Genomic DNA, 144,179 nt, shown 5'->3' with positions numbered 1-144,179 from the left:
CTGCCTCAAATTAGGAGCATCAAGTAATTAGGTCAATTTTAAAATTGTGCTATAACCATATAAAAATAATATTTATCATAAAACAAAATTATCTGTCAAATCACATAAGGTCACAAACCTGAAAGACAAAATACTTTGTGATTTCAACTGTAGAAGATATTTGAAAGTCATTACTATGAAAAGATAGAAGAGGTTAGTCATTCTTATAGAGAATCCAAGAAACATGTGAGGGAATGAATGGGTCCAACACTGTTGTTGAATTATTGAATTCAATATATATCTTGGCAAATAACTGAAATTATGAATTGTCTAAATCCATACTTGATGCGGCATAATCTTTCTGTACACTATGAAAATGTGTTACTCTCATTATTAATAAAAAGCTGATTGGCCAATAGCTAGACAAGGTATTTGGGCAGAGAGAATGCTGGGAAGAAGAAGAGGGCAGAGTCAGAGGAGTCATGAGCAGATGTGGAAGAAGCAAGATGGAAAGTTCATAGAAGAGGTGAATGAGCCTCAGGGCAGCATATAGATTAATAAAAAAAGGGGTTAATTTAAGCTGTAAGAGCCAACTGCCACAAGCCTAAATTATCAGCTGACCATTTATGATTAATTATAAGTCTGTGTCAGTTATTTGTGGAGTGGCTGAAAATTGATGTAAAATAGGAACCTTGATTAACAGTAACATTGTTTCATCAGTTATAACAAGTGGACCACACAATTGCATGATATTGATACAATGAAATTGTGAGAGCATGGGAATGAAGAAATGTTTGAGAACTCTTAAATTTTCTTGGTAATTCTTTTTGTAACTCTAAAATGTTTTAAAAGTTATTAACCACCTTTTAAACATTGAAGAGTAGTAGCCTAGGTATTTACTCCTCTTTATATACTTTTTGTTTTTTGAAGTTATAATTACATTATTTCACCTCTCCTCTTTCCTCCCTTTAACTCTCCCCATGTGCCTCTTTATGTCTCAAACTCCTGCCCTTTTATTTAATTGTTGTTACACACCGCACACAACACACACACACACACGTATGTTCCTTAATACATAAATACAACTCACTTAGATTATATAATGTTGTTTATGTGTACACAATAGCAAGGCTGTATTGAATAATCAACTGTGGGGTTCTTCCCTGAGGATGACATTTCTCCCATTCTCAGAATTCCTTTGTTGACCTATGAGCTTTTTCCCTTCCATGTTAGCTTGTCTATGAATATCATCATAATTCAGGTATATTTTTAAAATATTTATTTATTTATTTTTACATTTCAACCTCTCTCTTCATGCCCCAGCCTATCCCCAGAACCTCTCCTCTGTCTCCCCAACAATCCATTTATACTCAGCATATATAATAATAAAACATGACATATCAAGTTGCAGTTAAGACTAAGCACCTCCCCTCCTATTAAGGCTAGACAATGTGATCCACTATGACCCTAAACCTGGCAAAAAGGTCAGAGATAGCCTTGGCTCCCACTGCTAAAAGTTTTACAAGCAGAGAAAGTTATACAACTGTAACATATACATAGAGGGTCTAGGTCAGTCCCATGCAGGCTCCCTAGTTTTCAGATCAGTCTCAGTGAACCCCTATGAGCCCAGGTTAGTTGATTTTGTGGATTTCTTTGTGGTGTCCTTGACTCTCTGGTTCCTACAATTATTCCTCCTCCTCTTCTACACGAATTTCTAAGTTCCACCGAATGTTTGACTATGGGCCATTCTGTCTGTTCCTATCAATTGTGGAGGCATCATTAGATAACATTACACGGCCATTATTTATTTATTTATTTATTTATTTATTTATTTATTTATTTATTTGCCAGTTGAGTTTGAATCTATCCTGAGTCTCTGAGCCATTCAGACTCTAGATCCTGGCTCTCTAGGTAGTGGCATGGGTGGGCTCACCCTCATGGCATGGGTCTCAAGTTGCACCAGTCATTTGGTTGGCTACTCTCACAATCTCTGCATCACTCTAACTCCAGTACATCCCATAGGCAAGACAGACTGTAGGTTGAAGGTTGGGTTGGTGTACCAATCCCTCCATTGGAAGTCTTGCCTGGTCACAGGAGATGGCCAGTTCAAGCTGCATATCCCCTATTGCTAACGATCTTAGCTGTGGTTAACCTTGTAGATTACTGGAGGTTTTCCTTGTACTAGGTTTCTATCTCACCCAGAAATATCCACTTTCTCCAGTTGTCTCCATTACCTCCCCGCTCCCACACGATCCCTCATCTTCCCATACCCACCTGCCTCCCCCCCCCCAGTCTACTCACAAAATTTATTCTATTTTATCTTCACAGAGTGAGTCAAGAGTCTTCCTTTGAGCCCTCCTCATTACCTAGCCACTCTGGGTCTGTGGATTGTAGCATGGTTATCTTTTACTTTATAGCTAATATCCACTTATAAGTGTGCACATACTATGTTTGCTTTCTGGGTCTGGGTTACCTTACCCAAGATGATTTTTTTTCTATGTCCATCCATTTCCCTGCAAAATTTCATGATATCATTGTTTTTTAACAACTGCTATACTCCATTGTGTAAATGAACCATATTTTCTTTATTCATTATTCTGTTGAGGGATATCTAGGCTGTTTCCAGGTTCTGGCTTTTATGAATAAAGCTGCTATGAATATAGCTAAGCAAGTGTCCTTGTATTATGATTGAATATCCTTTTGGTATATTCCCAGGAATGATATAGACAGTTCTTCTTGAAGTAGATTAATTTCTAATTCCACTGTCTTCATATCTATTCTAAATAGTACGTGAAGTTCTAGCTAGAGCAATAAGACAACTAAAGGGGATATAGCTTGGAAAGGAAGAAATTAAAGTATCAATATTTTCAGAATATATGATAGTATACATAAGCAATCCCGAAAATTCTATCTAAGAACTCCCAAAGCTGAGAAACACCTTCAGCTAAGTGGCTGAATACAAGATTAACAACAACAACAAAAAATTAGTAGCCCTCATATATACAGATGATGAATAGGTGGATAAAGAAATCAATGAAAAAGCACCCTTTACAATAGCCACAAATAATACAAAATACTTTGGGGTGACTCTAACCAAGCAAGGGAACGATCTGTATGACAAGAACTCCAAGCCTTTGAAGAAAGTATTCAGAGAAGATATCAGAAGATGAAAAGATTTCCAGTGCTTATGGATCAGTAGGATTAACAGTAAAATGGCCATCTTACCAAAAACAATCTATAGGTTCAATGAAATACCCATCAAAATTTCAACACAAATTTTACAGACATTGAAAGAACAACACTCAATTTCATATAGAAAAAAAGAAAAAAGAAACTTAGGATAGCTGAAACAATCCTGTACCACAAAAGAAATTCTGGAGGTATCACCATTCCTGATTTCAAGCTATGCTACGGAGCTATAGTAATAAGAACAGCACAATATTGGCATAAAAACATAGATGTACATCCACACACCTATTGACACCTGGTTTTCAACAACGAAGCCAAAATTGTACAGTGGAAAAAAGAAAGCATCTTCAACAAATGGTGCTGGGCTAACTGGGTGTCAACATGCAGAAGAAGGTAAATAGATCTGTATTTATCACTCTGCACAAAACTCTATTCCAAGTGGATTAAAGGCCTCAACATAAATCCAGATAAACTGAACATGACAGAAGAGAAAATAGGAAATAGCTTTGAGTTCATGGGCATAGGAAACAACTTCTTGAACACCAATAATGTAGACATTGGGATCAACAACTAATAAATGGGACTCCATGAAACTGAAAAGGTTCTGTAAGGCAAAGGACCCTGTCAATAGGACACAACAGCATCCTATAGAATGGGAAAAATCTTCACCAGCACCACATCTGACAGAAGGCTCATTTCTAAAATATATAAAGAACTCAAGAAATTAGATGTCAAATAAAATAAAAACAAATAATCCAATTAAGAAATATGGTACAGATTTAAACAGAGAGTTCTCAACAGAAGAACCTCAAATGATTGGGAAATACTTGAAGTGTTCAACATTCTTAGCCATCAAGGATATGAAAATCAAAACAACTCTGAGATTTTACCTAATGCCTGTCAAAATAGCTAAGATCAAAAACACAAGTAACAGCTCATGCTGGAGAAGATGTGGAGAAAGGGGAACACTCCTGCAGTGCATTCCCTCAGTGCTGGAGGGAGTGCAAATTTATACAGCTGCTTTGGAAATCAAATGGCAATTTTGTTTCAGTCATTGTTCTGTCACTGTGAAGAGACACCAAGACCCCAGCAATTCTAATAAAGGAAAGCATTTAATTGGAGCTGGTTTAGACTTACAGAGGTTTATTTCATTACCATCATGAAGGGAACCATGGCGTCATGCAGGCAAGAATAGTGTTGGAGTGGTAGCTCAGAGTTCTACATCCCAATTGGCAGGCAGCCGGAAAAAGAGAGACACTGGAAGTGACTTGGGCCTTGAGAACCCACAGAGCCCATTCCCAGTGACATAGTTTCTCCAATAAGACCACACCTTCTCCAATAAGGCCATATTTCCTAATCCATCAAGTAGCCCCTATCTCTAACGAACAACCTGTCAAATATATGAGCATGTTGTTTTCATGGTATATGAAAGATTCCTTGCTATTCGAGTAGGTGACTACTGGCAAGTCATGAGCCAGCTCTCTCAATTTTTGTTTTCTGACGGTTTCTATTTACTTTTGCTGTTTTAAATTTTAATTGCAGGGTTTATTTGTACCTATTTCTCAGGCCTTTTCTGATATCTAAGATTCTTGAACATGTATATAGATGCCTTTAAACAGTTTGAGGAAATTTTAGCCGTTACTTACTTGATTTTTTTTTCATGTGGCTTCACACATTTTTTATTCTGAAATTCTGATATAGAAATCAGGTTTGTTGTTATTATCCTACCAGTCTCTGAAGTTCAATTTTTTTTTTTTTACAAATCAAAATTTCCTTGTTGTCTACAGATCTAGTTCCAGGACAGTCAGTCTCCAAAGCAATACAGAGACACCCTGTCTGTAAAAACCAATAATAATAATAATGATGAATAAAAAAATTAAAAAAATAATTTATGCAATTTTTAAATTTCCAGTTGGCCCTTTTTAGCACCTGTTTTCCAATTTTTCTTTAGTTTTAAAGGAAGTGGGCATTGTTAATTAAATATTTCCTATGGTTCTGCTTTGGATTTTTGTCAAGTCACATCAGTGTTGGAATTTATTGACTGTCTTTTTTCATTAAATTAGTGCCTTTCTTGATTCAACATATGATGAGTAGTTTTTAATTGTATTCCCAGCATTTTGGATTTTAGAGTAGGAAACTCTGGATCTTATTTAAATATTTTATTGTAACAGAGTTTTAGTATTTAGGTTTGGTATGAAATAATAGCAATGCAAATAAACGAAGGAGCACTGGGAGACATTATGAAGAAATTCAGTATATATGACTCTTTATGGGAATCTGTGTCAGGGAGGGGTGGATGCTGACTGACCTCACATGAGCAGACACTTTGGTCAAAATGACTGGAAAACAGATGCTCTGTATGAATCAATGGATCTCAGTTTATGGAGGGATGTGTGAGTTATGTCTATTCTGAGTCCAGGGTAGCATTTAGATTAGATTTTAGTTGTCAGTGAGTTGTAGAAGCAATATGCAAATTGAAAAGAAAAATATATGATGGATAGAATCCTGGAATATAGTCACAATTAAGAGTTCAGGATAAAGAGGGGAAAACAAGCAATTAAGGTTCAAATGAGACAAGATTCCAGCACAATGATGAGAAGCAAACACAAAAGTCCCACCTGTAACTAAGAAACTATTTGCAACTGATAACTACTGGGACAGGAAAAATCAGTTTTCTCTAGCTGAGTGTATTTGAGTATATCAGCCACAACTGAAAGAAGGTCCTGGGCTAACATAAAAGAGACTCATTTATTTATTTTTTTTGTCATGTATGTATGTTTTTTGTTTTTGCCTCTTCTTAATTTTCCATTTTTAGTTGGTTTTTATTTCTTTTGGGGAGAGGAGGAGAGAGCTAGAAAGAGCTAGAGAGAGAGAGAGAGAGAGAGAGAGAGAGAGAGAGAGAGAGAATGAACATGCAGATGGGTGGGTAGGGAATTGGGGAGAATCTTAAACTAGTTGGGGAGTAAAAGAACTTGATAAAAAGTATTTTATGAAAAAATATTTTTAATAAAGATAAAATAAGCAAAATGACTGAGAGACAAAGAGGAGGAAAGAAAAAGACTAAGAGTGGCTGCTAAGAAAGCTAATTATGCAATATCATGGAGGTGAGAAGCTCAGGCCAGAGCTCACCCAAGGGTGCTGGAAAGAGAACAAGGGAAATGCGGGACTTAGGGTGGCTTGGCTGAGTTGAGCATGAATGGCCTTTGAAAATATCCAACGTGAGACGTCAGAACAGGAGGTAGATGTAAAAATACTATTGAGTGATATGAGGGAATCAGAGTCTGGCTAGTAATGAAGCAAGGGAGGGAAGCTGATGCCACATTATAATATTAGGCTACAATACGGGCCAGCTTCATAACTGCGGTCACCGTTTATAACATTTTCATGAGTCACATTTTGGGTCTCATTAGGTATTATTTATAAATCTTAGGGTTTAATGTATGTTTGTGTGTACAACATGTATGTGTCCACATATGTACTCCTTATCTATAATGTCACCTTTCTGTTCATGCCTGTTTTTAACTCCCAACCCCTTTGGTTTTATAGTTGATATAGTTGGCATCATGACCATGTGACTTAATTTTCAGTGAAACAGAAAACATGCAGTGAAAAATAGGTATTAAGATGAGTTCAGGCAACAAAGTCTTGAAAATTCAGTGGTTTTGTGGGCAAATATTAAGTATATTTTGAAAAGGTCAGATTCTGAAAGGGATATTAAGAAACCAACTCTGTATTATAATTTCTGTAAATCTTGGATACCATTTTAATGATGCCTTTGCAAGTGAGTATTACACCTGTTAATTAAGAGTTGAAAAAATAACCAACATCCTCATTATTAGTATCTATAAGTAGCAATTCACCTGCTGGATAGCCCAGGCATATATTTTTAAAACACAATGTGCTACATGAAATCAGTGATCTTACATTTAATTACCTTCTGATGGGAGTCAGCAATTTAACTTCAATTTATCCAGTAAAGGTTAGGTATGGGGAACTCATTCTCCTAGGCTCCTGTTATAATAATAATGAACACGAAATTGACCATTGAATAAAAAAATAATAGTTGAGATAATCTATCCACAAGCTGGGTAATTTGAAAGGCTACTACATCCCAACAAAAATGTACTCTTATTTTAAACTTTTAAATACATTTGTCATCACATGGTAGCACTTAAGGGACACTAAAACCTGAATTCTAGTCTAGACCTAGGCATAATGAGAAAAAAGCAATCACATTAGCAGCAGTTGGTCTTAACTTTAAGACTTCAAACCAGTTTGGAGACTTAAAACACCATTCAGGTTACTAGCTGCTGGGAGCAAATTCTCTGTAGTGTTTATAGTCTCACACTCAGGAATCAAGTATTATTTATGTTCATTCTGCATCCTTAAAGTACTTACAACTATGCTGTAAATAATTTCGTGGCTGTCCACTTCTGTGTGGTTTCTGTTTCTTTTATATGCTTCCAGAGTTTTCTGATAGCTTTTATTTTTGTAAGCTCACTCAACTTGCTTTTAAAATAAACCTTGTCAAATTTAGATAGTCTGGGGACAAGTGAAAAATGAAACCACAAAAAAATTTCTGAATAAATGTTTTGTAAGTTACTCTCTTTGGAAGGCAAAACAAGTAAACACAAACAAAAATTTTTGTTGATTTCAATGGTGTTGTAGGTTGATTTATGCCTATGCAATATTTAGAGCTCACAATTCATTTAAGAAGTCAATACATATTCTAACACAAACATTTCTTTTCCTAACAGAGCTTTGCAAGTCTATTTTAGTTTAAAAATAGGGAGATTTTTTTCTATGAAAATAAGAAATTATTTGAGACATAGCAGCATTCAGTTAAAAAGTAAATAATATAAGGCTAGAAAGAGATAATGTAGTTGATAAGAGTATGGTAAAAAATATGAATTAAACAAAGGAAGAAAAGAATGCAAACTCACTCTAGAATCAATAAATGGAACCAGTCATGACACTTTTGATCAGGTAAATAAAACTCTGCAAGACTCAAGGAGATGATGGGATAGACTTGGACTTCATAGGGGAGGCTTTACCCTCTCTGAGGAACAGATGGGAGGTGAGTTTGGGGGGGAGGGAGTTCAGAGAGTGGGAGGGGAGAAAGGGGGAACTAGAATTGGGATGTAAAAAATAAATTAATAAAAATGTTTAAAAAACAAACAAGCAAACTACAGGATTCAAATTTGCAAATCCTGCATATTTTTTATACTTTCATTTTTGCTGTCCATTCTTGTCCATTTTATTGACTTAGGTTTTATGTCCCTCTTTTCTTCTGTGTTCCCTGGGAAGGCTTGCTCAAGGGTGGAGGTAGGAGGGAAAAAAAGGAAAATGATGTAACTATAATTTCAAAAAATTATAAAAAGGTAGAACAGTACAAAAGTACAAAGACTAACATTAAAATCCTATTATTGGAGGAAAAAAATCAAAACCTTTATCATAAACTAGCTCCCTGGAGACTTTTAACTGAGTTACAGGTTTTGTGCTTGTTTGTTTTGTACACATATTCTACGTATTATACCACAGAGCTCATGTGTTAATTTACTATGATTTCATAAACATCGTATCTTGTCCCTGAAGTTTCCCTTTCAGACAAAGTTAGCACATTCACTGAGACTTCTTGGTATTGTCTTAAGAGTTCTCTCACTAAACTTTAACTGGTTGAATAAATATGCCAATGATATAGATAGAATTCTTTCACCTTTGTAAAGGATGACTTAAGTGATTATATCTTAGGTCTTAGGACTGCATTACATGAACACAAGGGCATTTATTTGGGGTCCTACTTAACTTTTTGTTGTTGACCTATGGAAAGTGTGGTAACCATTTTTTTTAATTTTTTTAGTTTTTGCAATGATCACACTCATTTTTAAAGTATACTTTTGGATATAGTATTAAAACATAATTATGTTTAGAATAAATCCATCTCATTATATTTCAGAAGAAGAATGACTTACAAAGATTAAGATGTCAGAGGTAGAAAGTACTTCCTTCTTAAAATTTCAGATAAAAACTACAGGCCCTTCAGCAGTTATACTGACCCAATAACAGAATGGTTATGAAGTCTTTGCTATTGGAGGTATTAAGTTACCAGTTGGATTCTTTTCCTTTCCATTGGGAATACATTTTAGTTGTTCTAAAGATAGTTTACATCTCATGTACTCCTGAAATCATTACTAGCCCAGTAAAGATGTAAAGAGATGGCTAATATAAGCCACACTTTAATCTACTGTGTAGATTCTGTAGGAAAGCCTGCTAATGCTTATAATTAAGATTGTGAGCAAACTTAAAGCCCATTCTGCTGGTTGATTTCTCTTTTATTAATTTCTTTTGCATTTATATCACATACCAACCACATTTTCCCCTCCATCTTTTCTTTTCATTCTCTCCCCGGACCTTCCATCTACCTACACCTCCATTCACTCCTCCTCCTTTCAGAAGGGATAAGGCCTCCCATGGAAGTCAACAAAACATGTTGTATCACTTTGAGGCAGCACCAAGCTCTTCTCTCTGCATCTAGTGTGAAAGAGGCATCCCAGCATGGGGAATAGGCTCCCTAAAGCCAACTCATGTGCCATGAACAGATTCTGATCCCACTGCTAGGGGTTCCTCAAACAGACCAGCCTACACAACTGTCATCCACGTGCATAGAGCCTAAGTCTGTCCCATGGGGGCTCCGTAGCTGTCAGTCTAGAGTCCATGAGCTCCTACCATCTTGGTTCAGGGGCCTCTGTGGGTTTTCCTGTCACAAACTTGTGACCCGCTTCCTTGCCCCAGCTTGCTTGTACAATCTCTCCTCCCTCTTGTCAACTGCACTCCCAGGGCTCAAACCAGTGCTTGACCACAGATCTCTGTATCTGTTTCTACCAGTTACTGGACGAAAGGTCTCTCTGTTGACAATTAGTTGATTTGTTTTTTTGTTACTGTGTCAGAAATACTGAAGAAAACTTCAGGAAGGATTTAATTTGGCTCACTAAACTTGGTTCTGAGTTTCTTGTCCATGGTCACTTAATCTTATGGCTGTGGGGCTTGTAGTGAGGCAAAGAATCTTGAGAAGACTCATCAGGAAAGGCTGCTCCACCGTGTGGAAACTGTGAGGCAAAAATATAGAGGGAGATGGGAACAAGAGTTAACCTTCAAAGACTTGCTTCCAATGACATGTCATCTAACTTGGCATACATCCTAATAATCAATTCATCAAGGATTCATCCACTGAGGAAGCTGGAGCCCTCATGGTTCAATTATTTGTGTAAAACAAACCAAATCAAGCCAAGATTAAGTTGATATCTAACAAACAATCAATTTGTAGATGCTTTTAGATTCAAACCATGGACTCATGGATCAAGACCTTATATATTTGGAGAAATGGTAAAGGAGTATAAAATCTATTGTCTTTCATTTACTTGTTTATTTGTTATGTATTTGTGCATTTGGTTTTTTAGATTTATTTATTTTTCTTCATACATCTATGTGTGTACCTGTATGTGCACTCCATGTGTAATAGTGTCCACAGAGGCAGAAAGAGGATATCATGTCCCCGGAACTGCAGTTAGAAGGAGTTGTGAACTACCACGTGGGTACTGGAAATGGAATCTCAGTATACTGCAAGAGAAGTGAGTCTCTTAACCACTGAGCCATCCCTCCAGCCACTTCCCATTGTCTTTTATTAAACACAATTTCAGATTAGGTGTGTGTAGCAGGAAAAACACATGTCAGGCACTTCAAGACATTGTTTTTCAGTAACCTAGACATTTTGTTTGACAGGTTACATGTTTAGGAGGGCCCAAAAATTACATTTGCTTTTATTTACTGTTACATCCTTAAAAGTAAAATAATTTTCTTTGGTATCTGAAATGCTCTAAAAAACATTTATCAATCTTTTACAGTTTATTTTGAATAAATGTAATATAAGTGTATGCAGTGTCACTGGGGTGTAATCCTGGGTTAAAAGAGCTGATTTGGTGGCATCTATGGTTAGCTTGAAGTTATCCCGAGACAGGATTGCTGGGTATCCAGACTGCATTAGAACTTATGATCCTCTGGCACCTTCCTCTGTGAGCTGTTTTCATAGGTGCATACCATACCCACTTAATTCAAAACGTTAATCAATGGCTGAAGAATCTTTTCTTCACTGATTTAGGATCACGTATCAAATGGTTTTACCATGACATTTCCAGTCATGGATCAAACAATTAATGATTAATCCAGAAAAGTTACTAATTGTTACAAATAAAAATGGCTTAATGATAAGGGCTATCACAATTGGATATGTGCTGGTTAGTTTTTGTCAACTGGACACAAGCTAAAGCTATCAAGGAAAAGGGAACCTCAGTTGAGGAATTTCATATATCTTATTGGCCCATGTGCATGTCTGTGGAGGATTTTCTTCATTAATGTTTGCTGTGAGAGAGCCCAGCATACTATGGGTGGTACCACCATGGGTAGGAGGTCCTAGGTTTGATAAGAAACTGCTCCTTTGTGTTCTCTACTTAAGGTCCTTTCTCCAGGTTCCTTGCCTAAGCAATGATAGACTATAAGGTGTAATATGGAATAAAGCTTTTCTTCCTCAAGTTAGTGTTTATCAAAGCAACAGGGAGGCAAACAAGGACAGGGTATTACTTCATTTTAGTTCTCTAATCTTAGCACTATCTTACCTATAGATTCAGGAGGAAATATGTTGGAAGAATCTTTAGAGATTTGTGAACACAGATGTAGGACCACAAATCTCTTTAATTACATAATTTCCATTCTGTTTCAAGGGAGAAGTTTCCTGACAGGTTAGTAATAGTAGAAAGGGTCTACATTATGGTATGCCAGAACTTTCCAGTTTCTGTTTTTGTTAAGCACCGAGCTACTATTTTTTAGTAGACCCAGAATCCAACCCAGCATTCTTTTTGTATTCACATTGTCCCTTTGAATCTGTTAATTGGGGAGAATATGATGCATCTGAGTACTGATGTTTAGAAAATACCTGGAAATGTATTATGGGGAAGCACTCAATGGCCAAGAAATTGCAGAGAAGAGCTCTCGAACTGTCATTTCAAGCTGAGCTTTCTCAAATTTCCTCATCTAAAATGTAGTGCCATCATTTTAGGGAAATGTCCATTGTGTGGCTAACCAGAAATAGAGGGATATGAATATTTAGTGTGACAAACTGTCCATGGATAGAGGAATTGGGAGGGAATGGATTCTTAGGGGCTGAAGATCAGTCTAGATCACCCCTCTCTGTTTCGTGTATCTCCATGTCTCAAGTTAGGAAAGAAAGGAAAATCTTTAGAGCAAAAATACTTTTAAAAATTATCATTTACCTTTGAATTTCATTTGGAAAAGTAGCTTAATATCTTAATAAATCATGTTTGAAAGAAGTTAATTTTAAAAGAGAATAATTGTCATTCTAAAAATGAGAACTAGGCAAGTCACCGGCTCTGAAAGATGTATTTTGCAGTGGTTACATAAGAGTCAATTAATTCAGAGAACTATTTTTTGCCATCTTAATGCTAAGAGTGTCTTATGAAGGAGAAGTTAAAAGGATACATTTAATAACTTTGGAATCATAGCTGGTTATTTTATCATAGTGGGTTAGCTTTATCAAAAGGTCAATCTGAAAAGTTCTGTCATTGATAATACTGTGAGTGAACTAACCAAATACTTGCACGTGGTTCCATCTAAAGGTGAAACCTATGTAACCTTGAGTGAATCATTGGTCTGATCTCACTGGATCTAATAATCTCATTTTAGCTTCATCTTGGACTTATTTCATCCCCATGACATTTAGTGAAGTCTACAAACAAACTTTAAAAGAATCTTCGACAATTTTATAAGTAGGCTTTTAAGTATAGTTCTACTCGGCCTTGAAATGAGCCTGCTCTCCTGGGAGAGATGCATGGTGGGGGATGCGACTTGATCATCATTTCAAGGAAATTAGCAAATGCAATGATTTGGTCAAAATACTTCCATAAATTAGAATTTTAAGAAAAGTTTTATGGGATTGTGCAGAGCTTTTTCTATCGTAAGGAAAAAATGATAAGATTTATGGGATTTCTATTTAAAAGCTGGTCCCGTGCTTCATTTCTTTCTTGCTCTTCGAACTCTGATGTATTCTTTTCAGCTGTGCAAAAATCAATCACACTACAGCCATTGTTCTTTAAATAAAATATAATTCCTTTTCCTAGCATAAAGCACCCTACATGATTTGGTTGCTATCTGTCTTCTTAATCTAGTCCCAAACCATCCCTTCCTTTTCCATTGTGTGCAAACTGGCCCCAGTTCAGCTCAGCAAATACAGCACACTGCACTGACTTCCTAAGTCTTTGCATATGCTATTCATGCTGCCCAGTTCTATGCATGGCTGCTTCTCTTTTGTCCTTGAAGATAGTAGTTGGTTCTTTTGCCAGATTAGCCTCCGTATACATTTACTTGCATTCAGTGTTTATTTGGTGATATTCTGATTAGCCTAAACTTGACTAGCTTAATCTTTGTCCACAGTATCTGGTTGATGTACAGAAGCTGGTCAGCAATTTCTGACTGACGAAATGAATGCAATGAATTGACAGATCTTGCACAGCCGTGAAATAATTGTCTTAAAACATCACTAGGAGATTAGTAATATGAAAACATAGTAGACGGTGGAGTTTTGAACAAGGTGAAAATGATACAGAAATATTAGACTTAGTCTGAAACGTTCCAGGAAGCTTGTGTAGGTTTTTATGAACTTGAACTTGGAATTTTTATAAACACAAAATATTGGAGAATTTTCAGAAGCTATGTAGATTTAGAATTGACTTCTTTAAATAAGCTGATAATTTTGAAGTTAGTAAGCACAATATAGGAATATGACAAATATGCCATATTAAATTTTTTTTCTATATTTGGATCTTGACAGGCAAACATAGAAAGGGAATTTTTATTAGATGGAAGAGTAGGCAATGTTGGAGGGTAGAACAAATAATTTACAAGTACTAAAAGTATCAAGTTAGCAAAGAGTTTTTATGTATTATGACAATATGCTTGGACATGAGCATAGAGCAGATTTCCTGTTAACATCAGAGTTAGCAAAATTTGCATCCTGACACAAGTAAGAATCAAACCTTAAGTTGGTTTGGTTTATTCTCTAGGCAACCCAGAGCAAATATTTTAGGCAAAGCTTGAAAAGATGCTGGGAGGCCCAGCAAACATTTCAAGAATTAGGTAATTGGCACAATGCAAGGTGGCTGGGCACAGTTGGGGAAAGTGTCAGAGACGGGGAATCCCTACCAAGAAGGACGGTTTGTGCAATTAGCTCTCTGAACTTTAACCCTTCCAGAATAATTAATGAGTAACAGAGGGATCAAGACAAAGACACAAAGTGATATGGTGGATGCTGGCAAGTAATACATCAAAGAATGCTCATAATTGGCCCTGTGGCTTTCATGCTTTGCCCTATTTCTTTCAATTCATTGACTCAAAATAATGGCTTCAGGTTCATTATCAACAGGTTTTAGCTGCAAGAGCACAATATTTCAACAAAGCTTGGATGTAGCAGTGTTAAGGCTAAGGACAAAGTTGCAGCTGATCACCAGTGTTTGAAGACGAAAAATTTAGAGTCCTTCTAAATGAATCAACAGCTGTTCCACTCATATTTTCAATCTTGAAAGCTTTGTATTCTCCAACTTTACAATGCTGGAATATGGTTGGTGTGGGCAGGTATGTATATTTCCAATTCAGTCGTATTTGAGTCCATTGTGAGGGTGTTTATGCACTGTTATTTTCAATGAGTTACTGATATACCATACTTAAAAACACTGAGTGTTTTGTCCCTTCAAGCATGCACCTCTATGCTCTTTTTATGTTTTTGAATGATATAGTTCATAGACATTTTGCCTCACTCTGATTACTCATTTTTATGATTCTAATGGAGATCGGTGGGAAGTTTCCTGAGAAATTTCTAATGCAAGTGTTCTGGATTTCAATAAGACAAATTTGTTTTCTATGTAGCTCATATTTTAATGATCACTTATACCATCCAAAATATGCAGTTTATTAAATATTTATGCTTTAACATTTAATTTTATCTGTTAATTGGTTATGAAAGACAATATCAGTTTTAGTTTTCACTTGGCATCAGAAAATTTCTTTTTAGAGATCTCCAAAATCTTTAGAAATTATCTTTGTAGCCATTAATTTTTATTTTCATACTTTTGATTATTTTTAATTTTAGAGACTAAAATACTTTTATGAAACTCCAAAGATCAGTTTAAAAATAACTAACTTAGATTTTTGTCATTTAAAATTTTAAACATTTTAGTAATATGAAATATTGCCATTTTTAAAATATATACACATTTAAACATTTTATTAAATACTTTTATGTTTTTAGCTATTACATTATCCTTCAAAATTTTATAATATTGCATTAAGATATAATTGTTATTAATATTTCATTAAAAATTTATAGGAACTTTAAGATGAATTTAAATAAAATATTAAAGAAGAGGATGAGTTACAGGTTTAGTTGTGTAATTCCTGATAAATAAATCATCTACTAAGATGTTTTGAAGATGAGACATTGGAATAGATTCATGTTGTGGGGGTTATTGTTGTGTATTTATATAATGAAATCCATATTAATTGCATAAAATTGCATTTGATATTCACTAACTAATATTTGGTGGCGTCATTCTAGTTGTTATACACATATGGTTAGAAAATAATTGATTGAACAGCTTAGATTGAACAGTTCACCATGGCCTATTTTCTCTGCAGTGTGTGAGAATCTACATTAGTTTTAAAATGAAGATGTTCTTTGGCTAATATATGGTTTGGGGCCAGACTGAAAAGCACACAATATCTTTGCTACAAATTTGTTTCCAAAGCTTTAAAACTAAAGCTTTGGAAAGAATTTTGAAAGTGCTTTAGGAAGACATACGTAGACTGCTCAGCTGGAGTGGGAAGATTGTGATGTAGTGGCAACAGCCAGAACTACATGGAAGCTATTACAAGTCATTTCAACAATGAACCAAGTTTAACTGAGTTTTGGGTCTTGTATGTATATATTCCTTTACCTTCTTAATTGTTCCCCCCATGGGTAGGAAAATTAGTTATATATGTATAGATCTATCTTTTTATAGGGTTTTGCAGTTTTAATGCTCATGTTTAGGTCTATCATCTATTTGATGTTATTTGTACATTGGTAATTAATGAAACTCCATTTCATTAATTCACTTTTTTTCTTGACCATTCTTACCTAGTTTTCATTATTGTAGCTTTATTGGAACTCTTTTTCTTTTTGCTACTTGTGAATTTTGCCCATGCATATAATATACTTTGATTATTTTGATCAAATGCCACCCTTAATCTTTCTCCACTAACTCTTCCCCTCTTTTCCTAACCTTTTTTCCATCCCAACTTTATATGCTGTTTTATTTTAGAACCAGAGTCCACACAGTGCTACCCATATGCAGATAGGTGTGGGAGTACAGGGAGTCACCCAGAGGTCACATTCCTGAAGAAAATTTACTCCCATTCTATCAGCCATAATTGCTAATACATCTTCGCCTATGGATGGGAGTTCAGGGCTCCCACGTCCATACTGGGATTTTGTCCTACATTATTTTTCACAAGTCTTATACATGCAAGCACAGCTACTGTCACTTTATGTGTTGCAAAGGGATGGTCATGTCTGGTCAACACTGTTTTGCTGAACATGTCCTTCATAACTTTCCTCCTCTTCAGTGATGATCTCTGAGCCTTGGTGAGGGTGGTAGTATGTAGGTATACACATACACACACAATCTGAATATTTTACAGCCTCATATTCTCTGCATGTTGAGCAGTGACTAATATAAAGATATTAGTCATCATCTACTATAAAAAATAAACTTTTCTGATGAGGATTGGGAGAGACACCAACATGTGGGTATAAAGCTATGTTTGGTAGCAGTTTATTATTGCCTGTGATATAGTCAGTTGTGGTTTTTGGGTCCAGTTAATGGCACCAGGCATGTGTTCTGTCTGTGTAATGGGCTTTAAAAAAAAATCTCAAAGTGTTTGGATACTCCCATAACATTAATGCCACTAATTGCACCAGTATTCACCTCTAGTTGCTGCTGTAACCACAGGGTTCATGACTGGGTAAGAATGTTCTTACTTTTCTTCTCTGGAAGTGGGCATGGACCTACGGAATTCTGACAGCTAGCCAGTAGTGATGTAGCTTCTAGGTTGGTCACAGGTTGACTTTTGCATATCTGTGAGTCAATTATGTTGTATCTTCAGCAATGCAAGCTTACCATCAAGTTCTGGAAAGTAATCAATAATAAGGATAACAGCCTGTAAGGTTTGGGAATATTTATGGGACCCTATTGACTAATAACTCAAAATGATATTGATTCTAGAAAAATTGAAATCAGCTCGTATAAAATCGATCTCCTTATTTAAAAGTATCAAAGCACTGTTTTGCATTCTTTATATTTCAATGCATTTAGGACCAATGTGTCAGATTTTAGAGAAAAACATTGCCAAAATTTTAGTTGTCATTATACTAAATATACAATAAGGATTGGTATAAAGATGGAAAACTTGTCTTATAAAGTTTATGTGTCTGTCCACTTTGACATATTTTAATTTCTTTCACCAAAGCATTATGTTTGGAAAATACATGAATAAAATGTATTTAAAACACCATGCTCTACAAAAAAAAAAAAAAAAAAAAAGGAAATCCAACAAAACATCAAAAACTAACCAATGCGTAGCAATGGGCTTTTTATGTGGTAGCTGGTGGTGTCTTGATGAGCCATTGTTCCCACCCTATTATAGACTAATTCCAAGAAACTTATACATATATGTTGTATATTATGAATATATTTTAGGACGCATGTACAGTAGTAGGTTTCCATGTGACATTTTTAAAAGTATTTAGTGTTAGTTATTTCTCCTCTACTCCTTCCTCTTTTATCATTCCTAGTCTCTCATTGTATCACTGATATTCTATCTATCTATCTTCTCTTGACATGCCCCCACAGGTCTCTTACTAGATTTTTCACTTCTACCTTCTAACCAAGTTCTTTGTCATTTCATCCTTATCAATGTTTAAGCATTCTGTATTCTATCTAGTTTACGTGTGTGTGTGTGTGTGTGTGTGTGTGTGTATGTGTGTGTGTGTGTGTGTGTGTGCACGTGCGTGTAATTTCTTTTTAGCACTTTTGACTATTCTGGGTCCATTGGATTTCCAGGATCATCTTGTGTGGTTCTATAAACTAAAGGAGTTGAGATTGTTATAGCGATTGAGACTTTTAAATCAATTGAGGGAATGTTGTAATCTCAACAGAATATCTTCCTATATGGATTTATTAACTATCTTGCCAATATTTAGACCTTTTGCAGTTTTAAGATACACCTTTTGAATGGTTTCACCCTGAATATATTATTTGATGCATTTAAACGGGTTTGTTTTCTTACTGTAATGTTTGGATTGTTTGTCTATAGAAAAACATCTTTGTTTATAGCTCAAATATCTTGCTACATTTCTTAACTTGTTTATTTACTCTAGTAGCTTTCTAGTGCATTTGTTAAAATTTTCTTCATGCAAAATTATGCTAGCTGCAAAAAATATTTTTATATTTTTTCTTTTCCAGTATGCATGCATTTTAAAAATTATTATTGCATAGTTTGCCTGGCTTGACTATTTAAAATATGTTAAACAGAAGTGGCAAAAATAGACAACCATATCTTCTTCCTGGTCTCGTGGAAAAACATGTTATTCTCCATCATTAAGTGTAATATTAGTTATGTTTTCATAATTAGTGATAGTACATCACTTCTAACCCCGATTTGTTGAGTTTTTCATTTTAATATTAAAATATGTCAGATTTGTCTTATGATTTTTCTGCCTTTAGGGATAATGATGTATTTTGTATAAGATGAAATTTAAATAGTTTTGCATTTTGTAGTTCTTAGGTAAATAAATGAAATATGCAATAGGTATTTTGACATCCCTATAATATACCTTTGTTTTTGACAATGTTTTTCTAAGAAAAATGAGCCCAAATTCAAGAAAATTACATGCATTCCAATATACCAGTCTTTCATGCCAACTATATCATTTTATGAGATTTAAATAGATGCTTACTCATAACTAAGTATGTAGCTGTGAAGTACAATTATTATGTATTTTCATTGAAGACAAGTTAACCTTTATCTTTGGGAAATAATTTACATCTTCTTTTGCCTTGTATATATTTCTGTTAGGAGTAACACACATTTCCTAGTTAATAATATATACTTTAACAAATTTGCAACAAACGCACAATGGAAGATGAATTTGTTTCATTATTTAAGATTGGGAAAAGTCAAGCACATCTTTATAGAGAGCAGTCTTTCTGATGATGGCAGTTGTTTAGATCCAGAAACACATTAACATTCATAAGAGAATTATTGAGAGTGAGATTTATGCTTTATGTGGTCATTTCAGAATTTGTTGCACCGTATGCTTTACATAAGCTTAGCAATGATTAGAAGTGACTGAAGAAATGTCCTTAGATCTAGTCAAGCATACATTTTTTAGAAAAAGAAAATAAAGATAGTTTTCAAATTTGGTATTTTTAAAATAATAAAAGATTTCTTTAAAGTAGCTATGTTTATACAGAATATTAAAATGTCAGTCAGGATAAATATTCTGTATTGCTATGTACCTGAGTTGCCCTTTAAACACCTAATACCTTGATCCATATTCAGGCTTTTTTTTTTTTTACTTTAGTCTGCCTGCTGTGATGAAAGAGTCATCTCATCTTGTATTAATTTCATTTGATATATAGAATATCATTATGTGGGAGCTGTTGAGGTAAGCTTGAATTCACAGAATCTCTAAACTTTAAAAGTCATACTTAAAATTTATTTTTGCATCAGAAATATTTCTCTTCTCATTTAGGTCTACTTTTCCATTGAATACAGATAGCAAAAATGTTAACTTCTTTGTTGTTGATTCTTACTATGTTAATCACTTCATCAAAAAATTTCTTTTTACTTAAAAATCAAATAAAGCAGATTAAAATGCTACGTGAATATTATGTTGCTGAAATTTTGCCCATTTTCTCTTTAAGCATTCTGCAAAGAGGACACAGATTGTTCCATGTTTATAATTTAGAGGCACATTTTAAGCAAATTTTGTTATTCATTATTTGAATGTTAGGATGTGTGAGTAGTACTTTCGAGTTTCCATTGTATTTGACCTTTTATGAGACTTTTTTCAGATACATTTAGAAGGGATATTTCCCCCTTTCCTTCCTGATAAAAGTCAAATGCCCAGTAACGTGACCACATTTGTTACAGTTACCAAAGCATGTTCTGACCTTGGCTGCTGAAGAGCTTTATTGCTTTAAAAAGTGTGTGTGTGTGTGTGTGTGTGTGTGTGTGTGTGTGTGTGTGTGCGCGCATGTTTTGTCAAGTTGACCCAAGCTAGAATTATCTTGGAAGGGGATCCTCTGTTGAGGAATTGCCTCTATTGGATTGGCCTGTAGCTAAGACTGGGGCATTTTCTTGACTGATTGATGTAGGAAGGCCCAGCCTATTGGGCAGGTGGTCCTGAGTTGAATGAAAAATCAAACTGAGTAAGCCACAGAGAGCAAGTCAATGAGCAGAATTCCTTCATTGTGCTCACTTCAGTGCCTACTTGAATTCTTTCCCAGAGTTCCTTTAGTGGTGAATTTTGATAGTGATATAAGCCAAATAAATCCTTTCCTCCCCATGTTGGTTTTATCATAGTGTTTACCATAATAGCAAACCAACTAGGACATTTTCCCATTATTCCTCTTTTCCACTCCCCGCCAGTTGCTTCTCTCTGGTTTTCTGTATTCTATGAGTATGCCAAGCCACACAGAAATCTAAAGATTTGATGTTACAATACACATATGAGTAAGACTTTTATAGTTTCCTCACTTAGTATAATATTACCTGCATGCATATTCATTTAATTTCATTTTTCTGTCAGATGCATAGCTGGGCCGCTTTCCCATTCTGAGGCTGCTTTGTCAAATCATCAACTTTCCTTTGCAGTATAGACCATTAAGATTTCATGAAGTCTCGTCGGGTGGTTGTTGGTTGTATTTCTTGGGTGACTTCAGTCCTGTTAGAAAGTTCTTACCTGAACATATATTCTGAAGTGCTTTCTCCACTCTTTGACAAGTTTCAAGTTTCAGCTCAAACACTAAGATCTTTGATGCTCTTGGGATTTATTTGTCTTCAGGATGAGAAAGGTCAAGTTTCATTCTTCTGTGTAGATACTAGTTTTCCCAACAGCTTTGGTTAACAATGCTGTCTTTTCTTTAATGTATGTTTTTGGCATGTGTGTCAAAAATAAGCGAGCTGGAGGTTTAGATTAACTTGACCTTCTGGTTTATCTGAGTCCAAAAACGTAATGAACAAATATATTTTAAATTTTAATACAAGAAAAGATGTGTGAAGTATGAGTTATTGAGAATATGATTGGTTTTATTTGGACATTTTGAAATGTTTATTTATTTACATATAAATACATATTTATATTACTTCAAATCATATTATTTATTTTCATGTATATATGTATTTATATGTGAAATAATTGTGTGTATACATTTGTATTATTTTTACATTTTAGAAATGAGTTTATTCCATTGTATAAGTACAATTCTCAACCTGTGGAACCTTTCAGAGAGTTCCCATAAGGCCATTGGAAACACAGATATTTACATTACAATTCTAAGAGTAACAAAATTAAAGTTGTGAAGTAGCAATAAAATAATTTTATGGTTGGAGGTTATAACATGAAGAACTGTATTAAAGGGTCACAGAGTTAGGAAGGTTGAAGACCACTGTTACAAATGAATATGTTTGTATGTTTATGTGTTAAACTTTTAAATAAGAAGTAGGTATGAAAGAATCATCACAATTCCTAGATGCTAAAAGTGGTTAAATATTTTGATATATTAAAGTTATGCTAGGCCAGTATTTTGAGGAAAACATCTGAAATTGTCTTAAAACTAGTTAGCAGAAAGATGGATTAATTGTGGTTTGTAAAGGAGAGTTTAAGCAGTTTTTGTCTGACTTCAGCCAAGAACTCAAAACTCTAACAGCTAAGACAGGGATAGTGGGAAAGGTAAAAATAAAAGATTTTTGAAGTATTGATATATTTCCTGCAGTGAGATTAACCTGGTGATGAGGGTGACTAAAAATTCTAAGTCAACATCAATCTAAAACTATAGTTTGTGCCACGGCAGGGGATATTTAAACTTCTGATGAATAATTTCTGTCAAGCCAGAGGAAAGAGTCTCAAGCACTTCAGAAGATGGACCCTTCAACATCTTCCATGTCTTTAGCATCAGCACGGAAAAGATTGTGTATCAAGTGCATTGCATTCCTGGAGCTCTTCAGTTATTATAATCAGTTCTGAGAAGACAAGTTCAGAACTTGTAGGTGTTGTTGTTTACATAGTGTGACCATGTGGATATTAGCACTGCCTTCACTTTTTATTTATTTTTATCTGTAGTAATCTTCTTAATTTGTTATACATTTGTGGATTTGCTGCCTTTTAATCAAATTTTCCAAAAGATTTATTCATTTTATTGGTAAAGAATCAACCTAAGCATCATTGCTGTGTGTGTGTGTGTGTGTGTGTGTGTGTGTGTGCGCGCGTGTGCACAAGTGTGTGATGCTGGGGTTTGAAACCAAGGCTTTGCACATGCTGGGCAGCTGGGCAGATACTCTACTACAGAGTTACAATCTCAACTCTTTTCTTCTTTATACATTTTGTTTCTATTTCTCTTAATTTGGGAGATATGTCTGTATGTGAGAGCTCAGAATGTTAGCTAAAAAGCAAATCAAGGCATGAAAAATTTAAAACACGAACCTTGGTTAGCAAACTTGAAGAACTACATATTATTATATATTTTCCTTATTCTTAAAGTTGCAGTTGCATTTCTATTCCCTCATTACGTTCAGGAATTACATTAATTTATAGGGTTTTTTTTCGGTGTGGTCTGTTTCAACATATTTTTTTCCCCAGAAAATATGATTGTGTATGAAAAGTGAGTGTATCTTTACAATAAAGAAATGGCTCCATCAAATGAGATCGTTCATGCTTAGAGTCACACACAAGAGCTAAATATATCTGCTATGTTGCCAACAGTTTCTTTCTTAGTTAGTTGTGTGGTTTTTTTTTTTTTTTTTTTTTGCTGTTTAAGACTTATGAGGATAAAGCATTTTGATAATATTATTAAAATAATCATTCAAATTTTATTTAACAGATAGTCTACTTATATATAAATGCACTTTTTTCTCTCATACTTCAAAAAATTCCAGCTTAAGCTGGGCAGTGGTAGCACATAGCTTTGATCCCAGCACTTAGGAGATAGAGGCAGGAGGATCTCTAAATTCAAGGCCAACCTCATCTATAAAGTAAATTCCTGAACAGCCAGAGCTGTTACAGAGAAACTCTGCCTCAGAAAACAAAACAACAGCAAAATTCCAGTTTAGCCATTAAAGTAGGACTAAAGTACATTTCAGATATAGAGTATTAGAACTCTTCATAACCAGGAACATAGCTTGATTTAACTGTTTGAAGTTTTACCTTCTCACCTACTTGGATACCCACACCATATGTATGCTTTCATATTATTGCAGGCTTTTAAAGCCAGATTATCTGAACACTTATTTTAGGTTGCAGTTATGTGCAAATTAATTGAACCATACACTAATGAAATTAGTAACACTGATATAATTTGCCCAGCTTTAGTGAGATCGGGGCTAGACTTAAAGCAAAAAGGAACAATTTTCCGTTTACTCAATTTAAGGGAAGCAAGTTGTTCCCACTCTCCACAACCATCTTCAAAGCACAGACATGAACTTGCTTCAGTCTTATTTGAAATTCTCATTTCATTTTATGACAATTCACAAAATTAGGCATTCATTTGAGATACAGATACTAACCTCCTTCAAAGCAAACAAGAAAAAAGACCCCATGGTGCACATCTGAATTGATAGATTCTTTTTTAAGTCTCTTTGGTTCTTTGCACAGATAGAGTAGGACTTTTGAAGGAGAAAATGGTGAGAAAACTTGGGGTCAAGATTATGAGTGAAGGTACAGTACAGGTGACACACGGAAACTTAAGTTAGAAATAAAACTTCCACATCTCCCTTTCTATGAGTCATCAGGGCATTGGCTATATCAATTAGCAAATTGCAAGTTGCATGCTGTATCCTAAGGGGAAAGGGCATTATTAGTTAACAAAGAGTAAATGAAGACTTAGTCAAGGAAAACGTTCATTTTGACTAAAGTAGATTAGGTAAAATTGAGCTTGGCAATAATTGCAATTGCTACATAGTAGATTTCAAATTAATTGATAAGTTGACAATGAATGCATGCTGATGGAGAGTCGAAGCATGTGTCAGTATCCAAAGCAGTTTGACAGGGTAATGCACAACAGATCAATCTATATGATGGAGACTTACCCTGTGTACCTGGTCTGAGCAACAGAATGTAAAAATCCATTGAGTGAAAATGCTCGTAATCATGGACATCCAGAAATCTTGGCTGAGTAACTTTAGCGTGTTTTATATTTATCGTCTGGTGTTTAGTTTTGGTGTATCTTTTGTTTTACAAAGCAGAGTTAAGAGTGGTTGATTGTTCACTGAGATCGGCACCATTGTGCTATGCTGAAATAAGAAACTCAGGTGTTGCCGATCTTCTTAAGTCATCACTTTGTGTCGCCCATTCCTTCCTGCTCCAGACACAGAAACATCTAGGGAAAGTGGGTCATGTTTAACCATCTGAAAGAAGTAAGACAAAATTTGTAGGGAACGAGAGACCCCTGAGAAACTTAAACTGTGAAAGGCAAGTTTCTCTGCCCTTGCCCCAACTCTGATGGCCTCTTGCTTCTGGCCTGGCAAGTTGACCCTGGGATTTTCTTATCATCTTTTGTATGACTCTACATGCAGATATTAAAATCTAGGGCACGTTAGTAAATAAACAAGAGCTTAAATGTCCATTGAAATTCACCTTCACTCTTTCCTTTTTGCTTATTATTAATGTGTGTGTACATGTAATGGATGTGTGAGTGAGGGATCAAATGTTTCTCAGCATCTTTAGAGAGGTGGTTTTCTCCCCAGCCACCCTGGCTTCCAGACATCAAACTCTTGTCTTCAGGCCTGTATGACAAGTGCTGTAACCTGCTCAATTATCTTTCTGGATGCATTTTTATCACTCGTAAAATTTTATCTGATAATATATTCTGCCTCCTTAAATACAAATAATTTTTGGATGAGCGACTGAGTGGACTTTAAAGATTTCACTGAGTATGCTACTTAGCCAAGATATGATATGGCTATTACATAACTGCTCTTTTACTTACTGCATTATATATTGTTTATATGTGAACTGTCCCCAGGGAATAATCTAAGCCTGTGGCAATTGCCCTTTCCATACCACCAGGACTCTTCCCATCGTGGATGGGGCTGTGTTCACATAGATGTAATCTATGTTACACATTGAAATCTAGAGTTAAAAAATTTAAAGTTGGAAGGGCATCAAAAAATGCACAAAACAATTACAATTTGGTTAAATTGATTCATCTGAACTAGTTTATACTTTCCCAGTGAAGTTCAAAGCCCTAAAGCATTTTACACTTCTCCCCAGGCTTATTACAACTCGGAGAAAGGAAATTTTTATTCCCAGATGTACTTTGACATTTAAAAATTAGAAGAAATATTGCTCTCCAGATTTATCCCACGTGTGTGTGTATTCCCTGGCAGTTTTGAAAACACAATATACTCTGTTTCATCTTCACTAACCTATAATTGCAAACTAAAAATAAAGCTTATTTTCTAACATATTAAATGTTGATTAATCTCTCAGGGGTAGGCTTACATTAACCTAGATCAAAAGAAACTTGTAAATTATATTAATTTCCAATGAGAAATTTGACAATCATAGGTACTATCCAAGGAACACATTTGATCTTTGTAGACCAGCTTTGTGATGGACCTAGGATTAGAGTGAAAGGCTGCTGTCTAAGTGCTTCTAAAGGTCACTAGACTTGGGTGAGTCCAACCTTCATGAGGCATAGAATGCCCCAGGATCATAGGGTGATTATCGCAGGAGGGTTTTTTCTTCACCACTTTTTGAGCAGACATTAGCAACACAATTCGTACATGCTTTTTTCTAGCCATGTAGGCTCTTTCTCTTTATTTTCTATTGGGAAAGCTATGAATCTCATTAAGACTGCCTTACTTTTTTATTTTTGTATGAAATTACTATATTTATTTATTTATTTTAATTGAAATAGAGTTACATCACTTGTCTTTCTTCCTCTTCCTCCTCCAACCCATTCGATTTACCATTCTTCTACCCCTCCAATGGCCCCTCCCACTCCAAAGTTAATAGCCTGTTTTTGTTTAAATATTATTGTTACATATATATGTCTCCATGTACACACACACACACACACACAAACACACACACATATGTTGATAACACCTATTCACTCTTCACTCTGAATTTGTTTTTGTTTTGTGACAAGTGTTTTTTCTCTTTTTTCCCTTTTAAAGGATGCTAATGCTAGTGGAAACTGTTGTGTTTCTATTCTACTGCAGAGGGCAGTATGATTCTCTGTAGGGTTATTAGGAGATCATTGTTCTTACACACTCTCTACAGTAAATCCAGACACAAATATGTACATACTATTAGACACCTTCCATTATCTATTTATACACAATAGATGATGAAGACCAAGGCATCACAGAATGTGATGTATTCTGTGCCAGTTACTTTCTAATTCATGACTTTCTGTGTGGATACAGTATTTAAATATTGGTAATAGGGAGAAATATGTTTTCTGGTTGCCATTTTTGTAAAAGATACACGTTTAAGTAGTTCACTAAAACTAGGAAATCAAGCCGTCTACTTCCCTCGGCCCTCTGCCTCCCCTCTTCTCTACCTCAGGCAATTATATTCATGTAACTTTAGCTGATTTGTTTGGTACAAATAAAGTCTATTGTGGAGTATGTCAGTTTTAGCTATTATCATTTAATGTATAAGTCTAAAGGATTGAGTGTTACCTTTTTACTCACTACCACAATGCAGTTTCCACAGCATAATAATGTGGTTATTTGGTTAGTTCAAGGCCTGTGTCTCCTGGAGTTACAAATTATTCTTACTGTCTATTTAAATCCATTTTCTATTGATTAGTAATTGATTCAGTGGCCAACTCCTTCTAGTATTGTCTGCATTCTCCCCCCAAAAGGTTTAAAATTACACTAGTTTGATGTAATGTCATCTTGCAGCAGGGGTTGGGGGGAAGTGTGGCATTACAGTACAGATGGGTTACACTTTACAGCTGGGACAGAGTTGTCATACAGGATCTCTCTACTATTAGCCTGGAATCTCAGCTTCTCCCTCTTATCTGAAATTCTTTGTTCTACCTTACACTTGTTTTGGCCCATTTCCTTGTCTGTGTGGTAGAAACTGTTTTCTTTCAGAAGTTTTCAATGACAGATATGAAAAATAAGTCACATAGCCTTAGCTTTTGTCTCCCTCTCCCCAGGCTTGTAGGATTCCATTTCTATCTCACTGTCCCCAGATGTACATCATTTCCTTATGTGCCCTTGTAGGATTTTAACTCATATCTTTAAATTCTCAGATTTTCCTCATACATTTTGTTTATCATTTCTTCAAATCACGTTCTGTCCCCTGCTCCTTCTGTGGGGGTGGTTGGAGGGGATTTGGGGGAGTGTGTCTATGTGAGTGCCTGAAGATGCCAGAGGAGGGAGTCAGATGCCTAGGAGGAGTTACAGACAGTTGTGAATCATCCCAGGAGGATGCTGGCACTTGAACCCAGCATCCTCCTGAACGAGCAGTATATACCGCTAGCTTCTGAGTCAACTCTCAAGCCCCCACTCCTAATGGTGCTTTAATTACCTTGGATATGATCATTTCCTTTGTAATCTCCAGAAATATCTGGAAAGATTCTAGAGCTTTTGGCACAATGCTAAGACCTTCTTGACTTTCCTTGATCTTAGCTGTGAATTTACTTTTATTTTGTGTGTGTGTGCCATTTAGTCAGTTGCTTTTAACTTTTCATTCTCTTATTTCTTTGCTACGTGATCTTCTGTGTTCTGCTCATTATCAGTTTATTGAAGTATTATTCACATAGAAAAAACTATATGCATGTAAAGGGTATATTTTTAATTAATAATTTTGTTGGCAAATAAAAATTGTATGTATTTATTAAGTATAATATATTTTGAAACATAATGGATGACTTAAAATAACTATAAAAGTATTACTTCAGATATTTCTTTGATAAGAACACAAAATCTACCTTTCTGGCAGTTTTCAAGAATATAGTCTTAAGGATGTACAGCACGTCTGTTAAATTCATTCCTCTGTCTAACTGAACTTTTGTGCCCTTTGATCAACATCTCTACGTCCACAATCTACATTCTATTATTTTTGTCTTATGAGGCCAATTTTGGATTGCATATATAAGTGAGGTCATTCAGTGTTTGTCTTTTTATGCAACATTTATTTCCCCTGGGAACATGCCAAAAGAAAATAAAACAGTTATATTGAAGAGATACCTTGTGTTCATTTTAACATTATTCAAAATAACCAAAGACATGGAATAAATTTCAATATCCATTAACAAAATAATACATAAAGAAAATGCAGTGTATACACTCAAGAGAGTATGATTCAGTCTTTACAAACAAGGAAATGATAGCATTTCAGCAACCTGGGTGAAACTGGATGTATTAAATATATTTTAAGATTTTATGTATGCATATACATGGACATCTAGCACTATTGTCAATATAATGAATATATTCTTGATTCATAAAAGTTTTCTTTTGACCTTATTGTTGACCTGCCATCCCCAGGCAACATTTGATTTGCTTCCTGTCATTATGCATTAGTTTATATTTTCTTGGAGTTCATATGAATGGAACTATATGGCATGTGTTGTTTTCTTGCCTGGCTTCTTCGCCTATGCATAATTGTGTCAATATTCATAAATAATGTTACATATACCCATATACATTCTTGGTTCACTGTGAGTGATAGTCACTCAGATGGGGGAATATGTTAGTGGATATTTGTGTTGTTTACAACTTTAGGCTATTATCAAGAACACTTTTATAGTTATTTGTAGTTTTGTTTTAGAGACTGAGGAGATAGTTCAGTGGGTACAAATGTTTCTATGTAAGCATAAGGAACTGATTTGGATCCGGAGCATCCATGTAAGGAGGTGAGCATGGCCATGCACACCTGTGCTGATGGGAACAGACAACAGATGCCATCAGCTTAGCTGAAAAACAGAGAGCTCCAGGTACACTGAGAGATCTTGTCTCAAAGGAGTAAGACAGGGAACTTACTTCTGGTCACTACATAGGTATATGAAAGACATACATGTGTATATGCATATAACACACACACACTTTGCATGGACATGTTTTTAGTTTTCTTGAATAAATACCTAAAAGTGGGTCATCCAGTGGATGAAGATTTCATGTTTTATGAGTCAGCTGATAATTATTTACAGTGGTTCTACCGTCATACATTAGCCGGATCACAGGTGAAGCTGTTTTACATCCTTTCTGCCATTCAGTGTGATCTTTTTTATTTTTGGCTCTTCTACATTGTAGCGGTATCATTGTAATTTTGAAATGCATTTGTCTAATTGCTATGGAGCACATTTTTTTTATTTAAATTTTTAAATTTGACTTTAATTTCTTTTTCCACAGTTCTCCTAATTTCTCTCCTGTTCCCCCTGCTTCCCCAACCCTAGCCCACCCCCCAGTCCACCCCTCCTCATGGGTAAAAGCTCCTATCTCTGTACTCAGATTGAGTACATTTTTATTTGCTTATTCAATCTCCTTATCCTTTCCATGGTGAAGCATTTGTTGAAGCAGCTTACCACCTCTCTTGTTGTGCTAGTTGTGTTAATTTTGGAGATAGTTCACATGTTCTGCATACAAGCTTTTTTATCAGATATGTAATTTGAACACATTTTGGTGTTCAGTCTCTAACCTTCTCTTTTCCCTCCCCCAGTAGTATCTTTGGAAGAACAAATGCTTTACATTGTATTGAAATTAGGTTATCAGTTTTCACTGTTTTGGATTGTGCTCTGTGTGATACCTAAGTGGAGTGGGGGCTGCCTTAACTACAGTTACAACTAGATTATTCAGCAAATGGGAATTTAAAAAATAAAAAAGAAACTTACAGTTTCTTTTAGTTAATTCATGTAGATATAGATAATAGACATTAAGGCCAAAACTTCATTTTTCTGATTACTGAGTTTTCCAAGATAGTTTGTAGGAAAGACCATAAACGTTGTATCAATTAAGCCACATAGAAATTTATAAGTGTATTTTGGGACTCTCTTCTATCCCATTGGGTTATGATTTCACTTTTAAAGTAAATCTACAGGGTTGTGATTAATTTGACTTCCTAAGTTTTGAAAGCAGATCATCTTAGTCTTTCAAATTTTCTGGAGAAATTGATATTAAAATGTTGTTGAATTTTCCAGAGGATACCTGAGTTTGTAGTGTGTTGTGGTGATGATTTTAAACTTCTTTTATATTCTATTTCATTAATTTCCTCCTTTCTTTATTACATCTGTATTGCTTTTAACTTGTCTTATTTCATTTCTTAAATTGGAAACTGGAATCCAATAAAGAACAGGGTTGTTTTTTGTTTTGTTTTGTTTTGTATTTTTCCAGAATCATTTGGGATAAATCATTCCTCCCAGAGTTTTACTTAGCAGCTTTTTGGTTCATAGACTTCCCCATTCTTCATCTAGGTAGTTGATAGTTGATGCCCGTATTTTAGGGCCACGGCTATCTGATAGTCTGCATTTCTGTTACTGTCATTCTCCTTTTGTTCTGTGTTATTTTGCATTTTTGTCTTTCAGGTCTTGTAGTTTCTCCCATAAAACAAAGTAATTTACTGTAATTCTTATCTACCATATTTTGTATTACTTTTTAAAAGGAAACTCAACCAGTCTTGTTTTTATTTTGTATGTCTCATATATACCAATATAGTTATTTTAATTGTTCTGTGGTATTGTTATTAGATATAACATTTATGTTAACTTGATTTTTTTTTGTTACTTTCATGAATGTCAGATTGTAAATTTACTTATTGGATGATAATTTTTATACTAATCAGCAATTTTCCATAAGGAGCGAAATTTAACTACCTGGAAATATTTGGATATTTTATGCTATGTATTAAAGATTTCTATTGGGTAAGAGCAGAATTAAAACATCACTATTCTCCTAACAGAGGCAAAGTCTTTCCTGCCTAAGACCCAAAGAACAGTAATATTTTCAGGATGGTTTGTGAAAAATGACAGTATTTTTGGTTTGGTGTGAGCCTGGGCACTTAGCTCTAACAAGCAGCTGACTTTTCTAGTGTTTTCCTTGCATTACCCTTTTAATCAGAATGAAGCTAACTACTTTCAGAGGGGTGGCTTCATCTCACCTCTCCAGGGCCCACTGCCTTTGATATTCTGGCCTGTTTGGTCTGTGTGGTCAGACTTTCTTCCTCACCTCTGTGGTCAGCCTGTAAACTTGAGGTTTTAAGCTAGGGCAGCCGCTGGGTTCATCTTTCTTCCTTGTTACTTTCTATCTCTTAGGGATCACTTCTTTTGTTTTTTTTTTAATGTCCATTCCACTGAAAGCTTATGTTTGAAGTATTTTGTCTGTGTTTTATTTGTTCCCATTTATAGACATATTGCAGACTCCTGTTAGTTTTCTTCGTGTAGGAATCAAACAGTATGCTCTTGAAAAGAATTAAATCACTACTTTAGTGAGTTTTCAGCAATATGTTAACATCTCGTGTACCTGGGGGATAGTGGTGTTTGATATCAGGTGTCTTCATCATTCCCCCTTTCCTTTTTGAGGTACGGTCTCTTACAGAGCCTCGAACGCCTCGAGTTGGCTGGGCTGGCTGGCCAGTGAGCTTCTGGTATCTTCTGCCTGTTTCTGACTTCTGACTCCCAAGCCGTGGTGTCAAGGAAGTATCTCATAGAGCCCCCTGCCTGTGATGTGTATGCTGGGTTTTGAATTCATGTTTCTGCTTGTGTGACAGACAAGCTCTTCACTTACTGTCTCTCCAGTTCTCCATAACGTGCCTTAAAATTTTCGTTCTTTGAGAATTCATACACATTTGAAATATAATTAGGTTATATAATCCCGTCTGGTCTCCCAGTTCCTCTCACCTAATGTTCTCTCTTCAGAGCTCATTGCGTGTAGTTAATGTTGTATACAGATGCATGGGTGTAGGACTCCCAACTGGAGTGTGGGAAACCTACTAGGGCCCACTTTCCGGAAGAAACAAAGTCTTCTTAAGTAGCTGCCAACAGCTGCCAATGCTCCTCAGCTAGGATTGTGGTTCTCAGAGTCCCTTCTCACCTGTACTGAAATGTTGGCTGGCTTGATCTAAAGCAGATCAAGCAGAGAGACTGTGGGTTCATGAGCGCAACACACCTGATATGTCTAGAAGACACTGCTGCACAGTAGTCCACCCCAGCCGCCGAGCTCATAGTCTTTTTCTCTTCATCTTCATGGTTTCCTCAGCCATGTGGGGAGAGTGCATGCTACAGATGTCCCGTTGAGTGTTGAGGACTTCATAGTTACTCATTTTGTGGCTACTTTGAATCTCTGAATTAATCATCACCCGCTGCAAAGCAGAAGCTTCTCTGATGAAAGCTGAAAAATATGAAAAATACCTATTTGTATTGTAAAATTACCAATGGGTGTTTTATATACATATATGTATGTATGTGTATAATATAAATATATATATGTACATATATATAATCTTATTTCACATATCATACATATGATTTTATATATATGTATATATATATATATATATAAAATCTTATTTCACATATCAATCCCAGTTCCCTCTGCCTCCCATCCTCCCATGCCTCCCCTCTCCCACCAACCCACATCCACTCCCCAGGGAGGGTGAGGCTTTCATCAAACTTTGTCAAATCATTTGGGAGAGGGCCTAAACCCTCATCCATGTATCTAGGCTGAGAGAGTAGTCCTACCAATGGGGTTACTTTCTTTCTTTTTTTCCTTTTTTTTTTTAAATTTGAAACAAGGTTGTTTTACATGTCAATTCCAGTTGCCTCACCCTCCCATCCTCCACTATCACCCCCACCAAACCTCAGCCCATCCTCTTTCTGCTCCCCAGGGAAGGTGAGGCCTTCCCTGGGGGGGGGTCTTTAAACTCTGTCTTATCATTTGGGGCAGGGCCTAGGCCCTCCCCCATGTGTCTAGATTGAGAAAGTATCGTTCCATGTGGGATATGGGTGTTTTTTAACAGCTGTTAATTATAATTATAATTTCAACAGAGGCAAGTGATAGTACAGTATAGCATGTATGTATATCAGTGGACTAGAAAGGTTATAGATAACAAGGATATCTTTTTCTTAAATATCTCAAGGATTAGCAGGGGACTTTGGAAAGTTTCTGTTTATACTTGATTTTCTTATATACCAAATAATGATAATAATTTTAATGTTCATGTAATTGTGACAGTTACTTGCTACAGTATATTTTAATCCACTTGGAAAAAACAGTACATGCAATATGCAATTTCTTTTAAAATATAATTTAGCTTTATAGAATGTTCATTAAAAGTATTTTTGTACTACTTAATTCATGGATATTTACAATATTGTTTATTTCATTCATAGGAAATGCCCAAACTATGAAAACACCAAAAGAATGTAAATTACTATGTAACTATGTAATAGTAGTTACTATGTAACAACTAATATTAGAAAATATTTGTATGTTTAATTCATCTAGAATCACATAGCTTTCTATTTATGCACATATTTTCCAGTCTTTCACAACTTTTCTACATAATTCAATAAGGTTTAAATTAATAATGAAATAGCATGAAACAGCATTAGAAAAAGCAAGAGTCATGTTTTAATGACAGGCATTTACAGTATTGATCCCAAATTGTGGGGCCCATTACTTTTAAAAGCATAACTTCAAACACAATACTAGATTTGTTTTAAATGTAACTATGGAGTTGCCAAGAAGAATCTTTTCCCATTTACATCAAAGATGAAAGCTGATTTGTGATAATGCACAGGCTATTTTCCTGTCATCATAATTGGACTGTTCACCAAACTGAATTAACAACAGAGAGATGAGTAGGGAGCCTGCCCATTAATACCTTCCTACTTACCTAAGCAGTGATAAAAATGTTAGATTGCACTTGATGCCATCAAAATACTTTTGCTTTCATAAAATGTCATATGCATTTATATTTCCGTGAGAATATATTATTGTATGATTAGGAATACATTTACTCTAATTTAGCAAATAGGAGCAGAACTTTGACTTGGTAAGGTTTTGTTCACCGTTTTATTTGTTTAAATTTATGCTTATGGTGAGGACCTGTCATATCCAGTTTTGGAACTTGGTGTGTGAGTGTGACAAATGTGATCTGCAAGGCGGGTGTCATTAGTAGGGGTTCTAGATAAAATACAAGATGCTTAGCTACATTTAAAATTCAGATGAACAATAAATAATTTTTGGCATATATATGTTCCAAGCAACATTAGAAAGATACTTACACTAAAATATTCTTTTTCAAAAATCTGAAATTCAAATGCATTTATGTTCCTTAGTTCTGGAAAGACTGTTACTCACCAGTCATCAGGGTAGTGTCAACTCCCTGTTCAATAACCTTGTAGACCTGGATTTAAACTATTCTTCCCAAACTAAAATCTATCTTTGTAATATCAATGCATCTTCAGATTTTTTTTCTGTCTCTCCCTTGGTGTTTTTGTCTTTTTGTTTTAAAAGATTTATTTGCTCGTGTGTGTGCATGCTTGCATACATGCGTGTGTGTGTGTGTGTGTGTGTGTGTGTGTGTGTGTGTGTGTATGCCACATGTGTGCTGGTGTAGCCAGTCCCCTAGATACAGAATAGTAGGCATTTGTGAGCCACCTAACATGGGTGTTGGCAACTAAGCCCAGAGTCCCTAAAAGAACAGCATACTCCTAACTATCAAGCCATTTCCCTATCTCATGATATATTTGTTTAGTAGTCTTTGGTTCTCATTACACTAGCTACATTTTTATATGATTATCAGCTAGACCCTAACATTCTAACTAAATGCACTTGTCTGTAGTATATAATCCTCAATGCTAAGTATCCCATTCTCTAACTAACACTGCTGTGCTTCTAATTTGTCTCTTAGACAACTCCAACATTTGACTTTTACTTTTAAAATAAATTAATGTCTTATCTTTTTTTTTCCTTTATCTGGCATTTTGTTATGTCCATCTATAATGTTACTAGTTCTTTATTTTTTCAGTCAGTGTGCATCATAGTCCTTTACGGTGGTACAGAATTATTGTTATGTGAAACAGATGACTTTGATTTCCAGAGCCTCTTCCTGCTTTTACTATTACTAGTTGTAATCTTCATCAAGTTACCATCCATTTCAGTTGCAGACATCAGCAAAATGGAAATGGTAATGAGACAGGGCACATAAGGTAGGTGTCATGATTAAATATTGTGTGTAAAGTACAAAGAAAATTTTTTCCTGTCCCGTGATAAGCACTATAACAGTTTTTTGTTATTATCATATTTATTGCCATCATCATCACCTTTATGGCCATCAACAGGACCTAAATCTCCTAAAACCATCAAACCTGTCTATATTCTACTGTACTCCATACACAAACATTAAGAAAGAGAAGTTTTGCTTTTGGTTAATAAATAAGAACCCCAACTTGGCTTGGCCCTCTATACCACCCAACACTGGATTTGTATGCCAGAGACTCATTCCAACTCCTGCTCACTAGCTGTGATCATCTCTACTTAATATTTTGATCTACTTTGCTGAGTTAATGTAGGTAGATAGAAGTAAACTTCCACAGACTCATTACCCCATTTGCCTGCTCAGTGTCAATCTGCAGCTACTGGCTTCCACCCTTTGTCTCCAGATCTACTCTCTCTTTTCCTTCACCTTACTTATTTTTTGCATGTGCATTATCTCTCCTCCCTTCTTTTATATCAAACACCTAGGAGACATGACAAACTATCACATCCAAACGCTACGTCCCTGACTCCTTCAGAAGATCAGCTACATCCCAAGTTCCACCTTGCAATTCCTTAGCACAAAACCTTTGGTTCCTACTTTGTTCTCATAGTGCATGTCTTCTGCACACGGCCCCAGGCATTGTCCTCCTACATAAAAAAGTTAATTTACCTAATGATTTTGTCCTTTAGTCTGGAAAGATTAAATTATAGAAAATAAGTAATGCTTGCCAAAATTCATGGAAGAATTAAATCAGAAGCCCATGAAAAGCCTGAAAATTCAGTTTTATGAAAACACTAACAAATAATTATACCTATTTTTAATAAATTAATACACATTTTCTCCTAAATAAAATCAACATAGAGTGTGCTGATATAGAAAAACACGTAAGTATAAAATATAACAGGCTTAAAAGTCATCAGATGTCTATTAGCATAAAACAAAACACAATTTGTCCTAGATTTGTAGAAAAGCTTCTCTGTTTTGAACTGTTCATGTGATTTTCCTTTGAAAAGTACCTAGAAACAAGAAAACAATGATGTTTAGCTGTACTAAAAGTGTAAGGAATGTATTAAATGTTTTCCACATTCACTCATCCAACAAGTAGTTATTAAACACTAAACACTATGTGTGATGCTAAGGTATGGGTAGGTCATAATTATGAGTCTCCTACAGTGCTTTTATGAAAAATTAATAAGAGAAACATTGCACATACGTGGCTGTAAGACCAACCTTTTCTTTTCCTTGGAGAATCCCTCTTGGATTAAGTTATAACAATGAATACGTTTTTCTTTTTTGCACTATGTGATGTGATGTAAGCATTTAGGAGTCGCTGAAAAAAAAAAAAAAAAAAACACTGGAAGTCACTGGACTAAATTAGTCTTTTGCGCAGGTTCCTTCATGCAATTTCTCACCTAGCTGGTCAAATCTAATTTGGTCTCATTTCCATGGGAGTAGACAGTATTTCTCAGTGTAAGTAAATCCTAGTTGAATATTTTGCATCTGGAATGGGGAGGTCAAGAATGGGACTGCAGACTGTGCCTCTGAGCCTGAGCACAGGTATGTGGCATGTGTGCTCATCCCGAACGCTAGACATTCATGCTCATAGTTTTTTGACCACAAGCAGGCAATTTACTTCATTCCTTAACCTTAAACATCCTTCCCAAATAAGAGTGGGGAAAGGAGGACCTAAGGAAAGGAAGAACATTTTGCTGATATAGTATCTGGAGACAATGAGCTTCTATTCTGATAATGTTTTATAGTAAGTTAATTGTAAGTTCTGTAAGTCGGTTCCTGTGCCTATAATTGTCAGGGTAAAATATTCCAAATTATTGAAATGTCATGTTCAAGGCAAGTAATAAATGTATTATATCACTACAGTAAAAATAAATTTATTTTGTCTATCACTTAGCATATTGTCATTATTATTATTATCTAGAATAAGTTTCTCAAGTATGTTTTATACAGATTACTTACAATATTAGAAACAGGTAATCATTATTTGTCTGACTGGTAGCCTATACCATTAGCTCTGGGCACACTGTGAAAAAATTCATAAGAGAACTTTGGGATATTTAATGAATTCATCTCTCGACTTCTTTGGGGAAAATCACTTTAACGTTTATTATTCAGAGGTCAAAGTCTGTAGCTGCAGACTAAAACTTTTCAGTTTCTAGGATGGAAGATTCTGAACTCCACCCTGAAATTAGACGATATGCTTTTAAAAGTGTAGACCATCTCTTTGATTATAGGAAATAACTGCATTAGAGGGAAGCTTGAGGCTTCCAGCAGTTGCTTCCTATCGGCTTTGAGTCTCACACTCATAGAAAGATCTTGACAGCACCTGGTACGGTCTCACCCCACACAATTACTGCTCCTGTACTCATATCCTGCTTCCTTAATCCTGAAGCTCAGTAGCACTTGGTTAATTCTATTTCTTTGAGTATAGCAGCTATGTATCAGTGTTTCTTTAGGAAGAAGAGATGGTTTATGTTTCCTCCATTTTGATAAATGGAAATTGATAGCAATCAATCATAGCTTACTTAGTGAAATTTGTAAGGAATGGGATGGGAGGGTGGTCAGGGGGTATGAGAGGGAAGGAGAAAGGGAGGGAGAGGGAACTGGGATCGATATATAAAACAAGAAAAAAAAAAAACCTTACTTTCACTTAAATCCCTGTGCATTATTTCCACATTTAACAGTTTTGTTTTTGTTTTAACACACCATTGCCTTATTCATAAGTTTATTGTTGTTTATAATAAGCGTGCAGTGGCTATATTTAAAAAAAGTTGGCTTTTGATTTGTAGTGCGAGTTATCTACTATTAATGAAATATTGGTGTTTTTCTCCTTGAATTGACTTAAAAGAATAGTCTTCTCTTATTTGAAAAAGAAGTCCTTTGGACAGGAGTATTCTTAGAGAAAAATCATTATATCCACATATGTTCTTAAGATTCACTATGAAATTTAGTAGTCCCATCACACGTGAGCTGCAGATATTGTTGCTTTAATGCATTCCCTCACTACTTTGATAAAAGCCCTAAGATGTTACCACCAGTTCTTTGATGATATCCTCTGATGTTACAGTACCTTTCTTTTTTTTTTTTTCCTCTCCAAAAAAAAAAATCTGTTTTGCATAAACATGAGAAGTCAAGGCAGTTTGAATTAATGAGTAAAGATATTCAAGTTTTAGCAACAAGGATACATGTATTTATGGATAATTTCTCTCCCATATCGTAACTATCTCTTTCTCAATGTGAGGAAATATTATTTTAGATTTCTAGAAGATATGAACAATTAGCTTTAAAGAAGTCCAAATATGTCATCCAAGTTTGTAATTTTGAGGTTTTTTCAGCAATGTACTACCGAATTAATGAGATTTTTTAATGGAATTTAAGAAGAGGAGAGTCACTATTGACCTAGATATTGACTTATTCTGATTCATTTCTCTCTCACCTCATCTCCTGAATGAGTTCTACATTCTGCTTGATGGCTGTGACTTCTTTCCTTAAGAAATGTTTAGTTTTTAGCTTCCAGGTGCTCTGTGGGGATTATTAGCAATAACAAGCCATTGCAGATTATTTATTGTATCGAAAGCTAAGTTTGATATTTCGATTGGGATAAACTTTTCACAAATCACCCACGAACTCAAATTATCTATTTTAACCCTGAAGTTAGTCTTCTATTAAACCTGGCCTGTTCAGATTTGAATGCTACTTGCCAAAGACCCCTAATGAATTACTGATGTTGTAGTCTGCTTACTCCATATTGCTTCTCATAGTCAGATATGCTGTGTCTCCCTGAGCTATTTAGTTGCTTTCTTGTCATGTATAATGCTTATGCTATGGTATATGTATTTTAAAGCTAAGAATGTTCTTCCACAGCTCTATTCTAGGAAATAATGCCATCCTGCCAACTCTGTGGTACCTGTGGGATTACACTTTTCCCATTGTGATAAAATGTCATTTTCACTTTTCTTCCTGAACTATGTGAATTGATGATTTAGACATCTAAAATCTGACTGTGTCTGATATTTTCACCCTGTTTTTTCCCCCCTTAAAATGAAGGTTACTAGGTTTCACTCCTATCTTTGCCCTTCCTCTATCCCGCCTGTTGTCTTTCTCTCCTACCGGACTGGTCGCTTTGCGTCTGCAGCTGAAGGAGAACATTTGTAGGGCAGCACATTGTGAGTGAGAGGGGTGTCTCTTCTCCTGTGTTTTGGGAACCGCCTCACTGTGTACTGGAGTTAGAGTCAGCTACAGGCAAACTGTTTGCATGTGTGCAAGCATGCACAGGCCATGCCTCTTTGTTTCAGATATCCCAACTAAAATACAGATGCCCAGTAAGGACTATAAAAGCTGTGCCATTTGTACCTTTTAAGGCGCCGACTGCTTTGTCTGGACCATGAAGTACAGTTTTCTACACATTTAGCAAGGTCTAGACACCGAGAATAGTCAGTATTCTCTTGTTTAAATTGGAAGTTCTTCAAGAGGTCTCAGTTTTCAATGCTCTAATTTTATAATTTCTAAAGTTTTCTGTCTGATTTCAGTTTGCTTTGTTTCTTAAACCTCTGTCTTTTATAGCACAGGCAAGGAATAGCTGGCATTCAATACATGGGTGCTACTTGCTTGAAACCAGACCAATATTATTTTTATAATTGTGTTTACATTCTAAAACTTCTGATATTCTTTCTCTCACCCTTTTGAATGTTTCTTTTGTTTTTTCTTCGTGCCTTCTTGCCATTGTTAGTTATGACTTACTTCCTTGTTAGTTGTCACTAGCAAAATGAAAGGATAAATTACAGGTTACAGTACATTTGTTATACTAAGAGATAAGATCACTCATGTACCAACCAGTGCAATTAGTATATTTAGTAACACTAGTATAGTTACACCCATTTACTTGTATGTTGGGCAAATACTTCATTTTGCAGATTTAAAAGATCTTTTGTTCTTTGTGTGAGGACAAGGACAATGCTGGAGATAGATGAATTGTATAATGGACAAGTGAGGATTCACTTTTGCTTGATGGAAACTTCTACTAAATAAAAGTGGAGTTCACTTAAAATTCTTTTTTCAGCTGTACAAATGTATCTTTTTTTCTATTTTAATTCTGTTCAAGTAAAAAGAAATACAATATTCATTCTTTACCAGTGTAAAATTTTTCAACACTCACCAAGTAGTCCCACGCCATGTTGAGAGTGAGAAAATCTGGAGTTAAGCCATAGAGTTCAATTCTAAGTGGTGGTGAGAGAGCTGGGGAAGAGGTTTAAAAAAGAGCAAACAGTTTTCAAGGGTCAGGATGGGCCCAGCATGTGGGTTGGGATTTCATATTTGTATTTTTCTGGTTCTGTGTTTTTGATTCGGGAACTCAAAGATGACATCACAGCATGTGCGATTTTGGTCTATAATGGTCTTTAAAAATCGTTCTAATTTTGACAATATTGTACATGTGTGGATATTATTCTAATCCTATGCCTACCCCGATCTCCTTTTCTTGACCCATCACTACCGCTAACATTCTGATTCTTTGCAACTAGTGCCCTTCCTACTTTCGCGTTTCTTTTTGGTGCAGATTTTGTGCAGGCAGTCATAGTAGATTTCTATTTCAAGAAGGGAATTTTATTTTAAAAGAGTGTACGAAATTCATTCAGCAGTCGTAACCACTGAGCCACTTCTCTGACTCAGTTTTAAGGCACTCTGAAATATGCACACGTGGATTAGTTGTAGTATCATCTCCAGTTGATGCCTCCAACAATGTCAAGTGTTTTTCTTCATGCTTCTTCCTTTCTTTCGATAACTCTTTTCTGATCTTTTCTTCTGACTTTTCATTTTTAGTTCCTATAAAGGATGAGAAATACACTTACAGCTTATTTCATGGATTAAGTTTGTTCAATATAACAACATTATAGGAGAACTATGTTTGCTGAAAATGCAATTATTGGCAACAAGTCAGATTGTCATAGCCTCTGTTCCAATGAAATAAACCAAGTTGTCTCTTCTTAGCTCGTGTTAAGGTTGAATGCTCACTGATTTTAGAAGCAGGTAGAACCATTGAGGCTTTGAACAATAAACAATGGATGGAAATTGTGACTATCACTTCCTACAGAATCTTCGAGAGCTGTTTATTATTCTCCACACTCTATGTTCTACCCTCAGTGTGCAGAAATCATATTTTGAGATGAGTGTCTGTCATCCTAGGTCCCTAAGTGACCAGATGGAACAAACATTGCCACTATTACAAACAACACACACACACACACACACACACACACACAGAGAGAGAGAGAGAGAGAGAGAGAGAGAGAGAGAGAGAGAGGGAGGGAGGGAGGGAGGGAGAGGGAGGGAGGGAGAGAGGGAGGGAGGGAGACAGAGAGAGAGAGAAGAGAGAGAGAGGGAGGGACACACACACACACACACACACACACACACACACACACAGAGATTTGGAGTTGTTTTTATGACAGCTAATTCCATTCTATCCTGTCTGACAGAGGATAATTGTAGAAGACTTGTCATTTTTTTCTAATCTCTAGGGAGTTGATGTGTCAATCATGAGAGATGCTATCTAATTTGGAGTACCCTAACATTACAAAGAAAGAAGATATACTTTTATTATTTTACAGATAGCATGGTGTCACATCTCTGTGTACGATGCTCAGAGTAAATGGAAGACTACATGAGAATTTTTTGTTTGTTTGTTTGAAGATGTTTGCATATAACCCTTCCTTTTCAACATTAAGTTTATTTTCTCTTCTTTAAGGTCATATTAACTTTGAATATAAATTCCTTTTGGGGAGGTTATTTTAATTCTTATCAGTCGTTTATTCCTTAGTGACTAAGGTATGTAATGAATTAAAGTGTTTTCTAAAAATACTTTTAGATAGCATAAGAAATGGAGAGATAATAAGGGACCGTGGCACCTGTCTGGAAACAGGAAAAAGGGAAAAGAGATTGATTGTTGGAAGCTAATTTTGTCTACTTGAAAATTTTTAGTTGGACTTCATCTTTGTTTAATACTCTAGTGCATGTTACAATTAAATCTAAGCTCTAGAGAAATCTTAACATTCTTAGAATTATAGAAAATTAATTTATATTTATGCCATAGGGTTTCTAGAAGTTTCTATTCTTCAAACCTGACATGTTGGGGACAGAAAACTTTGGGAAGTAATTTGCTTATTTTGAGTATTTTTACTGCTATTGATGGAACAACAGCAAGTGTATGAATTTCTGCTGAGATTGTTGAGAAATCAATGGGTTTATCTTCCCAGATTTTGTTGACATGGACGAAAAGTATTTAGAAGTGAAGACATTCTACTCCTGTCATTCTACAGCAATGCCCATGCATAGAACATATCCAGTAGCACTTCTGCAGGGAGTATTTCTAGTTAAGAACTTCATTATTTTAGTATATTTTAGTGCAGTTTTAAAAGATATTTTAAATGTTTACAAATAGTTTGCTTACTAATAATATCTAAAATGCTACTCATACTGGACCTCATATTAGATTTGCCATTTACTATTTTTCCTCAAGTGTTATCTAAGCAGCACTTGCTCTCAACACACATATAAAAAAGCTTTTAAGTTCTGTCTTTAGCCAAAGTGCCAATGAAATCAAGCTTTTGGATGGTATTTCTTTGACAATAGTCATGTATATAACATTAAACTTTCTAGATATAGATTCTATCAACAAGTAGCATAAAATAGTTCTACATATTATATCTTATTTTTGACTTGTTATTTTGACATGTTGAGTTTAGAGTTTGTGTTATGAAATTTGTCTTTTCCTTTGTTTTAAATTTTTAGGATATTATAGTTCTTTTCAATGTTTGACATTTAAAGTTTTAATAAAATAATTGTTATCTGTAACTACTAGATATGTATAAATTACAAACACATATGCACGTGAATACACACATGCGCGCGCACACACACACACACACACACACACACACACACACACACACACACACACACACGAGGGGATTCCTATGGGCATAATATAACCACAATTCCATGAAAAAAAAAATCAACTCTTGTTAGAAGGAATTTTTGTTCAAAGACCTTTTACTTTTGAGAGTTAAGTGAAGATAATAACTGAAATAACAGGAAATATATGTTTTTCCTGCTTTTGAAGGCTTAACATAAGAATTGTAAGTAAAAATATTTTCAGAATCCATTTACAAAGTTATGCTATCTGTTATATGACAACCAGAAACCTTTCTGTGTGAGTTGTCAATATTTTTGACTTAAACATCATCTCTTACTTATCGCTGCCTTCATGACTATTGCAAACCAAACTCTCTTTTTTTCTCACCTCATCCCTCTGTCTTTCCAAAGGCCTGGTCTAATGAAAAGACTCTCATCCTAGCATCAGTTTTATTTCCTATTTCACAATGTTTTTAACCAAATCATTAATTTACTGTCACAAACTAATTTAAACAGTGAGTGATTTATCCTTAAAAAATCACCTGGGTGGGAGCTCTTGGAAGGTAGAAACAGTTGGGCCTTTCTCCCATCCCTATTTGCAGGTCAGCCGGTATTTTCATTGTGCAGGTCTTGTTTAGGTGGCCATATATTTGAAATTTCAGGAGTGAATTACCCTACAAAATATAGAAAACAAAATCATAAATAAATGAATAAGTATTGTTTTGCTGTAGAAGCTAATGTAACTAAAACTATGGATTGTTTTTAATTCATATTATCTACTATGTGCCAAAACTTATTCTAAGTGGTCACAATAGCTGTATATCTGTACTTCCATAGATTTTTTTTTTTTTTTTTTTTTTTTTTTTGGTCTTTGAAACAAATGCCCAAAGAAAAGTGTATATTTGGGATCACAATACTAGGATGTTTTTAGTTCAAAATCAGTTGACTTACTACTCTGGGGCTTGGAAGGTGATTTGTGGGAAGAATGGCTGCCAGAAGGGTTCTGCTCACTTCAGGATCTGAGAAAAGCACAAGGACCTGCACTGGAAACCCACAGAACTCTTTCAATGCACGTCCCCAGTGCTCAGTGCCTTCTACCAATTCCTGCTTGTGCAAGTGTTTTACTCTCTCCCAGGAGTGCCAAGCTCAGACCAAGCTTTCTAGCACACAAGCCTTTGGACAATATTTGAGATCTGAACCACAGCAATAGCCTATACTTCAGCGGATGTCAGTTTCCTTTCCAGCAGACAGAGGTTTTGTTGAAGCCGTGGATAAGAGTGCAGCTGCAGAAGGAAGTAAGACCCTGCAGATGTTTCCATTGTAGAAATCGGAGAAAAAAAGAAGGAAATGGAAGAGCTCATCTGAACACCTTCGAGATGGGAGAGTGTCTGAGTATGTTACCCTGAAAGAACATGACAATGAAGGTTCTATACAACTGATATTCACTGATAGAAATGGAGGAAGACATCAAAGGCTTAATACATATATGCCTTTGGTGTAGAAAAGAAGTTGGGACTGAAAAATGGCTGCCACTGATAATATTAGTGAAGCTAGTTGAAGTGTTCTGGTCAGAAGTTTTTAAAAGAGTACATAAAATGTGGAATCTCAAGCAGGGAGCACACACTTCTCTGTAGCTTTCAAATGGAGACAAAGGAATCAGATGCTACTGTAGCCATCCATTTGTAGAGTTTGTAAGTATGCCATTACAGTCATAGAGCTGAGGAGTCATAAATGGTGTGTGCTTTGACAAGCACACAATGTTTTATCTTATTCTTTGCAAGCAAAGTGTTTCAAATTCCCTTATGGAAGACATTTGTGTTTTGTTTTCAAAATTAGACTCATCTACTGGCTCCTGACCTGGATTCTTAATAGAATCATTTGGGATTCTGGTTAAAAGGTCATATTTAGCCACTCATATCAATCTAATCTGATTGAGTACAAGAAAGGAATAAACAAACAAATAAGTAAATAAATACAGGTGATAGTTGGTTTGAGAGCAGCATTGAGGGTTAAGAGGAAGGGTGTTGCTATTTTTGTTTCCTTTTTAGTGAAGGAACGTATTTATCTCAGCAATTAAATTTTGCATTTCTATCTAATATGCTTGGGAAGATCAATTACTCTTGGTCAAGATGTATCATGAAGTCCTTGAGAGCAATTGAGATGTAACAAAACTTACATTATGTGAAATTTGGGAAATCGCCTTAAAGCAAAACCTCAGTCTATTAGTACTCGGCGCAAAGTGCAATTCGTAACTGAAAAGTGGGGAAGGTCAGCTTTCTGAAGAAACTCCATTGTACAGCAGATGTGTTGCAATAACTGTGGGGTCTTAGTCCACTCTGATAACAGCCACACACCGCCTCTGTAAATTCTGGGGGGAGAATGTTCATTATGGGGCAATCATGGCATCAGTGGCAGAGTGTCTCTTTGTAGCCACAGCACTGAGGTGTAGTTCAGCTGGAATGCCGTTTCTCAAATTAGTAGCATATTTCTGATAAAGAAAGGAAGTCGCCTTAACTTGAAACTGCTGTGTCATTTCTTCTTCCTTAACTGAAATTCCAACCAGAGTTCAGGAAATGCCCTAATGAGTGACTTCTCTTTTCTGCTTCCTCAACTATTGGATTCCAAGCAGTTCTAGCCATTCATTACTTGTGAACAGACCCTTGACTTTTGTGCTCAAGTTATGGGACGGGGGACTTTAATTTGGAGCTGTTCATAGAGGTGATGACACTGCTAGAATCCAATCACTGCTGGTAGGTAACCAAACTGGAAGGTTAATTTTCTGTACTTTAAACAAATATGAAGCTGAGTTCAATCAATACCTGTTTCACTTTGATATGTAGAACTCTCTTGTAATTATGCTTTCTTCTTGTGTGATAACCAGCTATCAGGATATTAAAGCAGTCAAATTATGATTTGCTATAATGTAGATGAAATATAACTGGAATGTATTAGTGTCTTATTTTAATCAAGATGTAGAAATCACGGTTTTAGTTCGTGGTAACCAAGGGAATTTTTTTTCCAGTTTAATATCCTCAGATATTTACTATATTGGAATATAATATGCATTATATTGCATCGTATACTATTTTTTGAGTAAGTGTTAAGTTCTATAACTTCTGTTTACCTTCTAGCAATGTCTATTTTATTTGTTTTTAAAGGTTTGTTCATAGCAGAAGTAACACCAGGCATGATTTCATTTAATGCTCCCTTCCCCCCAGGCTAGGTAGGCTATTCTATTCTTTTTGAACATATATAGGTTTAACTATTTTGTTTAGGAGATTTCAAGTATACTGAATTAGTAATTTTTAAAGTAAAAATTTTAAATAGGAACACATAAGAGTTACTATAAGGTCTTAATGCCTAAGGCCAGAGTTGTTTCTCTATATGTGCACAAACATAAATATAGAAGTGTTGTATATGAATATGTACATATATTTGTTTCTATGATTATTCCATGTAATCAGTGCTGTCTCACGTATTCATTAGGAATAGACATTTTGAGAACAATAACGGATTTGAGATAATATTTAATTTTGCTAAAGTAGTTCATAGTGATTTATTTACTAGAAACTTCATTTAGTGATAAAAGAATTTACAATGCCTTTGACAGTTTTTCGCTGTTCACAGGCTGTGTCAACAAAGCATGCTGAAATGAAATGGAGGGTTCAGCAAGATCATGAGAGAAGGCTGCTTCCCTTGGATCTTACATGAAAATGATTGTGGCTAGACACTTTCAAGTAGCTTTTGAATTAAATCTTTTCCATGTTTGCTGAAGGCAACCTTAAATAGGTCAAACTTGTAAGTGGTTGGAACTCAACCACTTACATGCTTAAAGAGATGTTTAAAGCTATGAACTCAATGGAATACATACAATCTTCACATTGTCTCATTGTCACATTGGATTTTGACTGTTACTTCCTAGTCTTTGGTTTCTTCGTGAAGCAGTAGAATAGTGTAGTATATGAGCCCATTTTACTGAACTGAAACTTGTGATGGATGTTAAAAACAAAGTAAGTTTCATAGAAGTTAGCTGAACTCTGATGTCTTAGTGATGAGTGTTTAAATTCTAACTAGCCAAGATACTTTCAAGAGGTTTCTGTATAATGCCAAATTTTAGCACGAGTGCACTTTTCAGGAATTGTAGTGATTTGCATAGTGGAAACAGAAAATGCTTTTAAAAAACAGTGGCTTGGAAAGTCAGAAAGGAGAAATAGGGAAAGCAGAAACTGAAAGAACGAAGTGTCTTTACACAACAGTTTGAGTACATGGATGAAAGTTGCTTCACATGGAGTCATATGGATACTGATGGAATACCTGTGGAAATCCTGTAGGTTCATCTTTTGTCCATCAGTGTACAACTAAAATGATTTCAAATCTGCTCAATATTGCAGAATTTTCAGGGAGATCAACTCTTCCAGTTAAAAACAAGCAAGACAGCTCCAGACTAAGAAATGTAGAGATGACAGATCTAGAAAAGCTCAAAGTTTACAAACAACAGATTGCTATTGTCAGCCAGTTTACAAATGACTCGTTGCTATAGATACCTGTTGGCAACAAACAAAGCTACTGTAAAGAGTAAAATGTTGTCACTCAGGTTTTACAGGTAGAGGAATTCAAGGAATAAACAATGACAGAGGCACAAAACAATAACACCAATGAAGACTGGGTAGTAGTAGATTTGTTAGAGAGAGAGAGTAAGGTAGTGAACAAGAAATGAGTCTCTCTCTTTCTCTCCTAAATCCATTCTAGAGCTAAGCTACCCTCAGAAATTCCTTTTGACTGAAAGTTATTTCCTACTAACCTATAGCACTCTTTTAAAACGAATCTTTTTTTTTTTTTTTTTTTCATAGACAGTCATGGAGATTTTTCTCTTTCTCCTCAGAAAACCCACAATAGGTAGCTTTACCACAGTTTCTGAAACTAAGTAGACCTTATTCCTATTGACATTTAATAAAAGAAAATGAAGGCATCCTTAAACAAATGAATGTACAAAACTTCCCTTTGCACAGTTGTGAGTTACAATTCAGGACTCGGTGAAGGCGAGTTGCAGGTGTTTGGAGATGCCTCATCATCTGGCTGACCTCACATTGTGAATGCAGTTGATAGCTGGTCTTATCATTCCATGAAATTGGATTCTTTGAGACATGGAAAGCTCTGGACACTTACAACTTACACAAGAGCAATGTAAGAATGGAGGCAATTTATATGAGAAATTAAGAAAGTTGGGGAAAGGCAAGAATTGGAAAGGTGAAAGGGTTGCACAGTTTCCTGAGGGGACCAATGTTAAAAATAGACTGGTTACCAGGCACAGTGGTGAACGTTTGTGACCCTGTACTTGTGTAGCAGAGGTGGGAAGATCATAAGTTCACAGTCCAGGTCAACGTGGGTGAACAGTGAATCCCAGTGAAGAGGAAGCCTTTACTCTTGATTTTCAAAAATCACTCCCAGACCCATTAGGTTGCACTTTTTTTCCTCTTATTGTTTCATGTTTGAAAGAGGAGATAAGAACTTCATGTAGAAGTTTCACTTGATCTACATTTTTGCGAATAGATCCAAGCAAGGCAACAAAAGGCATTCAAGGGACTAGAGGTGGACCTCTGCTAGGATTCCCATGCTCTCATGTCCATTTCTGAGTCACACTGAAGGATTTTACAAACCATCTCTTGTATTGATTGAAGCACTCTTTAGCTTGCCCGATTTAGACATTATGTTTATGCTTTATCTGCTTCCAGTGAACCAGACACTTCTGCCTTGCTTTCTACTTCCTCCTTTATTTCTTTCTTGCACAAACATGCTTCCGATGCTTAGGAGACTGTGCACATGGATAAATATTTGGTTTTGTTAGTACTTAGGCCCAAATAAGAACGTGAGCCAGGACTTTCTATATAATTAGATGCTTGTTTTCTTGTCTGCCCCTTACCAATATTTATTTCATTAAGCAGCTTTACACAACAATCTAGATCAGGATCTGCTACACTGGGGTTCTCAACCTGTAGGTGGAAATCCCTTTGGGGGTTGCATACTAGATATCCTGCATATCAGATATTTACATTGCCATTCATAACAGTACCTGAATTACAGTTAAGAAGGAGCAAATAATAATATGAACATAGTTTTATGGTTTGGGGTCACCATCACATGAAGAACTGTATTAAAGGGTCACAGCATTCGAAAGGTTGAACCACTCTGTCCTAGAGGCTTTGCCAATGCAAACACATTCAAACCCTCTGGACCACCTCTTGCCAGCAGCACCTCTTGCCTGGTAGGCAGCATTTCAACTATCACATTTTAAACTTTGGGAAAATTCTAGGTTTCTCTTTAATAAATTTTAGTGAACAGGCATCTGGCCCTTTGACCATCCTCTCTCACAAGTTCCTCTCCAATTTGAAAATCACTTTTCCTCTTCTATAATTTGCAGGCAATTTTCCAGCAAAGGATAATTTGTTCTTTCTATCGAAATTGTGGTTACCATTATAAATTGTTTTTTTCTATGAAGCCCATTCAAATCTTTTGAATTTTTCTGAGTATTTTAAAATTTGAAAGCATCACTCTCCCTCTCTTGCTTCGTTTTAACTGAAAATAACCATCACTCGTGACCTTTTGTGTATTTCCTGTGAAAGGCTCCTTATAAAATGTTTGGAAAGCCTTGAAATTAAACTGAATATGAAAAAACTAGTAGACAAGTCTGCCCAATGTGTTAAGCAATGACACCATCTGCAGAAGTGGAACATCATGCCGTCTACCTAAATTAGTATCTCTGTAAATTTAATTAAGTGGAAGGTTTAGAAATAGAGGAATTTCTAATATTCCCACAATTATATAAAGAGACAAGTGTCATATTAGAAGTGTAGGTGAGTTCTCTGAGTCTGGGCGTATGAGAGGATCGTTGAGATATGAAGGATGAAGTGTATCTTGTACAACAGTTGGCTATTCTCTGAATAGACAAACAATGGAAATAAAGCCTTAGACCAAAAATTTAGCAGATGCAAAATGAGGCATAAAGTTTCCTACAGAACTTGGGGCCATTGTGAGGAACAGCAAGAAGAAGGTGTGGATAGACCTTGACAAATTCTGTTTATTTTAGGACTTGAAGGAATTTTATGAGAGGTATAGCTTGATCTGATCATGGGTCAGTATCAGTATCTGCACAGCCTCGTTGACTCTAGCCATTCAGAGGAGAGATTAAAAGACAAATGCCTGGAGTGGTTTAGCTGTGTAATTTTGTTTGCAGAATGCTGCTATGTCTGCTTTAACCCATTGGGGTCCTAGGGCTAAGATGGGGAAGTTGACATGATCTCCTACCCCTATTGCTTTTCTAATTCCCATCTGCTTCCAACAGAAAATCTAATTCCTTCCAAAGAAATCTCACTGGGCCCACTAACCACTTAAGTGCAGGTCTATTCTGAAGTAGTATATGGTCAACACAAATAAGCACAATAGTATTTTTGTAGACATTTTGTTTCATATTGCTTTTTTAAAAATCTTACTAGTGTTTTGCTTGTATATCATAGTTTCTGATACTGTATTTTTATTTGGTTTGTGTGTGTGTGTGTGCTTATTTTTTGCCTTTTTTATTCTGTGTGTGTGTGTGTGTGTGTGTGTGTGTGTGTATGTGTTGGTTTGCTTCCTAAAGAATGAGAGAAAGACAGGACATGGAGTTGGATAGGTAGGTAGATGAGAAGGTAGGAACATCTGGGAGGAGTTAAGGGCCAGGGGAACCATGATCAGATTATACTGAATGAAAAAAATTAAAATAAAATTATATATATATATATATGTCATATTTCATATTTTGCAAAGAGGTGCATCTTTGGCAATCAAAAAGTACATTGTGGGAAATATGATAGACCCCCACCTCATAAGAGAACTGACAGTTGTATACTGTAACATTTCTCAGTGTAGAAAAACTCATTTATGCTAGCATACATTATCTCTCAAACAAATTGTTCAATCAAACCAATGATTCAGGGATTTCTCTGTGGTTGCCTGGTGTGGAGTTGGTGGAACACACAGTGAATAGGAAGTCAGATGATCAGCATTTTTAGTTTCTTACTCATTTCCCATGTGATTTTGAATAAGTCCCTTTCTGTTTGTGTAACTAGAAGAACTATTGCCTAGTATGTAGAGTGAAGGCCCAGGCCCCAGCATGTGGGTAAAGGATAAAGAATCTCATGAGGCTTAAAGTTCACTCTTGTACCTGAGGCTATCTTTGAATTTATTCTTAGGAGGTCAAACTTGCTTTGGACACAGGACCTCTGAGACTGGAAGTCTACCTCTGAGTATAACAAGAGGCCTTTCTTTCCCTGACTCCTTATGAAGTCTGGATTTCACATTTTTGACAGATTTTCAAAGCACAAATCTTAACAATGAGCTCCTGCCTCACACTGAACCTCCGAATATTGTCTCCTATTAGAGAGCTCTGCTTTGGGATAGAACTTTCAGAGCACAATGAAGCAGAGAATAAGGTAGCTGTGCATAACTTGAGAAGTAACTGTCACTTTGTTGTTTCTCTGTAAGATATTATACATCTTCCTTGTCTCCAAAATGTAATGCTAATTCATTTTATTTCTACTGGTTGTACTGACATTTCTCCACCCCATTAAACATAGCCAATGGGATGCACAACGATGCTTTCATCCATTTGTATAGAGATGGAACAAATCACCACAGCAACAAAAACCATACTCACCATTATCCACAATTTTCTCAGAAAAAGGAAATACTTAGAAAATAGTAGGTAAGTTGATATTAATTCTTTCAGTGGGAAACCAAAGAGAGCCCATTAGTACTAACCACTCCTGCCTGAGTAGCATGAATTTTAACTGTTTAGATAAATTTTAACACATGAACAAACAGTTACTTTTGGTGAAATCTTCTTCCCCATCCCATCTCTCCTCTCTTCACCTTCCCTCTTCTCCGTTACCTCTTTTATTCTCTCATCTCTTCTGGTAGCTGCTTTTTCCTTAGGTGATGATAAGAAACATTGATTATGTATTAATTATGACTAAAAGCTTTCCATGAGCTGCTATATTTGAATCTGACAACATTCTTGAAGCAAGTGGTGTTATCACTATTCCTCAAAAGGGAAAACGATGATTTGAAGACTAGTTGACTTTCCCGCAATGGCTAATGGTTGAGCAATGGACTAGGATGGGAATGGATCTGGGTCTGTAGGCACTTAAACTCTTCATTTGCTGTATACAAACCCTCATCTTTACAGCAGAAAAAGGGAAACTTTAAGGTAGGAGAGGAGAGGACCTATCAAAATCCATGCTACACTGTTTCCTAGGCTCACACAGGATAACGAGACCTCTAACTGTATTCAATTTGCAAAAATAGCAGATGCAGAGGTAACAAGGGACCAGGAAAATGTCTGCATTTCATGAAAGAAAGGGGCAAAGTGAAGAGACTCATTAATGTCGGAGCAGTAGATGGATAACCAGTGACAAATATCAAGTAGATTTGCTTCAGTTTGGGCAGAGAAAGGTCATTGATTATTTTTGGTTAAACTGGTTCACAGAGGCCAGGTCTCCACTAAAAAAGGGAATTAATTGCTTCCATTTCCCACTAATTGCCTCAACATTTCCCTTTGCTTTGTCATTGGAGATTTGGTCAGAGAGGAGAAAAGTCAGAAGTCAGAGTTTGATGGAATCTACATAAAAAGGGAATCTGAGGAGACCAAATTATGGCATTTGGTGTAATAATGATAATGATATTTAGCATTTTCCCTGGGAGTGCTGTGGATTTTTAGAGCCCTTTTCAATCTTTAATCAGACCATAGGGCACATTTAAAAGAGTTCACTGTTTTTATTTCCATCTAGAGGATAAGGCATCACAGAGCGATGAGCTGACCCAGGGCAAGTCCCCTGAGATGTTAATCCTGTACATTAGATCATACCCTCCAATGTTGAGTTTTAGCTGGAAGCCAGGGCTCTTCCCAGTAGTGTAGTTTATTCCTGCTACTTCAGTCTATAGGATTTTTGCACACTGCTCTTTGAGATTATGGTCTCTAGAGAGGACTGAAAAGTCACCCTTGAAAGCAGTATGAAGTAATTTTGATACTGTAAACATTTCTCAGTTTTTTTGCCTATTCACTTTGGAGTTATCTCATGACAAGGCATTGTACCTTGTGTTTGCTAGAAAAGTTAGTCTCTAAAGTCCTTTATAGCTCCAAGTCCTTTGAAACCTGGGAGCTTTATCCGGCAAACACTCATTGTTTTGGAGCCCAATGTATCAATTTAGAAAGTAGACTAGTATAGAATTCTGCAAAAGGGAAGTGAGTGTTAGGTGATTCTAGTTTCTATGATTTACTGACAATTCTTTCCAAGTGACACCTGTCTCTTCAGGAAGTTCCCACCCTTCAATAGCCACCACTCTCTTTGCTGGGTAACCCAAAATGCAGGCAATTCTTAGAAACATGTATTAGGAGGTCATAAGCTTTAAATCAAGATGGTTAGATTTCCAAAGTGCCCCTGTAATCTCAGCTATTTGATCCTAGGTAGGTAAAGTGATTTATGCAATTTAGCTTCTTCATTTGTGAATCTGATCTGTCTACTTGGACTTTTATGGCTGTTAAAGTAGAAACCAAGGACAAAGCTTATCAGTTAATGACTGCACAAAATACCAATCTTGCAATGTTGGCCATTATGCTTATTAGTGACATTATTGGATATTTGGAATATATTGAATGGTTAACTATTAATGGGACTAAACCAAAACAACATATGCTGTTTAGGCTACTACATAACAAAATACTTTATTTGAACAGGAGGCTTTCAATATTATGGTGCAATTGAGCCGGATCATTCTCCTGTGGTCCACGAGGTATCACCCAATATTGGAAATGATTTTTAAAACTAAGTAGTTTTGGTTGAAACAAGCCTGGAAATTATCGTTATATATATATTGCAATTTAGTGTACATGCGTACTGGTAATGAATATCTGGTCCAAAGCCACAAGGCTTGCCTTTCAGTGGGGAATCAGGTCTTATGATGAGCTGGATTGATTCTAGAACTTGCAGTCTAACACCTGCTTTGTAATCTCTGGAGCACATTTCCACATTGGCATTTGAAGTATTTTCAAATGTAGTTAAGTGTGCATTTTCACGGTAATGTCTCTTTTGACAAAATGGCTGCTCATACTGAGAATGACAAAGAACTGTCGACACTGGCATCACTTTCCCACACCCTCCTTGGGATTCTCCTTTGTGTTTTGCTACACGTGTTAAGCTCCCAACTAAGAATTGTGGTTCTGTGGGCTTGTATGTGGTTCCAAGTTCTCTTCTACAGCTCCTAACACTTGCCTCTTTTCTGTAGCTCTCAGACAGTCTATGAGCCTTTTTCCCTTTGCGGAAGTTGTGAACTCACTCCAGTGTCAAGAGCTCTTGAGTGTCAAACTAGCAGCTCACAACTTTTTGGGTTGCTATTCCTAAACAATGCCATGTAATAAAAATCTCTTCAAAGGCATAAACAGAACATACCTTCAGAAACAGCAGACCCAAGATTGTATACATGGGAAACCTGGTTTGACTATTTTGATTGACTTGACTGCTCAAGTCAGTCAAAATGTAATCACCAGGGAAGGCAACGGCTTGACAGATTTTTTTTTGGCCGGCAGATTGCTGATTTGGTTGGCTTGCCTGTCAGGCTGAAGTGGTCAGATTGACTGGAGATATCCTAACAGACAAATTTGACTCAGGAGGACGTGGGTGGCTGTATACCAGAACCTACTTTAAATAACTTATTTGAAATCTGCACCTATTTCCCTGGGACCAGGGAGAGAAGTTTGAAAGTGACATGCTACAGCATTTGACTTTCCAGACTGAGATGTCTCAGCAATAGTTAGAGTTGGCAATATGTATTTATAGGCTACAACACAATCACATTTTCCTGATGCACACACAGTTCAATAGGACTGAAACTTTTTTCCAAGTTGGGAGCATCCTAAGAAAGCCTCGCTTTTGCTGACTTTTCTGAAGGGTTGATAATCGACATATGACATTAAGTGGCTTCTCAGATACGGTGTAACTCATTTACAGCATATTTATCAGCAGTGTTTTTTAGTAAACAAAGTTGACCTTGACAATAGTAAAGGTCCTTCTAGAGAGAACTGATGAGAGAAAACAAAAACAAAATACCCAATAGAACATAAGAGGCAAGAAAATTTGGCTGAACTTATTATTTGAGCTAGTTTTGAAGGAAGCCATTTCAGGTATCATTCATAATGTCCCCTCAAAAACTTGATTTTGTAATGACTCCCAAACTCAGGGAAGACAAAAATAACACTGTAAAAATGGAAAGAATGATTTATGCTTATAGTATAGTCTTGGATTTTATGGGGAAGACATAACGAGGTTATTGTCTGCTCTAAGCATATTTTTATAAAGTCTGGTTTATGTTGGTTGAGTAGCCTAATGTATTTACATTAAGAATCTGAAATATCCTGTTATTTTTAGGACGAATTATTTATGTGCTGTTTCTTAACTCCCTCCACATTCTTACTTTTCATGTGAAAATGTTTTGTAAATGGTCAAGATTTAGATGGTATCTTATGTACTTAAAAAAATAAATTCAATGGTAAGTTTAGGTAGAAGTTAGGGGCAGAATGTTTGCAAAGACTTTAAAATAATGATAAGTTTCTTCAGATACCCTAACACTCGTATTTTTTCTATGTTAGAATCACTTAATACATCATGCTATTTTTTAAAAAAAAAATTTGTGATTGATCAAGAGAAAGGAAGCTTACTTTGGCTTTGCTGTCAAGTTTATGTTTCCTAGCCATATTTTTAATAATTGTTCTTAGCAATAAAGCCTTTTATAGGAGGAGTGAAACAACTATATAAAATTTCTTACTATAAAAAAAATTACTGTCGGAGGGGCTTTGGGGTATATATTCAAATATCACATGTTTTAAACAAACTGTAATATCATTATTCATACTGTTTCAGTGATCATCTTGATGCTTAACATCATTTACATAGTTAAGAGTATTTTAGTAGGCTATGCAAAAGGATTGTACAATTTACCTTACTGGGGGATGGTTTTTGAAATGTTCTTTCAGCATAAACAATTTTCATGAAGGTATTTGTTAACTTGAGTAGAAAAACTTTCAATGATGGCTACTAGTTGCAAGCTAGGAATTGGTTTTGGGTGCTTGCTTTGTTCCATCACCTACTTCCAAACTTTAATCTTTAGTATATTGTGTAGGGCAAAGTTAGTAAGGATTTTCAACTCAGTGGCTGGATGTGATGGTCAGATGAGAAAAGATAGACAGAACAGACAGAAATGGATGTGATTCAAAGCAAACAGTATATATCTACCAAGTTATGCTGTTATCATTAAGACTATGGATGTAATTTTTAAGTTCAAAGCATGCAAGAACAAAGGTAAGTAGACTTGGTTTGCTTTTAAGTGTGTAGTCTTTATTTCTCTACACCTTAGCTAATTAATTGAAGTATAAGTAAGGAACGGTTATTATAAGTAATTAAGTTGGAGATCATAAAAGAAAGACCCAATGGCATACAAATTGTCTGTGAATAAATATTATTGTATAAGAATCAAATTCAATGCCATTATAATATAATCCTATAATCTTATAACTTCATATTAACAATTCAGCCTGTATGCTATATATACCAAGCCTCTGATGGTGGAAGCTGTGGTGGAAACATTGAGCCACCATATTGTCTGTGAACCATATTACTATTTTTGCTGTGCTGATGTGAAGTGGAAATATTTAATGTTAAGAAAATGTCTTCCACTTTGTCATTGTAGAGTACTTTAAAAGTTATAACAAAGAAGTCAGAGCCATGTTTTCCCCCTGAAGTTTGAAGAGGTATGGTTGATAGACAAGCTTACTTCCCATACCTCTTTCAGGGTAAAGTATTTTCTGTGATGAACAAAACAGTCAGTGCTAACAAGCATGCAAATTTACTGTTAGGTCGAGCATTTCCTTAAATGGTTAGTGAACAATTGCAGGGAAAGGTGCAAGTATTGTGAAAAGTCCATAAGAATAGATCAGGAAGATCTTGATTCTGAGGTTGAAGTGTGTTCTGAAGGGTTCCAAGGCCCTAAACTAGACACCAGAGCTCAGTCTTTCCCTTTCTGGTCTAATGGAGTCCTTTCATTCATTGGATCCTCCACGCTCTTCCTACTTGATTTGTCCCTCACTCACTTTCACATCCAGCTTTTCCTAATTAGAACTATATGTCTTGTCTCATTCTTCTGCTATTTCATTAGCTCATCCACGGCCAGTGCAGTCCACATGTTGCTGTCATAGAAGACAGTCCTACAATATGTAATACTATTTCCACAAATCTTTACTTGCAGCTGGGCCTTCTAGTCCATCTGTCAGCACTCTAGCCTGTCTTCCTTCTCATTGGGCAAATTTCTTGTATTTAGCTTCTCTTCTCCAGCTTCATATGTTCTTAGACCTCTCTACATTATGAGTAGATGACTGTGCAAATATGCATATTGCGATAATACAATACAGAGATTCTCTGCCCCTTCTCAGAAATCTGAAAGTGTTAGATTCTCTCCCCCAGATAGAGAATATTTCTGATAATGCTTGGGTCTTTGCTTTGGTCTAAAACCTGTTTTCAGCCAGCTACTTAATCCATCACCCCTTTCCCTTGGCTCTTCTGCCTGTGTTTAATAACCAATTACCTTCTCCCTATAATCACTATGGTGTCTTTGTCTGTAAGCACCCATGCAAACATGTATGTACACACACCTCTATTTAGCCCAGAACCATTGCAGTAACTGAAAACCACAAAATGTATCTTCTTGTTTATGATTAGGCACCCACAACTTCCAGTGCACACACACATGAACTTAAAAAAATAAGAGCTTTAGAGCATGAACCCACCTTTGAAGTATTCCTTGGTAACTGGATGGCATTACCTACACAAAGGTAAGGAGAGGTGCTACCTAGTTCACAGATCACACAGAGATCTTGTACAGAGAAACAAACTTGGAAGGCATTGACATGTAGCTGACCTTTCAGACTGAGCTATCAGATTAGATCCTCCATGAAGCTTGTGGAGAGAGAAGGGTCAGTGCTCCATCTAAGGCATGCCATCTCCTTGTTCACAATGCACTGTTCCTGCAGGCTGCTTTCCACCCTTTGTCCATACCTGAGAAGGGTTCTCCTGAGAATCCCCAGTGACCCATTTATTTCCAGGTCTGCTAACAGCATCTCCTACTCATTGTCTTCTGTCTTCTCGGTGGCATTTGGCTTTGTTAAACACTCTTTTCCCCAAACTCTGCCCTATTTTAACCTTGTGATCTTATACTCTCCTCATTTCCTAGTACATTTGTGGGATTCTTTGTTTCTTCCACCTCTTGGCGCGCCTCAGAATTCTGAGTGCCTTGTCCTTCAGATTTTTGTTCTCCTGGATGACTGAGAAAAAAGTAGTCTCAGTGACTTCTTCCAAGTCCAAGTCCATCCTTCTACCTGTACCTCAGCTACATATGAATTCCCTCTGAAATGTTCCGCGGACTCCAATGTCATTAAGCTTATGCTAAATTTAATGTCTTCAAAACACACTTCATTTGGTAATTCACCTCTACACTTTTTCTTATGGGACTATTCTTCCTCTTTATTGCCTGTGTAAATTTGTCACAACTACATGCATTGTTAATAATTACTTCGTCTATATTATGATTAACGCTTGGCTTATATTTTACCACTACAAAAGCTATTGCCTTCTCTTGAGCCCTCTGTTATATTCTCCCAAGTTATTCAAAATTGCTATTTGTTCTTGGTACTATGATGGTCTTTTTAATAACTTAGTCTGCATTTAATCGCTGAAGGGATATTTCTGAAAGGTAAACTGATTGTAACACTATCTTCCACAAACCTCCCACTGTTTTAATTGGGCTTTAAGAACAAAGCTTAGAGTAGTGCTTTCAACTCTTTATCAGTTGTCTGCTGCCTCATTTTCTGAGTTTATTTATTTTCTTCTATATTTTGTTGAGATCATTGTGAAGAGAAGGGACGGGGAGAGAGAGAAAAAAAGGGAAGAGAGAAAGAGGGAAAAGGGGAAGGAGAGTGAGTGAGTTAGTGATTGAGTTAGGGACAAAGTAAGAGAGCGATGAAGAGTGGGTGTAAGGGTTAGGGAGGGATGGAGAGAGTAGTTTCGCCATCGAAATTTCTGCTCTAGGAGCACTTTAGTAGCATCAAGAGGTTAAAGGAAGGCATTGTATTTGGGGAACTATTTTTTGGGGCCAGCATTTTCTCAAGTATAGCTATGATTGGGAAATCCCATATTCTCAGCATTTGCAGGCTGGCTGTTTCTTAGAAGTCCTCAACAAAATCCATAATGTCACTAGAAGGAGAAAACAAGACACAGAATTAATAAATACATATCCCCATTTCTTTATCATTGAGGGTATAATTATTTTACTAACATATTAGTAGTTTGAAATTAGGACAGAAATCTGTTGTCTTGGTGTCGGGTGGGCAAAGACCTTGAAGAGTTGTCTTGGGCTATGTTCAGGGCTCAGGCAATGCTTAGTTCCTTCCTAGGGGCTCTGAGAAATTTCTCTTTCCTGCCTTCTCCAGCTTCTTTGGTTAGTTTCCTGCATCATGTTGACTTCAGCACTTATTGCCACATCTTCCTCTGTTTGACTGTCCTATCCCTTTCTTGTGGGACTCTTAGGGTTACATTTGACCTGGACAGGTGATCCTAGGTTATATATCCATCTTAAGAAACTTTATTACATCTACAGAGTTCCGTGTGCATTTGAAAATTGCATATCCAGGTTTCTTCTAGGATCTTCTGAAATTCTGAAAATTAAGATATCAGCATCTTTGATGGGAGATATTATACTACAAAGTCACAGAAAATTATCATAAAGTGTTAAACTGTCTTTGTAATACAATTTTCTCTTTTCTGTCATCAGTGCAAAGATGCTTCTCTTTATTTCTTATTTCATTGTTCATAAAGCATGGAAAAGAGATCCTAATTCTGAAACTCTGCTACAAATTTCTCTGTATATTCCAAATTACAGTATTTAGGTTTTATTTTATTTGTCTACATTAAAGGCTACAGAAGAAAGATTTAGCAGACATTCTTTCTGTCACAGTAACTCTATCCAGTTTCTTATAGTTTAAAAAATACTTTATTAGTTTGTAGTGTGTGTGTGTGTGTGTGTGTGCACATGTGCACATGTGTACATCAGAGGACAATTTTGTTAGGTTGTGCATACTTTTTGGTGTGAAATTATAGGCAAGGTTTGTTACCTACATGCATCTGACAGCCCTCCTAGAAGTGTGAAGACAATTACTAGAATGACAGGAATGTGTGATTTAACTTGTGATGGGTCATTCAACTAGCCTACCAACTTCTTTGACACTTCCTATTGAATTAATGTTTTCTGGATACCTTTTGTATCCATAAAAATTAAAAGCAGATGCATGTTTCCTTGATTTCAACAAAATATTGATCTTCAGTTACAAGGGAAGATGAATCTGTAACAATTGTACAACTGAAGGTCGTTCCTAAGGTGACACAATACTTGAGGGATTTGATATTGTGGATATTACAATAAAAAGTGCACATGAACCATAGAACCCCCCCCCCCAAAAAAAAAACTATATCCTGTTAAGTAAAACAAAGGCAAGATCAGTTTTACCCTCTTCTTATAAGTGCTAGCAATCTCTATAAAAACTGAATGATGGAAATGTACTCATGAACAAAGCCAGTGCCTGTAGTTTGTCAATCAAGATGAATAATCTCAAAGTCTCATTTTCAATTATATTATTTTAATATTTAACTACCTAAAATGCCCCAATCATATTCTTTAGAAAATTGTTAGACTAAAATACTAAAGTTCTAATGATGACATTTTATTATGATAGAAATGACTTCATTAATTGATGATCATATATCAACCCATAAAGTAGATAAAAGATATAAAAAATTTAAATCAAAGAGAGTTTAGAGCTATTTTAATTGTTTGGTTTTTTTCGTAAAGCGTAAACCTTGATATGACACTTCAGGTCTTACAAAAAATATGAAAATTTCATACATATGTGTACATACATATTAATTTCAACCAAATTAAATAGCTCATGACTTTCATTTATAAAGTTCAAATAAATTGACATTATACTTGTATCATCCCAAATGCAAATGCTAGGATATAATTAAAATGATAAATGTAGCACATGTGTAACAGAATGATGCAAGACATTTCAAAACCAGTGAGTTTTGGATTTTTATCACAAACATTTTCTTTTGTGACTTCAGATCTATTTTAGAATGTCGAGAATTTTTTAAAAAGTACATTGGTAACTTTCCAAAAATATTTGATACATGACCTTTTAAAGAAGCCAGTCCTGTTTCCCATTTATTCTCTGCACCATTGAAAGAACATTTGCTACTTCATAATGAAAATAATATCAAAAGGTCACTGGGGATGAAAAATAGTACAGTCAAGCATTACAGGAGAGTTTTGCTTTAACTGGTAAGTGAATAAGAAATACGGAGTATTATTTAAACATATTTGTTGACTCCTTTTAATAAATATTAGTATTTAAGCTCTTAGAAATCAGATAAGCTCTTTCCCATGTCCTCTTGTTTCTGAGTTTCCACAGGTATTCAATGTTAGATAAAGCTAACTTAAAATAACTGAAGAGTCAAAGCTGGGAACCACATATAAGAGAGTACATGTGGCATTTGTATTTATGGACTTGGACTACATTACCCTGTATTGTTTTTGTCTAATTCTACCCACTTCTCTTTACAAAGGTGTCATATTCAATTATATATATAAAACTTTCATTATTCATTCATTAGTTAGTAGACCTACAAGCTGTTCCATCTCTTAGTTATTGTGAATAGAACAACAATGAACATAAATATGTAAGTATTCATGTCACAGAGTATAGTGTACAATAGTTTACATTTCCACTAATAGTGTGTAAGAGTTTTCTTTCCCCACATCTACAACCTCAGGGATTATTATTAATAATTCTTCATTGTGATGAGGGGGACATGGAATCTTATAGTGGTGTTCCATCACCTTTTATACTTTTTCTCTTGAGAATGCCTCATCTATATCATGATTTTGTCTAGCCTGTAATTACACAGCTCTGGGGCGTGGAGGCTCAGGTACTGAGAGTTCATGTCTGCATTGGTGTTGCCGTGTCTGTAAAATGTTGTTTTCCCACAGATTCCCACTACTTCTGGCTCCTATGGTATTCATGCTCCCTCTTCCGTGATGATATCTAACATTCTTTGCTGGGACAGATTGTACCATTACTACCCTATTTAATCTCCATATGTTGACCAGTTGTGATTCTCACCATCTACTTTATAAGGAAGCTTCTCTAGTTAACAATTAAAGATGCACTAATCTCTATATATATAGTATTAATTTTATGTGTAATTTGTTTCAATGTGCATTTAATAGGAAAATAATACTATATTTTCTACGAGTTCCTATGTCCAAGCCACAGATTTTGATCCTGTTAAATGTACTGGACATAAATGAGTCTTAAATCCTATCAGAAAACAGTTGACTACTTTCATAACATTTGTACCACTATTGTATCAGTGGACACATACCATGAACGGGCATTATCATTGTAGCTTTTAGCGTTCCCATCTGGGTTAAATTGTTGATTATTTGAACTCCCCCCAGCCACTACCCATTCAAAAAATTAGAATGTTTGATTCTTGGTACCTAGCTTTTTGATATTTTTGGTTGTGAGCCTAGCCTTTAACGCTGAGCCATCTCTCCAGCCCGGTACCTAGCTTTTTAATTCTTTGCATATTCTTATCCTGAATCATTTATCATTTATCAGATGAATAGCAAAAATATTACACAATTCCCAATCCTATCAAAAAACCAGTAGAATAGTGAGGGGAATCACTATCCATCTAGTTCTTAAGCTAGAGAACTTGGTTTTTCAATAATGCATTTTGAAACATGTCTTCAATCTATTTCCATTTTCTACTTGACCGTCTTCACTCTTATCACATTCCAACTCTTAGTTTAAGCAACTTTTTGTTAACCAAAATTTATTTACCCCTTTAAAAAAAATCACAGATAAACTTCTATCACTTACTCCTTGGGATGAGGAAAATGAAACCATTAAATACCCCAAATATGAAAGTTCAATCAGGCTTGCAGGCTCACTCTATGGCATATCTGCTCTGGTCCAGTTTCTTCTCATCAGTGATTTTTTTTCTTACCTATTTCCTCCTATTCCATGACCCTTACACAAGATGCTACATCTTGCTGCAATGTCTTTTCCCTCCTATACTATTCTTCAAGTTCCTACATACTTAACTACTAGCCCTCAACCTCTTCATGATAGCTTCCTAAATTTCTGCTAAAATGGTATCTCTTTCCACATTCTCATAGTCATATTTATCTTTTCTTACTATTATCTAGAGCATTTGAAGACATATAGTCATCTTTATGATTGCTCAATAAAAATCTTTACAAGAAGGGTCATATTAAACTTTCTGACTATTGTGACCAGCTTAAATATCTACTGGACTCAGTTCTCCATACATTTGTTAAACTAGCAGAAATTACTTTTCATTTGATTAACTTGCTTACATTTTGTTGAGGACTTGCATGCTTGATTACATGGCATCATTTGGTTTCATTGAACTGGTCACATTTAATTATAATTATATGTTTAAACATTGATCTCTCAGACTGTAACTTCTTTGAAGAATGTGTTGTATCTGACATGTACCAGGCACAGAATATATATATATATATATATATATATATATATATATATATGTATATATTTGTAGAATTGAGCTGAGAGTTGTATAGGTTAATTATTTAGTTTTCATTCAATATGACCAGGGTTCAGTCTCTACCACTGGGATGGAGAAAAATAACTAATAAATAACTAGTGGATATTACACTTGTAAATATAACATTAAGCAATTTTAAATTATCATGACTTTAAAGTATTCTGAATAGTATATAGTTATTCACAATACTTGCTAACTACAGTGTGTGTGAGTGTCGTACTACTTTGAAATCCAGGTGAAGGAGGTAATTTCTGAGAGTATTCCAGATTTTTGTTTATGCCTCACAAGTTTTCATTTCAACGTATTTTTAGAATAGGTCAAATTGAACAACAATTTCCTGGTATGAACTGATAATTTAATTGAAGAATTCATATAAGCCAAACCAGTAAGCACCTGTATAAATGGGGCTGTATGGAGTTATAAAGGAAGCTTAGATTTCTTTGAATATCATCAAAGTAAACATTTTACTGCTAGAATGATATTGATTTGGAAAATTTTGCTTAATAATAATATTCATGTCTTGCTAAAGTGTTTTAAGCGTAGATTTTTTCCTTAAAGACACATTATTGGAATTATCTGAATTCAAATGATTGAAGCTGAAGGAATATGTTGCAATCACATTTTACATCATTATCCATTAAATGGCTCTGAATTATATAATACTCTACTGAAATATGCTGACAGTTATTCAGAAGCCTAAGTAAAACTTTTGATGAACTGAGTCCTACTTTAGTTCGGTAGTTACATCTCAATCAGACAGGCCCTGCTGTATAATTTTAGGTTTAGTCAAGATGAGATTTATGGGTGTATCATATTCCCAGGCTACTTTGAGGAAAGTAGGATTTGAAGAAATGAGTTATTAATCTTCACCGCAGAACATTAAGAAATGTCATGTGGCTATTATAAGTTGGTACCTAGGAGGTAGCGGATACATAGCCACCCAAAATAGATTTCCTCCTATATACCTCTGATATCTGAGACATAATTAATTATTACCTATTAGTCACTTGTGAAGTCCAAATGTTTTACTTCATTTATTATGTTTAAATGGGGTATAAAATTAACAAAGTTTCTTAGGAACTATCATGTTGTAGAGAACATGGCTGTCTATCATCCTTCTTAACATTTGTTTGCATGCATATGTATAGCTGGTGATTGCATATGAGCTTTGTTTGCTATCACCAAGTTATATATATTTAATTATCAGTGCATTTTATTATTTTTAATTTTACCGATGATCTTATTAGCTGTGGGCCCATGTTTGCTTTGCTAGTCAAAATAGTGGTGGCAAATGTCTTGTTACTGAAATGACTGTGATGATATATTTGCTGTCACTCTGGTTTTGAGTTTCTGTAGAGAAGTGGTACCAAGAGGTGGATGCATCTCCTCACAGGTTCTTTATTTTCAGTTTGGGCAAGTGGTCTTTGGATGGATGACGACATGTGGGTCATAGCTTTGTTTTCTAGAAGGGAATAGCATTCTCTGCCTTTTTTTTTTTAATGAAAGGAAACACTTAAATGTTTGTTGGGTGGTTGTTGAATTAGCCAAGAGCTTTCATTAGTTCTCTTCTTTCTGCCTATTACAAGATAACTTTCAAAAGAAGGCAAAATATTATCCTATAATATAGAGTAATTTATATTATTCATAGCAAGATTTAAAAAAATATAAGAGACAGTATTAGAGAATACTAAAGTCACCGGGTAGAGTTGTTTGATTTTAACATAAATAACCCACTTGTAACTTAAATTTTCTTGCAGAAAGTAAAACAAAACAAAGACAAACAAGCAAACAGAACCACTTACCTATTTGATGGGTTCTAAAATCCATGGAAGATTTGTTTTGTGTGCTTTGTTACTGCACACTGAAGAGTACATTGAATTACTAATGTGGAAACTGCTGTTTCTGTGTGAAAAGGCATGCATCTCCAGGTGGAGATACAGGCATCCCTGCTGCAAGTCACACTTGTCTGTCTTACACTCCTTTGTCAGTAGCTCTTCAAGCAGCATTCTGTCTGGCTGCCAACATCTCTTCTGACAGTGGGATGCTTGTTCTAATTGATGAACTTACATTGAACCCTCCTCACCTTTCCTCACAGTCTGAGGCTTATAGTAAGGGTTTATTAAGGTATTGTTTATACCATGGATTTTTTTTTTAATGGAGGACATGTACTTACCATGCTGTGAAGACTGGTTTTACTGTTTTGAATGCCCAGCACTTTGTGGTCTACCCACTTCTATTCACCCTCCAGACTAGTGCCCACCCAGCATTCTGATTGCCCTTGTGCTTTTCCTTTTCCAAATGCCACGTAGTTGTTATGATGTAGGATGTAACCTTTTTAGATTGACTATTTCACTGAGTGGCATGCTTTTACGTTTCCTTCATGTCTTTTAATTGTTTCAATCACTATTAGTTTGATATCCTTTACTGAGGATGTCCTCCTTCTTACTTTTTATTCTTTGTTTCATTTTTCTTCTTATTTGACACAAAGTCTGGATTTGCTACCCAGCCTAATTTCAAACTTGTGGGCTATTATAAGCCACCCACCCCAAATTCCCAAGTAGCTGAGTCAACAGGTGTGGACCACCATGCCTGGCTTCATATATTAATAGTTTGAATCATTTATCAGTTTTATTAGTGAACTTAGGGACAGGCTTATTAATTTTCATGAATATTTTTAAAGAATCAGCTTTTGGTTTTGTTTTCTCAACTGAATTCTGATTTTCATCTACCCTATGTTCCAACTCTAATTATGTTATTAGATTCCACTGTTTATCTTGATTCTGATTTGCGTTTCTGCATTTAGTTTACTAAAATGTAACTTTAGATTTTTTTTTAATTTCAAAGTTTTGATTTCTTTTTATACATTATAGTCTATATTGAATTTATGGAATGTGATGCGACATATAAATAAAAGAAGTAGATTTTTATTTCAAAAGTCTTGATGAAAATGTTGATGTCTCTTTGGGGTGTTTATTTTATGATATATTTTAATTAAAAAAGGATTACCTCACTTTTCTCTCTTAGTCTCTCCAAGGTAACATTATTCCAACCCTTCCCATTCCCTCTACAACCTCTCCCAATTACCTCCACTTTGACATTGATAGCTTCTTTTGTTTTATTATTGCTGCTACACACACACACACACACACACACACACACACACACACACACACACATACAGACAAATATGTAAATATAAACACTATAGCTATGAAGAGACACCACAACCAAGGCAACTCTTATGAAAAAAAGCATTTAATGAGAGCCTTTAATAAGGTCTCAGATGTTTGTTTAGTCCATGATTATCATGGTTGGGACATAGCAGCTCACAGAGAAAGAAGAGAGAGAGAGAGAGAGAGAGAGAGAGAGAGAGAGAGAGAGAGAGAGAGAGAGAGAGAGAGAGAGAGAGAACTGGACCTATATGACCTTTGCAAACCTCAATGCTCCCTGCCCCCCCCCCCCAAGGGGCACACTTTCTTCAAGAAGAGGACTTCTACTCCAAGACCACACCTTCCAGTCCTTGTAATTTTTTTTTCAAATAATACCACTCCCTGGTGAACAAAAATTCAAACATAGGAGCCTATGGTGGCCATTCTATTCAAAGCACCACAGTTACCTATAATTCTTTGTGTAGGAATGGGATCCCATAAATTTTGCCCTTTCCATGTTAGCATATATATTGCTATTGCTGTTATTCTGGTCTTGTTTATACAGTCACTTTCAGGAGACACTGTTTCAAACCAGAGTTCTGGATGTTATTACTCTTAACAGTCTTTCAGCCCCTTCTTCCTTTACTTCCCTGAGGAATAGATGATGCAGGAGCTGTGATACAGATGAGCCTGGCCTCCTCATTGTACCTTGATATTTGGCTTTCTGTCCACTTGTGGTTTTGGGTGATGGATCTGCAGTAAAATGAAGCTTCTTTGATGAGGTGTGGTAGATACACTTCTATCAGAAAATCTATAGTTAGGAACCACAGACCAACAGGAATATTTCATTTTGTTTTGTTTTGTCTTTGTTTTTTGAGAAAAGGTTTCTCTGTGTAGGTTTGGAGCCTGTCCTGGAACTCGCTCTGTAGACCAGGCAGGCCTCAAACTCACAGAGATTCTCCTGCCTCTGCCTCCCAAGTCCTGGGATTAAAGGAGTGTGCAACCAACGCCCTGCCACATTTCATTTTTTATCTTTGGCCTGAGCTTAGCCTTTAATGGCTAAAGCTTCTCTCCAGCCCATAAGGACGCTTTATTTTAGAACTGTGTGCAATCCATATCTCTATGTATAGTTACATATTTCTATTTTCACTGAAAGCCACAAAATCTAAAAAGTTTTGTTTTCATTTTTATTTCATTAAAAAATGTTTCAAAAGTCCTTTTGAGAAATTTTTGACTCGTGTAATTTAGAACTGTGTTTCTCAGTACTTTGGGATTTTTAATTAGCTCTGTTATGGTATTTCTAGTAGCGTTCTGCTTTCTCTGAATAGACATTGTATGATTTCTTTTCAAGTTGTTAAAATGTTTTGTGGCCCTAGATGTGGACTATTTAGTACTTTGTGTGAGCTTCAGAAATATGGGCATTATGCTCTTGTGGATGAAGTAGTCAATAGATGTCAGCCATATTCATTTGTTTGTTGATGGTGCTGAGTTCATCTGTATACTCACTGATTTTCTGTCTTCTGTATCTATGCATTACAGCACATTGACTTCCACAGCTACAATAGTGGATTCATTCCTTATGCTGGCATTTCTATCTTCTTCTGCCACAGGATTCGGTATTGTGTTAATGCATACACATTAAGTACTTCATTATCATTTTGGAAAACTAATCACTTATAATTATGAAATATCTTCTTCCTTCCTCCTTCCTACCAGTTTTCTTTCTCTTTTGTGTGTATGTGTGTGTTGTGGCACATTAACTTGTAAGTACACAGTGGCCAGAGGAAGATATCAGGAGTTCTATTCTACCATTCTGTGCTTTATTCACTTGAGACAGGGTCTCTTACTGAACTTGGGGCTAGTCTAGAAGCCACCAAACCCTAGCCATCTCCCATTTCCACTTGTCACATCACTGAAGTTGTAGGGATACCTGAAATTGGGGATGTGATCTCAGATACTTATTCTTAGCAAGCTAGAACCCTTACCCACTGAACCATTCCCTAGCTGCTAGATCTCAGTATTCCTGATAACTTTCTTATCTGAGCTTTGCTCTATCTCAAATTATTATAGTTGTTCCTTTATTAGGGGAGACTAGTATTCACAGAATATATTTTTCTATTCATTTACTTATAATCTGTGGATGCCTTTATGTTGAAAAGGGATTACTTTTTCTTTATTTTTTGTTATTGAAAGATTACTTATTTTGAGATTATAATTTAATTACATCATTTGTTCATTCTCTTTATTACCTTAAATTTCTCCTTATGATCCCCTTTCTCTCTTTCCAATTCATGGTCTCTTTCCACAGTATAATTTCCTTTCTTTGCAATGGTCCAATGACAGTCTAGTGACATGCGTTGCAAACTATGGCAACTGTAGCTTTCTATATAAAGGCTGGTACTCTGCCTATGCCTGAGAAGCAGCAGGTCCATGGATCCCCAAAGCTACTTGCCTTCCTCACTGCACTCATACACACTGCAATCTCATGATCTATTGGTCATGACACACATACTGTTTTAGGTGTATGTTATGTGTCTTCTCTGGGCTGTGACCAGGGGAATGACAGCAGAGCAACCAGTGTGAAGAGCTTAGTCTTTGCCTGTAGTGAGTTCCTTTCCTTCCTTCCTGGCCTAGACAAAGACCTTTGAACTCAGATACAAATGGTAAACTCCCTCTACCTTTACCATGTTGCTCAGTGCCACACACTTGACTCTTAAAGACAAACACGGAGTTGGTGGATATATGAACAACAACCTATAATTAAACTTATCAAATATCAGAAAAGATTGGGGTATTCAGTAAAACAAAGTGAGCACATGCTTTGCATTTTTTAGGACCCAAGAAATGTAAGTATTATGAATGTTGCTTGATGTATGTTTTGCCCTGAGCTGTCCTATTGTTTTGATATCAGTCTGTGATTGGAAAAGTCAGCGATCTGGGTGGGGAAGGGGTTGTTATCACAGTTTATTGACTCTTCCTGTGGGCAGGAAACAAAGAGTTTCCTGCCTAGTTCACTGATGTTGTGTAGATAGCACCCAACACAATCCCCACTAATTGCTTGCTCAGCATTGTGGCCAACCATTCAGATAGGCTGTTCCTATTGTGACTCTTCTATCATTACAGAGCAGTTGAAAGAGACAAAGCTCTGTTTAGAAGGGTATCTGTGTGGCTTCTCAGAGACAGATTTGTGACATTGTTTCCATTGTTATTTCATCTCATTTCCGTCCAATACTCCCTTTCATTCTCCTTCTGTAGGACGGTCTCTCCATGTACCACCTAGCTTCTAACCACAAACTCTTCCAAGATGTTCATAAAATGCACTGTTCTTTCACGTTATTTGAAATTCATTGAGTATACTATACAGTACAACTTCCTGTTGTACTCTGCTAATATGATAGTTCATTCAGAAGCTTAGGGGATTGGCTGTGTATTCTAATTCTCTCCCCTACTAGCTGAGGTAACAGGCATGCTATCTCATGTTTCTGCATCTCAGATACAGTTAACATGGTTCTGTGGGAACACTCAGGGTACCTAGCTCCTGATTTAAAAAACAACACCACTATGTGCAAACTGTCTATCCCAGTGACCAGTAACTGTTGCTTTGCTTACTGTTGTGATTGATGTGGTTGCTCTAGTTAAATTAGTTCGAACCAATAGATTAAGAACTCTAGGATCACATAGAGAACATTTATTCTTGATATCTCATGGAAGCATGAAGTTCAGTAAATATGTATGGCATCAATGGGTGAAAGGTGAAAAATGAATTAGTTAATGAACTGAATTCTAGTTCTAAATGCTTTACTTAAAAGATGAGATATGGCCCCTTTGTCAGTACAATGCTCTAATATTACATACAATTCGTGTGGTTACATAGCCTGAAAGATTGTTCAGATTTGTGAAACTGTAAGTATTCTTTATGTTATCTATTTTGTAACTGTGTATAGACTAAGAGGGATTAATTTCAATTTAGGATTATCTAAACATCTACCCTTAAAATTACTATTGGCATTTTAATGAAATGTTATTTTACAGCTTTAAAACTCATAGCAGTATAATTAGTAATATGTGTAATCTTTATGACCAGTCTTAATCTTTTTTATATGACTGAAAAATTATTTTATGGTAGTACAATTAAAATAATGCTAAAAATGTCAGCATAACAGAATTAGACTAAAGTAACTACTACAATATTGTCTGCCAAACCAGCTAATATAAATGCAAAATACTTTCTACAGGCTATTTATTTGAACTAATACATGGCGAGGGATTTAAGGAGTAGTTTGTGTAATGAAATAAAAAGAAAAATAAGCACTGTACAGCAATCTTTGCTATTGTTTAACATGAGGGAAAATTAAATAGGTTTATGTATTGCCCACTTGAGGAAAATGTATTAAAAACCATACCACAGAATTATAAATATAAAGGCAAATGGCAGGCAATACTCCATTTTACAGGTTCTTATAAATACTCCATTTGCAGGTTCTTAAAGAGAAATCTGGGGTGCTTAAAGCTATCATTTTACAAATGATGGGGTAATATTAACCATGGCAATCAAACTGTGTATGCCCAGAATTCTTTGTTAAATTTGTTTCTTTGCCATTTTCATACTTGCACACAATGTTTTCTGACTGCTCTCCCCACCCCAACCCTCCCTTCTGCCTCTATCAAACCCTCTCTTTCCTACCCATCCTCTTTCCATTTTTATGGCTTTTGTTTTGTTTTGGGACCCAGTGTTTGTAACCAGGGCCATCTGTGTGGGCATGGATGCCCAGAATTCTAACGGTATATTATGTAAAAGAGTTTCATGACAGTCGTTTACTTGGCACACCAGAATAGTTAGAATTTTTCACAGTGCTTTTACCTGTTGATTCATGGGAATACACACCAATTTGTTGTCATTATTTGTTTTGGAACCCAGAAAAAAATGAAAAAAATTTAAAACAAGATACTATTCAGTATAGAAACACTGGAAAAATACAGAAAAGTAGAAAAGAAAAAAACCACCCAGGATTTTGCCACTATTACACTATCATACTTCAATAGTATATCTACTTCTAGTGTCTACTCCCTTATGGATACTTTTATAATTTTTGATAAAAACCATTTATTGTACATAAGAACCAAATATATAATACATATAGTTTGTATAAAGACCAACTTATATTGTTGAATATGCCTTGTTTCCTTGTAACATTTTAAGACTTCTTTTTCTAGACACTCAGAATTGATGTTTTCATATTTATTCCTAATTGTTATAGATATCCACTTTTCAAGCCTTGCTAATTCTATATACATTATTAATTTTTAACTCCTTTCTTAAAAATAATCAGATCATTAAAATCCTTTCACCTTAGGACAGAAGCATCAATATAATCTGAATGAATACAGACTATATAGTGTGTTTTACCTTTTCAGGAAAAAAACTGGCTAACAATATTGTGTTCCATGTGTCATCAATCATTTGTGTTTGAATCTGTAGGTCCAGGCACACTTGGAAAACTCTACAAGGCCTCAGCTGCAGAAGGTCCAGAGACAGCAAGTAACACCTTTTATGACCCTTGACCATCAGGTATTCAGTCAGACTCTCAAGAGGACACCACCTCCAGCACCAAGCTGTATGCCTTTGGTGGAGCATGGACCCAAGAGCCCGGACAGTGATGCTGGCTGTGCAGGAAACCTATTTTCAAAACTGCTGGCTCATGGGAGAGAAGATGGTGGTGCAGAATGGCACGTATGTTCAATGGTTGGTTATGAAGTCTATCATAAGTGCTAGAAATTGAAGTTAACAATTTTGCAGTAATTATTTTGATAGTATAAGAAAAGAAATGTGTATTTCACTAATTAGTCTGCTATTATTAATCGCATACATGTTAATTATGCATACTAAATTATAAGTGCTCGTTTCAATACTAAATTAGCTAATTTATTTTTATACTGAATTAGTTATCAATGAGCCACAAATAATCCTACATTTTTAGAAGGTTTAATTCTAATTGTAAAGGTTTAGCTTTTACAATTAACTTAAGTTGAATATATCAATATCTTAAATAGTCATGGAATTGAAACCTATAGAGGTTATATAAAGAACACCAAGTTTGTGCTCTTAAAATGCTAACTATAATAAAATTACCTTACCACACTAAATATTTCATGGAATTATAAATAGACTTTTTACATTTGATTTTTTTATACATTTTTAAAAATTTAAACAAATTCTTCCTTATCGCTTACTAAATAACTGGCATGGAGTGATGCTGAGGCTTCAAAATAAAAGTCATGGAATGTGTTTTGCTTTTAAATGAATCTTCAAGAATACTGAAAAATAATACAAAGTAAGAAATAACTAGAACTTGGAAAAACCTTTAGCATCTTCTTGTAGATAATTTATACTGATTATGGAGCTTTCTTTTCTCTTTCCTTGTTAATGTTGATTGGTTGGTGGAGCCGGGTTCTCTCACACCTGAGGCATCCTCTCCTAATCTGAGTCACCTGTGAATGCTCCCTCTTCAGGTTGATACTTTTCTAACATTAAATTCACAGCATTGGAGAACAAAGGCAGAGAACTTGGGGTATCATTTGAACCCAAAGAGGAAGACTTTTAAGAATGAGTTTTATGTTAACTTGGAAAGTAGGAAATAATGAAGACCTGATAGATTATTCAGTGATAAACAAAATTATTACACTGTAGGACTCTCTGAAATACAAAACTTAAAGTTGATCTCTGTTATGTGTATTCAGACAATTTAGTGGTGTGTGTGTGTGTTGTGTGTGTGTGAATGTGTGTGTGTGCGCGCGTGTATGTGTGTGTGCATATGGAACTACTTTGGAGTGATATATATATATTTCAAAAGTGGAGCACAGAGTCAGGTTCCTTGTTCACTTCATGAAGAACAAACTACATGTGGGATGAGAGCCACCTGCACTGCAAATATTAGAACTATACCCAATACAATTTATCCTTCAACCACCTCTTCCAAAGTTTATTTTTTGTAAGGATTATTGCTTTTCAAGAAAAATCAAGTACCAAAGGTAATAAATATGCCAATTCATATGTGTCAAAGAAGCTGTAAGCTAGATGTTCTCAGACTAATTTTATACACACACACACACACACACACACTTGGGTTTTTTTTTTTTTTTGAGACAGGGTTCCTCTGTATTGCTTTGGAGCCTGTCCTGGAACTAGCTCTGGAACCAGGTTGGCCTCGAACTCACAGAGCTCCACCTGCCTCTGCCTCCCTGAGTGCTGGGATTAAAGGCATGCACCACCAACGCCAGGCTTATCTTCTTATATGTTGAAGATTTTGTTTATTTGTTGTTTGGGTTTTTAGAGCTTATTTTTGTTGTTCAACATAGAACTTCACTATATAGTCTAAACTGACCTTGAACTCAAGATCCTTCTGCTTCAACCTTTCCAGGACTGGAATTACAGAAGTACGATATAACATGTTGTTGCTGGAGCTTCCCCCATTTGTCTGGCTCCAAACACACACATGGACGCTGTATTTGTTATAAAACTGTTGGCTGGTGGCTTTAGCTTCTTATTGGCTAGCTCTTTTTTAATTAGTAACCCACTTCTGATAATCTATATATTTCCATATGCTCTTGGCTTACTGGAGAATGCCTGGTGTGTCCTCTCTTCCTGGGATATTACATGGTGACTCTGTCTGCCTACATTTCCCAGAATTCTCTTCATCACCTATCTTGGCTTATACTTCCTGCTCAGCCAATCAGCCAATCAGTGTTTAATTCATCAACAATAAGAGAAATATATATACAGAAGGACATCTCCCATCAACAAGTAGTCTGGAAGAAGAGTTAGTTTGATTTTTGTATTTTAAAACTTCCAAACACAATATCATGGTCTGAGCTCAGGAAATGGTTTTATTGATATTTCTTTGTTTTATTCCTTCTTTTCTTTTATCCAATGTTGACCATAGTATCACCTCATAGATCAGCGAGAGTATGCTGAGGTTCAGACAGGAGACAAGTGAGAGAGTAGGGGTCTCTGGCACAGAGATAGGTATTATTAAGAGGAGCACTTCACAGTATATATTTTTCCAGGATGAAACTGACATTTGTTCTTACAAGAGTGACAAGTGACTTTTGCACTAACCCTTGCTCCTAGCCTAGAATTTTCATCCATTCCTTTACTACTCTGAGATTTGCCATATGGGCCCACACCACATGTGGCTCTCCAGAGTTCAGATCTTCTTTACATCTTTTCTTTACCCTCTCTCATTCACTCTTCACTATTTGTCTGAATGATTTTAATTCTCTCTGAAAGATAAACTTGAGATGCCCCCTTCCCCTGTAGATTTTTCCTTGATGATTCTTTATATAGATTTGGTACCTCCATGACTGCACTCATTTTCACACCACACGATACATCTTAAACATTCAGTAACATTTTTTTTTCATTCTTTTGGTTTGTTACTTCACTGACCAAAATGTCATATCTTACTCACAGGCAAATTTACATCAATGGTAATTAGTGAATTCTGTTGTCAGGTTAGGGAATGAATGAAAAATGAGTTCAATCAATTCCATGTGATGTGTTCCACTGTTCAATGGTTTGCTTCTTCAACAGTGCTTGAACTCCATGATGATAAGAACTCCTCACTGTTGGCTCTTATAATAATACCTCTAGTTCTTGAAAGGTCTGAAAATAAGTATTGCTTGATAAGTATTTGGTAATTATTATTTGAATGGTTCCATGAAATTATTGGCAAGTCATATTTTTGTCATATCCTAATAGAGTCTCTCAACACTTGACTCAAGTTGACCAACCACTCAGATTATATTTATGGTAGTTTCATGTATTTCAAACTATTTACTACAGGTTATTTCCTTATATGTCCATGAGAAACTCCTAGTTGGATCATGTACCTCAATTCAGCATTCACACCTTCTCATATATATATATATATATATATTCTCTAATATATATGTGTATGTATATGTATATATATATATATATGTTATATACTAATATATATTAGTGTTTCACTAAAGACAGTGCAATAGAAAGAAGAAAACTTAGCTTCAGTGGTTGCTACTTTCATTTCTGTTTCAATGAAGAAATATCCCAGCAAAATGAACAGAAGGGGAGAAGTGGTTTGTTTCAGCTCACAATTGAAGGTTACCATCTACTAGTGTGGGGAAGGTCAGGTGGTAGGAACTTGAAGTAGCTAGACATATTACATCCATAGTCAAGAGAAGAGAGAGGAAATCCATACAGGCAAGTACTGAGCTCATTTCTTCCTTCTTGTACAGTCCAGGGTCCAGTCCAGGAAATGGTGCCCACATTTATGGTGGGTCTTCTCACCTCAATTAATGCAATTCATTCCTTTCTTTTTGTATTTGTTAAATCTTTTATAATGGTAATTTTTATTTAAATTTGAAACAAGCTTGTTTTACATGTCAATCCCAGTTCCCTCACCCTCCCCTCCTCCCCAGTTCCCCCTCCAATCCCCATCCCACCCCCTTTCTGCTACTCAGGGAGGATGAGGCCTTCCATGGGGAGTTTTCATGTCTGTCACATCATTTGAAGCAGGGCTCAGGCTCTCCCCCATGTGTCTAGGCTGAGGGAGTATCCCCTCTATGTGGAATGGGCTCCCAAAGTCCATTCATATACTAGGGATAAATATTGATCTACTACCAGAGGCCCCAAAGACTGCCCAGTCCTCCTAACTGGCACTCTTGTTCAGGGGGTGTAGGTCAATCCTCTCTACTGGTTTCCCAGTTATCAGACTGGAGTACATGAGCTCCCTCTTATTCAGGTCAGCTCTTTCTGTGGGCTTCTCCAGCCTGGACTTGACCCCTTTTCTCATCATTCCTCCCTCTCTCAACTGGATTCCAGGAGTTCAGCTTTGTATTTAGCTGTGGGTGTCTGTTTCTGCTTCCATCAGGTACTAGAAGGTACCATCTGGAATGGAATATAAGGTAGTCATCAATCTCATTATAGGGGAAGGGCATTTATTGCTTAGATTGTTAGTTGGGGTCATCCGTGTAGATCTCTGGACATTTTCCTAAAGATAGGTTACTCTTAAAACCTATAGTGGCTCCCTCTACTATGGTATCTCTTTTCTTGCTCTCCTCTATTCTTTTCCTGACTCAAACTTCCTGATCTCTCATGCCCTCCTCTTCCCCCTTTTTTTCCCGTTCTCTTTCTCCCCAATTCCTCTTCCCTCTCCACATGCTCCCAGTTTGATCAGGAGATCTTGTCCCTTTCCCCTTCTCCAACAGATCATGTATGTCTCTTTTAAGGCCCTCCTTGTTTCCTAGCTTTTCTGGCAGTGTGGATTGTAGGTTGGTGATCCTTTGCTCTATCTTTAAAATCCATATATGAGTGAGTAACTACCATGTTTGTCTTTATTTATTTATTTATCTTATTTTACACATCGATCCCTGTTTCCCTTCCTCCCTCCCTTTCTCCCTCCCTCCCATGTCCCCCCACCACCCTCCCATCCCATTCCCCCACCCACTCCACAGGAGGGTAATGACTTATAGGAGAAGTCAACAAAGCCTGTCAAGTCATTTGGAGTAGGGAGTAGGCCCTCCCTCCTGCCTCCAAGTTAAGGGAGTATTCCTCCATGGGGAATGTGCTCCCAAAGTCCTTTTGTGCACCAGGGATGCATCCTGGTTCCACTGTCAGAGGTCCCTTAGATTTCCCAGGCCTTCTAACTGAGACCCATGTTCAGGAGGTCTGAGTTGATCCAATGCTGGTTTCCCAGCTATCAGTTAGGGGGCACAGTAGCTCCTCCTTGTTCAGGTCAGCTGTCTCTGTGGGTTTCTGCAGCCTGGTCTTGTGCTCTTTCTCTGCTAGAGAGATGGCTCTGCCATTAAAAGCTAGGTTCACAACCATGTTTATCTTTTTGTGACTGTCTTACCTCACTCAGGATGGTTTCCTCTAGTTACATCCATTTGCCTGAGAATTTCAAGATTCCATTATTTTTTTTTTCCACTGAATAGTACTCCATTGTGTAAATGCACCACATTTTCTCTATCCATTCTTTAGTTGAGAGACATTTAGGTTGCTTCTAGGTTCTGGCTATTACAAATAATGCTGCTTTGAACATAAGTGAACATAAGTCCTTGTTGTATGAATGTGCATCTTTTGGGTGTATGCTTAAAAGTGGAATTACTGGATCTTGTGGTAAACTGATTCCTATTTTCCTGAGAAACCACCATACTGATTTTCAAAGTGGCTGTACATGTTTGTACTCAGTGGACAATTTCTTTTCCTTTTGATTTTCTTCTATATTATGAGGATACGTTTTGAATTCATTTCCTGGGCTGCTGTGATTAAATTATTGTATTATGCTAAGCATTAGAGACAGTGCCTAGCACATCTCCCGCCCTATACAGGTGTGTAGTATTTTTGCCCTTTTAAGGGGTCCATGTGTATTGTTGTTGACTGTGTCACTCCTTACAGAGATGAAGAGATTAGTATGTTTTAAGATTATCCAAGTCCATGTGGATTAGTCAGCTAAAATTTCACCATTGGCCTTTGGACATCTACAAAACATTTTAAAAGAAAACGATGATATAGAAGTCCTCTGTCAACATGTTAAGGCTGTGGACTTTGGTTTGAAGCACTTCTCGAGATGCAATCTATTGATATAGATGCTGATTGCAGCAAGTGTGGGCCCAGGGAGCCTTGTATAGTAGTCACTAGGGAGTGCAGGGAAGTTGATGCAGGAAAAGCAGCCTATTGGAGCCAGGGATTCAGCTTTCAGATACTGTGGGCTTTGATATACATAGCTAAGTGTTTTAAAACTTAAAGATACAAAATAAACTTTCAATTTTCACTAAAGTTCTCTGTGATTTCAAATGAAATCACCACTGTAACTATTATTTGCAGTATTCTGAATGCACTGGGTTCTGTTAGATGGAAATTGTTGGGGTTATGATCAATATGGAATTATTTTACAGAGGAAAGAACAGACCCTCTTCTACTAATGTAAAGAACAGTGTTTATAGACCCCAAAAGGTCAAAAGTACTAAAATTAATAATCAGTTCAGCTTATTTGATTGGGAAATGGTGTTTCTTCTGTACTTTTGAAATAGATAGTAGACTACAATGAATATTACTAAATAATTGATATAAAAAGATCATATAATATTAATAAAGATTATAAGGTTCCCCTGTTCTCTCTTTGTGTGTGTGTGTGTGTGTGTGTGTGTATCTGTATGTATGTAGGTACATATCTGTCTATCTATCTATCTATCTATTTACATATCATCTATCACCTATCCACCTTATATTCAAACATACAATTCTTTATCTAATCTGCTGTAGAATTATCCAGGAATGACTTAATTTTGACATTTCCTATTTGAAGCCTTGCCTATAACCGAATACCTTCATGAGGTCCTGATTCAGTTTTGACTCTTTCACTATGATTAATAGATTGAGATTCATAGGCTTTACTCCCTTGTTGAAGACAGAAAAAATTACTATGATAAAATATGAATTATTTCTGAGCCAATATTCAGAGGTGAATAAAAGGAGAGAGGCCTCATCACCTTAATGTGGAAAGAATTCTGTGTCAAAGTCAGTATTAATTCCTGAAATCATATTCCAAGAAGGGATGTTATCTTATCTTTATTTGATTACTTTACTCAGTGTCCAATTACTATTCTCAGAAATGTTATCTGTAAAGTTTGTGTATACTCTTTCCACATATCTTGAAGGGTGAGTACTGGCTGCTTAGTCTGTGGGTTAAAATCCTTTAGAAATTGCAAGATGGAATATAGAAGGTTTTGATGAAATTGTTACTTTAAAGATTTCATTTGAAGAGCATGGGTGACTACATTTTGTAGGCTGAGGTCACCCATTGATCAGTCAATCATTTACTTAAACAGTGTTAAAAATAGATGCTTGAAATTCAGGCCCTGAGAAATGGTCTATGAAAGCATCTATTTCTTTTTTACTAAATCTAAATAGACTTTATATTGAGAGAACTGTCTCTTCCTCCTTGCTCTAGCACACAGGACTCCAGATATCACAGCTGACTTGGAATCACACACAGAGGATCTGATGAGATCTAATATTGGACAGGTAGCCACCTCTCTTTACAACAAAAAGAATTTCTAATTAATTTAGTTTACTTTTGTTGGATTTCCAGGAGAGGTGCTCAAGGGTTTGCTTGTTACCCTAACAATGATTATTGAGTGACTAGACCCTGAAATGGCGTGAACCTGCCTATTCCTGTGTGCTCTGGAGAGGTGGTCACCTCTACAAGGAATTGGTTCCTATGCAACTTCTGTGTAAAGTAGAGCACAAGGACCCCGAACACCAGAAACAGATGATGCTCAGCCCAGTCACTCTTGCTTCATCAACTGTGACTTCTCACGTTCTCTACTTCCTCAGTATACATCCATCTGAGCTCTTGATTTTGCCAAGTTCTTCATAATTTTAGTGTTTGTTTTATTTTATTCATTTATGATACTATCCCAATTTTTTAAGTATATTTCCTTTGTCTTGTTTAAGCTCACAGAGAAGACATACTATTTGACAATGGTACTGTTTTCAATGGCTATGATTTCCCATTCACAAAATTAATATATATATGTATACATACATATATATCTTTAATCTGTCTAGAGTCCAAGATATAGCCCCCCTTTTCTTTTATAAGCACCATAAACTTTTCATTTTCATATCCTGGTTAAACTTCAATACTGAATAAACTCATTTTACCACAACTTTACCTAAGCAAATAAACGAGGAACACCCACCATACCATTTATGCTGATTATGTTAAATACGTCAGCAAATTTCACATAAGTATTTACTACTGTAAGACAAGCCTACAACTATTCCCTAGAGATTAGCAGTAATGAAGACTGTGTAATATCATCTCTCCTTGTGCTTTTAAAGTTCCCTATCTAGTATCCACCTTTCAGAAACATTCTATATATAATTCTCTGGAGAGAAAATATTTACAGTTCAATTATAATTCATTCAATAGCTCTAGCAGTTCTCTTAAACCTCCACATTTGTTTCATTTTTTTTCTGTCACCCTATTAGAATAGAATACAGTTTCAATCTCTTAAATTCCCAACAATTTTCCTTTCTATGTACATCTCCCACATTATCAGTATATGCTAATCTATGGGAATACTCATATCAGTGTTGTGCTAGTCTTCTACAAGCTCTTCAAATCACACCAAACCAAATAGTTCTATCTGCACACATTTGCTTTCTGCCCACCATATTATTTCAGCACATAAACACCCCCCCCACACACACACATACACTCACATACCTCACTGCCTCCATTTCCTCCCTTTCAGCATCATCTGATGGCCAATTCTTTCCTCTCCAATCAAGCTTTTGTCTTCATGATTTTAAAAGGGCTCTTAACACCAATCAGTTGAGTTTGTCTGAGATTATAATACAATTACATAATTTCCCCATTTCCTTTTTCTTCCTGCAAACCCTCAAAATTATATATGTATATATATATATATATGGATATATGTACATATATATATCCATATATATATATATATGTATATATACATATATATTTAATTTCTGTTACCAAACTCTTTATTCTTATTTGGCTTGGCTTCCGAGTTGCTTTTGACATGGTTAATCATACCCTGAGTCATTTTCTGATATCCATCTTAGATCACCTGACTTTTCATCAATTTTCATAGCTCTTTATTTTCTAAAATATGACAAAATGCTGTGTCTCTAGGACCAGCCTTCAGACATTTCTTCTCACCTATCTTTGTAGATGATGCCATGCCACCTCCAACCTAGGCCTTTCCTCTCCATATTATCTGTCCTATGCATGTTTGATACCCACTGTGTTACAACAAACGTCTCAAACTTACGATGGCTGGAGACTACATTTTCCCAAATATATTTTGGGTGATCTGGAAAAATAATAATTACATCAAGAACTCCAAGAATCATGCTGTACTCTATTCTGCTCCATTCTCTTCTATTTCTACAGTCTGTTCCAATCAAATCCAATTATTTCTAAAATCTCTGTGTTTCAAAGCATTTTCTCTCCTCAGACAACACTCTGCTCAGTAGTCCATCATTAGCAGTTAGCAAAGTGTCTCACACAACATGAGTGTCAGCATCTAAATGCTAAAGTACTGAAAACTCAGGTACAATATTAAATTAACTATTCTTACTAGGTTCCTATTAATGAGTACTATAATGGTTAAAAGGCAGCAGTATCAAGACAAGGGCAAAAATAAAATATAGCCACTTTTCCTTCATTACACAGTGTGGTAATGACTACAATATAATCTTCTTTTCCTTTTTTTAAGATTGACATTTTTTTTTAATTTAAATTTGAAACAAGCTTGTTTTATATGTCAATCCCAGTTCCCGAACCCATGTCCCCCCTAACCTTCATCCCATCTCCTTTCTGCTCCCCAGGGAGGGTGAGGCTTTCCATGGGGAGTCTTCAAAGTCTGTCATATCATTTGGAGCAGGGCCTAAGCCCCATGTGTCTAGGCTGAGAGAGTATCCCTCTATGGGAAATGGGCTCCCAAAGTCCTTTTTACTTTATTTTATTTTTCTTATTTTACATATCGATCCCAGTTCCCTCTCCCTTCCTCCCTCCCTCCCTTCCTCCCTTCTTCCCTCTTTTCTCCCTCTCTCCCTCCCTCCCTTCCATGCCCACCGACAACCCTCCCATCCCATCCCCGACCCCATCCCCTGACTCCACATGGAGGGTGATGACTTCCAGGAGGGATCAACAAAATCTGTCAAGTCAGTGGGTCTGAGTCAGTCCATTGCTGGTTTTCCCAAATCCATTCTTACACCAGGGATAAATACTGATCTACTACCAGAGGCCCCATAGATTGCCTAGTCCTTCTGAATAACCCACGTTTGGGGGTTCTGGGTCAGTCCTATGCTGGTTTTCCAGTTAGCAGACTGGAGTCCATGAGCTCCCTTGTTCAAGTCAGCTGTTCTGTGGGTTTCTCCAGCCTGGACTTGATCCCTTTTCTCATCACTTCTCACTTTCTGCAATTGGATTCCAGGAGTTCAACTCTGTGTTTAGCTGTGGGTGTCTGCTTCTGCTTTCATCAGCTACTGGATGAAGTCTCTAGGATGGCATATAAGGTAGTCATCAATCTCATTATAGAGGAAGGGCATTTAAGGTAGCCTTTCCACTAATACTTAGATTGTTAGTTGGGGTCATCCTTGTAGATCTCTGGACATTTCCTGCTCCCTCATGCCCTCCTCTTCCTCCTAACCCCCTCTCCCCTCCCCCCATGCTCCCAATTTGATTGGGAGATCTTGTCCCTTTCTCCTCTGTGGGCCACCATATACATCTCTCTTCAGGTTCTCCTTGTTTCCTAGCTTATAATGCAATTGTATGAAAAGCTGTGTATGTCTTTCAGAAAAAAAAAATTGGTGTGATAGACACTGATTATATTTTTACAAAGCAGAAAGACACTAAGTTCAGGAATATGGTCAAACTTATTCTTTAAATGAATAGAAGGTTCAGAGCTTGGTTTCCATCCCTGTAAGAAACCCATTCAATAGAGGTCTCATACCTCTGTGTCAGCCATTGTAAAAAAAAAAAAAAATGGTAGCTAGTTCCTAGACATGTGGGAGGACCCGAGACAGGCCTGACTCTCCGCTGCATTGAAGCTGGATGACTAGTTAACTTCTTAGTTTAGATATCATCCCATTTTTACCTATTGGCTTTACTCCATTCTTTCCTATTAAGAGATATTGTGGTGGATAGTAACTCATTTATGTTAATGTGCTCAGGTGTTTTTCAGTCAGGTATCTGTAAATTCTGGTGGCATTTGGCAATCTAAGTAAACTGTTATAGTTCAAGACCATTCCAGAGACAAGGACTGAGTAAATATTAACAAGCCCCCGTGCTTGCTTGGAACTTGAAAGGACTGCTTGACATCAATGAGCAAGCTTTTGTCAGTCACAATCTAGACCAGATTAGTCTTAAAGTCCAAGGAAGAAGCAAAGTTCACCTTAGTGCAGGAGTTTCTGTATGCCTCTCCTGGTTAGTGTTTGCAAGCTCAAGAAGAAGAGAATGATGAAGGAGAAAGAGAAAACTATTGCTATTGTGAAGGTTATAGACCCTTCCAAGTTGAAACTGGTGAGTACACAAAATTTGAAATTCTTGCACTGTTTGGAGAGGAAACTGGCTTAACCCCCGATTTTAAATTTATAGAGTTATAATTGGTAAAAATAAACTATGTAGACGTAGACGTTAACACTGAAATGTTTAAACTATAATTAACCGTGTTTTGAAGAGCTTGTTTACTTACAAACAGTTTTGGAGTGTTCTGGGGTATGCTAAGTAATTTATTTAGTCAAAACCTGCTGAAATTAATGTTTTATTATGACTATTGTATAAAATGTGAGGGTTTAGTTAATTGTTTATTTTGTACTCACGCTAAAAACTGTTTGGTTATTTTAGTGCTAAAAGAATAATGAACGTGTAGTATATGTGATCTGAAGCTGTGAGCATCCAGTTTTGTATTTTCCTATTTGTATTAAAGCTAGCTAGCCAAAGAAACGCCAGCTCCAGCCCCACTCATTATTTTTATTCACTTACAATGGAACAAAAAATAATAATAACAAAATAACACAGCAGGATTTCATGGCTCAGTGTTTGTCACTTAAGCCTCGGAGTGATGTTTCAACAAATGAAATAAACTTTGAGGCAATTGGTGGTTTATATCCTAAAGCTGGAAAAATCTGCCTCACTGAATCTAAATGAATCAACACCCACAAGGAAGCAAAATAATCTTTGGAAAGTCCGTGTTTCATGTGCGCATATGTTCTCCAGCCTATGCTTCCCTGCCGTGGGCCTCTTTAGAACAGGAGTTTATCTCCTTTTTTCCCCAGTTCTCTATCAAACAGTGTCCTGTTCAGCTTTACCATTTCAGATTCAGTGAATATCTTCATAGGAAAGCAGAAGGCGAGGATCTAAACAAATACATCTGTCAGTATCCTTTGAAAACTCACAGTAAATATGTGATGTAACACACACACACACACACACACACACACACACACACACACACACACACACACACCAATTAGGGTGCTTTTTGCCATTTGTTATTTCACTGAAAATTTACTTGCAAATTTACATTGTAACCTTCCATAAGTTTTGCTCATTTTTGAGTGTCTATAAGATTATGGAGGTGATACAAATGCATTTTCAAAAAAACCAGAGCTTTCCAAAGCAAAATTATTTTAAGGAACATATGGAGTATATACTGTGTGGTCCTTTCTGTTGCTAACTGAATGTAAAGGTAAAACATTACAGTACTAAGAATAAATTACATTTAAAGTTTCATTTACGTTATGAGTCCTACAGTATGTTGGTGAAGAGAAACAAGCCAGGTTATCCCTCACAGGAGCCTGTTGGATAGGGCTGGGCCCTGGAGTTAAGCCCTGGAGAGACAGAACTGTTTGATTGTGATACTTAAGGGTGGGGTGGACTTCAGAAAAGAGCAGTGAGGGATAGAAATACAGTCAGTAGCTTCAAATCGTTCTGACTATTCAAAACACTAAAACAAATTAAAGACAGGAATGCTCCAGCAGTGGAGTACATAGTAGAGAACCCAGCCTTGGTATCTTACAAGCATGAATCTAGGCTATTATGTCAACCTCTGCTACCTCACAGAGTAGGTGAGGCTGGGTGGTCTCTTAGTTCCAGGCACCTGATTCAAAGTCCCTGCTGCTGGCATTATAAGCAAATGCTACTTGATTTTTCTTCACATGGGTTTTGGAGATCAAACTTACGTCTTTTGTGTTTACAAGACACTGAGCTGTCTCATTGCAACCTCTGTTGCTTTTGTAGGTATATTATTCTTAGACCATTACTTCAGTTCTGAGCTGCAATTGCTTCATAGAGTGATAGTCATGTGTACCCTACAAAATTGTTATAAAGATGACTTAAGATGTTGTTTGAGTTATATTATACTATACTTGACATGTAACAAATTATCGACTCTGGCATAACATGTTGGGTTACTTTGTCTTCTAAAAATTCTTCCTCTGCGAATTCACAGATTCATTATAATCATAATCGTTACTCACATTGAAGTCTGAAATCTTCTATTGAAAACCCTAGTATGGTCCAGGAGTTCCCAAGAGCTTGGTTCAGCTGTCTCTGTAGATTTCCTCTTCATAATCTTAGCCTCCCTTGCTCATACATTCCCTCCTCCCTTTCTTCAGATGGATTCCTGGAGCTTGGCCTTGTACTTGGTTGTGTATCTCTACATCTTGTTCCATCAATTAATGGATAAAAGCTCTATGATGACATGTGTAGCTTGGTCTATCTGAGGAGCCCTTGGCAGTAATAACAAGATCTATCCCTGGTAGATGAGCTAGCTTGTTGGAACCCATTCCCTATGGTGGGATGCCATGCTTGGCCTTAGTGCAGGGGAGAAGTACCTGGTCCTGTCTCAACTTAATGTGCCAGTCTTTGTTGACTCCCCATTTGGGAGGAGTGGGTGGAGAGTGTGCTCTGGGTGGGGGAAGTCAGGGGGAAGTTGGAGGAGGGTTGGGAGGGAGAACTATGGTTGGAATGTAAAATGAAATTTAAAAAAATAGATAAAAAGAAAAAGAAAACCCTTGTATGTGTATGCATGATAATGACAGGTTTTAAAATTTTACAAGTAGTGGAAATAACATTGAATCAGTAAGAAAAAGGCTGTAATGGCATTTTGAAAGCTAGATATAAGAGTTGGGGTTTACACATGAGTTAAATGGCAGGGAGTTTAGACTTCAGACTCTTGGGGTCAAATAGATCTTAAGGGTATTTAAAATATGTTGGTAGAAGAGGAAGGTGGGAGTTTATTAGGAGGGGTGTAGATGCACTAAATGGGGAGGCATAATTTAGGTGTAGGGACCTGAAAAGCTTGAGGAATAAAACCAGAGACGAAATTCCAGAGTGGATATCATTATTTTGAAATGTCATGTCAGGGGTCAGATTGCATGAGGAGGAAGGGTCATTTTAAAGTGGAATTTAGGTCACAGTGTGTGTGGTTTCCTGGAAAGAGACGATGGTTGTACATGCAATTTATAGTTTGTGTAGATGCTTCTGCAATCATTTTGGCTGTAGAATGTTTTCTTACCCAGACAGCACTGACTGTAAACAAAGTCAAAGCTGTTTTTCTCTGGTGTCACTAAAAGTTACAATTTGGCAAAATGGTGTTCTGCTGAATGTACCATTGTCAAGAGCTCTGCATTTTCTATTAAGAGTCTTACAGTTGCATATCTTGTGTTTAGTTCTTTAACCCACTTTGAGTTAATTTTTAAATATGTGGAAGATAAGATCCCAGAATCATTCATAGATATCCATTGAAACCAATACCATTCATTGAAAAGACCGCCCTTTGCCACTGGGTGGTCTTAGTAACCTTGTCCAAATTGCTGGGCTACATTAGGAAGTTTCTTTTTGGCTTCGTTATTATGCCCTACAGGCCTATATAATTGTCTTAATGTCAGAGTGACATCTCTTTGCATTACCATAGCACTGTAATCAGCTTGGAAATTCATAAGTATTCTCTATTTTGTTCTATTCCAGTACTCTTTTTAGTTTTTTATGTTCCTTGATAATTCATGTGATTTTTAACAAATGTTTTCAATCTCCTAAAAAATGTGGTCGGCATTGATGGCAACAGCATTGTATATGTGAATGCGTTGTGTAGTGGTATCATCTCAACAATATTATCTCTTTCCAGAAATATGGGATCTTTTCCATTTCTTATGACTTCTTTAATTTTATCTATATTTTTTGGTTTTTCAGCCTATATACCTTTCCTTTATGGGAATTAAGTTTATTCTGAAGTCTTTCCTTCTAAGATTATTTTAAATGGAAATGTGTTAATTTCTTTTTCATATTGCTCATCGCTCAGGTATATAAACACAACTGATTTTCATGTGTTGATTCTATGTTTTGTGACTGGGCTAAGAGCTTCATTTGTTAGCTCAAATAAGGGTAGGTTTGTTTTGGTGTGTTTCATTTTTATGTAATCTCTGGATTTTCTAAATATAAGATCATGAATCATGTTGTCTGTAAGCAGACACTTTTGAGTACTTTGTTTTTATTGACTAACTGTTCTTTCTAGACTATCTGATGAATGACACACACAAAAGCAGACATCCTTATCTTAGTCCAGCTATTAGACTTTTATTTAGTATTTTAATTTTATTAAAAAATTCTTTCATATAAGACTGAGCATGATGGCACATGCTTTAATCCCATCACTTGGGAGTCAGAGGCAGATCAGTCTCTGTGAGTTCAAAACCAGCCTGGTATACATAGAGTTCCAGGCAGCCAGGCAAGTGACTCTGCCTTATAAGCTTCCCCTCCCCCAGCTCATTTCAGAATCTCCCCATCTCCCATCACTCAACTTCCTGATTTCTCTATCTAAAAAAAGTGAAAATTGAAACACACACACACACACACACACACACACACACACACACACACACAAATACCTATATATCTCCACAAACCAACCAACTAAACAAACAAAAAATTCGACCATCAATAATCAAACAAACAAATGAAAAACAAAAGTCCTGAAAAACATTTGTTTTGTGTTGGCCAACAACTCCTGGGCATGGGGCCTGACTTGGAGTATGGTTGATATAGCCAATGATAGTCAATTAGAAATAACTGACTTTGCCTTTCCCAGTATCAATTACAGATAGATTCTTGCTTAGGGATGGGGCTTTGTGTCCACTTTCCCTTCTGAATGCAGGGATTTTGTGTGGTTTTGAATCTGTTCAGGTCTTGTCATGCTGTCACAGGCTTTCTGAACTCATGTGTATTAGTTATCTCGTGTCTATAAGTTATTGTTTCTGTGGAGTCATCAGCTACCACCTCTGGGTCTTAAATTTTATTACCTCTTCTTCACAGATAACTGAATATTAAAGACCAGGCAAATACTATAACATCCAGGCAACTCAGTAGGAGGAAAAGTGCCTCACAGTAGACAAAAAAGCCAGAGACAGGCTTGCTCCCGCTGTTTGGAATCCCACAAGAACACCAAGCTACTCAGCCATGATATGTGTGCAGAGGACCTAGTTCAGACCTCTACAGGCTGATCTCTCTGAGCCACCTGTCAGTTGATTTTGTGGGCTGTGTTCTCTTGGTGTCCCTCACCCCTCTGGTTCCTCAGATTCTTTCTCCTTCTCCTCCCTAGGACTCCTGAGCTCCTCCTAATGTTTGTTGTGGGACTTTGCCTCTTCTCCCATCAGTTTCTGGATGAACACTCTCTGATCTCTTTGATGATGATTTTGCTAGGTTCTGATCCCAGAACACTCTGAAGGCAGGAAAAAAATGTATGTAGAAGGTTTTGTGACTGAGTTGGAGTTTCAATCCTTCCTTGACTGGTTACAGAAAATGAGTGGTACAGGCTTCATGTCCCCTATTACTAGGTGTCTTTGCTACTAAGGTTACTCTAGTAGATTTCATGAAGTTTTCATTGGTAGGTTGCTCCTCACCCCTAAAATGTCCCCAAATTCCACTTGTTTCCAATAATTTTTCTCTTCCTTCCCCACCTGAGCCCCCCTTCTCCCAAGCCCACACACTCCCAGTCCACCCGCAAAATATATTCTATTTCCCCTTCCCAAGGAGATCCCCATCTCCTTTTAGCCTTCCTTGTTGTGTAGCTTCTCTAGGTTTGTGGATTATAGCATGATTATCTTTTACTTTACAGCTAATACTTACTTATAAGTGAGTACATACCATGTTTGTCTTTCTGGGTCTCTGGATCTGGGTTACTTCATTCAGGATCTTTTTTTTTTTTTTTTTTTTTTTTTTTCTTCTAGTTCCAACTATTTGCCTGCAAATTTCATGATGCCATTGCTTTTAACAGTTGAGTAACACTCCATTGTGTAAATGCATCACATTTTTTCATCTGTTCTTTGGTTGAGGGACTTCTAGGTTCTTTCCATTTCCTGGCTATTATGAATAAAGCTGCTGTGAACATGGTTGAGCAAGTGTCCTTGTGGTATATTTGAGCATCCAATGAGTGGTACAGTCTGGTATTGGGGTAGGTTGATTTCAAATTTTCTAGAAACCACTATATTGATTTCCAAAGTGACTGTACAAGTTTGTGCTCCAAACAGCAGTAGAAGAGTGTTCCCATTGATCCACATTCTTGCCAGCACAATCCGTCACTTGTTTTTGACCTTATTCATTCTGACATGTGTAAGATGGAATCTCAAATTCATCTTTACTCTTGAGTTCCTAATAACTTTAAAAATTTCCAAATCAAGTGCTGCATGAACTTTGTGTTGAGGTTTTCTTTTGTCTGAGTATATAGTCAGTGTTGGAATATTTCAACACTATTTGAGAAAAGTCATGTGTTCTCTATTTTTGCAAGTTCAATAAACATATCTATGAGGTCACATTATTACTTTCATTCAACTCTATCTTACATCCTCATTATTTTGACTGATTGTCTTTTCAGAAATGAAAAGGAATATATAGGAATCTTCTACTCTGATGTTAGGTTATAAACTTCTGTAGATTTTGATATTCGTCACATATTTGGTGTAGTTTTCATTAGGTACATGCATGCTTATAATTAGTCTTTTCTTTAAAAATTCACTTCATAGATGTAGTCACTATGCTCTTTTATTAGTTATTGTCTTAGGGTTTACTATTGTTGTGAAGAGACACCATGACCATGACAACTTTTATAAAAAAAAAAAAAAAAAAAGAACATTTTTTTAAATGCATATTTCCTGGTGCTGGAGAGGTTGCTCTGCAATTAACAGTTCTGGCTGCTCATCTAGAGGTTCCAAGTTCAATTTCCATCATCTATGTGGCATTCACAACTGTATGTAATCCCAGTCCCAGGAGATATGGATCCCTCTACTGACATCTGGGGCCACTAGGCTCTCAGATGGTGCCAGATATACATTAGGCAAAACAGCCATACACAGAAATAATTTCCAAAAATACTTTTCCATAATAATTTCTTATCACTTCCTTGTTACCCCAATTCACACTGGCTGAAATTATGAAAACGGAATACTTTTCTCTTGTCTTTGATCTCAATCTCCCCTGTTGCCTTTTTCTTACATCCACAATCACTTTTCTAAGGTATTTGATCAATTTTATCTCATATTTTTGAAGCATAGCCTTAATAGGTCCTCATTCTTAGTACTTCACCCATTGTTTTCAGTGTTACTCTTTGTGGAAGTAAGGCTTTTTATAATTAATTCTTTAAAAATTAGATAGTGTATTTTCCTTCTCCCAACTCCTCCCAGATCCTCCTCACTTCCCTAACAACCCAACTTTGATTTTTCTTTTTCGAAGGTGGAGTAAACTTAATATTGTACACTTAGAAATATTATTATTATGGGCTCATATGTGCATGGCATCAAGGCTGGACTAAAAGACATGTATAATTATTTTCCTTCATGCTTAAAAAATTCATTATTTTTCACTTTACACTTAATTCTTTATTGTGTTATTGAAGAAAATCCTACAGATTTTCTCTTGTCATTAGGACATTTTATAGTCCTAATGTTTTATTAATTTAAAATTTTCCTTTATTTTCGAGATTTTCATACTAGCATATAATGTAATATGATCACAATTACACTTATGTCCCCATCTTGCTTCTTTCCCTCAATCCCCAACACATTTTCTTTTCAACTGAACATCTTTTTTTTTTTTTTTTTTTTTTTTTTTTTTTGATAACTCTGGTTAGTACTGTCCATCTGTGCTTGAATATGGGCCATCTCCTGGGGTATGGGGAACCCTACCAGTGGCCATATCCTTATCAATATCAAAAGAATGTCTCTACCTCAGCAGCTGCCCACTGCCAATTGCTTCTCTGTAGTAGTGAAACCTGGTGGTCATCTGCCATAAATGTGCTGGGACTTGGGCTGACTTCATCTTGCACAGGTTACATAGCTGTTGTGAATTCATGAATGGGATGGCTATGGTGTAGTCAGAAAACTGCCTTTCACAGCATTATTCCCCATTGCCTGGATCTTACATTCTTCCTCTCTCCTCTGCTGGAATGTGCAATGTTTCTGGAACCTTGGATTTGGCTTAAGACAGATGTCCTGTTTAGGGATGAGTGTCTCTTCTCTTCTCTTCTCTTCTCTTCTCTTCTCTTCTCTTCTCTTCTCTTCTTTTCTCTTCTCAACACACTGAACAATCATCCGCCCCACTCAGTGGCTGCTGTCTATTGATAAAGGAAGCTTCTTTGACCTGGAGGATCTCAGCCCAGGTCTATCCATATGAACATTTTAAGTATTTGGAAGGTAATTTGACAGCATAACAATTTGACAGCAAAATAGCAATAGCAGGTGGTTCCTAAAGGTCTAAGACTACCTCTGCCACAGGATTACAGTACCAGACATAAAATTCCCTCCTGCATGTTTACTGTTATGTTTACTTATTATTTTATTGTAGATTATTATTTTAAAAACTTCCCCTTATTTATTTTAGGCTAATTTAACAAACTAGATCTTCTTTTCTTTTCTTTCCTTTTTCCCTTTGTATCATTTCTAATGCTGCATTGTTTTTTTGGTTTTTTTTTTTTTTTGCCAAAATAATCACATTCCTATATTTTGCTATTTTGACCTGTAAATACTGCCCCCCTCCCAGGAAATACTGGCTGCTTTGAAAGGATCTATCACTTGCTAAGGCTGGATCCAGGTTATTTCTATTCCTCAGACCTCAGGAGTGAAGATGTGAATAAAATCTAGATACCATCAGATCACTGTAAACCACAGTTCATCATTGAGCAGCTTCTTAGAAATGTTATTCGTTCTCTACTAGAGAGTTGCATCTTATTACGCAGCTGTATACTTGATCCTTTTAAATGGATTCTAAGATAAATTATTTTTATTTGGTTTGGTAACAATATGTTCATCACTGTCATATCAAATATATTGCCTTACTGAGAAATCAGTTTGCCTTTTCTTAACAAGAAGAAAAACATCTTCACCAAATGCCTATCTATTTGCTTATTGATCTACAAAGACAGGTGTTGTTGCTGAATTAAGGCACACCTCTGACATAGTATAGATGCATATGTGATTTGTAAGAGCTTCCTGATGGTTATGTATGCATTCAATGCTAACTAACCCTGCCCTCTTACAACTTTTAATGGGGGAGAAGCCTTCTTAGATGACCTGAATTGTATTACATGCTTGGAAACTCAACAGTCTAATGATAGTCAAAAAGTGATTAACCATTTACATGAAATAGAACAGTACCTACAGCATAAAATTAAATAGGGTATTAATCACCATGCTTTAAGGCATGAATTAAATTTAACCGAGGTCAGGGGATAATGTCTCCTCGCTAGAGTTAGGCAGTATTAGATTCATTGTCAGAATCCTGTCCCGTTTCTAAGGAATTCTGTAGGAGGACAGTCTGACAGTCCATGGACTAGAGCCTGTTTTCTTCTTTTAACATTTCCGCAATTTGCCAGTATTCATTGAAATTCATCTGAATTGAAGCTCTTCAGAAGAAAAGCGCCCTTTGCCTAGTTCCTTCCCCTCTACTCCCTGTCTTTTTGTTCCGCTTGTCCATTATATTTCTCAAAGGCACAGTGGAAATGTACAACTCAGGTGGGGATACCTCGGCTCATAACCAACAAGCTATTCAAACACGACCATGGAAAATGTGTATGTTTAAAGCATTGTTTAAATGACGCACGTCTTAGGGAACGGTCTGTGTTGCGGAACACCACCTAATCGTATTTGCTGGAGATTCGCAGACATCATCTTTCCAATTCAGTCAACCTTTGTTTGTTTTTAAAATAAGTAAACTGAAAAGGAGTAAGTACTTCAATATCCCACATCTAAAATCCATCAAGTAAAAACACACTTTAAATAATGAGTTTGTAGTGTCGAGGGTGTAGTTCACAATAGAGCATGTGCATAGCATATTTAAGGCCCCGGGTTGACCCTGAGCACTGGAAAAAAAAATCAATGTAAGTGAACATAAGTAAAATATAAACTGGATAAGTTAAATATGAGGCTTTTGAAAAAACTTAATGATGAAGATACCAGTATACAAAACATATACTATAGTAACAAAGGCAGGCTAGAATGTACTTCTCCATATGAACATTAAAAAATATATGTATTAGATAATTTAATCACAGTTGATTTTCCTTAGAAACACATATTTATTTAGTATTTAGTATACTGTAATAACTTGTTCTCCTGAAAATTTATTTCAGCCTTAATGAATACTTTCTTCATATTGATTGCCAAACTGATTTTCTAAATCTTGAAATACTTGCTCAGATTGAACTGGAATTTCACAATAAGGAGAAATATAAAGTTAATTTCTCTGCAATAATTTTGACATAACTGTGTTAAATTACTACACACACATATATATATATATATACATATATATATATATATATATAGAGAGAGAGAGAGAGAGAGAGAGAGCTAGACCTTAAGAAAAGAAAAAGTTGCTTCTTACTGAACTTTTGGTTAAATAGCTAGAAATAGAATAAAAATATGTAAAATAGAAATAGTTTATAATTTTTAATCCTATGTTGTAAATGTAACTTTTTCTGAAATAATGGGTATTTATTTAAAATATGAATATTATTTAAATAAAATATTTTGTGTGATTAATAAGCACGTATTGATTAATGAATCAGTACAATTTTAAATTGTATATAAAGCACCTTAGGTTTCTGAGAAATTGTTCCCAAGAAGAATGTCAAGAGTTGCAAAATTTATAATTTAATAGAGCCTATCTTCACTAGAGGCAAACAAGTCTTAGGGTGCTTTTGCTTACGAGCTGGGGTACATATATATATATATATATATATATATATATATATATATATCAATTGAAAACATTAGTGTACAGTGGGGATAAGTATATCTTCCAGAAAGCATAGCTTCCTACTTCATTAACAATATAAAAATCCCTTTTGATAGCCAGATGCTGAGAGTGCTGTCAGCACTCTGAAGCTCCCAACGCTTTTGCCATTGTGTTTGACTTGTGGTCTGCAAGGAACTTCCAGATTTGCTAAGACGTGTATTGATTTTTCAAAAAGATATTTTAATAGCACTAATTTACAACCATGTCATAATCTAGCTCAAACCCCTATAGGTTTGTGAATATTCATCAGCATTTTCCTCCATGCATTAATTTATCTCTCTTCTTATTGCAATCCAAATATTATTTTCAGCATATCTTATTCACATGCATTCCACAATGCTTTTAAAAGTAGTCAATGTATATTTCTGTTTAAAACTAACATGGTATCTATTGTCATGATCATTACAAAGTGACAAATTTAAATCAAGGGATTTACTGCACAATATTAAATATATTGTTAATTATTTGATCTTTTCTCTCATTTTTTAAAAGTTATCTAGTAGTATTTTGGATGTATACAGTGGTGAGCAAGAGATTTCTCCAGTTAATGCAAATCTGATGACTACTTCCTGTCCAAGCATTCTGCCCATGAAAAAGGAAGTTGCAGGTAATGTTGATTTTTAAAAAGTTTAACCTTTGAAAATTTTTATCAATTGCATAATATGTGAATGACATAGTGTCATGCTAAATATTTTTTTAAGTATGATCACAATAAATGAAAGAAGTGTTGAGAGTAAGTCTACCACATCTTAATATCATGACACAATAGGCCATTATCATTTACCTTTTAATTGAATGGACTTGGTATCTTAGTAGCTGCTCATACACTTCTCTTGACCATTAATATTTTGACCCCATGTAGGGATCCAGATCCAGGAGAAGTTTAGCCAGTTGTTGTGACTTGGAGTCTCTTATGGGGCTGTATTCTAGAAATCATTCAGAATACAGACTTTGACATGTGACTGTGAATAGACAATACATTCAAAGCTGGTAAATGCATAGGTTGTAAAAATACTGTAAGTTGATAGTGTTATTTTATAACTATATAATATATATAACTATATAATATATAATTATTTTATAATTGTGTGCACCTCTCCAGAAAGTTCTATAGATGACACAATAGAGGCAGCTTTGAGACTAACCTTGGACATTTTCTTAACATTCTGTTGTTATCAAAATCCCAATTGATGAAGGAACTACCTGTGTTATGAAGATCAGGGAGTCAGAATTACTGTGGACTCTTTTTAAAAACTGATGTCCTGTCAATCTGTAGAGAATTTTGAAGGGACTAGGTTAATTCTTGAATCTCAAAATTATGGGAATAATAGTGGAAGTTAGTGAAGAGCTTAGTGTTTTCCATGCAACATGCTTGTAGAACCATTCCATTGTTTTTCAGGTAGCTATTGTATTATATTTATTTCACGGGGGAGGAGTCTTAGGCAAGAAATTAGGTAACTGACTGCATGACTGAAATATGGAAAGCTAAAACCAGATCAGGCTTTTGCTGCTCCATGTCATAAAGACTTTGTCATTGTTTGTTAAAAATATTCCCTTCCCTATATTTCTTCATATTACCATTAAAAATTTTATTACACCATTCTAGAACAAGCAATATTCTGTTTCTACTTGGTGTTTCTGAATGCTGCATGGAAATGCTTCAAAGTAGAACTCAACTCCTTTTCAATTATTTTTCTTTTGTTCAGAAACTGACACAAGAGCTTTGGCGAAAGAGAGACAGAAAAAGGACAACCACAACCTCAGTGAGTATATTTTCTTTTTTCTTTCAACAAAAGTAATACAAGAGCAAATGCATGGAGAATAAAGTAGGGAGTCTTTTGCTGTTATAGCATTATTACTTGAAGTTGGATGATTGAAACTAATTGTACATGCTTAGCGACTTGAACCAGTCTTGAAAATGCAAACCTTGAGATCTCTTGAAATGAGGCAAGCTGAATTGCCTTTGACCATTCTTGGGCAGGGTGTGCTTGACTGAGATAAGTGCATTTGGTTACATTTGAGCAGTGTTGTGATTCACCAACTCATAGATTTAAAGAAGCAAACTGGCTATAAAATGTACTTCATGTTCTCAGAAACAAGTGTACCTTCTCATTGTTCAGGATTAATTTGCTCCTCCCCTTTCAATGATATGGCAACTAAAAGGCATAGCTTATGTTGTAATGCTGAATCCCTCATTCCTCCTTTAGGTCAATGTGACTCTGACTTGTTACGGTCACAAGAGATGGAGAAATGCTAATGCTGGTGAGAGAGGTAGACTAGCAGCAAGGCCTGGATTCAGAGTGTTCAGTCTTGTCTTAGCTTCAGTATCTCACGTGACTTCTACTAAGTGAGTGTGAAACAGCTTTGTTCTTAGAGACAAGTCTCAATAGATAGAGTAGCGATGGAAATGAAAGAGTAAAGCCTTAAGTCAAACCATTAATTTTCTTATGTGTAATGGACTGAGATGCCTTCTTCATTCACCCATGAAACCCCTATCAGTCCTTATTGTACCTGCCACATTAGACTGGCAAGAGTTAACTGACCAACTCTTTTGGGCCACAACCTTTGGGTTCCCTTAGCCCTCAAGGGCATTGCAGACAACTTCAATTTAGAATATAAGGTAAGAGGAAGCATGAATGGACAGAGCTGATAGTTGGTACAAGGAATTAATATGCTGGGGGAACCATGGATCCCAAGGAGTTACTGTTCTGTCTCTTCTTCTGTCCTCTATATAGTCAGCTTTTCAACAGGTCTTTAGTGCATAACATGGTTGGTATCTACTCTATGTCTTATCAGAATGTTTTGTAATTGGATTCTCATGCTAAATCATTTTATTTTGAGGTAAATCAATGTTTAAAATTTAGTACCCTGTATTTTATATATGACGAATATAAAGCAGTTAAAACTACAGAATGTGTGAAGACATTGCAAAACCACAAAGGCGATTTCCTTTACCTGATGCTTAAATATGTAAAATTTAAAAATCAAACTTGAAAATTCTAAATTCCTTTTAAAGGCTGGAAGGCCAGGATTGTTTGAGAATTCTCAGGACCTCGGAGTTTGGTCTGGGAAGACTGATGCCAGCTTTTATCTTGCAACACACTTCTCATATCATTCTATTTTATGCTGCCAGTAGCTTTGAACATGAGTGAATATTTCAAACATTAGCAACCCTTTGGCTACACCCACTTATCTGTATGAGCTCCTTCCCTCAGGAGAGGAGAGCTCATGTCATAGGCTGTCCTGGACCTGGAAATGAGCCCTGGAGCAAAAGAGGAAATTTCTTGTGCAAGTTAGCTAGAGTGTCATTCAGCAGGATTCTGATGGCCTTCATCTGCCTTTGGTGTCTGTGTGGACAGAAAAGAAAAAAGTGGTCTACTGAATGCCAGTGGAATGCCAGTGCATTTAGGGATTATATTGTCTGAATATGCCAAAATCATAACAAATAGTGACATTTTGCAATTTCTTAAAGGGATTGTTATTTTTTTAATAACTTGTATATTCAAGAACAAATGAAGTTGTAATTACCTAGTTAAAGTGCTATAAGTAGAATCTAAGGAGAGTAAAGAAGTTTTTGATAGTATACACAATGTGGCATTAAGTAAAATATTATGAACAAACATAAAAGAAACCTATTTGGGGGTAAAATCTCAAATTTTCTTTATTGCTGCTGTATGTTTCATTGGTGATATAGCAATAATATATGTGAACACAGAATTGGTATCAAATTCTCACTCTAAAGCATGTATGCTTTTCTATCAGTTTTACTGTTACTTGTTTATGTAGAAACATTTAGCTGCTTTGTAAGTCATATACAAAGAACCAGGAGGGTTAGTGAAGAGGGTGAACAAGCTCAACGATTGATTGTATTCTAACTTGACTGTGCTGTTCCCAAAGACCATGCTTATTAATGGTTTGAAGACAAATGATTTTTGATAATGACTTCCCTTATTTCATGTAGCAGATCTTAATTCTTGAGGAGACATTATTTGGGTATTACAATGTTTTTGAACTATCCTTTTCTTTTTTCATGGCTTTTTTTTTTTTTTTGGTGCAAATTTCCTGGAATACTTACTTTAAACATGCGACCCACTGCAAAATATTATACAGGGTCAATATTGGAAACTATTATATCACTGACAGTGAATAGTTTCTATATACACAAAATTGCTATACGTAATAAATGTATAGAAAAATAAAAAGGGAGAAGATTTAAAGAGATTATATCCATATTTCTTGAATGGCTAGCATTACACATATAATAATAACAACCTCACCTAATGAAATTTCAAAAGTGCATATTCCTATCCTACAAAAATCAGAATTCCTAGATAAGGTAAAAATTGGTTCAACAATCCTTTCAGATATGTTTACTTCCAGCAAAAATTTGAAAACCACTTAGCTATAAAAAAAAAAAAAACCTTAAATGTAGGAAAGTAGGAACAGAGAGATGGTTCAGTGGGTATAGGGGCTGCTGCCAAGCCTGACAAGCTGAGTTTGATCCCTAGGAGCCACAAAATGCAAAGAGAGTATCTGTCCTCACAAGATGTCCTCTGATCTCTGCACATGCTATTGTATGTATATCTACACACACACACACACACACACACACACACACACACACACACACACACAAACATACACACACTAAAAGTTAATTAAAGAAAAACAAACTTGTTGTCTAATTCACATGCATACATTCATTTACTTAAGAGATATAGTTTTGGGTTTGTTTCTTTCTTTTTTGGGGGGGGTAGTCTTCTGATTAAGTGTTTCTTTGCATAGCCTTGGCTGTCCTGGAACTCTATAGTCCAGGCCTTGAACTCATAGAGATATGGCTGCTTCTGCCTGTTCTCCTGAGTGCTGGGGTTAAATGCTTGTGCTTCTACCAACTTGCTTTTTTTTAACTTTCAATTTTTACTTATTTAGATTAATTTTTATTATTATTTTATATGCACGAGTGCTTTGCACCACATGTATGCCTGATGCCCAAAGTGGTGTGGGCTTCCAGTAAGTACTGGGAATCAAACCTGGGCCCTTTTCAAGAACAGCAAGTGCTCTTCTTAACTACTGAACCAACTCTCAAGTCCAAGGGTTACAGTTTTAGTTAACTGATCACATGTACTTGCAATGTGCTAAACATTGAGGAGAATATATGGGAAGGGTACGGCGTGGCGAATGGCCTTGAAAAATTTCATTGATAGACTGCCAGAATGTGTATGGGTGATACATCAACTAAATAGAGTAAGCATATGAATATATGTGTGTCTATGTATACAGCACTGAGTGAATCCAAAGAATAAAAGTATTTTGTGGCAAAATGTTTTATCATGTTATGAAGAACATATTCACAATACTATTATTTCAGTTTTTCCTGCTAATATAAGACTTATTTGAATTTTTATCTTATTATTAAAAACTGTCCTTTGACTAACAGGAAATATCTTTTTTTTTTTTTACTGTTTTTAAAAGTTTATTACATTTACAGCTGACCAACAGTGAACTGTGTTTTAATGAGAATAATCAATAATATTTCTTTCTTAATAGTTGAAAGAAGAAGAAGGTATAATATTAATTACCGAATCAAGGAGCTTGGCACTCTTATTCCAAAGTCTAATGATCCGTGAGTTCAAAATCATTTGTGCAATAATGTTGTAGTTTCAGTGTCCTACAAATGGGTGGGTGGGGAAAGGGAGGACAGTTCCAATGACCAGGAAATGAAGCATCTTATAGCAAAGACACGTCTACTTCTGGTCTCCCTTTGAAATATCTATTTCAGAGTGATAGATATTAAGCAGCAAGTCATTTCCTAGACTCATCCTTCTGATAGTAAAAATAAGTATATGGGTTGCCCTCAGATCATAGTGGTTATCAGCATACTAACAATACTGGCAATTTAATGATAATGTCAAAAGTTGTTTATGATAATGACTGGGTTATTCAACTTACAATAATAGCATTTCTTCCAACTTAAGATTTACATGAACATTGAAATTAAATTGTCACAGTATCAAATATGTTCCAGTTCTAGGTATACACATGTTAAAATGGGATTGTAAAATACTGCTGATTGATGCCAGCCAGATTTAGTGGCAAATACAAAGTCAAATGTGGTGTTTGAGACTGTAAATATCAAGAAGTAACTAATCAAAATTTTAATTTTGAAATTAGAGCTTTTGTACAGAAAGCAAAGTCATTATCTGCAGCTTTGATGATGATTTAAAAAATGATCTCTCTAAATATCAGCATTTCCCTAATCAGGAAATGAGGTGTTTTATGAAGTGATACATGTGAGAACTGAAAATAGTCTTTCCTTAAATCTAAATGTTATAACTAACCTGGGCAATTAAGTAACTCATGTTAGAAAAGAGTAGGGCTTTGAGGTGAACATGGCAGATGGATCCACCCAGCAGAGAGATCTGAAGACCTCAGGCCAAGTTTGGGCTCTAGTGATAAACATTCAAACCTGATAAAGTCACTCAAAGACAACAACTGAGTCTGGAGAGATGTGCCAATGGTTAAGAATGCTTGCTGCTCTTCCAGAGCAACTGAATTTTGTTTCCAGCACCTATGTTGGTCAGCTAATATCTGCCTGTAACTCAACATCACGCATCCAGCATCTTCTGGCATTTGCATGCACCTGGACACACATGGCATACATTCACACAGACAGGCGAATGTACAAATAAACTTACTTATTTTTAGGTTTATTTATGTTGTTGCTTTAGGTGTATTAATATAAATACATATGTCTTATATGTATGAATATTTTCCCTGCAAGTATGTATGCGGACTACATGCCTAACACCACAGAGGTCAGAAGAAGGCATCAGATCCTCTAATAAGTTACAGGCATTTGTTAGCTACCATGTGGGTGCTGAGTGTGACCCCTGAGTCCTCTGCAGTAACAACAAGTGCCTTAACCACTGAGCCAACTATCCCCTGCATGTACACAAAAATTGCTTTTGTAAAAATATCAGTAAGGTATATGGGAATAGAGTATAAAGATTGTTTAAACTATTATAATCTTTAACATTTTATATCTACTTTGATAATAGAATTCTTTCTTGTTTAACTCATTACATAGCACCTGGCAAGCTATTCCTATAACTATCTCCCTTATGTTTTATGTAGACTGTATTGAAGTTATTTAACTCTGCCACTATAGTCCCCAAATCAGAACAAGACTACATGTAAATGAGTGAGAATGATTACAGCCACAAAACTATTGACAAAAACTGTCTGTGACTATCATTTTCTCATTCTGGCCTAGAATATGGTAAATCAATTTATCACAGACTCAGATGGAAGAGAAGATAGTTGCAAAACCTTCATTTTATGCATTCTTAAGCATCTTTTTCTTCATTATGGAAATCAGTCAGTCCTCTTGACTCGCATGTTTGATAATGCTATCTGTATGCAAACATTAAGATCTTACTGTAAACACACTGAATAGTCAAATGATGAATATGTCTGTATTTCTCTGCATATGTCTGTTAGCATGTCATTCAAATATCTGAACACTAAATTCGGCTTTAGTACATTTCCTTCTCTGGACTGCAGAGACCTCACCTGTTACTTCAATGTCCTTTAGCATTCAGTGGTGAGGATATCATGGTTGAATCTAGAATGTAGCATCTTGAAAAGGATTTTTACTAGAGTAGACTCTGGATCCAAAGACCCCTGGAATAACTAGTCTATGAAACACTTTGGACTGATTGGTTTTAGATGTTAAGACAGTTCATTTAAAAGCTTTGGCAAAATGCTAGGGAAAGACTGTAGGGACAGTACAGAGGAGGCAGAATTCCATTTGAAGACAGTAAAATGAATAAGAAATAGCATTATTATGTATGGCAATGGCTAAGCTAAAAACTCAGTGGGAAAACACCAAAAAATATCAAGAAATTATCAGTTTCGGTTGCATAGGTGATAACCGTTAAGATGACTGAAGAATTTATTTTTAGTTCAAGAAAATAGCTGGTGTGGGAGCTCATATCCATAATTCCAGTACTTAGAAGGCAGAGGCAGGAGGATCACTATGAGTATGAGGTCAATCTTGACTCTGTAGTGACTTCTAGGCTATTCCAAGTCACATAATGAATCCTGTCTCAAAAAAAAAGAAAAAAAAAAAGCCATATAGCCTCATGTCTATAGAAGACCAGGAAAGTGAGCAAGGAGACTTGGAGCTCACCTTCTAAATGTCACCTGTCCCTGGGCACAGGCATGGTGGAGCATCCCCTGCTGAGGGCCTTTCTAGCTCTCTAGACTAAACTTTGGGGAATGAAGCCAGAGCTACTTCGAAGATGCTGAATTCAATGGCACTGCCATTCATATTTTTTTGCAGATCAAAATCATGGCGTTAAAAGAGAAAATTATATACAAAAACTAGAGCTAAGAAATATAACTTGTTGAGAAAAATGCAAATCCGATGTATCCTTGTATTTTTCTGCAGTTTTTGGTTAAAAGATTCTAAGGCTTTGAAGTGGATGTCACACACAAGGTGACAGCTGGTGTGCATTTTCTGCAGTTTTACCTGATGGAAATCCTACACCAATTTACACCTTAGGTCTTATTGTCTTGACCCTACCTTCAGACTTTTAGCTGTCCTCCCAGAAGTGTTAAGGTCTTCAAGGAAAATTGCCTTATGGAAAATGAAAGGACAATGTCTCTCTTCTTGGTTTAGCCATGACTTGACATGCCACATTTTTATAATAAGATTATATTCTTTCAAACTTTTAATCCTGAAGCATTTGAAATTATTTTGGAAGAGAGGACATTTCCATATATGGGAATATATATGTATTACCATATATATATATATATATATATATGTATATATATATATATATATATATATATAAACGTTTTTGAGCATTTGAAGAGCAAAGCCTTATCTAGTCAAATACTCTCAAACATAGTGAACTTCAAAAACAGTCAGAATGCTATAAGGTGCAATAAAAAGATACTGTATTCTCCCTCCCCATTTTGTAGATATATTTTAGATTTAAATTAGCAGTGGTTTAGGGTTCAGATATGGCTGATATTATCCTTTGCTTTTAATTTTTTTTATTTTTGGAAATTTTATGCATGTATACAAAGAAAGTTGAACATACTCCTCCCTCATTTCTTTCATAAACACTTCCATATCTCCCAACAACAACCCCTCCCAATTTCATGTTGTATATATGCATGTGCATCCATGTATATATTATATATGTATATGTTATATATCCATCTAGGTCCACTTAGTGCTGGGTGTGGGCTATGTCTTTTGCTTCTTATTTTTCCTCCTTCATTTGCCCTCCCCACCATGGGAGGAAATGAAACAAAAATAAGATTTCATAGGATTCCTACTACTATTTATGAGTTCCAATTCAGGAGACCACAATATTTCTCAGTTACAGATACCTCTTAGTTTAGCATCAAACACGGAGGTGGTTTGGTACATTTCAGTAGATGGCTGGCCACTCAAAATTCTCTATACCTTTCTGCCGGATGGATAAAAATGTATCTCCCTTTCATTTGCTGCTGCTAATGATAAGTCCACCCAAGCTGTTTCCATGAGTCATATTCAAATTGATGTTTCACAGACTTTATATTCCTATATCTGATCCATAATAAGTAATTTATTAATTTTATTATAGTTTACAAAGATTATACAAACCAGAACTATTTTAAATATATATTTAGACAATGTAAAAACAAAAACAGCTGTAGGGAAGTGTTTGGTTTTTGCTATATGCTTACTTTATTCTGTATATAAATAATTTTTAGAGTGAGGGACATGGCTCAGTGGTTAGTACTTGCTGCTCATGCATGAGGATCTGCATCCAGACCCCTGCCCCCACTTAAAGATCCAGCTTGAGTGTGCTTGCCTGCAATCTCTCTACTGGGAGTTGGAGACAGGAAGGTCATGGAGCTTGCTTGACAGCCAGTCTAATGGAGTCAGTGAGCTCCAGGATAAGTCACCAGCATCTTCTAACCACTTTAATTAACATTCGATAATTAGTTTGTTCTTATTATTAATGCATGTTAATAGTTCTCATGCAGCATTGCATGGACGGGACGGAGTTTTCAGATCCTAAGATTACTTTTAGCCTCTTCTACACTTTTATGCTATTATTTCTCCTATATTAAAAGCATTTTAATATTTTTCTATGCCAAAACTTTAAAAGTTCAGAAATGCTAAATTCTATTTAGATATTTAAGGATACTTAAAGATGTTAAAAATAGTGTTCTGAATCTAGCCTTTAAAAAAATATTATTTGTGGAAACAAATTGATTAAATGGTTTCAGGAAGCTTGCCCTATTGCATAAAGCAGTGTTTCCCAACTCTGTTGTGTTTCACAACCACTCAGGATCACCATTCAGGGGAGAATACATTTTTTTCTTTCTTAGAAACAAAAGCAACCATATTAGGAAATAGGTTCAAAGATTGGTACATCTGAAATGATCTTAAAAAATTTAGGCTTAAGTCGTCAGTAATGTACATTTCCTAGTTCATTAATGCAGAAATACTGCACATAGATTTTAATCTTAGAGTTAATAATAAAAGCAATTTTCACTAAAAATATAAAAACTGTAATGGTAGAATCATGATATTGCATTTAGCTAACCCACAAAAAGTCACTTTATTACTTTCTTTTGACACTTATTTTCATTCTGGGATTAATTTTACTATATAAGGGCTTCTTAACTATTCTATTAAAATTTCTATTCAGAAGCAATAATATCTAAGAGTGAATAATAGTCATGTAAATCATTATTTCATATTAATGTAAAAGATTTTGTAAGTTCTTATGAATTCTGCTGACATGCACAATTGTGAAAAGGTTATCTCCTTCTTCTACAGTGATATGCGCTGGAACAAAGGAACCATTCTGAAGGCATCAGTAGAGTACATCAAGTGGCTACAAAAAGAACAACAGAGAGCCCGGGAGTTAGAACACAGACAGAAGAAATTGGAACAGGCTAACCGGCAGCTTGTGCTCCGGATTCAGGTTGTTATGAGATGGTTGCCCCACACTGCACAGCGAACATATGACTATCCTGGCACTGCTTTCATTCACTGGTCTCATTTATACATTTTCTTATTAACAGCTTTTTCCCGCCTTTGGAAAAAATAACAGTACTGCCTTTTAGAAGCTTCTGAATTGGGTTGTTTCAATTTGATTTTGATTGGAGGTCCACGATCAAGATGACTTAAATAGACATAGAATGGATGAGAACCAATTACCAAGTGAAGAAATTCATGTTCACTTAACACACATGATATCATCACACACATTCAGCACTGAAAAACAGAAACAGACCAAACAGAGTGAAGCATATGTTGCTGTTAGATGAATTTGCACACTAAATTTCTTCCTCCTCGTTAATTTCTTTAGTAACATTGTTATGGATTTCATTGCCTCAAGGCAAATTCTACCAGTTTACATTGTTACCATTCATCTGTTCATATGTCACAAAGTATTGAAATACGGGCTTTATAACTGTATCTCTTTTTAATACAAGCAAGCACACAGTCAAGTCATATACTTTTCCTATTTCAGTGAAATGCTCTTGAGTTATGGCAGGAGATGAACTGGAAGACTTTCCACAAGTTACATATTACACTATTTAGCCCAAGCCACTATGCTACCTCGCATGTCATGGAATTTACAGACACCTCAAGAACTTTTTTAAAATTTTATTTTAGTTTAAGTAATTTTTAGGCATTGCAACTACACCAGATTTATTTATTTATTAAATGTGTTTATAGTTTGCACTCCTCTTCATTTTGTTCATTAGGTAGCATTTTATTTCCAGTTTGATTTCAACAATTACGTCAACTTGTTCAGTGCATTATTTAATCATTTATAATCTCTTGTCGGAAATTGCAGGAACTGGAAATACAAGCACGTGCTCATGGTCTGCCAATGCTGGCTTCACTTGGCATAGCTGATTTCAGTCCCCACATCACCAAACAGCAGGCCCATCCTGAGAAGAACTCAATAGGCTGCTACCAACAACTGACTCCATCTCAGGGGACAAGCCCGGAGTTCTGTGAGCAAGCTGTGGCCTTCTCTGATCCTTTGTCTCACTTCACAGATTTATCATTTAGTGCTGCCTTGAAAGAGGAACAAAGATTGGACGGCATGCTACTAAGTGATACAATCTGCCCCTTTGGGACAGACCCACTCCTCTCTGCCACTTCCCCTGCAGTTTCTAAAGCGAGCAGTAGAAGCAGCTTTAGCTCGGAGGATGGTGATGAATTATAAGCCACAAACATGATCAAGTCATCAACCAGGAAGCAACTCCATGCTGGTGCTACGCAATCATGATCTGCATTTCATGCATTATTTTCACTTAATTCTCTAAAAGGAATTACATTGCCCCATGGTGGGGAAAATGATTAGAAACAATGGGAGAATTCATGGGAAGAAGAAACATGGTGTTATAGAGTGGCTGAAGATCATAGTGTTGTTTCCCCTTTATCTACAGAGTCCAGGTTTCTTTAAATTTGATTTTCCTACAAAGTGGTTCAACTTAATAATGGCTCTCGTGTGATACCTCAGAGCAGTGACGCAATATTATTGGAACTATAGTCTTTAAAGAGACTGCAATATAACACTCTCCTCTTACTGCCATACTATCTGCCCTGCCACCTCTTAGAACATTTTTTTTTTTTTTTTTTTTTTAAGAATCATGACTAACAAATTAGGCAGTATTTTCCTTTTCATTGTCTGGTGGGCATATTACATACGGTTGAACACTTGTCAGGAAAATAAATATAAAATGTATATTTTTGTCACATACTTGAAAGTCTGTAATAACATGAGAATTTTTCAAAATAAAACAATGAACATTTCTATAATGTGATTTTCTAAAATTTGATTCAGACTTTTTCAATCTGTTCAATGAGATTAATTCTGAACATCTTCTTGCAGATTTATGTATCTATGTTCTCTTTGGGAAAAGGAACATGATGAGGACTCTCCTCCAGGACATGGTCCTCTGTTTTAACCATTTTATACAAATACACATAATATAGGTTGGATATATTACTTTATTTTGTTTCATTTCTCTGATTATCTGATCAATGTCACAAACTATATTCTTTGTTCTTCAAAAGATGCAGGATAATAACTTTTAGTATCTAAAATATAAAATGTCCCTATACTATAAAAATTTATCTGGATTTGACATTTGTCATCATGCCCTCTGTGAGATATAGCTTTCTAATTGATATAGGTTATCTCAAACATTGACTAAATATTGAATATTAGACCACCAATTGATAATCTGTTAGCTGGAATTACATTTTATTTTATCCAAATGCGAGTGGAAGATGAAGTTCTTTTTCTCTCGAAACTTAAGAGTGCCCTTACTTAGTCTTCCTTTCTGTCACCATTTAGTACAAGTATTCATATATGCAGTTCTCCAATCATTTCTTATTTCTAGAAGTTGTCTAAACATTGAGAATTTTGCCAGTACACATATTGCTATGTCCGGCATTATGACTGGACCTCAGTGAATGATTGTGAATCTATCAGCATTGATGCAGGAATAGTTATAACCACACTATGCCCTGTGAAAATGTTGAACAGGTAAGTACATTTTCTAGTTCTTGAGACACTTAACAATACAACATGAAAACAAAAAGGGTAGAGGATGTGCAGAGTTAAAATCTAAACATGAGCTGTGAAATAGAAGAGTTCAGAGAAAATGAAGATGGTTGCAAAGTTGATGGGAACTGCAGCATGCACAATGCACATTAAGAATGCAAGGGGGATTAAGATGGGACTAATATAACACAAAGGGCCAAAGAAAGCAAGTGGGCAGATACCTTCATGAGATGCTTGGTTGACGGAAATCTGTATACCTTTCTTCAAGAGGCTTTAGAAACTGATGTTGACATCTAGCTATAGAGACAAATAAATCTAGGCTGTCATAATAAATTAGAAGTTAAATTTGTTACTAGAAGAGAAACTTAAATAACAAAGTGTGTAATTCTTGATTGAATTGCGAGACCTAAAATATTCAGACGGGTTTAGTATTTTGTCCACAGTATGTCACCAAATCTTTCAAGTCCTTATGTTAATGAAAACTGATTAAACACTAACTCCTTCCGGATATCAATTGTCTCTTGCTTACCATATACCAGCGCTGATTTGGGAGTATTCAAATAATTTAACTGTTAGGTTTAGAAAAATAATTCATAATTTCTAAGAATGGCCATTAGTCAGATGGATTGGTTCAACCTAAAATGTGTCTGTCATTTGAAAACAGATTTTTCTTAATATTTTTCAAGAGGGCATTTAACACTTTTAATAATAGTGACAAAAATTTCCCTCAGTGGTGATAATTTGACTTCACAAATCACAGGGAAATGAATGTTTTGTGGCCCATGGGAACCATGCCATTCTAGCTAGAGGATTATTTCTTTTGTGTTTCTGTGGTCCACTTTCATCATATTCTAAGGCTTGCTCAGGTGATGTTGTTACTCTGACATCATTGTCCATTCTCTTGAAGTAATACTGCTTGTTCATGAAATGGAGGTCTCATAGTATTGGATAGCATACTGGAAAAGAGGCTAATAAATTTAATATTCCATTCAGAATGTGTGATTTCAGGGATTTAAAAAATGGCAAAGATGCTTTTTAAGACAGAGTAGAATGGTTTTATGTCCCCTATTGACAAAAAATAATTAAAAAACATTAGACAGTAATTTTTAACTTTTCATGGCATAGATGCCTTGAGAACTCAGCATTTATTTTTTTTCCTACAAAAAAATAGAGAACTGTTTATGGACAGTAATTTTCCCACATCATAAGGTTTTAAAGCCCCCTCAATGTTTCCATGGATACCAAATGAAAAGTTTCTGTATCATGTCTGCAACTCACACACAGCTATTTATCTATCCTCTGTTGGAACACTGGTTCACAGACGACACCTTCTAAAGAGGAGGGACAGCTTAACACCATCAACATTCCAATCCTAACAGCGCTGACAATGAATAGGAAAGGAGAAGCCTGCCAAACATAAAATTATTTGTTAGACGATGTCCATTCACAAAGTAGTTGGCATTCAAGCAACAACCCTTACTCAAGAAATTATGTCTCTTGTGTGTCGTATATTTAAAATTATTTTTCTGTAAATATTAGATTTTTGTATATGCCTCACAATAAAGTTTGGCATGATATGTAAATTTCAAGGTAAAAGTAATATAAACTGAAAAATAAGTTAGTTGAGCAAATTGTAGCCTTAGGGGGGGAAAAAAACTTTACGAAAACTGATGAATAAAAGAATTTTGTTGCAGAGTTTACCTACCGGAGAAAGAAAAATCATTTGTCAAAGAATTCTGTCAGAAAAGAATGATTATTAAATCACTATTAATAAATAATTTGCTAATCATGCAAAATTTCAATAACTTTGGTAAAATTTTCAAGATAATGACCAGGCCAATCTATTCGCCCATTTATTATAAAATGTTGGATTCTTTTTCATGGATTTGCATTAATCAGCCTTTTCCATTTCCCAATTCCCTGACAATAATGAAGACCCCAATGATTACATGTAACTGTGTAGTTTTCATTTTCTTTAATGCTTGTTCTCTGGAATGCTTCCTGTATCAGTTGGAAAACATGTGCCCAGGACATACTCCATCAGTTGACTGTCTTATCGGTGACCCTGGCCTTCTCTGTAAAGGTAAAAATAATTTCTATGAAAAATAAATAGCCAAATGAGATGGAGATAGAAAGAGCCTTTCTCTTCATTTTTAGTGTCATTTATTCATGCTCATATGTGATGGTACATAAAATGCTTCATGGGATTTTCCTTAAAAATATGCATAACATATTTCTTGATTAGTGTGCCCATTTACCACAAGCCTAGAAGAAGTTACCTTTCATAAAAGAAAAATAATTTATTTTTTCTTTTTCTTTAATATAAGTAATATTAGGATATTCTTATATTTTGTGCTATTATAAAAATGGTCCTTTTCTAGTAATATTACAAGGGATTTAAAAATCTAAGTAAGTGGATGCCATAACTGGATTACTCTAATTTTTAACTGGACACGTATTATTGATTTTAGGGCCAATACACAGTGCATTGTAAGTCTCAAAAAGAATTTGAGATCACTGAACTTTTCTACAGTATCTTTACACTAATATCTTCTTTCCTCACAACATCTGAGATGTGCATGAAACCTGAAATCCATTAATCACATTGCTTTTTCATGAGTATTAGCTCAGTCTGGGTTTGGTGAAAACAACAGAAGCTTGTATTTCCTTCAGTATTGATGAGGGAAGAGTCTGGAGACACTACGAAGGAGCATCATTTGGCCTACCCCAAGGCCTGGTCTTTTCATATGATTACATCAACTTAAGTTCATGGACATCACTTGTACAGAGATTTCATCCCACTGCCTATCAAATGAAAGCTGATGCTGTCATAAACTTCTCATCATTATTTATTACTATGTGTATTTTTATTTGCATGTTGTTTTTTTAAACTAATTGAGGGGTTAAAAACCTACAAAAAGCTATCCTTCATCTGGATCGTGTGGTATACCCTAGTAATAAGAGCACTTAGGAAGCTGTAATAGGTGAAGCAGGAGTTCAAAAACCAAGAAGGCTATGGGACGGTTTCAAGGCTAGTCAACATAGTCAGCTGCTGACTTGCTGGTGATGGCAGTCTGGTTTTTCAAAACTTATTTCACAGTTTCTGTGCCACATGTGCTATTATTTTCTGTGAATTTCATATAGAATGTGTATGAGACCTTACCAGAACTGAGTTGTTTTGATGTAAAAACACTCTTTCCTAGAAGTCATATTATTTGAGGATAAAATGCCCTTGTGTGTACTTTATACATAAGGAGGAACTTTTTATCCTCATTGAGGGTCTCACTTTGCGCATTTCTTGCATCGAGGACTCATTATATATATTTCCTTATTTTAATTAATTAATTAATTTTTCTTATTTTACATATCGATCCCAGTTCTCTTCTCCCTCCCTCCTATCCCTTCTCCCTCCCTCCCTCCTTTTTTCCCTCCCTCCCATGCCCCCCAAACACCCTCCCATCCCATTCCCCCCCACAACTCCACAGGGAGGGTGATGCCTTCCAGGAGGGACCAACAAAATCTGTCAAGTCATTTGGAGTAGGGACTAGGCCCTCCCTCCTGGGGTTAAGAGAGTATCTCTCCATGCGGAATGTGTTCCCAAAGTCCTTTCCTGAACTAGGGGTACATCCTAGTTCCACTCTCCAAGGTCCCTTAGGCTGCCCAGGCCTTCTAACTGACACCCATTTTCAGGGGGTCTGAGTCGGGCCCAGCAATCAGTCTGGGGTCATTAGCTCTTCCTTGTTCAAGTCAGCTGCCTCTGTGGGTTTCTGTAGCCTGATCTTGTCCTCCCTCTCTGCATCTGAATTCCAGTTCAGCTCAGTGTTTAGCTGTGGGTGTCTGCTTCTGTTTCCATCAGCTACTAGATGAGGGCTCTCTGGAATTATATGTATTTCTTAACAAACAAATAATTTCTATTTACAGCTTAGATGGTTTAAAGAACAAAAGTAATGACTTTACTGTTTGCAAAATTCCCTGTCTATTCCTATGCTATCTTTAAAGTTATATAGATGATACAGTTTTCTACCAAAACAAACTTTGTATTTTACTTAAATCTAATTTTGTGTAACATAAAATAGTTAAAAGAAAGAGAAGACCATTATTTTCCAAAAAAGAAGTATATAATCACAATCTATCTCTTACTTGGAAAAATATGAGTATGAAGGTTTAGACAAACTAAATTCCAGAAACGTATCTAGCAGCAGAGGTTGCTTATGGCATACAAAGCTAAAAATTAATTCAACTATTTAATCTTAATAACAATGTAGTTAAAAATATTTGACTGTAATAACATTACATATATATGATTAGCTGAAGTAACATTGCAATAATTTTAGTCTAACATTGGCTATATCAAGAAAACATTGTTAATATAATAAGACTGTAGAATTCATAATTATTGCTATTTTTCATTTTAATAACAAAGTAATGTGTCTTATTTTCTATGAAAACGAAGAACACTGGTATACTTTAAATGCATATATGGATTTTTGTACAAGTACTTTTTAAATGTACCAATATTTTCTTTGAATGTATTAAGTGAAAGAGCATAACTATTACATGTCATAATATACTTCTCTTTATTCTGTCCTTGCATATCGACTGCAGGAGATGCCATACGGGTTAATCATCTGACAGGATACTTAAGTGCCGCAAGACTTCACAACTGACAACTGCTTGTTACTCAGGCCAGGCCGACAACAATGATCCAATATTTTCCCATTATGGAAAGTAACTGTTACGTTCTCTAATACAGTCTCCTGCCATCTGCTTCTCCGTGCTGTTATGGCTTTGATTTATGGAAAATATTTATCAGGATGTTGCAAAATTGCTAACAGGCATAACGGTGGCAGTGAAATCACCATGAAACTGCAAAGCCTTTTAATATACTAGATGCTCCCCAGACAATCTAGGATAAATAGAATACTGTATTCCAATATGTAAAACGTTTTAAAGCTGCTAATTGCTATTGACTACACCCATCCCTTGATAATGAAATTAATAAGCGTTAAGACTTTCTAATATTTAAGACCTTGTTTCTGGATTTTGTTCTTGCATATTTGTAACAAAAATGATAAAGCAGGCCTATTTTAAATTAGGTATAAGCATGTGCCTTGCTGTACTGAGAGTGTACCTTTTTCAAATCTATACTAATGCTTTGTGTTTCTGCAATTCTGTGTGACCCCTTATTGTCAATTATATAAAAGGCCAAGAACTGAAAAAAAAATTAGTTATAAAATGGTACTTTCATTGAAACATAAGTTCATTACATTTTAGGAATAAGTAACAGAAAATAGATGCTGTAAAATACTATCAGTTCTCAAAATACAGATCAATATTATAACACTTATGTAGAAAGAATAGCCAAGTGATTTTAAAAACAGACTAAAAAGGCAGAAGGCAAGAAGGATTTTGTTTTTGTCTTTTGAATATATACATAGATGGTATGTTCTTTATGTGAGAGCTTTTCTTTATATTCTAAAGATTTTGGTACAAATGTATGCTATTCTTTAATTGTTATAAAAACCGTACCTAGAAGGAGCATTTGAAGCCATCTTTTAATCTCTTTTATTAGAAACACACACATGCATATATATACACATGCACACACGAGACACATACACTTGCACATCAAAGCACACATACACAGAGGAACACACTTATATGTGCACATAAATACAACTTTAAGTTAAGGCAAAACTTGAGGAAGCTTTAATACCCTTTAGTATTTCCCACTAAAATAGTTGATGTTTGTAATTTTAATACATGAAGATATTATACAAATGATTTTGTTAATCGCCAGAAAGAAGGTTAAAACCCTCCTTGAAAGTTGTTAAAAAATTAATCACCTTCAGAGTTCTGAGTATGCACTGGCTAAAGGGTATAACATGCTATCATTTACTTGTTACATAACATACCTATCCTGTTAAATAGGTATCAGCTTCATTAATTGGCAACCATGAGACAAGATGACAGCCTTCTGGATGGTGAGGATTTTGAGAGAATCTACCACGTTGTGGTTAAGTATATGATTCACATAATAAGAAAAAGTTGCCTCCGGGCTATTGTTCCTAGCATGGATTAAAATTTACATATTACTTCTCCTTATGTCAAAACATCTGGTGCCTGCAAATGCTAATGTTTCCTTAAAAAGTTTCACAAGCCAGGAAAAGTGGATTGGAAACATGCATGAGAATCATTTAAGCATTATAATTGAATAAGAGCTATGCTCACACACACACACACACACACACACACACAAATTAAATTGCTGCAAACAATACTACAGTCAAGACTGTAATTTATTTGCTTACATGTGAAAAGTAATGTGTGAGATAAAATAGTGTTTGGTGTTTTATTTCAATCTTTGTATAACTATATGGAGCAGGTAGGTATTTTGTTTTTGTTTTGGTTGCTTTTTGTCCTGAAACTCACTCTATAGATTTGGCTGGTCTCAAATTCACAGAGATCGACCTGCCTCTCTCTACTGAGTGCTGGGATTAAAGGCGTGCACCACCACCTGACAGAAGAGGTCGATTTTTAATATCTTCAAGACTTGCAGTCACTTTAAGTGTTGGAAGCAGTTCAGTTACATAAAGCCCATTCCTGTATGTCTGGGACAAGTTTGGGAGATAGCCAAAACATTCACTCTGGAATTATATTTCTACTTATTCATGAGTAAACAGGAGAATTGCATTGGAATGCAGACTTATCTTTTCCATGTAGGTCCTCAACTCAATATGTCAGTCTTTGCAATGACTGCCTAGTCTGTTTATGTTCTTTCTCTAACAAGGCCCTAAGCCCTATCTATCTATCTGTCTGTCTGTCTGTCTGTCTATATATCTATCTATTCATCAATCACAGTAGTCAATGGCTATCACTGTCATAATGCTTTCTGAATGTACCAGCCAGGTGACCCTCAAATTCTACTCTTGGATTGCTGTCTAATAATGCATAGATTGTCTATATGAATGGGCATAGACACAAGCAGATATGAACATGTATGGGTGTTTGTTTTTATGTGTGTATATTTGTGCTTGTATTTAGCTTCCTCCGCTATCTCTTTCTTCTACATTACTCATCATTATGTTTTGCTTAACATACTGTATCCATAGTTAATGATTCTTCCTTGCTGATAAGAGAAGTGCCTGTGTGTCAGATTTTTCAGATAACAAGATAGTGCTTCCTCAGGCCTCTGACAACCCATTATAAGCTTAAACTTTCTGTCATTCCTACAGTTCTTTCAAATGCATTGAGTACATCTCTGTATCTTTCTGAGGATTATATGAAATATGACTCCCAGAAAGAGAAGTGCTTGCAATTGAAAAGGGTATAAAGTACCCAAACCAAAATATATATGTTACAAAGGAAAACCTCAAGAGTCATTAAATTTATATGAATGGTTTATTGCTCGGTTTCATTTTCCATCATCCTACAGTACCTTTTGTGATGTAATATTTTGATTCTTTCTGGCCAGCCATCTTTCTAGCCTATGTGTTTACACAAAAACTAAGCAGCAGAAACAAAACAGGGTTGGTCTACTTGTACTTATTTTGTGGCATGGTCTCAGAATGAAGTAGATCTCTACCATGACATGGATAACTAGCTTTTCTTAAGTTGTTAAGAAGTGATAATTAGTTGTTAAGATTCAAAAAGATAGCCTCATCCTAATTGTGAACTTTGTTGAATAGGTTACCATGTGATAACAAAAGTCTCCTAGTTGTGTTTAAAATCAGACCTTTCAAATGAGATAATGTCATATTGAGGTGGGTATAATCCAACCACATGTGACCTTTGAACACCTGTGCTCAGAGTGCCAAAATACTCTCCACTCATCTAAGATGGGAGCGGTGTAACTTAGAGCTAGATCTTGGGCTAGAAACCCTGGCCACCATCCTGCCATTCCATGTATAGAAGCTGGCCATAGTAGGAGAGGGGAACTTTAGAACCATTATATACATGAGCAGGTCCTCTTTGAGTAGAATGTGTATTTTCATGAAAAAGAATCCTCACAACCTGTTCATCTATCCTGACAGGTGGGGGCACAGGAAAGAGAAACAGACCTAAGTGTCAGGAAACAGGCCATACAGGACACTCAGTTTCCATTCTTAAACTTTCCGTCTTTCACATACATGTAACATTAATGTCTACTGTCGATAAGTCTCATGGACTGGGAACTGTTTCAAAGATGAGAGTTTCTCTGCATTACTGTTTCTTCTTTTATTTTTGTATATAATATTTTTTATTTAAATTTGAGACATGCTTGTTTTACATGTTAATCCCAGTTCCCTCACCCTCTTATTCTCTCCAGTCCCTCTCCTAACAACCCCCATCCCATTCTCTTTCTGCTCCCCATGGAGGGTGAGGCCTTCCATGGGGGAATCTTCAAAGTCTATCACATCATTTGGAGCAGGGCCTAGGCCCTCCCCCATGTGCCTAGGCTGAGAGAGTATCCCTCTATGTGGAATGGGCTCCCAAAGTCCATTTGTATACTAGGGATAAGTACTGATCCACTACCAAAGCCCCATAGACTGCCCAGTCCTCCTAAGTAACACCCATATTGCCTCTTTCAGTCCTATGCTATCAGATTGGAGTTCACGAGCTCCCTCTTGTTCAGGTCAGCTGTTTCTGTGGGTTTCTCCAGACTGGTCTTTGTTAATAATTTCTCTCTCTCTCTCTCTCTCTCTCTCTCTCTCTCTCTCTCTCTCTCTCTCTCTCTCTCTCTCTGGCTGTCTCTCTCTGCAGCTGGATTTCAGGAGTTCATCTCAGTGTTTAGCTGTGGGTGTCTGCTTCTGCTTCTATCAGCTACTAGATGAAGCCCCTAGGATGGCATGTAAGGTAGTCATCAAACTTCAAACTCCTTATTGGGGAAGGGCATTTAAGGTATCCTCTCCACTACTGCTTAGATTGTTAGTTGGGGTCATCCTTGTAGATCTCTGGGCATTTTCCTAGTGCCAGATTTCTCTTAAAACCTATAGTGGCTCCATTATTCAAACTCATTGACATTTTATGGTGTTCTATAACTACTATGAAGAACACAAAGGAAGATAAAATGGAAGACATGGCTGGCAGTGGAGATAACAATGTTTGACCATGATTGGTGAGGGTTTCCCATGCCAGGTGAAACTGGCATTGAGCTCACCAGATGGTGACTATGAAACCTATCTAAAGGATCAAAATGGAGAAAAAGTTAAGTGTTAAAAGGGAGTCAAGCTAGATACAAATGAACTAAATCTGAAGAAAAATTAGAAGCCAGTGTGGGGCTAGATGGTTTTGTGGGTATAAGGCTTACTGTGAAATGTGAGGACCAAAATTCCAATATCCCAGAAACCATGCTGTAGTGTAATTGCAGTTCTCCTACAATGAAGTGGGAGACAGAGACCTAATTTCCGAAAGCCTTGGCCAACTAGTCTAAAGCCCACAGCAGCAAACAAAAAGGAAAAAGCCCTGTGGAGGGTGGAGAGCAAAGACAGTTCCATAAGATTATCTTCTGACCTCCACACATGCATCACACACACACACACACACACACACACACACACACACACACACACACACACACACACCAGAGACACAAAGGAAGAGTGAATAGATTGAAATCCTGGTAGCTGTGAGTCTGCGTTTATTGAATCCAATCGAAAGGTTTTCTGATTAAGGCTTAGAATATCATTTGCCTAAGGATGTAAATAGATACTTATAAGGTAATTTGATACTATTCCCTTTTAGCTAAGCCACAGTTGTCAATTCCTTCCAGGCATTATGACTTCTCTACTTATGTGATTTTGATCTTGTATAATGTATCAGACATGGTTTGCTGTGGAGCAGACCTTGAATACAATCAGAAAACCATTGGTTACTCTGATAACTGCCATGTCACTCTTGCATAGGTGACTCATCTTGCCTGTTGTAGCTTCAGCTGGTTATATTCTTATAAATAGGTGTAATATATTCTTATAAATAGGTATAAATAGGCATATGAAAGCTTACCCCTAGATATTTTCTTATAAACACAAGCTACTCTGGCCATCTTTAACAATAAAAATACAGCATCAGCCTTCAGTCAACTCAGGCCTTACTAGGTAACATTGGGGGGAATAATTTCATCTGAGTTTTAGGTGTGGCTTCTAGCCATATGTCTGGGCATCTCAGATTTAAGTGTCCCAGATGTAAAATAGTTAATGATCTTTTCTTCGCAAGATACTTGGTTGCAAGGAGGCTCATTTCTCAGAAATCTCAGAAATTTTAATGATGCTGCAGTTATGTGCTTGGTATCTACCCATGTTTGTGAATGAGACAGATGAAGGGCCCACACTGTCAGTCATCTTGTTTTCTGGACAAACGTACATCTCAGGGCAAAGCAGGCATATTTAAGAAGAATGGAGATTAGAGAATTTCAAAGGAGTTGGATTGGAACTCTAATTGAATCCTATCAATATCCTGTTCTAGCAAGTGTCTTTTAAACGTCACTGCACATGGAAGATGTCTTTTAATGTGTTTCAAACACTTTGAGTTGGAATTTCTACTGTGAAATGAAAATATGCTAACAGATGCCCTTAAACCAAGGATATTCTCCTATTCTTCTGATAGACTTGCAGCATATATGAGACACAGCCACCTTTAGAGCAACCAAACATGATTCTCATGTGATCATTTTTAAGTGACTAGCAGGAGTTCCAGAGTGTCTTCCTCTAAGCCAGTCCTAGACAATAGCAATAATTCATTTGTTAAACTCCCAGTTCCCACATTTTAGGACTATGCATCCAATGTGCCAAGTTCCTTTCTGGCTTGAGATCGGTTGTTTAAGGAAATTGAGATGTCTGACCTCTCTCTCTCTCTCTCTCTCTCTGTGTGTGTGTGTGTGTGTGTGTATGTGTGTGCGTCTCCTTTTCAGAGCAGAACTTGCTCATAATTCCTTTTTGAATAGTTCTTAATGTGACTGAATTCTTTCTCCTAATAGAAAAAAATAATTTCACATAAGCTACATGTTGATAATCACAGAACTGCATGCTATTTTTCAAAGAGAATGCAGAGGTTAGTGTGAAAACATGGCTTCTTCTAGCCTACCTGGTCCAGCAGTGGGTACACAAAGAGGAGATTTCTTTCATTGTCATCTTTAAGGAATTTAGAAAGTAGATGAATATGAACCCTAGTAAGCATGTAACCACACAGGAAGCCTAAGTAAACAGCACTCATAAAGAATGAAGAGAAAATGTTTAGTGTTTTCTGTGCTGAGTCGTGCTAAGTGTTGTTTTAAGTGTGTTCTTAAAATCTGAGACAGGAGTACTTCATTTATTTTTTGTTTTTTTGGGAGTATCACATATTTGCCTCATTTCCCCTTCCAGTTTCTCTCTCTAAGCACTCCCATGCACTCCCGTGGTATCTTTTAATCAATCGTTTATTCTTAGGTAGTTATCATTTCTCTCTCTCCCCCTCTGATGAGTGTGTGTGTGTGTGTGTGTGTGTGTGTGTGTGTGTGTGTATTCTTAAATATATGAATAGATTCATTTACCCAGTCTAGTTAATGTGGCTCATGTAGAAGTCTTCTGGACTGATAATTCAGTATTAAATAACCAAGTGCTGAGCACTTAGCTGGGGAGAACCATTCCTCTAGGTCATAGAAATCCTGTTGTCTGTAGTTTGCCTACTGTTGAGATAAGGCTTTCCCTTGTCTGCGTTTGCATGCCTACTGCTACTGTTCTTGCTTGACTTGTGTTTAGGTAGTCATGTTGGTGAGACTTTACATATGTAGCTTGTGACATCCCTAGGAGACAGAATCTTAGAAAAACTCCCCATTCCCCTGGCTCTTACCATTGTACCACTCTCTTACAATGATCCCTAAGCTTTGGATTCAGAAGTTGTGTGTTATATATCACTGTTGGGACTAGACATTGTAATTCTGCATTTGCTTTGTTGTGGATTTCTTCAAGAGAGGTCAGATGAAGTATTTACATTCCCACTGTGTAGAGAGCTCATCACTTTGACTGTCTTTTTATTCCTCAAGTATTTTATATTTTGAAAACACAAATAGAAACTTACAAGTAATTGTTAATAATGTACTACTATTCTTTTACCAAAGCAAATATATGATGCAAATCCGTTTTGTCTGCTAGTTGTATAATTAATTCCAATTATGATATGCCTGTAATAATTTTGTGCTATTTTTTAAAAAATAACATTTGTGATGCTTAACTTAACATACACTTGTAATCCTATCACTAGGCTGGAAGGTTTTGAGTTCCAGGTCAGCCTGGGCTATACAATGAAACTCTCATTTAAGACAGATACACAGGTGTTCACATACACAGTACAAGGGGTAGAAGCAGACAGCCTTGAGAAGTATCTAGTCCTCCATTGTATGTTTGTTGTAACTGTTGCCTCAATGTGTTTACCAGATAAAGGAAATTCCCTTCCTGCCTTGATATCTACTGCTGCACCAAACCTTACTGGCTTAGAAAAAAATTACCCTGGAGTTCAGTGGGTCAGACGGAGTTGGGATTGAGCTATAGCATTGATCCTTGGCCTTTATAAATCTACAGTCCTCTCAAGGTTTATCTAGGAAAGGCTCCATTTTCAGGGCACTCACCACGTGCCTTATCCTGGAAGAAAGCTCAGTCACCTGTAAAAATTTTGTTCCTTTTTTCTTGATTTGTGGATTTTGGGGGATATCTGTAGAAATGTTCAAATTATCCTATTTATTTCTCCCACAAGCTCATGGAAGAATGTGTTTACTTCTTCCTTTCTATGTTGTTGGTGAAAACAGGAACTCTCTCCAGCACTTTGTCCATGTTATGCGTTGTCAGTTCGATATCCAGTGGCTCTTTCCTCTGCTTGCTGCCTCCTTGGGCACATATGCTGAACAATGTTCTGGTGAACATCCAAGGAAGATGCTGTCCAACCCTGGGCATCTCTCACTGTCTAGGACTCCCCTTACTAGTATTCTGCAACCACTACCAGAATTTTCACTCTTTAGATTCTTAGCTCTCTCTCCCTGACTCAGGTCATCCCTAAGTTCCACCTGGATTGCCTTTTTTGTACATGGCCTCCAAACTCTTTCAGTATATTGAGCTGGGTCAGTCACAAGTTGTTTCATTTGTATTCTGTTCCTCATACATGCTTGCCTTGCCTCCTTATGTCCTGTGTCTTCTTAATTGGTTTTTATCTTTTTTTCAACATGCAGATTGCATCTTAAGAGAAAGCTATTACTTCAAGTGGAAGCGTAAGTTTATTTCCCATGCTTTGTATTTATCTTTAGTTGTAAGTTGATTTATAAAATTGCATGTAAGGGGATGTATGGATAGTGACTTAGGTAATAGAATAAGAAAACCCCAAACAATAGAATACACAAAGCAAGTATCAGATGATTGCAAAGCTAGAATTGTCTGATAAAAATGATTTGTGTGTCTTAGTTTTTCAGATAAAGTATTCATTTATAATACACAAACAATTCTTTATTTATACAAATGTCCACCTAGTAATTAGATAGTAAGCCAGTCATAACAACCAGTGAATAGCTACCAAACTTAAAACTTTTTTATTCTCCCCTTTCAAATACACATTCTGCCTGTTCAATTTTTATTTCGTGATAGTTGGTCTTAAACACTATAGGGTTACTGGTGTCAGAATTAGCTTCCCTTTATAAACATCAACACATTTTATCTAAAACAAGCAAAGTAACTCTTTGCAGCATTGAACAGCACATAAAAGTTGTTATAATTTTTGAAAGTGTGAAAGTCTAAATGTTGGTTTTCACATTTCTGAAATATAAAATTAGAAACTGATGAAAATCAATTTGGGGGAAGAGGCAGCTAGAATCTAGGGCTGGACTTTGATGCTTGTAGATTTGAAAGGCAAGTGCAAAAGAAGAACCATTGCCTAACAACATCTAGATAAAACCCATCTTCTCTTCTGTCTTAACCAATGCCTGTACTAAACATGAAGTACAGAACAGAACTCTGGGAAGTACCACATAAAACATTTGCAGAAGCTTTAAAGAGTTGGGTATAAATTACATTATGCATGAAAATCTATATAGAAATTTGAGTTGAGGTCCAGATGGAGTGGATGACTCTTGATCATTATCTGGTTTTTACTACAGGAAGACTTGTCCTGGGTTCAAAGATCACAACACTAGATTGGAATGGATCTCACTTTAAACCTAAAACTAGGGCCTAGCAGATCCAAGTCACCTTCCAACAATTTGTCAGTCTTCTAAAATCAATAGTACAGACAAAAGTAAATGCTATGCTCTACAAAATAATATAGTCCACAATTTTGCTATGATGTATTTTAATATGTTTGCAATAGAACATAGTATCACTATGTATGTAAAGAAGAAGAAGAAAAATCTTCAAATTCAGTAGGAAGAGAATAATAGCACATCCTGTAATTCCAGCACTCAGGGAGCTGAGGCAAGAAGATCTGGAGGGCCAGGTCATCCTCGGCTACATGGTGAAACTCACTGAAAGTTAATCTTTGTTATAATGTGATGTAAAACAGACCCTGGCACATCTGTGAGATGCTCCCTAGAGAGAGCTCACTATGGTGGAGGATCATCTCTGAAGATGGGTGTCACCAACACATGGGCTGACTACTCATTTGTAGTAAAAGTGTGATAAGGAGATCGTCTGAAAACATAGGCTTCTGCTTCCAGCCCTTACCAGCTATCATACTGTACACGTCTCTTCTCTATCAGTATGCATTTAAACTTCTGAAGATGTGAGCAAAATAAATTCTTGAAGCTGTTTTTTCTCAGGTTTTTGTTACATGAACCAAAACAAAACAAAATAACATAAATAATGCAGAGATCCAAAAATAGACCATATAATAATAATAAGGTTTACAAAATTTTTTTTTCACACTTGGGTTTGTTTTTTTTTTAAGCAGACAGTACACACTTTCCTTACCCTTTAAGTTAGTGTGGCAATCTTCCATCATAAACTACTTAAAGAGAAAGCTTTGATCAAAAATGGAATGAGATTGCAAAATCAAAACAAAAATGAGAAAAGAAAAGAAACCCCTTCTGTCTTCAGCAACCACAGCATCCACAGGAACACATGCTAGTTGTTTGAAAGTGTGGCAGTGTTTCCACGGGCAGGCCATCCTCATCACCATGTGAATGAATGAGAGTGTGAGCAGGTCTGTCCGTTCCTCATGCAGGACAAAGGTTCCCTCAGCTTCACATTATCCAGAGGCCCTGGATGGAAGACTCCACAGTCTTGAAATCCCAAATTGTCATGGCTGCACTGATGCCGGTAGTGCAAAATTTTCGACAATCTTGCTTGTCCACCTCGAGTTCAGTGTCTCCAAGGATGTGCTGTGGTCCTCAGTTGTGGCTCTGTTGTCCATGTTACAGAAGTGTTCTATGTCGGACATATTATGCTTGATGCTCTGTTTTGGGACATCTAGCTTGGACACAAAGGTCGAACAGCCACGGTTGTCATAGTAAAGAGCATCGGGCAGCAGTCGTGCCCACCAGCCACGACGCTGTTTTCTGATATGAAGGACACACTCAGCATCAACAGGAACTCCGTTTTCAGAGCTGGAACCTGCACGCTTTTTGAGACATCAGCAACAGACACGGTGCTGTCATGGCTGACCCAGGCCAGGTGGCTCCCACTGGCAGAGAAGCTGCTCCTTCCACCCAGCCACCGGTGCCACTGCCTCCAAACTCAGACATCAGCTGACCAAAAGGCATCCTCCTGCCTCAAGGCATGCTGGCTGGCTTCTCATCCACCTCTTCGATGTGGGCAGAAAACACTCGGTACTTGAAGTCACATGAGCCTGCAGCCAGCCAAACGTTGTTGGGATGCCAGTCCAAGCTGAGGATTGTGGAGCGAATCGGCTTCTTAATGTGCTTGTTCATCCACCAGTCATTTTCAGACTTAAAGTTACAGAGATGAATGAGCCAGGCCCCACTCCCCACAGCAAATTGTTCTCCAGTGGGGACCATTTCACAAAAGTGGCAGTGCGATTAATCCTTAGGATCTTCAGGGTGTGCTTCCAGATGCCATCTTTCTGAATCCAGATGTATGATGCCAACCGCCCCACAAGTGATGATGCGGCCGCTCTGAAGAGCCAGTCAATACCTGTGATGTGCCCGTTATGTTCCTTCAGCTCATTAGCTTTCGTCCATTGGCTCCCGTTCTTCTTGTAGATGTGTACTTAAGATATGTCAAGGTGTGTGTGTGTGTGTGTGTGTGTGTGTGTGTGTGTGTGTGTGTGTATCATTCCTGCATTAGAAATGTGGGATTGATTTCAGTGTACAAGTAAAAACTTTTATACCTCTGTATAAATCTTTGTCCATACTTAGGAATGTTTTCTTAAGATATATTCCTAGAAAGGTCCAGTTTCTGAGTAAATAGTCACAGAGAGAGAGAGGGAAAAAAGATCAGAGACAAAGTGATGTCCAAAGAAATGAAGGACAAGACATCCCTAATTTGCATAAAATACAACCTCGCCCAGAAATGCAGTGAACTCTCAGGAGGAAAACAGTGAAGAAAAATTCAGCATGCTGCCCGGGCTCTGTGGTTTAGGTCGACCTTTCCTACCTTAAGAATCTTATTTAACAAATATACTGTTTCTCTCAATAAAGTGTAACTTTCTAAGTATTTTTAATTCTTCAAAAATACTATCTTGATTTAAAAGTAAAGAAGAATCTATTTTTCCTACGATAACTACTAACATCCTCACAGGTGGATGGATTGCTGGCCTCTGAGAAAGGGAAGATGTATGTAAGGAAATGAAATGGAATCATTCATTAATAAAGTTAACAGGTATTTTATCCAAGTCCAAACTGAAACTTTAAGACTAATGAATGATGGCAGCACATTTTGAGACAACTTTGTTCATCACTTGGAGGAGAATATGATTTCTGCGTATTTCAGCGGCACACTATACAACAGAAATAGGACACTTATTCCACAGAACATATCTTAAGAAAACACTTCCAGATGTAGGCAAAGATTTATATGTAAGTATAAAAGTATTTACATGTAAAGAGAAATCAGTCTTATTAATAATGACTAAATATAAGCAAAACCATAAATTACCCATGGAGGTGACAGGAAGGTAAGATACAACAGCTTAGAATATTGACGATGATATATTAATCATACTTTTAACTATGTAGCTTTAGGATATTTAGTTTCTTTAGGCTGAGTGAGGTATAATTATAAATTTAGAATTATATAATTCTATACTTAGAAGTAATTAGCATAGGGAGCTGGCAAGAAGGCTCAGAGGTTGAAAGAACTCACTGTACTTGCAAAGGACCCAGGTTTGATTCCCACCACCCGCATGGAACCCCACAACTGCAAATATACAACTATAATTACAGTTCTAGGGGTCTGATGCCTTTTCTTGGCTCTGTGTGCACCATGCATGCATGTGGTGAAATACTCATCTAATAAAGTATATATATATATATATATATATATATATATATATGTTTAAAGTGTAAATTATATATACTATAGTACCAATTGTTCAGTGAGATTTTATGCATAAAATAACCTGAAATATAAAAATATTAACACTGATTGTTATTAATTATAGCACTGTGACAAAACATGTTATTTACTACGTTTCTGTATTTTTATAGTATTCCCAGAGAAGAAGTCTCCTAGTCTCTTGTTGCACACCAGAACTTCCTACCTTCCTGCTCAGAGGCCTGGCTAATCAAGGCTCCTCTATGGTGACTGTGCTTATCTCTCTGTGCTGATTAACATTCATAATTTTGTTAGATTTCACTTCCTCACAGAAGTATTCCATGGAACCTTTAACAGGAGGTCGGCTTTATCATGTTGGCAGTGTCGGAGTTCATTATTTCTGCCCTTTAAATCCTTGGATTATCCCAATCTAAGTTACTCCTAGTAAACCATTTCATAAGAATCTACACAGTACTGTAATCCTTTGCTTGGAAAATGAATGTAGATAGTTTATTAGTCAGTGAGTTATTATCTTTACTTTTAAGCAATGTTATTTGAGTTAATTCTTTCTTTTGAAAGAGAATGGTAACAAAAGCCCAAAATGGTACCACGTGCTCTGACAGGCGATAATCCAGATAAAATGTCTGCAGTGGCCTATTTTATTTGTAGGAAGTTAGAGGGCATCTTGGCATTGTTAGGTGATGCTGATCATAGGCTAGGAAAGAAAGCGAGGACATCTTCAAACATTGACCTCTTTAGACTTAAATCAAGATTAACTTATTTTAGAGAAATTAATATGAAAACCCTAACACTCACCTAAAAGTTACAGAATAATGTTGGCAGTATACTGTGTGTCATTTATTTTGTTTCTTTGAAGAAAAGACCAATGGTAGGTGTAAATTCTGTGGACATTCAGTTGGGGCCTCTTGCTTAATTACACAGATCTATGCATGGGACAACTGACTCACAACAGAAGTCTCACAACAGCTAAAAGAGATGGCAGACTGGAATTCCTCTTCATTATCAAACATGTGCAGAGAGAAGAAGTGTCATTTCTATTTTATCTTCCTCAAAAAGAAAACTGCATGTCCAGAATATTTTAGAGCTTCAGAATTCCTGTGTGTATAACTCAGTGTACAAAACCCATTCAGTACAGTGTAAGGCCCATAGGATATTCTCTTTGATTGACCTGTACTAGACTGATTGGCCATTCACTGCCTTCATCTTATTTACAGGGCATCATGCTTACACACTCAGTGTGATGTGATTTAGTTGAATACTAACAAACTTCCTCATGTTTGCTGATAGCATGCAGCCAATGGTCTTTTGTGCTTCTAACTCTTAGGTTACATGTGACCTATCAGAATATGTCTGACTTCTATGATCTACTCCCAGCTTACACAAATCTTCCCTTTGAAATGGCTGCTTTACAGCTCCGGACTTCCAATTTGTGTTTTAAAATGCACCTTCTTGAATAAAAGAATCTTGTAAGTACTAAGGAAATTATGTCCCCATTTTCATTTTTTACACTTTATCCTTACTTACAAATAGCATTACCTGCACGTGGTTCATAATTCTAATGATATAATGCATTCTTAGCGTTTTACTGCCATTCATAAACTGCTTCAACAGGAAGAACTACTTGTGATTTATGGAATCAATAGAATGCCTTAAATTGCATCCTATATTATGTTGTAAGGCATGTATTGCCCTATGGTTTCATGTGCAATGTCAGAGACAGAGGGAGCAAGAACTAGAGGTGTGATTTCACTATAAATCAAAGTATAGGTGTGGTTTATGAGCACTAGGAATTTAACACACGATACCATTTCACTTGTTTTTATTTACTCTAGAGCAGCTTACCTGTTACAGGACAAAATTTAAATGAATTAATAATCCTTTAAAGTTTAATGTCTTCATTATTAATACTAATATTAATGTTGATAATACTAAATCTAGTTATTTATACAACATAATAATAAATAAAACTGGGTGTTGGAAATATATTTTTTTTCTAATAAAACTGTTTTGTTTGCTTCAAAGTATTGATCACATTTTTACTGTATAGACAAAAAGACTGATGATGTAAATGTATACAGTGTGAGTGCTCTAAAATATTCTTGACTCTTACATTAGTTTTAGTAATAATGAATCAAAATTAGACATTTTTTATCTATTAGTATTTAATGTGGGATGAAAATTGTCCCAAAGAAGCTGAACTTATTCACCAATAAGCTAAAAATATTAATTTGAACTACACAGTTTGATAAAATAAGCCACAGACTCTGAAAAATAATTCTATTTAGAGAAGACACAAGATTTTTCATGTGGCCCATCATTATAGGGTTATTGTCATCTTTGATAATATATTTCAGAATCATGGTAACAACTGCAAATTTTTAAAGCATTTCAAGAGAGAATGGCAGGTTCACCTTGCTGTTTCAGAGACTAAAGAGTCTTTTGACCTAAGATATTTCCAACCATGAGCCTAACAGTTAACCTAAGTAGTTAGAGATCAGGACCATCCATTGAGATCCAAGTGTAAGTTTTTCATCTGAACATCACCACGTGATATAGATGGGCTAAGACTGGGAAAGGCAGTCAGTGAGGGTAAATGTGCATAAGAGAACCATGACCAACTCTTAGCACCTACATAGAATAGCATTCCTGCTTCCCAATGACTATGTTGAATTTTCCATTTGTGATACTGTGAGGACATTTGATGTCTCCAGTCCTTTATCAGACCATATTACTGCAGCAAGTGTGATGTTTTTAACAAAAATGTCTTTATCTACCTATGTGCCTGCATATATCTATAGATAGAGATAGGCAGATGTATAATAATGTCTTTAAAATTACTTTTAAAGGCCTATTTAGATTCAAGTAATCACTAAAATTCCTACTTAAGAAACCAAAGAAATGGATGAGATTATTTCTATATTCTATGTGTCTAATATTTACCTCCAGGCACATGTGAAATAATGCTTAAATGTTGAGGGCTACTTAAAATTTACAGAATTCATTCTCTTCACAGAGACTTGCTCTTCAGCTGACAAAAACCAGATAGTCCCCTAATGTGACTCTGAGGGGTTTAAACTGACTCCGTTAAAGCTGAGGTTATTTGCCTTGGGGATGCCTAATGGAAGGGTTATTATAACACTGTCCACAAATAGGGGCCTTGAGAGAGTAAGTCTATCGCACTCCATTGACAGCTAGTAGATTGGGCCGTTGCCATGTCACACTGATCTCCAAGGCCAAAGGTCATATCTCTCCCTTAATATTTAAATAAAGATACTCGACAAAAGCAAAATACACCCAGCGCATGGCTGGGACTCGATTTATAAGAACCTTTAGAAAGTCATGCTAATTCCTAGACTTCTTAGAATGCATGGTAACCTGTCATAAATCCATCTTCTCCAGATGTCCTTGGAAATGACAGTTATAAAATGCAAAATGGGACTGACAGACTTGACGATAGGATGCCCTGCACTAAAATGAACAAGATTATAGCTAACAAAAGGCATAAAATGCATCGATAAGGAGCTACTGAAGTAACTAAAAACTTCACTATATAGCCTCAGCAAATGCTAGAACAGAAACAAATAAGAAAATATAGGCTTCAATACCACAAATAAAAATTTACTCTATGAATGTGAGGGTAAAGGATTCCTCTGCGTCAGCAGCTAGATGGTGGAAAGCAACCTGCTATCTGCTATGCTTTCTTCAGGGAGTAAGTTTTCTTTTTTATTTCCAGCATATCATTTTTCATACATATATATACAAATTTGAGTTGAGTTTTTCACAACTTTAAACAATATCAGACTCGTTGAACTTGATCAGACACTCTTTGCATTCAACTTCCAAAAAAAAATGATGTTGCACCTTACATTAGTAAAATATTTAGGGTGAAATAGGCATTAAACCTATTAAAAAGTCATTTTCTTCACCAACATTTATTATAGGGATGGCTTATACAGCCCCAGGATATGCTGGGGCTGTTAGCTTAAGCAATACATACCAACTCTCTTTAAATGTATGCTTTTAGGGAATTTGAATGTGAGTGAGCAATTCCAGCAATTAGAATGCTGTATGTAGATTGAGCCTTTGAATCTTTTAGAAATTAGCTGACACATTCTATTGTTTTGTATAAGTTTGAGTAACCTGGACAGCAAGCCACACGCCCTGTGGCATTTTAAAGTCTCATACATTTGGCCTGTCTCTGAATCAACTGGGCATCCTAGAACTATAAAGATCCCTCAGGCCACATTGGAGAAGGTGCTCACAGAAGGTCCCACCAACAGTTGCCCACTTTGCGGGTTCTCGTATTGTGCTCTTCGCTGAATTTAATTCCTGCCATTTTGTTCTCACGTTTTCGATTCCTAATGTCTTTTTTTAATAGGTGAGAATGAGCCCATAGCTGTAACTAGGTTTGAGCAGATCAAAAAACAAAAACCCTTTACATCAGCGCAACTCTTCAAGTTCCCGTGCTTTCTTTGAATTCTGAGAGTGGAAAGTGAGTCATAAGCTGATCAGGACTATAGAGTAAAATCTTCCTTGCAGAAAAGAGAATACATTTTTAAAACAGGACATGATAGATTTTCACGGAATCACTGAGGTTTTATGTGACTAGTTGTATTTGTTAGATGAAAGCAGGAAGTTCCTTTATACACATTTCTGAAAGTAATTCTCCTGCTAAATTTAGTTGACTATACAATAGATCTGACAAACTCATGGAAGAAAGAATATTTTCCTGTGCTTGCTCATTTCTTCATTGTCATATAATGTGTGCACATGTTTGCAACATTACAAAGTGTCATCATATGCACAATACTAATGCAGATGATTTTTTTTCAGTTGTGCATTTAAACCACCTCAGAGCATATGAGTTCCATAAAACCCAAATGACATTTTGAAGCAGAGGACGACAGTGGTCAAGATGGGCCCAGAGCATGTTTTCTCTGTCAAGTTGGTCCATTTACTTTTTCTTTCTCTGTCTATCCTCTGAAATGACTAGGTACCTGGGTGAGGAAAACTGTGTTTGTGAGCTTGTGGTATTCACACTCCTAATTAGCTTTTTCTAGATTATTTGAGGATCGGTCCTACAGATTTAATTTTGTTTATTTACCAACCAGTAACTTTACCTTGACTTATTGAATGGGACTGGGAAAAATAGTCATCTTCATGCCTTTTGAAAATTAGAATTGCAATATTCATTCATAAATCCGTCCATTCATTCTTTTATTCATTCTAAATGTATCAGCAACTCTTCTAGATGGTGCAGTCTACCAGAATGATGAATTCAGGGCCTTTGCTTCTGAGGATTTAGCATTACACCCCCATTTGATGGCTTGGTCACTTTCATCTCAACTTGTCATCTCCATTATTAGTCACATGCCCATTGGAAGAAGGAACTAGGTTAAACTTTGAGCTTACAAGCTGCAGATTCCAAAAGAGAAAGAAAAATTTTTAGCACTTTCTTACTTCCAAGGTAAATGTTGAACAAAAATTGCTGAATTAATAACTTAGCTAAAGAACGAACAAGCTAATAAATGTGACAATAGATGGTAGAATTATATTTGAGTGTAATTTTCAACCCAACATATTCAGACAAACCATGCCACAGTATTTCATATAATCTTGAACATTATTCCTTTCCCACACCTTGATGTGGAAAATTTTGAAAGCAACAGAAGCTCTCAATTCAAATGTGGCTGACAGATGTCTTTGTTCACAACACAGCTATGCCATCTGAGAATAAAACATATTCAACGTCAGGATGAGATTCCCAGAACATTCTGCATGATCTACCAAACAAGATCTGTTACATTGCCTTTTAAAAATTGCAGGTGTTGCTCCAGCAGTTCTCCATCAGATAGGTTCTCCGACAGCCTTAATATGTGGTTGATCCCTTGTTGGTGCTAGTCAACATGCATATCTTTTAATCTAATGCTCTTAAGTGATTTTGATATTTTTTTCAGTTCACACTAGATGCCTCCATTTTCCAGTCTTTCTTTCTACTTCCTCTTCTGGTTGTAACACAGAGGCCTTTTGAGTATTCATTTTTTTTTCATTTTTAATATGAATCCAGTCTGGCAGGCCCAATGTGACCTGTAGACTGGATTGAATCAAAACAGCCTTCTCCTTCCTTCTGTCTGTGTGAATAGGAAGTGATACTAACAAGAATCACATTTTCCTGGACCTGTAACAGAGCTTCTGGCATTGTAATTCTTTGAACTGGAAACACAAGGCCATGTAGTAATGTCTCCTTTCTATCACATGCACAAAGAGCAGAGCTGTTGGTTTCTTTCTTCTTCTGACTGTTGAAATGGACTGGCTCAAATTTGTGGTGCTAAATGTTTGGAATTAAGTGAATATTTTGATTCAGTTTGAAAGCTTCAATGTTCACAAATCATCTGGTCCTATGAGGAGGTCCAGCTCTGATGGCATGTAATTTACTCCTGGAATAGATTTAAGATGGAATTAGGTTTCCCAGGGCCTCTGGTAGTGAATCATCATTACTTATCCCTAGTGTACAAATGGACTTTGGGAGCCCATTGCACGTAGAGGAATACTCTGTCAGTAGACACAGGAGGGCCTAGGCCATGCTCCAAATGATGTGACAGACTTTGAAGTTCTCCCATGGAAGGCCTCACCCTCCCTGGAAAGCAGAAAGGGGGTCAAAGATGGACAGGGGAGGAGGTGAGGAAGAAGGAACTGGGATTGACATGTAAAACAAGATTGTTTCTAATTTAAATTTTAAAAATTGTAAAAAAAAAAAAAAAAAAAAAAAGGAAGGAAGTAGGAAGATAACTTATAAGTATTTTCAGAACTTCCATTAAGAAGAAAAAGACATAAGATAAATAATTCAATAGTGTTAATAACCCAATAATGTATGATTAGCAGAAATCTTTATCACCTACCTACAGAATTTAGAGAGAAAGCTGGAGCCCAGGATCTGCCACTGATTAGCTGAGTTAACTGGATCCATGTAACTAACAGCTTTGAAACACATCTCCATCATCTGTAAAAATGGTGATAGTTAAAACATAATGTGTCATCAGAGTAAAGGTGCTTTTCTATTTGTTCAAATTATCTCAAATTATTTAAGTCCATCAGACCATGATATCTACTTCAGCTGGGATCATATTGATTCATCTTCATACATAATTATGCAACACTATGCTGGCATGTGGTGTATGCTCAATAAATGTTGAGGAAATGTATGAATGGATAAATTCAGGGTATTGGAGCTATATAGATTAATACGGTTCCTCCTCTTAACAAACCCATAATCAAGAGAGGCGATGGGTAGAGATGCAGCGTACTGTAACATAATTTGAAATTATACCTCTACACCTCTCTGTTATTTTCTCTATTCTTTCTTTTTATGTGCAAATATATATATATACATATATATATATATATACATATATATGCAAATACACATTCAAGCTCATATTAACAGATAAATTTAAAGCCTCCGTGAATTTTAACCACTTGCAAAAGAATAATTTGTTTTCTTGAGTGGAGTTTCACCCTTAAGACCTGGTCACGTGTCCAGCAGTAAATGGGTAATACAAGGTGAACTCAATGACTTTTTTGTAGATTTCTTTTTCTTATATTGCTTTGTTTGCCATTTTTTTTACCTCATTGGTAAAAAATTATACATTGGTAAAATGTATAATTGTGTGCTTTTATGATTGTGTGTGCCTGTGCTTGAGTATGTTTGATTTGTATGTGTGTCTCGTGCTTTTTTCTTTGTTCACTTTTATTTTATTCCTGTTTGTTTTCTAAACTCAGACAGAAAGAAGGCGTGGGGGGGGGGGGATGTTGAGGATCCAGGAAGAGATAAGGGACATGAAATTTTGATCAAAATTTAAGGCCTGAAAAACAAATTATTTTCAACAAAAACAAACAAAACTATGAATCTGGCTACATAAACAAATAATAATACTGCCAGAGATTTTGTTTTTCTTTTAGAGAATAAATGTAAAATTAAGATAGAATGTTTTGATGATGTCTGGAGTGGCAAAGTGTGCTTGTTAGTTTTTGCCTGCTTGACACAACTGGAATCTGCTAAGTAGAAGAGTTGCCCTGATTGCTAACAGTCAGTTCACCCAGCCTTCTGTATATGGAGCCTTCCCCCAGGTGAATCTGGTATGGATGAGAAAAGTAACAGGGCAAGCCAGTAAGCAATGGTCTCTGCTTCAGTTCCTGCCTCCAGGTTTCTGTTGAGTACCTGCCCCGTCTTCCCTCCCATGGTGCTCTCAATCATGGTGTTCATCAAAGCAGCACAAAGGTAAGCTAGGATAGGAAATTAAGTCTCGACTGTGCATGCATTCTGGTAAGGAAGATAAATGCCCCAGCTCTATTTCTTATTTCCTTGTGTTAGAGGCAGAAATAGTGCCATACTGATGATCTTTTGGATATCTCATAAGAAAGGTAAAATAAACCTAATGCTTAAACATAATGAAAAAAGTCTTACCTTGGTTAAGAGCCAGTTAGAATAATTCTATTTAAAAAACAAACAAACAACAACAACAATAACAACAAAACCATCCAACCAACCAAACAAACAAAAAAAAAAAACCATTTTCCTCCCAGATGTATTGTTGTTGAAACAAAACAGATAGATGTCTGCTCTCTCAGATGCTTCAGGAATTTCTTTGCTGTGAATGGACTACATGATCTTCTAGGTGTGAAATTCCTTGAGAATGAAACACTGTTAACTAGAGGAAGCCAGATCCTCCATCCCTTCTTCGCAAGTGCTACTGGGACATAAAACTACCTTCTTCTTGTACAGTGATATTGAGCACTAGTGAGCTCTTTATGTTTTCCCAAACACTCTATCTTTTCATTGTTATTCAGACAGGGAAACTATTTATAACAAAAACCTTTGGCCTTAGTGAAAACAATTACCTATCCTTATAATTGCTTTTTAGTTAAAGTGTGTGGGGGGGAGGGGTGTAAACCATAGATCATCATTGGATATCATCCTCAATCTCTTCTTATATTCGTTTTTTGTGGCAGGGTATGCCACTGAATCTGGGTCTTATCAATTTCATTAGGCTGGCTGGCCTGAGGCTTCTTGGGATCCTCTGGGTTGTATTCTCCCCAACTTTTTCTACGTAGAGAGGTCCTGAAGTCTCAAGGGTCACAGTGTTGTAACGGGAAGGTTAGCATCTCAGTCTTCTCTTGTGTGTATTCTAGCAATCTCTGATGTTTTGTTTCTGCCTTCATTTTTTCCTTAAACTTTAAGGTGTTTTGAGATTCAATTTTTCACAGAGAAAGAAGAGTGAGACCTAATCAGACAGGAAGGAAGACAGGAGAGGATTCAGGAGATGCACATGCCAGCACAGTCCATGTTCCATAGCTCCGGAAGGGAAGGGGGCAGCTGTGAACTGAAGTGTGCTAGCTTATTTAAAGGCAACACAGCTGTATAGTGAATTCAAGTTTAATAGGTGATAATGTGCAGGAGAACAGACAAACATGATGTAATATACTTTCATGTCTCCAGGATATTTTTTCAGCTAGCATGTTGATTTTAGATAGAAACAAATCCCATCCATATTTTTCAAATTTTAATTTATTTTCTTTTTGTTGGTGTTTTCTTTTTATCTTTTTTTAACCAGAAAAATGTCCATCCTATACTGGGAGAAATAAAATACGTGACACTCATTAATTCCTATCTTCTTTCCTCTCGCTTAAGTGGCTCCCAGTCACCAGCTCAAATCTGGAGTCATGAACTGTGCTTCCTCTGAATAATTATGTCCTGTTCCAAGACTTGCTTCAACTTTGGTAAGAGTGGAAAGGCAGACCTCCCCGAAGCTGGTGGCAATCCATTATCTGGGGAAAGAGCTACCTGGCAAATAGCCTCTAAACTTTCATCATGAAATTTCATTTCAGACAGAGTTCATTATTAAAAACAAAAGGCGGAATTTAAAGAATAGATAAGAATCTAGGGTACTGACAGAGTAAACAATTCTGCTCTAAATGTGTACAACACAGTAGAGACACTGCAAAGCTTCACTGAGGTCGGGGGGGGGGGTACTCCTGCTGGTTACATCTGCCAACACCATAGATAGCTTGGAACCTGAGGATTTGTTATGATAAGCAAACAGCCAGAGAGTTTCTCCTCAAAGCAGAGGGAGACCGAGTCTGTTGCTGTGTTAACATGGTAATGCTGGATCCCTAACTGCTTTCATTTTGGCCTTGGTCTGGAGTACTTTTTGATTCATGTTTTTTGATCACATTGTCCCCCTAAACTAATGCTCTTCTAAGATAGGACTTATACTACTTCCCAACTAACAAACATTATGATACAAATTTCTTCACAGTATAGTGTTACATCCCTAGCCAGACAATATACCATAATTTCCATATTTATCATTAATGTTGTTTAAAGGAATTTTAAAAAAACAGTTAAAATTAAACTAAATGTATCAGAGGATGACCTAGAAGCAGCTGCATAGGAAACAAAGGAGAAATAATCTTGGAGATGCATTAGTCAAAAAAACTACTCTGTAATCTAGAAGCAAGGATTTTCGTTGACTAACCTGTATTTGGCACCTCTTTAGTCTGAGTGCAGGGACTTTGGCTGGATGGTTAAATTACTGAATTTATTGTTTTGAAAGGCTGGAGACCCCTCCATCAGCAAAGTACTTTGATGTTATGATAAGTAAAATTAATTATCTACAATCATAGCCCAACTTCTACACAGTAAAAACCAAACCAAAACAAAGATTGAGTTCCTCCAGTGTCTGGGTATCCCCTCTTCACACATCTTAAATATCTGTAAATTTAGTTTTCAAAATCTAATGGCTATGGAGTGGAGTTGAGCATCTACCTCTAAGGCACTTTCACGGCTTGCTTTCCTCAGAAACGTGTCATTGGCGTGAACAAATCTCCCGGGCAGAGCATACAGGAGGCATATGGCTGGCTGCCTTGTGGATGCTACCTTAAATAACGCGTGCTTCAAGTTCTGTTTTTCGGGAGAAGCATAAACAATAAAACGGATTTCCAAGACACTTGCATGTTTTCCCACTAGAGGTCTCTCTCGTAACAGCTTTCCTTTTGTTGGACTCATTAATTATTTTACTCAAAGGAACAATTCCACCTTTTAGACTAGAATGCTGCACTTAACATGTTATGCTAGAGAAAGATAGAATGCCGCCTTCGCTTCTCCTCCTCCTCCTTGATGAGTAGATATTAAGGTGACTGAATGAATCACTTTGGGTATTTCATTACACAATGGCTACACTTTAGGCCTGAAGTTTGAACTTTCACCTATGTTTCCAAAAGTTTTGCGATTTGACTAGTTGAAACAGTTTGCCAAAATAAATATTTCTTATCAATGAGCACAAAAAATGCCAGGGCTTTGCACTCCCCTGATAACACCCAATATATAATGTCAATGTAGATCTCAGAATTGCAAGGCTGAACTACTTAATGTTCGTTTCTTACACTTGTAGGGGTGAAAAAGGGAACATGCTCCCATTTGTATAGGAATATTCAGGTTTTCTTTTTGTCTGTTCCTGATCTATTCCTTGCATAGACAATAAACTATTAACTCCAAGACAACCCATATATTATTATGGAACTCTTGGGTTTTTTTTTTAATGCCATTTGAAGGAAGTACTAATTAGAAACTTTGCTTTTAATCAGGATAAAAGATTCCCATAACATTAACTTAGTCACAGAGACCAGTACGTTCCCATCAATTTAAAACAGAAAGAATTCAAAATGAAAATAAGCACAGAAAATTTCACAGAGCTCGTTAGTATAGAATGAGACACAGTGACATCTGTCACAAAGCTATTGAAATATTCAGAAAACCCAAAGAATGTTCAGATGTCTGAGGATGGAGACAGAAAGACAGAACTGTGTCCTCAACGGGAAAAATTCAATGGGAAGATGTGAAACGTGAGGAAGCAACGGAGTGCCTAGCAAATCAACTGTAGTGTTAGACTGAGGGTAGAGTATGTCTGCAGGAACCGATACAGTGGCTAAGCACAGAGCAACACTGTATAATGAAAAAGGGCGCGAGTCAGCAAGGAAATTTGACAAGCTGCAAAATGTACCACAACCTGGCCAGGAGAGCACAGATGTCAAGCAACCATTCTGGGAATCTGAAAGGGTTTTAGTTGGAGCAGAAAATACACAATGCATTGTTTACATTACCAATTTTTTTATTTTTGGCTCCCTTGAGAGTGTACCCAATACCTCTTCTAAGGACGATAAATTATTAAGCAGTTAAATACATATTTCTATCAATACCATTTTAGTGTACCACTTAGTCATCAAAGCTGAGCCTGCATTGACAATCACTCCAGCTGTTGGAAGGTTGGTTGGTGACTAGAAATCCTGAGTACTACCAAGTGTGGGACTGCTTGACTATTTATACAGTTATGAGATTAAAAGACACACATATTTTGCTTTCCTAAGTTTTGTTTTCTCCTGTGTTCTTGGTAGACACCCGGTGGTAGCCCAGGCAGGTCAGATGATCTGTTTGAGAGATTCAGTGGATGAAAGAATCCCGAGACATCACAGACTCATGGAAGTTTAGTTCAGGGAAATAAAGCTTTGTTTGTTTTAGTTTTAAAGTCAGGAGTCAATACAGTAAAGCGACCATCGTAGGAACCTTCTATAAACAGATTATCCTGCTTGTTGGGAGAAAAGAGCCAACGACTTAAATATAAGCCAAGCGAGCATACAAAAGGGCATCGGCATGGCAGAATCATAGCATATAGACACCACAAAAACGCACAATACGGAAGGCTGAGGCTTAAGGACATGTTAGTGGCATTTTAATGAAGAACACTTTATATTTTTAACAAAAAAGATTGGCTCATTTTAGTGAAACGTTAAAGAAATGTGATCTTTAGGGAAGCTGGGCTTTCAGGATAGGTGTTATATGCAGGGGTGGTTAAACTGTTAGCAGACATACTGCTCTTAAAGACAAATTCCATGCCTGTTTCTTTCAACAACTTCTGAGATGGTATGAGCACCTTCAAGCAGTTGTTATTTTCGTTTAGCAAAGAATATTTCAATTGAGAACGGAAAAGATTAACTGGTGGGTGACCCTGATTGGACAGACAACAAAATCCATCACATGATAGCCAGAAGAACTATGCTGTTGAACAAGGGTGCCTTACTTGCTTTTTTGCCTAGGCAGCCCTTTGCTCAGGCTAGTCCACAGTCAAAACTGTACATCTCAAAGTTAAATTTTTAAAGATGAAATGCAAAATTACTGCATTAAAACAAACAAGCAGAAAGCTTCTTAAGAAAGAGTTTTATTTTGTTTCTCTCTGAAAGAATCCAGTGCTATGGCTTCCTGGGGTCTGTCTCTACATATAGTTCATAAACAGGGCAGCTGATGGTAACATGCCTATGTAGTTACTTCTATTTATACAAAATTTGATAGCTTTGTGGGGGCGGGCGCATATACTAAATTTGATAGCTTTTGTGGGGGCGGCGCATATCAGCACCATTTAAATCTGTAAAATGATGTATTACTCCTTTTGTCTCAGTAATTTTATAGATACAATTTGTATTTCTTTCTGACCAGGGAATTATAAAAGAATGCATTTGGTTTGAGGTAGATGGATTCAGGCTTGCCTGTAGCCTTAATCATCAGTATTTTTCTTTTTAGTGTGTTTCAGAGAAAGGTAAGACAAGTTGGAATGTAAATAAGGTTTTTCTCATTTCCTCATCCCTGATTATTTCCCCCTCTATCATTTAATCCCTCTTTTAATTCTCGTTTCCTTCATTATCCTGTGACATTTTAGAAAGTTATTTACTTAACTTTTGTTCACATCTTCCATTTTAAATACTGGATGACTTTCCCGAGGTCAGTGAAACCTCTTGCAAGACAATGTAAATACATTTTAGTGATTTTTTTTAAAGGTACGTGTTTTTTAATTCATATCTTCAAATTTTTGAGTCCATGGTAGAAATAGAACCGTTGAGATATTCCTTCTCTCCCAGTATTAAATTATAGATCATAGAAATAGCTGATCAGGGATGAAAATATCAAGAAGATGTGGCTCAGCCATGTGTTTCTCTCCAATGTAAACCTTTACTAGATTGCCCAGGTGCTAGGATGTTTCTGATCTTGTGTGGCCGTTCAGGTGCCTCCGAAAACAGAGAAGTTTCTTTTTGTTTTCCTCTCAGAAAATTTCAGTGTTTTTCTCTGAACATCAAGCTTTTAACAAGTGTTTCTCTTGATGGAGTAATTTACAGCGGCTGTGAGAGTGAAAAGGTGCTCGTTAGCTTGCCTGGGCTGTGACTGTTCACTGCTCAGATCACAGTGAAGTTGCTGAAGGAAGAGCAACAGGCGCTCGGGTACTGACTCTGACTTGAGTGAACTTAAAAGGAAAATGTGGCTCTTTGTTCTTTAAAGGAATTTTTTCTTAATGGACAAAGATTGCTTTTCTGAAGCAAATGTTTGAACCATCTTGTTGACAGTTTGGAGGAAACTAAAATGGCACAGAAAACATATAGAAGGGGTCATTGCTTGGTTCTGCTTTTAGAAAGAGCTAATTCATTTTCTTAGGGCTTTGACATATTTATGTGATTTTTTTTTTCTCTTTAAAGTATATATGAACAGCCTTAAAAACACTGTCAGTGGTTACCTGATATATCATTTATATAACTAAATTCTGGTAAAAAGAAGTAAATATGAATATTAAATCAGTACAAATGCCTTGTACATTTGGTGCTGTAAATCATGCATCAATTGTCAGCATGAGCTCAACTATGTCTACATATTGAGGAGTATGTTTGGTTTATCTGGTCAGATCAATGTGTAATGTCTTAATGCACGTAAGGTAGTGCCAAGCCCATGTTATTCACAAGCCACAGTCTGTGTCTTGACAAGTTTCATAAATGAAATAAATATACTGGTTGTGCACACCATTGAAAACTTGGAGCAGAAGAAAACCATGGACAATCCGATAAATGCTGTCAAACATCTAAAATTTAATAGTTCAACTTTTATTAATTCATTAAAATTGTTTGCACCAGCTTTTCTTGATGATCTTATTCTGTTAGGTTCTTAGAGATCTGGTCAGAGAGGTCCTTTGGTTTCAACTTCTGGTTTCTGAAGCTCAGATCAAACACGCGCAACCATGACTGATGGACAAGCAACCATGACTGATGGACAACTGTACATGCGAGAAATGCCTGTAATAATGTCTGTTACCTGTATGAGTGTGATAAAGCAAGTGTGCCAAAGTCAATCGACACGTGTGAAATGCCACTGTCCTGCCAACAGGACATAGATACCTTCATGAGGGACAAAATAGCCAACAGGCATGCCAAGATTGAGCCTGGAAAACACACAGGTTATTTTCAATGAATTCAGAGTTCTCCTGGGAATTCCTTCGACTTCAGATTTAAGATTCCGGTGCATGGGTTAGCTACAGGCTTTTGCTACTGCGCTCACCTTTTCTGCCTCCTGTTTCGGCAATTTCGGTGTCATAAAAAATCTTAAGTAAAACAGGACAAAGATACATCATTTACATTTTAGAAAATTTCACTTGCCCTGTGTTCTGAAGTGACTCCAGGAATTACCAATGCCTGGATTATCTTGGTTGTTCTTTAATCTCCCTGAGCATGCATTTGTGCAAAGAATCCTTTTGATGAAAGCAGAATAAAAACCTAGGTCTCTATTTGAAGGACTCCATTCTATGTCTGAAAAATAATTGATAATAACTATGCACATGGTGTTAAGTATGTCATTTTAAAACATAACTTTGAAAGAAATCATATAGCTGATTAGTAAGTAATGATTTTTACTAGGATTTGAGTCGCTGCTATTTTCTATAAATGTCTAAAGGTGGCTGATATAAATCACTGTAGCAAACTTCTAGAATTTTTTTTTTTTCTCCTTCGTTGTGCTAGATCTTTCCTGATTCACCACCAACCTTTTTCTTTCTCCACTTTTCACAGATGGTGCATGCACAGGACAGAGCCAGACAGAAGGGACGGAGTTCAGGGAACTCTGTAGTAAGAATGCCTACTGGTTATTTATCTCCTGTGCACACATACACACTGGGAACAGTGTAATTTTTTCATTATTATTATTATTATTATTATTATTATTATTATTATTATTATTTTAGTTTTGAAGATATACTTTTTTTTCTTATTTTACATATCAATCACAGTTTCTCCTCCCTCTCTCCCTCCTTCCCTCCCATTTTTCTACTTCTCTACCACCACCCTCACATCCTATACTCCCCCCCACTCCACAGGGAGGGTGATGCCTTCCAGAAGGGATCAACAAAATTTGTCAAGTCATTTGGAGTAGGGACTAGGCCCTCCCTCCTGCCTCTTGGTTAAGGGAGTATCCCTCCATGGGGAATGTGCTCCCAAAGTCCTTTTGTGTACCAGGGATACACCCGGAGGAACAGTGTATTTTAAACTGTTCTCTTTTCTAAGTTCTCACCTTAGTCATCATCTTCCAAAAGAGTCATTAAGTAGATAAACATAAAATTAAACTCACCTTTAGTCCTTTCAAGTTTACTGATGGCAAACGATAGTATCTTTGCAAATAAATTAGTTCTATAAAATCTACTATAAGAAACCATTAGAACTTAATATGAAAATATGACATTGATCAAACTTGATAAGAAAAGTTAATGCTTCCATGTGATTCCAAAGATTTGTGTTTGTTTTTTAAAAAGCTTTAAAATATACTTGTAGGATAAAAAAAAGCAAAATTAGATCTTTCCTTCCTTGTATAAAATTGATTCATTGAGGTAGATATGTCAATATGAGATTGCATTGATCTTTGCAGGAAATTATTGTTTGAGAGACGGCTGTGTTTGAAATGTGTTCATGGTATTGACACAACTAAATAATTATAAAGTTTACTGTACTAAATAGTATGTAATTAAAGTTTGGGAGGATTCTATTTAATATTTTTTTTGTTTTGTTATTATGGAGATAGGATATCTATGTGCAACTCTGGCTGTCCAGGAAATTGCTCTGTAGACCAGGCTACGCCACAGAACTCAGATATCTGCCTGCTTCTGCCTCCAAGTGCTGTAATTAAAGGTGTACACCACCACTGCTCAGCCTGGGATGATTTAAAATTTGATCTACATGTGTATATCCAAGTAGTTCTTCAGATTTCTTTTCATTGAAAGAATTATAACTTTTTATAATTGATAGTGACAAATCTTAATGGTTCAAGTTTCATGTAAAAAGGAAAGTTACCTTTCTGATTTCTTGTTCTCAAGTATTATCCATCTCACAGTTTGCTTATAATAAAAGGTAATCATTGGGAAAAATAAAGGAAATTAATTTTAAAAATAAATATGTTTACTTTCTAGATATAAAATATCATAAAAGCTAGAAATACTATGACATCTCTCCCTCTATACACACACACATACATTCATACACACACATATATATATATATATCACAAAAGAAAACCACTAACTGTATTCTCCCAATTTAAATTACTGCAAGTGAATAAAAACAACAGCAACAACTTAATATTAGCACTGTAAGTGTCATCACATAAGTGTGTTCTTGTCAGTGTCTACTCTACAGGTGTTTTTAATGTCACCCAGACAGTGAATTGATCAATTTGACTAGCCCTTTCTTCCAAGTGAAAAACTCTTAAGGTTTTTC

General features: G+C 36.2%; 1 protein-coding gene and 1 pseudogene across 3 annotated transcripts; one reads left to right on the top strand and one right to left on the bottom strand.

The window, feature by feature from the left end:
* Positions 1-46,314: 46,314 nt before the first annotated feature.
* On the top strand, positions 46,315-107,788 carry Tfec (transcription factor EC). 3 transcript variants are annotated; one of them, XM_051175711.1, is made up of 7 exons: positions 46,315-46,443; positions 73,111-73,362; positions 95,996-96,110; positions 97,210-97,266; positions 101,051-101,126; positions 106,356-106,503; positions 107,386-107,788. In XM_051175711.1, exons 2-7 carry the CDS (start codon positions 73,183-73,185, stop codon positions 107,761-107,763), a joined length of 954 nt encoding a protein of 317 aa, XP_051031668.1. In that variant the 5' UTR covers positions 46,315-46,443; positions 73,111-73,182; the 3' UTR covers positions 107,764-107,788. The 3 variants fall into 3 exon arrangements, with proteins under 3 accessions (XP_051031668.1, XP_051031667.1, XP_051031669.1); XM_051175710.1 differs by having other exon boundaries at positions 73,111-73,374; XM_051175712.1 differs by lacking the exons at positions 46,315-46,443; positions 73,111-73,362 and adding an exon at positions 84,594-84,739.
* Positions 107,789-124,282: 16,494 nt separating this feature from the next.
* On the bottom strand, positions 124,283-125,265 carry LOC127215443 (actin-related protein 2/3 complex subunit 1A-like; annotated as a pseudogene).
* Between the last annotated feature and the right edge of the window lie 18,914 nt (positions 125,266-144,179).

Source organism: Phodopus roborovskii, unplaced genomic scaffold, assembly GCF_943737965.1.
Source record: "Phodopus roborovskii unplaced genomic scaffold, PHOROB, whole genome shotgun sequence".
Classification (NCBI taxonomy): Eukaryota; Metazoa; Chordata; class Mammalia; order Rodentia; family Cricetidae; genus Phodopus; species Phodopus roborovskii.
Note: the sequence above shows the minus strand (reverse complement) of the source record. Positions and strands in the feature narration are given on the sequence as shown.

Excerpts from the sequence above, each read along its gene's own strand:
- Tfec (XM_051175710.1), top strand. The coding sequence starts at position 73,183 with ATGACCCTTGACCATCAGGTATTCAGTCAGACTCTCAAGAGGACACCA. Across the intron at positions 97,267-101,050 it reads AAAGGACAACCACAACCTCA|TTGAAAGAAGAAGAAGGTAT; the intron begins GTGAGTATATTT and ends CTTTCTTAATAG. Across the intron at positions 101,127-106,355 it reads ATTCCAAAGTCTAATGATCC|TGATATGCGCTGGAACAAAG; the intron begins GTGAGTTCAAAA and ends CTTCTTCTACAG.